The sequence below is a fragment of the Trichosurus vulpecula genome, chromosome 5 (genome assembly GCF_011100635.1).
Source record: "Trichosurus vulpecula isolate mTriVul1 chromosome 5, mTriVul1.pri, whole genome shotgun sequence".
NCBI lineage: Eukaryota > Metazoa > Chordata > Mammalia > Diprotodontia > Phalangeridae > Trichosurus > Trichosurus vulpecula.
Window position 1 is genome coordinate 199,846,134 of NC_050577.1, and position 144,179 is coordinate 199,990,312.

The 144,179-nt window shown below is 39.8% G+C and overlaps 2 protein-coding genes and 1 pseudogene across 2 annotated transcripts; all 3 read right to left on the reverse strand.

The window, feature by feature from the left end:
• Window positions 1–12,338: 12,338 nt before the first annotated feature.
• TIGAR (TP53 induced glycolysis regulatory phosphatase) lies at window positions 12,339–29,099 on the reverse strand. Its single transcript, XM_036760869.1, has 6 exons — window positions 28,923–29,099; window positions 23,093–23,130; window positions 21,350–21,471; window positions 20,693–20,770; window positions 19,548–19,658; window positions 12,339–13,555 (listed from the first exon to the last, which is right to left on the reverse strand). The coding sequence occupies exons 1-6, from the start codon at window positions 28,952–28,954 to the stop codon at window positions 13,121–13,123; spliced, it is 816 nt and encodes a 271-aa protein (XP_036616764.1). The 5' UTR covers window positions 28,955–29,099; the 3' UTR covers window positions 12,339–13,120.
• A 19,643-nt stretch (window positions 29,100–48,742) lies between these two features.
• On the reverse strand, window positions 48,743–85,757 carry CCND2 (cyclin D2). Its single transcript, XM_036761147.1, has 5 exons — window positions 85,352–85,757; window positions 83,298–83,513; window positions 79,775–79,934; window positions 65,537–65,682; window positions 48,743–54,197 (listed from the first exon to the last, which is right to left on the reverse strand). The coding sequence occupies exons 1-5, from the start codon at window positions 85,544–85,546 to the stop codon at window positions 54,042–54,044; spliced, it is 873 nt and encodes a 290-aa protein (XP_036617042.1). The 5' UTR covers window positions 85,547–85,757; the 3' UTR covers window positions 48,743–54,041.
• Window positions 85,758–93,476: 7,719 nt separating this feature from the next.
• LOC118851161 lies at window positions 93,477–95,570 on the reverse strand (annotated as a pseudogene).
• Between the last annotated feature and the right edge of the window lie 48,609 nt (window positions 95,571–144,179).

Below are 144,179 nucleotides of genomic sequence, written 5' to 3' on the forward strand. Positions count from 1 at the left end.
TGGGAGGGGTTGTTTTTAAAAAATGAGAAGTTGGTTAATATAAAAAAAAAAAAATCATATTCATGGTTGGTACCAAGAAGGTACCAGGAAACATTCCAGAGTTCCCTAACAGGGTAACATACATTGCTGTTCACTCCCTTATTACATCATGGGCTAGGCCAGGGGGTCACTTCCAAGCTTAATAAGTCAAGTAAAAACAGAAGGCTAAGACATTTCCAGTCTTGAAAATCAAAACACTCTATGCACTTTTTAGAAGAACACTGGACCTTTGTATTTTACCAGTCTACTAAATTTTTTCTAAGCTGACCTTAATTTGAGGCCATTCAGTTAAGTCTGCAGCTTCCCTTTGCCATAGGAATAAATTTGAACTCTTCAGAGAAGTCTTTAAGAAACTTCCTTATCCAGGGTTAGCAATACTATTCTGCATGGCCATAAAAATGCTAATGTGTGCTAAGGGAAGCTGTTCCAGGTTCTCTGTGGCTCAGCAGATTTCTGAGGCTCTTTCTCAATGGCCAATTTCAGTCTTGAGGTTGTTCTCTGAATTCAGACCAGGCTGTATATCTCGGGTTCAATTTAATTCAACAAAAATTTATTAAATGACTCCAATTTACAAGGCATTGTACTAAGCCTCAGGGATAGAAAAGCAAAAAGGAAACCCTCTCCCTTCAAAGAGTTTAAATTCTATTGGTAATCAGTGGGAAATCCGGAAAAAGAGTCATAGGACAAGGGAATAGAAGACAATGGGATCCGTATCTTTTTTCTTCTTAATGGGCTAGGAATGTGTGCTTTCTTCCCTCCTTCTGCACTGGCTTAAGCATTCCCTTAAAGGTGGATTTCTTAAAACACCACCCACTACCTTCCATTAAGTCCAAGTTTGCTGAACTGTTTCACACTAAAAGCATCACTTCTGTGGCTTCCCTGAGCTTAAGATGAAGAATGGAGGACGGTGGGAAGGGGCACACTAGCTGTGAAACAACTATAGTAGACAAACTCTAACCCACCCTGGGGCCAATCTTTGCTTTTCTGTTGGATCCATCCCATTTCATCATTCCCCTCCTCCTCTGCAAATCAGGATGAGATCTATAAAACTAGAATCTTATGATTTTCCAACCCCAAAGGTAATCCTGAGAAACCACCTGGCAAACAGTCTTGGGGCCTACGCTGTCTAGAAACAGTAAATAAAAGACCAGTCTAAGGACAACCGTTAGTCTTCATTTCCCCAAGGCTATCCTGATTTCTGGACATGAAGCCAAAGAAAACTCGGTACAGGACACAAAATATGGACATTCTAGAAGTCTTGGATTTGGGGGCTTAACCCTCATTTATTAGGTCTTGTTGTTCCAGTCTACCATTTCTGACTTTGAATCTTTCTTCCTGAGGCCCCTCTCTCCTCTTCTAAATCCTTCCCTAAGGTGGTCGGTGCAGACAAATGATATCAAGTAGCAGAACGCATTCGGACAAGGCCTCGCTCCTCTGTTTACTTTCCTTCATTCCAATCATGTTCTCACTGGTGCAGGCTGAATCATTCAATTGCACTTCCTAGAGGAACAACAATCCTCTGCTTTTTTATCCTTTTTAAGCTGAGCTTAAAGTCCCTATTCTGGAACACACATCAAAACTATGCACAACACTAAACACTAGCGCACAGCAGATTTTTAAAATATACTCATTCTGTTTGAGAATCACTAATATCATTCCTATTGAGTCTCTGACACTGAGAGATGGATGGGAAACCAAGAAGCGCTTCTATAGTTGACCAGTTTGAGACCCACAGTACTAGCAGCAGCATCAGGGAGGCCTCTCTTTGGCAGAGAAGAGAAGCAATCCCTTTTAATTTCCAGAAGTGTTCCTTTGGAAGTAAAAGTATTTATTTATTTATTTAGATTTTGTCTATCACTTGCTATTTATAGATATTTATAATGATGTACTCCCAACTTGTTTCTTTGCTTTTACTTTAAGAGGAAAAATAAACTTTTTCTCAGCTTCAGTAAAGCTTCTTTCTGTTGCTTCATAAATAAAGGGACAAGGGTAAATCTAAGACAGCCTTGAAGAATGGCACAGTCAGATATAACAGAGTTTAGAACTGGAGGTAGCCTTGGAAATGATCCAGTCCAAGGAAATCCTGTAAAAATCTTTCATTTTAAAGATGAGGACACTGAGACACAGAGAGATGCCCAGAGTTATAGAGGTACCCAAGACCAAGTGGCTTGCCTAATTCACACAGCACTTGCGTGCTATGATCACCAAGTCCTTTGTGTCCAAATTCTTTGTTCCTTCTGCTATTCCATGTTGCTTCTTAGAGAGGGAGTTGGAGGCTACCAGATTTTCAAATGTTGTGGGTGTTTCTTCCCAAAAGTTCTCACATCAGAAAACAGGGAAGCTTTACAGCCCTAAGACTGACTACCTGTCATTTCCTGCTGTTGCCACTTAGTTTCCAACTGAAGAATGTGGTGATTCCCATAGGAAATGATCCTGCTAATGACAAACATGAGTGAAAAGCACTGATTTTGGATTGAGTCAGTCATTCAATAAATATTTCATTAAATGCCTACCATGTGTCAGGCATTGTGCTAAGTGCTGGAGGTACAAAAAATGCAAAAGACAGTCCTTGCCCTCAAAGAGCTCACAACCTAATAGAGCAGACAACAAGCAAACAAATGCGTACAATCTGGAGATCATCAGCAGAGGGAAAGCACCAGAATTAAGAGGAGTTGGGAAAGGCTTCTTGTAGAAGATGGGGTTTTAGTTGGGCCTTGAAGAAAGCCAGGGAAGCCAGAAGACAGAGATAAGGAGGGAGAGTGTTAAAAGCATGGGAGACAACCAGAGAAAATTCCTGGAGCCAAGAGGTAGAGTGTCTTCATAGAACAGCGAAGCTAGTGCCAGTGGATCTAAGAATATGTGGGTGGGAGTGTGGTGTATGAGGTCTGGAAAGGTGGAGGGAGGAGGCCAGGTTATGAAGGGCTTTGAACAGCAAAAGAGGATTTTATATTTGATCCTGGAGATGAGAGGGAACCCCTAGAGTTTGCTAAGAGACAGAAAGAGAGAGAGAGAGAAATAGTGTGTGAGTGTGTGTGTGTGTGTGTGTGTGTGTATGACATGGTCGACCTGAATTTTAGGAAATTCACTTTGGTAGCTGAATAAAGGATGGTTTGGAGCAGGGAGAGACTTTAGGCAGGCAGACCAGCAGGCTATCGTAACAGTTCAAACACAAGGTGATGAGGGCCTGCCCCAGGGTGGCAAGAGTATCATAAGAGAGAAGGTAGTACATTCAAGAGATGTTAAAGGTTAAACTGACAGGTATGACAACAGATTGAATATTGGGGATTAAAGTGAGGAGCAGAGGATGACATTTAGGCAGCTAGTCTGAGGGACTGGGAGGATGGTGTTGCCCTTAATAGTAATAGAGAAGTCTGGAACAGAAGAGGGTTTAGGGAGAAAGATAATGGGGTCCATTTTGGACATGTTGAGTACAAGATGTCCAGTGGACATCCAGTTATCCAGTTCAAGATATCTAAAAGACATCTTGAGATATCTTAAGATATCTGAGACTAGAGGTCAGCAGAGGGATTAGGGCAGGGAAGGCAGATGAGAATCATCAGCACAGAGATGGAAAATAAGCCATGGGAGGTTCCTCCCATTCATTCTAATTCCTCTATACAACATGACTAATGTGAAAATATGTTTAAGAGGAATGTATGTGTAAAGCCTACAGCAGATTGCATCTCATCTGGGGGTGGGGAGGACGGGGAGAAAATTTAAAACTTATGGAAGTGAATGTTGAAAACTAAAAGTAAATAAATTATGAAAAAAAAAGGATGCTGTGCAATAAACCAGAGGTGTCAAACACACAGTCCAGGGATATAGGTGCAATGAATGCAGCTCCAACCAGATTAAAATGTAATTGGGAGACACTTAACAAAATTAATAAAAATGCAGTAAAACACTGATACCATTGAATTTTGAAAACAAAAAATAAACCCATAGGAGCTAATAAGACCATTGTGAAGACATATAGAAGGAGAAGAGAAGCGAGCCCAGGATAGAGAAGAGTAGAACCCATCTACGGTTAGAGGAAGTGACCCAAATGAGGATCCAGAAAAACAGACTTAGGGGTGGTGATATAGGTAAGAGAACCAGGAGGGAGCGGTGTCCTGAAAGCCTAAAGAGAGGAGAGTATCGAGGCTAGGAGGATGATCATAAGTGCTAAAGGCTACGCGGAAGTCAAGAAAAATAAAGACTGAGAAAAGATCATTGGTCACTTTGAAGAGAGCAGTTTCAGCAAAAGGTTATTGGAAGCTGGATTGTAAAGGGTTAAGAGAGTGAGAGAGAGAAAGTGAAGGCACCTACTGCAGACAGCCTTCTCAAGGAGTTTAGCCAAAAAGCCATAAGAGATTTCTATTTTTAAGGATACAGGCCTATGGACATGCTTGTAGGAAGTAGGGAAGCACCCAAAAGACAAGGAGAGACTGAAAGTAAGTGACAGAGTAGGGGGCAATCTGTTGGAAGAGGTGGGATGGAAGGATTGCTAGAACAAGTAAAGAGGTTAGCCTTGGTAAGGAGTAAGACCACTTCATCCTGTGAGACAGGTGTGAAGGAGATAGTAGCAGAAGACGCCTGAGTGAAAGGAGATGAGGAAGAGGGAGCAGAGGGAGTTCCTGGTGAATGATCTCAATTTTTCTTCTGTAAAAGGAGATAATTAACTAGTGCAAAAATGATAGCCTGGGAGAGAACTGAGGGGTCAAGGGACTGGGGGTCGCAGTGTAGACAAAAAGTAGGGTTTGATAATGGAAGGCAGAGGAAAAGGTATAAAGTTATTATTTTATGGCCAGAAAAGAGGATTTTGGAATTCTTGGAAATGAAGGTGGTGCATTTGCGGGTGATGTCAAGATCAAGGGTAATATGTACGTAATTTGTACGTGGCTGTAGTGGGATGCAGGAGTAGGTCATAGGAAGTGAGTAGGTTGAAGACCTGAATGATTAGGGCATTTGAGGGAAAGTCACTATGTATGGTGAAGTCACCTAATATGAGGACAGGCACTGGAGAGAAGAAATTGGGAAAAATTGTGAATCAAGAACTGAACTTATCAGAGAAAGAAAGTGATTTGGAAGTCTACATACAACAGCTACTAGGATTCTGATTGGGTGGTAGATGGAAATTGTAAGGATTCCATAAAGTGACAGTGTAACTAAAGCCATTGCTGCAGCTGATGCCACAGCTCAACATTCAAACGACTACGACTACCAGACCTGTACTTTGGAGGCAATCTAGATTAATCCTGGATCTCTACCCTGTGCTGGGATAGAGAGCTTCTCACCAATCTTCTCCTTATTTCTCTGATACTGCCTGTGATCTGGAGCAAAGGTCCTGGACATATCCCTACCCCAGTTCCCCTCCCCAAACACATACATTTCCTTTCTAACCAACCACAGGTAAATGAAGTGGGGAGTCTCCCAGTTATATCTGAAGTACTGAGAGGCCAAGAGGGAGAAGTATTAGAAGATGGCTGGTGGAATATGGTTGTATGTGACAATAATTAACTCATTTTTTCTTTCTTCCAATTTTCACTGTTCAATAAACTATAAAGCCACATTATGTTTGAATACCTTAGTTCTCTAAAGAGGGGTGGGTGGGTGGGAAAGGACTTTTGTGGGAGTTGTGACTAGAAAGGAAAGCCTAAAGATGGGGTGGAGTTTCCTAAGCCATAAACTTTACATTTTTTAAAATATTCTGAGTAATATTCCATCATTCCAACTCCAAACCTGACCATCAGGGCCAGAGAACAGCCTAGACATTTGCAACTTGAGCGCCCTCTAGTGACCTATGGGGATACCATGGGCTATAGGAAGGCTTGTTAAAAGGTTTAACACCAGAAAGGAACTAGGGAGCTACCGGGGTGGTTGTTCAAAGAGAATGCCACTAAGCAGGCACCTCAGATATTACACCTGATTGCAAGATTACTATGCCTTTTGGAGGCTTAAGGTGACATATGAGCTAATTTGGGTCGCGTCTATAGCAGTGTCCTAACAGCTGGGCACACAGATGTCACACAAGTTATTTCTTGTTTCATATATATTTGAAACAAGTCTCTTTTGCTTAGTTGAATGCCCTAAATACATCTCTGATGTTCTGCTTCACACCCATCAGATGAGCAAATTTGACAAAAAAGGAAAATGACAAATTCTGTTGGAAATGGGAAAACATTAATGCACTGCTGGTGGGACTAGGATTGACCAAGTCATTCTGGAATGCAATGGGAACTAGGTCCAAAAAGTTATTTAACTGTGCATACTCTGTGATGCCACTCCTAGGCCTATACCCCAAAGAGATCAAAGAAAGAGGGAATGACTCCACAAGCACAAAAAAACATTTATAACAGCTCTCTTTATAGTGGAAAAGTACTAGAAGTTAAAAGGATGTCCATCAACTAAGGAATGGCTGATCAAATTATGCTATATAAATATAAAAGAATACTACTGTGCCATACTTTGGAAGACTTATATGAAACAAAGCAGAGTGAGTAAGCAGAACCAAGAGAATAATTTATGTAGTAACATTGTAAATAACAAAAAAAACTTTGGAACAATAATTAAAATGCTACCTAGACAATGCAGAATTAGACACATAGGTAATGGGGAAATTTGTTCTGTCTCTATGTATATTTGTTATAAAGGTTGTTTTTCCCCCAACTGGGGAGTGGTGGAGAGAGAAAAAGAAATGCTTTTTAATTGAAAAAAATTTTTAAAAACATCTAACATACATTTTAAAAACACTACAGGGAAGAGCAGAGCCGAGATGGTGGTGCACAGAAAGCATTCTAACAGAACTCTCCCAACATTCACCTCCAAATAACTTTAAAATAATGCATCAAATAGAATTCTGGAGTGGCATAACCAACAAAAGATTGGGGTGAGACATTTCTCCAGCCCAGGACAACTCTGAAAGTTGGAAGGTAAGGCCTATGACACTGGGGTGGGGGCTGGCCAGGAGCACAGCAGGGATACTAGCTATGGAGGCAACTACAGCAACAAGAACAGCAGTAGTAGTACCAGGAGCTCTCACTGCCCAAAGACAGTAAGGGGACTGGACACTCAGTCAGAAAGAGATTGCAGGGGACCCCTGTGTGGGCACTGGGCACAGGAAGGTCAATGAAAATATACTGCAAGCGGCTAGAAAGAAACAATTCAAATACTGTAGAGCCACCATCAGAAAGGTAGAAGATCTACTATAATAAAGGAAGGGGGGAGCAGGGGTGGAAATATGATATTCAGGAAGGTAAAGTAGCCACAATTGCAACCAAGAATTACCTACCCTGCCAAAATGAGTATAATCTTCTGGGGGTGGTTGTTTGGTGGTGAAATAAACATTTAATGAAATAGAGGACTTCTGGGCATTACAGGTGTAAAGATCAGGCCTGAATAGAAAATCTGACATTCAAACACAATATTCAAAGGAGGCATAAAAAGGTAAATGTGAGTAAGAAATTACGATAACTTCACTAGGTTAAAATGTTTATATTCCTAAATGGGAAGGTGATGCAAGAACTTTATCGTCATTAGGACGGTTAGAAGGCATCTACTTAGAGGGCATGGATGTGACTCTATTTTGTTCAGATGACCTCAAATTAAAATTGAAGGAAAAAAGGGGTGAGAAGAGGGTAGGGAGAGGAAGAATGGGGAAAATTATCTCACAAAAAAGAGGTATGCAAGGAAGAATTTTACAGGAGAAGAAAATGGGGAAGGGGTAAACAATGCTTCAACCTCACTCTCAAAAAGGGAAGAATATAAATACACACTTAGGTACGGAAATCCATCTTACCCAATACGGAAGTATAAAGGAAATGGGTTAAGAGAAAGGCAAGGAGTATGTGGCAAGAGGGAGGATAGATTATAGGAGGCAGAAGCAAAACATACTTTTGAGGGGGATAAACAGAAGAAAACAGGATGGATATAAACACACAGTTATGAATCATAACTGTGAATGTGAATGGGATGAACTCACCCATAAAATGGAAGTGGATAGCAAAATGGTTCAGAAATCAGAATCCAACAATATGCTGTTTACAAGAAATACGCTTGAAACAGAAACACAGAGTTAAAATAAAAGACTGGAATGGAATCTATTGTGCTTGTGAATTATGCTGATGAAAAATGCTATCCACATTCAGAAAGAACTGATGAACTCTGAGTGCAATTTGAATCACACATTTTTCCTAGCCTTTTTTTCAATATAGAAATGTTCTGCATGACTTCACATGTATAATGTGAATCATACTGCTTGCCTTTTCAATGGTTGGGGGAGGACCTAGAGAAGAAAGAATCTGGAACTCAAAAATTGTTAAAATGAATGCTTAAAAAAAAAAAAGCCTTTAGTGATCCCTTAAAAAATATTATGGGCAAAAGTACCAAATACAAAAGAATATTGCAGAATTTCAATATTGAATCACTGTAACTCTGATGTGGTCCCCTTGAAAAAAAGATGCAATTTTAAAAGTCAAGTGATTCCAATAAAAACCACTCACAAGAACCGGATGGTATAATATGACACAGACTTAATGGTACCCTATAGGGACTTACAACATACCAACCTAATAAATATGGATATACAGTAAAGCTGTTTCCAATTCTTCCACCCCTTAGTAGAGGTTACTATGGGCAAAAAATACATCAGCTCATAGAATATCTTCTGGCATTGAACCTCTCAACTGAGCCAGGCCAATCCTTGGATGGCATAATCCAGGCCACGACAAGGCCCACAGTCTAAGTTTTGCCAATCCATACTCCACTATATATATATATATATATATACACAAATGAATCCGTTCTCTCATGGATCCTGATATGATGCTGACCACAATCCATCCATGTCTACCCATCCTGTGCAACTCTTGTTCATGTCCTTCCATAAGTTCACTATAAGCCAAAGTTCACAGATTGTACAATTCTTAGCACTCTCATAGTACAATATAAAAAATTACTGCAAATCTAGAGATCCCTCCAAAAGAGAGTAACTCTGCAACTATAAGGAATGACTCAAAAGAAAAAAAAGGATTCTCTATAAGGACTACATGAATAATTAAAAGAAATGAAGAAAATTTTTTTAAATAAAAGCTCTTAGGGGAAAGAATTAAAAGGAGAATAAATGGCTTAGAAGAGAAAAATTAAAACTTACCAAGAAATGGATTCCTTGAAAACCAGAATAGACCAAACAGAAATCAATGATTTCATGAAACATTCAGAAATATTAGAACAAAATCAAAAGATTTTTAAAAATTGAAAATGTATGGGAACTAATTATCAAGAACAAGTGACCTAGGAAGCAAGTTAAGAAGAATGAATTTAAGAATCGTTAGACTCCAGGAAGACCATTATAAAAAAAAAGACCTAGACACCACATTTTAAGAAATTATAAATAAAACTGCTCAGATGTATTAGAACCAGAGGGTAAAGTGAAGAAAGAATCTGCCACGCATCTCCTAAAAGAAACCCCAAAAGGAAAAGTTATCAGAGATGTCAGAGCCAAAGCTAGAACTCTCCTAGTGAAGAAAAAACACCAAGCTAATTTCTTAAAAGGGGTTTGTTTGTTTTCCAAGGTTAGATGGGAGTAGGGAGGAGGGAGAAAGAGTAAGCATCCAGAAAGAAACAGTTCTAGTACCAAGGGGCCAGGTAAGGATGCCACAAGACCTGGCAGCTACTTATTCTTATTATTAAGAAGAGAACTTAGTATATTATCTTTCAAAAAGCAAAAGAGACAGACTTAAAATCAAGAATAATTTAGCCTGCAAAGCTGACTCTAAGTCCACAGGGTGGGGGAGTGGAATGGACTTTTAAAGGAATAGTTTCCAAGTTTTTCTGATGAAAAGATTAGAGCTGAGTGGGAACTCTGAAATACAACATAATATAATACCTAAAATAACTTTTATTTTTATTTCTTTTTATTCTTCTTTATTCTTTATTTATTCAGTGCCATAACAATCAAACTACCAAATGATTACTTCCTAGAAGTAGGGGAAAAAAAATTCACCTGCAGAAAAGGTCAAGAATCTCAAGGAAAATAAAGAAAAGTAGGAAAGAAGGAGGTCTTGTAATAAAGATCTCAAACTATATAGCAAAGCAGCAATCATCAAAACAATTTGATACTGGATTGGGAAAGAACACATGACGAAACAAAGACTAGAGAGGATCACAAAAGATAAAACAGACAATCTTGAATACATAAAATTAAAAAGCATTTGCAAAAAAAATCTGAGCATGATTGTAAGGGAAAGAGTTAACTAGAGGAAAAAAAAAACCTTTGTAACAAGTTTTTCTAATAAAGGGTTCATTTCCAAGACATATATGGAACTGATTCAAATTTATAAAAGCCATTCCCCAAGTGATAGTTAAAGAATACGAACAGTTCTCCAAGAAATCCAAGCTGTTTACAGTTATACAAAAAAGTTCCAAATTACTAATAATTAGGGAGAAGTCAATTAAAGCAACTCAGGTTCAACCTCACAACCAATTTAGCAATATTGACAAAAAAGAAAAATGATAAAAGGTGGAAGGAGCTTCTGGAAAACAACTGAAGCTATGAATTGGTCTAATCCTTCCGGAACTATGCCCAAAAGTCAGGAAACTGTGAAAACCCTTTAAATCCTGCAGTATAACTACTAGGCCCATACCCCCAAAGAGATCAAAGAGAAAAAGGTCCCCTAAAGACACAAAATATTTGTAGTGGTTCTTTTTATAGTGGCAAAGAACTAGAAACCGCAGAAAAACTGAATATATTATAGCATACAAATGTAATTAAAATATTGTTTTGCTAAGAAACACTAAAGAGGATGGTTTCAGAGAAACCTGGGAAGATGAATAAATTGATGTAGAGTAAATAGCCAGAACAACTGAATAAAAACATTATAAAAAGAAAAGAATTTTGAAAGACTTAAGAACTCTGCTCAATGCACTGATCAGCCATGATTCCAAAGGAATGATACCCACTTACTGTCACAGGTGTGATGGACTAATGTGCAGGACGAGATAGACATTTTCTGACATAGCCAATATGGGGATTTGTTTTACTTGACTATGCATATTTATTATACAGGTGGTGATGGTGCTGTTTTTCTGGGGGAAGGGGAGAGAAAATAATGCTTAATAAATAAGATATGAATACAAAATAAAAGCTGTTAAGAAAAAAACAAATACAAGAGTCCAGAGAAACCTAGATAGGCAAATTCATTTGAGCAACTAGAAGGAGCTATGTGATGATAATTAACATTATGATAGACTGAAAAGAAACAAGTCTCTCTCCAGAACTTTAACGTCTTCAAACAGTACTGAGAGAGTTAAATAAGAGGTCCTGGACCTGGGGGTATGGGGGTAGATCAGCTCTGTTTTGAGGGTTTAAAGAGGGGAAAGAGAAGGAAGGATAAAAGGAATAGCAGAAGTGAACAGGAGAGCAAAGTAACTTGGTATTTCTTATAACTGGGGTGCTCAAGAATCAAAGTAAACCATTATGGAGGAAGGGAGGTAAGAAGAGTGAGGCTCATCTCAAATGAACAAAGGAGGGGACTCAGATTAAATGAACAGAACCAGAACTGGCACTGAGACCTTCTAACTCCAGGCCTTGGACTCTGACATCAGGCTGATTCTTTTAGTTTTGTATAGCCCATTATCTACAAAGGATCCTAAGATTCAGAGCTGGGAGGGACCTTTCAGGTTATCTAGTCCAACCCCCATATTTTATAGATGAAAAAATTGAGGCCCAAAGAAATGAAATAACTTGCCCAAATGGATATTAATGACAAGAGCTGCAACTCAACACTGGATCCTGCCTTGAGCTAAACTTGGGGCTTTTCATACCACACCAACCCACCCTCTTTCCTCATTCTCTGAGCAGCTGTACTTAGTTTTCAAGGCTGCTTCACAGGCCTCATCCTTTCCTCCACTGGTTTACCTTTTACCCGACAGTGCCGTTTAGGAACCGAGTTGAATTTTATCTTTTCCTACTTAGATCCTCAGAATGTCAGAAATGGAAGGGACATCAGAGAAACTCTAGTCCAACCCCTTATTTAACAGATAAGGAAACTGAAGGTCAGAAAGGAGGATCCTGCCAAAGGGCACACAACTACTAGTAGCAAAACTAGGATTTGGACCAAGGTTTCTCGGGTTCCCAGGGTAGTGCTCTTTCTCTCATGTGAGATGACTTCTAAAAATCCTCCCCTATCCTTTGCTTTAAATCAAGTATTGCTCCAAACTTCTGTGATTCAGCAGCCTATTTTGTTCTAATAATTTGGGCTTTACTTATTCTTCCTAAGCAATCATTTATAAATGCCCCAAGCAATTATTTTCTCCACAAGAAAAATTAATGTTACTTTATTTTTTATAATCTTCATGTTGATAAATGTTTTATTCATAAGGTAGATTCCTTTAGCATAGAGAGGCACTCTACAGTAGAAGACATTTCATAATAAATAGTTCTTTTCCAAACACCAAAAAAGGTCATGAAATAATACAGTATGTTATTCACTAAAAGCCAATCACAAAGGCTATATTTATCTTCAGCCATAAAAAACCCAAACATCAACATAAGAAGAAACAAAGTAGAACAAAACAAAAAACACGAAACAAAGTAGAACAAAACAAAAAACACGATCTGATAAATTAGCTGCAAAATCTAGTCACAATTGAATAAAAAGGAAAAAAGTCCTTAGACATAAGCAATTCTTTTCTAAATCGTGGTAGTGTTATTAAAAAATAACCATCCTCAGTGCTAATATTTAGCACAACAAAGAAATACATTCAATACCATGATAACAAATTATATTTTATAACAAAGTTATAATACTTCATTTGACAACACTGGATTTCGTCAACATGGACATTTCCATTTCTATTCAAAGTCAAAACCTGGCAGGAAACAGTGGCATTTCTTTTGGAAAATGCCAGTAGTTGCATTCAAAACATACTTTAACTTATTCCCTGGGTTTTACTTAGTGTTCTTATGTTACTACCTTTCCATATACAACCAAGTATAACCTATTTCTGAAAGCTTTTATAAGAACTTGGGATATAACTACTGGAAACAAGGTGCCCCCCTCAATGACAAAAAAATATGAAAATCCTAATGATTTATTTGGGCCTAGGCACTTTCTGTCACTTTGGCTAGGTGATCCTGCAGATTAATACAAATGCACTTTATGGTTGTTTTAATTCCATTAGCACCTTGTTCTACATTTATTATAAAGTGACTGATCCCTGTATTGGGGCTGACTGAACTGAGTTCAGATTTGCTTAGATTTGCTGGTAAGGTACACTCCAGATCAACCACAAAATAAGTAAACATGTTTCTCATGTAAGCCCCATGACTTACCACCAATATATTAGCATCTAACACTTGGGCAACACTGTCTGAATTAAGATCAGATCCACAATTGCTTCCTAATGGAAACGTTTCTGTTAGAAAGGCCTCCAGGCCACTGTCCATCACTCCTGCCTTAGGCTGTCCTTTCTGACCCGCTTCATTCAGGACCAGCTGACAAAGAAATTCAAAAAAGTCCTTTGCTCGTAATTTCACCTGCAAACAAACAAACAAACAAATAAATGAGGAATATCCTATAAGCTTGACTGCTCTTCTGGCTTTGATAATCCCATTTTAACATTTCATTAAAATCAGAGACTTGTTCTTCCAAATCACGGATTTTGATAATAATAACTAAATAACTAAAAGGGAACTCAAAGGTGATTTAGATCAAGTCACGCCTGCAGCATAAATTCCTTTCCCCATGATCCTTAATAAGGCAAATGGTCATCCAGCCTTCTTTCTAGAAACAAGCAATCTACTATCTCACAAAGGGATCCATTAGATTTTAGGTTAGGAAATGTAATTTCTAGTTTTTCCTTATGTTGAGGCAAGATTTATCTTTCCCAAATTTTGACCCATTGGTTCCTATTCTCTGACCCCTCTGGAGAACAGGAGTTTATATCTAATCCCTCTTTCTCAAGAGAGATAACTCTTAAAGTATTTAAAGATGGTGGTATCTTTTCTAGAGAAGCCCCAGGTTATCAATGTCCTCTAAAATGTATTTCCCCAAACAACACATGGTACTCAAGACATGGTGACCAGCACAGAGTACAGGGGTACAATCACTTCTCTAATCTGTTCATTTGTTTAAAACATCTATATGATTTGTGTCACTTGCGAGCAGTAGACAGAGAAAGTTTCAAAGTCAGGGAGGCCTAGATTCAAGTCTTCTGATATATACTGAAGGTGGGGTGCTCTAGGCAGATCACTTAATGGTTCAGTGTCCCAGGCAATGAGACTGACCCTCTATGAGGCAGAGCAGGTGTCAACGCAAATTGCTATAACAGGTTTCCTTACCATTTGTTCCCTAAACCAAAGGAATCAACGATCCAGTCAAAAAAACGGTCCTCCTTCTCTGATACATCATTATGGCAGAAGCAATACCGGGTGCAAAAAGTCCATGACAATGCAGCCCAAGTTCTATCAAGTCCTACAGTAAACTGGAAGAAGGCTCTGAATAAAAGTCTGACAATGGCTATCATTCGAGGACTGGCCTTGCTAAAGTTCAGTGAAGCTGGTAATATTTTTTCATTCACAGCAACTCTTGGTAACTGTAAAGGGGTTGCAATATCTGCACTTGTCAACAGCTGACCCACACTGAAATGCTAAAGGTTTTACATCAGCCTTTCAAGCTGCACATGGCAATTAATCAACCCACAAACAAATTAAGCATTTATCATATTCCAGGAACTATTGTAGGTATCAGATAAGCTAGAAATATAACAAATTTTATCAATTCAACAAATATTCAAGTATTTATTGAGCAACTATGTGCCAGGCTCTGTGCTCAGCACTGGGGATACAAAAACAAAGCTAAGTAAGATTAACCTCATTTGTTTAAAAAAACAAGTTAAATATAGTCAAAGCATTTTCCAAGGCCTGCTGACATCTGTTACTAACTATTACCTACACCTTCCAAGTTACCCTACTTGGTATTTCTTCAATTTGACACCTTTCTGTAAGCCTTTTTATCTGTCCCTACTTCACCTTTTAATACGATTTCGGTCTGAAGCAGAATATTGAAGGTCTTCATGGCCACTCACATCCTACCTGGTTTGTGACCTTCCCAGCTTCTCTTGACCTCAACTAGGTATTCCCTGATTTCTGCCCATACTTCCATTACCAGTTTATTTCCTGAAAGTGCCTAGAAGGAAAAGAACTGTTTCATTATTGTTTTTGTATCTTCACCAAGGCTATGCCTTCTCCGTGGAGAAAAATTTAAGATATTGATGAGGAGGAAGAGGTCCTCTTTGTTTTCTTCTGTAGTGAGAAGAATGGTAAATGGAGGAAAATGCCAATTCGGACATCTCTCTAAGCCAGAAATAGCTTAGATATTACATTTATATTAAATTAATGAGCTTCAGGAAGACCTGTGCCTAAAACACAGAGTACAGAATTAATTTATCTTCTTCTACACTGCCTAAAGTGCAGGGGTGGGCAATGAGCAGCCTCGAGGCCACATATCAGAGGCCTCTAGGTCCTTTGACTGAATCCAGTCCGAGGGCCACCCTTGAGGACCTGGAAGCCTTTGATATGTGGCCTCAAGGTTGCAGGTTCCCCAGCCCTAGCCTAGACTTATCCCTTTTATATATTCCTCAATAAACCAGGATTAAGCAAGGTAATAAGAATGACAAAGGATATTTTTCTTTTTAATCACTTATTTATTTTTAGTTTTCAACATTCACTTCCATAAGATTTTGGGTATTAAATTTTCTCCCCTTCCCTCTCTTCTCCCCTCCCCAAGATGGTGTGCAATCTGACATAGGCTCTACTCTTATATGTTCATATTAAACATATTTTCACATTAGTCATGATGTGAAGAAGTATTAGAACTAATGGGAGGAACCACAGAGAAAGAAGAAAGAAAACAAAACAATAAAAGAAAAGGAGAGCAAATAGTATGCTTCCATCCGTATTCAGACTCCAAAATTCTTTCTTTGGAGGTGGACAGCATTTTCCATCATGATCTTTTGGAGTTGTCTTAGATGCTGGCACTTCTGAGAAGAGCTAAGTCTGTCAAAGTCAGTCATCACACAATGTAGTTGTTACTGTGTACAGTGCTCTCCTGATTCTGCTCACTTCACTCTGCATCAGTTCATATAAGTCTTTCCAGGTTTTTCTGAAGTCTACCTGCTCATCATTTCTAATAGCACAATAATATTCCATCCTCTCAATTTGCAATTCTTGGCCACCACAAAAAGAGCTGCTATAAATATTTTTGTACATGTGGGTCCTTTTCCCATTTTTATGATCTCTTTGGGATACAGACCTAGAGGTGGTACTGCTAGGTCAAATGGTATGCACAGTTTTATAGCCCACAAAAGATATTTTTCATAAATATGTATATAATTATAACCAGAAAATTCTAAACTCCTTGGAACGTCTTTGGTACACCCTGGCATATAAGTGTATGTTTTATAATAAATCCTTCCAGTGCTGTTTTCCTATCAGAATCTCCATGTATTGATGCTTTCTTTCATAATAAGAACTCTTTATTACTATAAATTAAAAATTTACAAGAAATGCAAATTAACCAACAATTAAACCAAACATGGTAAATCTGAACATTTTATATCTTGAGCAAAGAAAAAAGAAATTGCAATGGACCTATTAAAGTACAGTACAACAAAAGAATATACAGCTGAGGAAATCTCAGAACCTCAAGCTGAAGCAATCAAAAAAATCACCTCCAAAAAATGCTATGAAACTATCTGGTACTGGCTAAGAAATAGAAAGGTGGATCAACAGAACAGAGTAAACATACTACAGCAGCAAATGACTATAGTACCTTTTTTAACAAGTGTAAAGACTTAATTTTGGGGATAAGAATCCACTATTTGGTAAAAATTATTGGGAAAGCTGGAAAGCAGTCTGGCAGAAATTGGGCATAGACCAATATCTTACACCATTTGCCAAGATGAAAATACTTACATCACCTACATATAAAGGGAGGTATTGCAAGAGAATCTAAAAGATGGAACATATTACCTATCAGACTTATGGATAGGAGAGCAATTTATGAGAGCAGTGCGAGGTATAAAACGGATAATTTTGGTTCCATTAAATTAAAAAGGTTTTGGACAAATAAAACCAATGTAGAAGATCAGAAGGAAAGCAGAGAATTGGGGCAATTTATAGACAATTTCTCAGATAAAGCTTTCTCATCTCAAATATGAGATTAAAAAAAAAAAACTTCATCAAACTTCTAAGAATATAAGTCATTCCCCAATTGATAAAATGATCAAAGATGATATGAACTGGCAATGTTTTGATGAAGAAATCAAGATAATTTATAGTCCTATGAAAAATACTCTAAAATCATTATTGATTAGAGAAATGCAAATTAAATGACAGAAGTGGAAAGTTGGAGTGGATGTGGAAAAACTGCAACACATTCACTGTTAGTGGAGCTACAAACTAACCTAACCATTTTGGAGAATAATCTGGAATTATGCCCAAAGAGTTATTAATCTGCTTATATCCTTTGGCCCAGCAATACCACTACTACATCTTTTTCCCAAGATGATTAGGGAAAAAGGAAAAGAACCTCTATGCTCTAAAATATTTACAGCGGCTCTCTTTGTGAAGGCAAAGTACTGGAAATAGCAGGGATGCCCATCATTTGGGGAGACGAGTAACAAGTGGATATGATGGTGATGAATACTACTGCACTATAAGAAATGATGAGCTTGGTGATCTTGGGAAAACATGGCTAGACCTGCATGAAATATTGGAGAGCAGAGTGAGCAGAACCAAGAACAATGCATACAGTAACCGCCTAAGTCATTTTGACTATTATAAACATCCAAACTGACTACAAAGGACCTATGAAGGAAGATGCTATCAGAATCCAGAGAAAGAACTGATAAATACAAGTATGTATAGAATGGTTTTAAAAATACACACACATATTTGTGTCTAATGGTAGCCATCTCTGGGGGGCTGGGGGTGGAAAGGGGGAAGGGAAAATAAAGTTAAATGTTAACTTTATTATATATTTTAAAAGAACAGCAAGTTGTACACAATAGATCTGTATTTTCACGTATAAGCATCTATTCTACTATGCTATGATTGAAATGCTTGTTTTAATTTCTTAAGTTCAGCATAAAAAAAAATAAACCCCAAAAAATGTTATGACGATGGTCATATATAAGAATTGCTTTTAAAACAAATGAAAAAATGAGAAGTAATTACATTCTCAGATAAGGCAACAATACAAATTTATAATGCCAAAAAAGACAAACAGGGAAAATATATGATCCTTAAAAGAATCAATGAAAAACATTAACTGTATATGCATCAAACAGCACATTCTCAAGCATACTAAGTACATAAAAAGACATCGATAGCATGACTATGTTAAACTTTAATATTCTCTCAGAGCTGTATAAATCCAAAAGAAAGATAATGAAAATACAGAGCTGAATAAACAGTTGGAAAAATTAGATTTGACTAACCTATGTTGATTTATGAATGGAAATATTAAATAATGCCCATTTCTGAGCATCTCACAATACTTTATAAAAAATAATCACATGTTAAATATCAAAGAAAAATATTAAAACTGTGTCCCTTATTTTAGCTACAAGGATGTCAGAAGCAATTTGTTTTTCACTTATTTGTATTTTAAATTTAAGCCATTTCTAGCTTAGAAAGAGATATGTCCAAACTGTCATAGTTCTCCCATTACCTGGGCATTTTCCTCTCTACTTCATAACTAGAGGTAACCTCCATAAGTATTTTGAAGAAGAGACGGATTATATTAAAAACTACAGTTGGAGTTAACATTACCAAAAAAGTCACAACTCAGTTTCTTAAATGTTCCTCTTGCAGTAATACAACGGACCTCCTCCCTGTTATCAGTAGCTTAGTCATTTTCAATAGAGAGGGCTGCATCATAGCTACTGAGAATGGAGGAAAAAAGAACGTCCTAAGATGGGTCATTGGACCATTTCAGGGAAGGCAATATTTTAAACCAGACAAGAGGTACTCAAGTTCCAAGTTCGCCACTCTTAATCCATGTGTTCTTTTGTTCTTAACCTAACTAATTTTTCTAAGGGGACAAGTCTGCAAAGGATTTTTCAACTAGAGAAATATTTATTTCTTATAATTTCTAGTTGAAAAAATACCTCTCTAAAAAGAGGTATTTAATATACTTCCACATCGGGCATAAAGGCATCAAAAATAAAAAAAATATAAAAGGGCAGAAATATAAGTTCATCCTTTACAGACCATAATGCAATATTAAGATGATCGTAGGATTTTCACCAACTGTACTAGGAAGCAATTTCATACTCAGCTTCCCTACATCCAATCATCAAACTAGACCTGGGAGTAACAGTAGGGGTGGGAGGGGAGAATAAGCTCCCGTTTTTTTTATTATCATGGAGATGATACTCTAATATATTTGTATTAGCCCTCTGCTAACTGAGTCAAATTTTAGTTATTTTGTGTAAATAGCAATTCCAAATAAGTGGTAGCATACCTGATCTAATGTTTCTCCTTCAGGAGGTGTAAAATCAGGGCACTGTTCCCTAGCTGCTTTGGCCAATGCTTTTAATTCACACAGAGGTTTGCCTTCTGCAATTCCATATTTCTGCAACAGTACAACAGAAAAAATAACAGTTTAAGGTATTTGCAACACAATAATACCCATTTCTAATACAAGACTTACAGCCCAAATGTTTCTCCCCACTACTCTTCTATACTAAAAATGAAAATAAGAACTCTCATCATCATGCATTTAGGAGAGATTCACTAGGTTGCCTAAGAGGCATAGTTCTATACACCTAATACACAGAACCAGAAATAGCTAGATTGTTACCTACCATTATGTCCTCAGGTTAACTGTATGGAACAAATTAAAATAAATATAAAGACCATACTAGTGTCATAATAAAAACTGATGGTAAAAAGAAACTGAAACAGAGTTCCAAGCATGATCAATTTATTAGCAAAGCTAGCAACTGCCAATGAGATCCAAGGCTCCTCAGCAGCCAAGAACAAACCTGACAATGAAAACAGTTCTTTTATATCCTACAAAGGAACCTAAAAACGGAAAATGACATCAATCTGGCACAACAGAAACATATCTCACATCTGACTGGTCAGTGCTAAGATCACTAACCACAAATTACATCAGTTTATCACCAGGTAGACAGATATCCTCTGCGAAGTCCTGTGGCTGGCAGTTTATGAGGGAGAACAGGGCACTTGCAGCTTATATACTAGCAATTTCTGACAGATTAGTAGAACAGGATTAGAATTTTGTGTCTGGAAACTCCTGAGGAGGGGAACTTACAGCTGCAGGCCTGAGGAGTTCAAATTCATATATTAAGAGAGAGTAACTAATACACAGTATATTGATTATTTATACATAGTAAACTGATTAAGACTTAACAAAATAGTACAAAATACAGTGGGATCTCAATTTTCAATTCCACACTAGCTGAAAATCTATATGGGGAACGTATAGGAGAGTTTCCAAAGCTTTTCAAGTATCCCTTCATCAGAAAACACCATGTCATCTAATATAAAGTCATATTATTTTTCCAAATAAAGTGACTTCTTGATTAATTTTGGAAAGGCACATGTTTTTCCAACACCACAGCAAGAATCCTCAACACTTACCCTTTCTCGAAGTCTTCTATCATAGTTTACTGTTGCTTCTTTACAGAATCTGCTTTTCTCCAAAATCTTGGCAGTGGTCTGAAAATATAAATTGCATTAGTTCTCTTTTCATAAATAATTTGCTTTGAGTAGCTGTGAAAATGAGTTATATGAAATTTTACCTATAGGTCAAAAAACAAGACAGACATGTATCTCTTAATGACTAAAATTAATATTCCTTGTCTCATCCCCATGTTGACATAGATCAGGCATCAGCAAACTTGGCCCATGAACCAAATTTGGCCTGTTTTCTGTTTTTGTAGAGTCCATGAGGTTAGAATGGTTTTTATATTTTTATATACAGTACAACATGCAGTGGGCCAGAACTGGCCCTCAGGCCATTGTTTGAAAATTCCTGATATAGATTTATTTACTTTTAATATGTATCTACCTACCTAATTAATAGGTAGAGAAAACATTTAATATATGGTAGCATTCAAAAGGTTTTTTAAAATTAAAATGAATATATTATTTATTTCCTAGTCCTTAGCAGCTATTACCACAATACATTTAAGATCTGATCTTCCATTTGTGTGTAGCTTTTTAAAATATCTAATGGTCCTTAAGCATAAAAAAGTCAATAGAGCTACTAAGGATTAATCCCAAATAAGGGCTTACCTGTTTTGTACGCATGAGATCACTTGAGAAAATATGAGTAAACTTCACGTTACTAAGAAATTCACCAGCAGCTGCTGCTTGTCTAAAACCAGTTTCCGAAAGGGGCACATCTACACCTTGTCCTAAGAAAGGAAGGAAGGAAACTCACTTAAGAGAATCAGAATTTCATTATTTCACTGTCTACATTTGTTCAATGAGAAGATGAGCTGGTTGTGTCTTCCATAAAGCTCAGCAGAGAAATGAGGCATCCATAAGGAATTAGTAGTTCAAATCAATTGTATCCCAAAAGAACATTTTATATAAGTTAATGCCTTAGTGAAGAACACTCAACTACCTTTAGTCTTATTAGCCATTTGCATTATTTTTCTCTTTTTTCTTTATTCCAACCTCTTCTTTAGTGGCTTTTTGGAACTCATGTTCATCCAAGTGAACAATGGTAAGATCTGTGTGACAGCAAGAAACTTGTCTTATTCATTTTTGTTTTTTCCTTAGAGCCTAACACAGTGATTTGCACAAACTATCCAGTTTAAAACCATTTGCTGAATGAATTACTTTGTTTACATGTGCTTTAAATGGAAGTCACCCATTCCCAGTTTGGAAAACTCATTCCTCTCATTCATTCAATAGACATTTATTAAGCATCTACTATGTGCCAGACATGGGGGAGGGGGGAAGGGGTGTGCCTCACTATATGTCCTCTGAATGGGGGGGGGGGGGGGTGTTCACTGCTTAGGATAAAATCAATCTGTTTAAAATGAACTTGTGGTGTTTTCTTTGGTCCAATTAGCTACACAGTTAAACTAATTTAGTGGCCCAAGGCAAAGTTTCTGGCCTTATGCAGCATCACTGGCTTTCTAGGGGTTAGTTATTTTTTCTACTCCTTCCACATTATCACCCTAAATGAATGAAATCTTTTATTTTACTACAAGCCCTCCCCTACCTTACTTTATGGTATGTTCATGCACAGCAAATAATTTTACCCACTCATACTGCTGACTTCTTTAGCTCAGGAGGTAAATAACAGCAAGAAACATTTTGATAAAGAGGTCAAGTCTACAGACTAACTTTGGGTGGAGTACATATCAAAAAGAAAGCTTCATTTAGGATTGAGGAAGTGGGGCAAGAGAATCACAGAATGAAAAATCAGATTTGTTCCAGGAACATAGATTTGAATACACCAGGAATGAAAATCAGTTTCTGTAAACCCCAGGAATGAGCTGCCTTTATCACAAAATGAAGCTAAATATTTTCAGGAGCAAAGTACAAAAATAGTCTGTTTAGTTAGGTATCAGGGAGCTTAAAACTCAAAAGATCTGACTGTAAGTTAAGAGGACTAATCAGAAGAGTCTGTTCAGAATAAAATCATGTGTAGAAACAGGAGACTTCTATTTAGTCCTCCCTCCTCTTTGCTACTGAACTTGGAACTAAATTAAGAAAACAGCATTAACACCATGCAGTGACAATTATTATACCAAATCATTTCTAGTTTGGCCAGTTTATTTTTAAAACAACTGTAATAAAACTCTTTAATCAGTTGATTTTGCTCTCTTTTGAAGTCACTCATGAAGAATCACTTTGGAAAACCGTTCTTTGCATTCGGTTCACTTCTAAAGTAATCAAATAAATTGCTCTGATCATATTCCAGCTATTCTGATGCTTTTTAAAACTCTTATTAGCTAGATCATGGTAACATTAAAGGAGATTTCCAAAACAAAGTTGTATTTGCAGTAGGATTAGACCAACCTTGAAGTATTTTCTCTCTGTTATATCTTGTTTCTCCACTGAAATAGAGAGAAATATACTCTGATTATCATATCATGCTATTTTGAGACAAGGAAAAAATACAACAAAACTCTTACAATGATGATACAGTGAAGGTGATGAAGGTATAACTTATATCACAATATAACCTACAGAAATACAAATATTTGAAATAATGTCCAAAAGGTCTTTAACGGAGGCAGCACAATACAGGGGAAAGAACATTGGATTGAAAGTTGGTGAAGCTTTATTTAAATCCCAGCTCTCCCACTGTCTGACCTTGGCAAGCCACAGAACCTCTCCGGGGCTCAGTTTCTTCATCGGTAAAATGAAGCAGCTGGTCTAGAAGACCTCTGCTATTTCTTGCAGTTCTAAATCTTTGATCCTGTGATTTATGGTCCTAAATTTTACTGACACTAATCATCTATAAGCATCCATTTATTTGAGGTACAATTTATATGTTGTTATTATTACAAATACTATTAATAACTCACTTCATGTAGTATTCTACAGTTTATAAAACACTTGCCTCACCAAAAAAAAGACAAAAAAGTTGGTAGTACAACAAACTGCAGCATAGAGAGGTTATTGCCCATGGTTCCAATGTTCTCTGACTCCAAGGCCTATTTCTGGAATCAGCATTTCAAAGCATTTCTGAGCCCACTTAACCCAAAACAGAGATCCCTCCTTCGAACATTTTTAATGACAAGTAGTCACGTAGCTTCCACATAAAGACTACCTCATAAAGCAGGCCATCCTACTTCTTCACAGCTCTGTAGGAAGAATTGCCTTCTATCAAGCTGAAATAAGCTACTCTGCAAGTTATATTTACTACTCTGAGTTCTGCACTCTCAGATTGTACAGAACAATCTAATCCAAAAGTTCTTAAACCTTTTTGTATGTCGTGGACTTCTTTTGGCAGTCTGTTGAGGCCTAAGGACCTCTTTTCAGAATAGTGTTTTTAAATGCAAAAAATTAAAATAAGTAGGATTACAAAGGAAAACAATAATATTAAAACAGTTATCAAAATATTTTTAACAAGTTCACAGACCCTAAGTTAGGAACCCCTGGTCTCTTCCAGGACAGCCCTTCAACAAGTCTTAATGTTTAATTTTATAGCTTCAATCCACTGGACAGCTATTCATTGAATTTCTGGAACAATAAGTTTATTTTACTTTAGGAAATGAAGAAAGAAGATAGAAAGCTAAATAATTTTACTATTTAATCCAAAGCCTTAAAATAGTTTTAAATTTTTTTTAATTGTAAACTTAATCATCAATACAAACATTATACATAGAATATGAAAGGATTACATAGGAAATTAAACTTGTTACATATTTCAATTGTATTTCTATGTCTACAAACACGTACATAAAAATCTACATCTACACACATGCATATATATACAAATGTATATACATACCTATGAATGTACACATATGTATACATATGCACATGTGCACGCACATGCATACATGCATGGGTGTGTGCACACACACATACATAACTTAAAGTAGTAACAAAACCATTTTATTTGTGTCCCCTCAAAGTTAAAACTACTTTTATGATAGTGGCAGTAAAGGCAAATGGAACTAGCAGTCCAGAGCAGTGTATTATGAAGGAGTTCATAGTAACAACACTCAATTTCACATTCTGCAGAGTATGATCCATTTCCAAATACCAGGGCTCTGCCAGAATACAAGTGTTTATGCCAAGAGTCTCATGACCAGCCATTTATAGGTTCTACAAATAGACTCCACTCATTTTTGCAGGCTATTCTCCACTGTACTTTAAACTAAATCACCTTTTTTGAAGTCTAGAATTTCTCATTTCCTAGCCAATCCTAACAACTTAAAAACTCATAATTCAATTAATTAAAGAGCTTCCCCAAAATGAAAGACCAAGGCAATGATGTGAATGTTTTTTGAGTTAAAGTAATAGGAATTAGTGAGTTATTATTATGGAAAAGACTAAGATTGCATTCTCCTAGCACCTTTGGCAAATGAGTTAATTTAAAAATCTGTTACTTGCATACATGAAACAATGTCCTCATATCATTACAAAACCAATTCCAAATACAGGACCTATTTTTCCTCAATTTGGGTTTGTAAAAAACCTAGTTGTTTTTATATGCACATTTGGTCCTCCCTCCTCCTTCAAAGAGATCCTACTTTAGGGGTAAAATGGAATAATATTTGAACCAACGTGGTAAAATATTCATAACACTGATTTTAAGGAACAGTTCACTAAATGCCAGTTAGGAAGGGTATGCCTATAATGCTTCAGCAAGTAACATTATCAAGTTTTACATAGAATACACATATGAAATTTAACTGCTAAATTAATTCTTGGTTTCTTAATAGCTCAGCAATCAGAATTCTAATAGGAAATTTAAATGACATTAATTTCAAGAGGTAGTAGTTTAGAAACATTTGCTTGGTGCTTTCAGAAAAAGGTAAAGCTTCTAGGATTCTAAATCCAAAGTATATTTAAATTGATTCAATTAGCCATAATTGCACTACCAGTCACAAAACAAAAAGCCCCTTTGATAAGAATCAGACGTATCATTTAAAAACAGATTGCTCCCCCAGCAGAAAATAAAATGCTATTATAGTTCTACTAACAGGTCACAGAACAGCTTAGGAGCACCAAGAATTGTTAACATTCAACAAATGCTGTGGATATAAATTTGAAGTACAGCATAGTGCAGAGCTTCTTAAACTGTGGTCCGGGGACCCCAAGACTCTTTCAGGGGGTTTGTAAGGTCAAAACTATTTTCATACTAAGATACTTTCATGTCTAACATGGCAAATATTGATAGGGCAATTGGTGGTAAGGTGGATAGAGTCTGGAGTCAGGAAGACTCATCTTCCTGAGTTAAAATCTGGCCTCAGACACTTCCTAGCTGTGTGACCCTGTGCAAGTCACTTAACTCTGTTTACCTAAATTTCCTCATCTGTCAAACGAGCTAGAGAAGAAAATGCAAATCATTCGAGTCACAAATACATGAGTACAAACGGGCCTGAAACCAAAAAGTCTGAAAACAGCTGGCATTGTGAATAGAGGCAGTCCTTGGCCTCGGAACAGAAGTTCAAGTCTTGCCAGTCTCAGACACACTGACAGTGTGACAGTGGTAAGTCACTTATTCTTTCAGTGCCCAAGGCCAGTCTCTAAGACTATTAGGACAGTAGCAGATCTGCATTGACTGAGGCAGTTTCCAGTTTCCCAAAACCCACAGGAGTACTTATATAAAAGAAACAATTCCTTCCCACAAATCCTATAATAATAGTTTGTTTTAACAAAACGAGTTTGTAACACCTGTAACACATAGATAACACTACATTTAAACATTTTAAAAACAAAGTCAATATGATGCTTGTCAGGATCCTTATGTACAAATTAGTGGCCTGTTTCTATTTTAATCTGACACCATGTAAACTAGATGGAGGGATGTATTTCTTCTCTTAGAAACTAATGCTCAAACAAGTTCATTGATCACTCAAACAAGTATTAATTAAGCTCCAACTTTGTGCCAGGCACTGTGCTAGCGATGGGGATACAAATAGTCTGTCAACAAGCATTTAACACAGTAAAACATGGACTGTACTAAGCACTGAGGATACAAAAAAAGGGCAAAACAGTCCTTGCCCTCGAGGAGCTCACAATCTATTAGGGGAGAAAAGAAGTGAATAAGTACATACAAACAAGCTAGATACAGCATAAACAGGTAAATACAATGAAAGCAGCAATCTGCCCTGGCAAGGATTTATTTTCTAACAGGGGCAACCATGGGGCCACATGAAATATATACAGAACAAATACGTACAAACAAATATATTTAAATGCAATGTAATTTGGAGAGTGACTGCACCAGCAGTTGGAAAGACTTTCAATAGAAGGTAGTGCTTGTGCTGAGTCGGGAACTTAAGTGACTTGCCAGGGGGCACAGACGTAATGGAGGTGGTGACCAACCAACATTCTTATACTAAGATGTTTCATCAATTAGATGCTCTTTGAGACAGTTTATAGCTCAATACATCCAGACTCTCAGAAATCCCTTACTCTCCTCTAGATGGCAAGTTCACTTTACATACTTTCATAGATTCATGCTTTGTAAGAACTGGAAAAGGACCAAAGAGAATCTCTAGTCCAACTCCCTTATTTTAACCTGAGGCTGAAAAATCAAGGGCCCAGTCAAGGTCACAAAGCTAGTTAGTGGGGTGGAATTAGGTCTCATTTAGGTTAGATTTTTCTTGACCATAGTTCCAGTGCTCTCTCTATTGAAGCACAATTCCCAAAGGAGGAAAACTCAGATTTGGAGGTAAGCAGGGGAAACTGATTAACACGAAAAATGCATTCTATCCCTTCCATGACTAGTCTAATTCCTTGTTCTAATTGCACATCTGGACATGGATAGGCACTGGATCTCCTATCCTAGAGAAAAGTTGCTACCTCCAGAGCACGTTCAATTAGATCTGGAACACATCTTAGAAATCAGAAATCACCTAGTCTAATCTATTCATGTTACAAATGAGGAAAATAAAACCTAGAGTGGAAAGTTATCAGACCAACATCAAGCCGCTATGGCCAAAGTTGAACCCAGGTCCTCTGATTCAAAATCTAGTACTCTTTCATCACAACCGAAGGTCCATAAACAAGAAAGGATGGTGGACCACTTGTTTAGGGTGAGGAGAATCACTATTCCTGTCCAGTTTAGAACAGATGAGCTCTGAAGTCATTTCCACACCTGAGATTTTCCAAGGCTATATGTATCAGGTCACCTCTGAGATCACGAAGGTGATGGAGGTGCGGAAGACAGTACAGGGAGGTCACCTTCACCGTGTGCAACAAGATTTTACTGGAATTCTGAATGCCACTTAATGCTCTTAGGGCTAAGAGCAAGTAACTTCACTGCTCTGGGCATCGGTTTCCTTCTCTATAAATGTGGTAAGGGTAGGACAACAACAGGGGTGCTTCCTTAACCTTTCTTGTTGTCTCGCTGACCCCTCTAGCAACATGGCAAAGTCTTCTTAGAATAATGTTTTTAAATAAATAAAATATACAGGACTACAAAGTAAAGAAATCACAATTAATTTCAATTATATTGGCTTAGTTGCATCAGTTATATTGTTTATAAACAATATGTAGTTATTTATGAATACGTGTATAAATATATTTCATAACCTATTAACATACAAACAATTTATATTTATAAATGTTATAACATAATAATATCAATATAATTATTGGCATTAAAGAATTATGCTATTTTTAAGAAATTAATTTCACACACACCCCCATTTGAAGAACATACTACATCTCTAGTCTCTCTCAGCTCCAAAGATGCAGGACTCTACCGGGGGATTCCCCTTCCCTTGAAGATGTGAAATGCGGACTAGGAGGCAGGGCTCTATATAACACTAGTTCAGGAGTCAAGATGACTTGGGTTCCAATACCAACTCCCACACCGAATCGGTGTGACCTTGGGCAGGTCTCGTAACCTCTCAGGGCCTCAGTTTCCTCAATTGTAAAATGAGGGGGTTGGATGGGATGTGTTCTTAGCTTCATCGTGGGGATTGGATGTTAGGCGCCTACAGTGGGGGGGGGGGGGGGGCTCTCTCGAGAAGGGTATATGTGTCGGGGCTACCGGATGCTGCTCCTTCTTTTACTTCCCTCCCCAAAAAGCAAAGCGGCCTCTCTGGTGAGGTGGGGGAGGCGGGGTGAGGGGAAGGGTCAAAGGGGAAAGGGCTGCGCCCCCACCCGCACGCCACAACACAGAGGGTAAGGCGTCGCTTCCCACGTGCTTACTCACTGTCGGACAACGGTTAAAGCGAAACGAGCCATTCTCAGCCCGGCGTCTGGGGAAGGAGAGGCGGGGGTCGGCGGAGACCACCACGAGCAGCCACGGAAAGGCTCTGAAGACCTCGTGGCCGGCAGCCCCGCTCAGTCAGCGCCGCAGACGCTCGAAGACTTCCGCCTGCGCACACCCGGAGCCGCGGGTCAGCCGGCCGGCTCCGTTCCTATTGGCGGCGGAGAGGGACACCCTCACGGCGTTGGCCAATCGGAGACGACGAGGGGAGAGCGGCGTCGGGGAGGGGCTGGCGGGGGGAGGAGCGGCTGAGCTCGCTTGCTCCACTCTCAGCTGGGCGGTGGCGAGCTCGCTGCTCTGCCTCTCCAGATTGACTCGCAATTTCAATTCAGTTTCTGTTTTTTTACTTTCCGCGCCTCAAAGGCCATAAGTTCTCCGAGGTCCTCATTCTGCCTTCACAACATCTCTCGCTTGCATCCCCTCCTCTCCATTCATGCAGCCCCCAACCCAATTCAAGTTCCCTTGCCTTGACCGTTGTAATGACCGCCTACCTCATTGATAACTCATTCCAATCCATCCACCATCCAGCTGTCAAAGTGACTTTCCTAAAGCTCAGGTCTGAATGTCAACCCCCCCCCAAAAAAACCCCACCAAACTTTCATTGGCTCCCCTATCATCTATGAGACCAAATGTAAATTGTTGGCATTTAAATTCCTTCAGAACCTGTCCCTTTCCAGTCTTATTACATATTACTACCCTTCTCACCCACTCTGGTTAAACCAAACAGGGCTTCCTCATTAGGCGTCTTCATATCCTGTATTTGTGCTTTTGCTCTGGGTGTCCCTGGTGCCTGAAAAAAAAAAATGCTCACGTTACCTCTGCACCTCTTAGAACTCCTGGTTTCCTTCAAGACTCAGCCCAAACTCTTACCTTCTTGCAGGAGGCCTTTCCTACTAGTACCTTCCTCCTAATTACCTCATATTGCCTGGCTCTACCCACCCCCTGTTTTAAGCTTCAGAGGGCAGAAACCCTTACACCTGTGTCTTCATTTCTAGCAACTAACACAGTGTCCAGTACATAGCAGGCCCTTAGTGAATGCCTGTTGATCGAATCTTCTGTTTTTTAAATAATATTTTATTTTCTCCCCAATTACATGTTAAAAACAATTTTAAAACTTTTTTCTAAGTTTGCAGTTCGAAATTCTACATATCCAAAACAGAACTCGTTATCTTTCTCCCTAAACTCTCCCTTCTTCCAAACTTTGCTATTACTACTGAAGGTACCACTATCTTTCTTGATGGGGTTTAGACTGTGGGAGCCCCACCCTGAATCTTCCCACTTAATCTGGCTTTTCATGCGAAAATAGCCAGCCTTCCATCATCTGATTACCTCCTTCTGTCCATTTCCCACCCTTCATCCTATCAAAATATCTATACCCAAGTCTGTTACCCTAGCCTTCTGTTGTCTGTCATTTCCAGGTAGCCTTCAGCTATTTCCCACCCTGGAGTCTGACCTCACCCCAGCCCTATCACGAATCTCCCTGTAACCCTTCCTCCCATCACCCCAGACTACTTGACCACCCTAGATCCCTCCCACAACCTTTCTGTATATAAGATCCATTTTACCTCCATGAAGATGCTCAGATTCAATCTAGCTCAGACTCAGTCTGTGTCAAATTGATCTGGCCTGTTGGCTTTAGTGATGCAAATGCTCAGGCTCCCTAAGAGTCTATCTATTATGGCAAATCTTTAATAAACTTTTTTCGTTGCCTGAGAAGGCTGAAGTCGAATTCATTCGGCAGGACTCTGTGTGTCAGTAGTTTGGGGTCTCAAGCACCCCTAAACCTCAGCATATGGTTCCCTAACCTCATCATTCCCCATCAATCAGGTTCACAACCTCATTGCCAATCTCAACTCCTAACTCTCACCCCACATATCCAACCTGTTGCTAAATCTTGTCATTTCTACCATGACAGTGTATCTCATTTATGTCCTCATCTCTCCACCTGTATGGCCACCACCCTGGTATGGGCCCTTGTAACTTCATGCCTGGACTGTTGCAATAGTCCTGGATAGTTTTCCTGTCTCAAACCTTTCCCTACCCTAATTCATCTTCTACTGCTAAAGTGATTTTCCTAAAATTCAGGTTTGACCACACCACACACTCCCCACTAAACAAACTCCAATGGCTGCCTATCACCCCCAGAATCCAATATAAAACCCTCTCACAACCTAGCTTGGCTTGGTTGTTTAAGCTAGTATAGAGAACTCCACTAAGTGACTCTAACTTTTCTGCTCATCCTCCCTTCCCCCATAATGTTCTCCTTCCTTATTGATGCCTCTTGGCTTCCTTGGCTTTCTTCAAGATTCAGTTCAAATCTCATTTTCTGCAAGAGACCTTCTGAAAAAAGCAAAAGGCAATTCCTGCCTTTAAGGACTGAAATTGAAAATGGATTTTAATTCTATTTTCAAGGCTTAATCAAACTAGATTTAATATTTCTTTCCTCTTTGTAAACTTCACTCACATCCCCAGAGAAACTTGCCTAAAGGTCAAGCTTTGGTCTCATAATTACCTCTACCTTTGTAACCCCACCCATCAGCCACTTTCCAGAGAAATTTAATTACCTAAAAGATAAATTTCATCAATTTAAACTATTGCAACTAATCCCATTGCCTGAAGACTACTCGAGTAACCTGAGAACCCTGCTGTTCTTCCCACAAGACACCCCATCTCCCAGGTCTGAACATTACTACTGCCTGGAATTCTCTCTCCCTCCCTTCAAGTCTCAGCTAAAATTCCTTCTTCTACAAGAAACCTTTACTGATTCCCTTTAATATTTATACTTCCCTTCTGCCAAATACCTCCAATTCATCCTGTATACATCTTGTTTGTACATATTTGTTTGCTCCTATAGAGATTGAAATTAAGGTAAACTGAGGCATACAGTTCTGATCATTATCAGTTTATTAGTAGAGCATGAATCTACTAACAAAGTGGGTCAGTGGATACCTCAGTAATATCAGAAACATTGAGTGAGAACTACTGACAGGGTCTTTTATGAGAAGAAAGCCAGCAAAATCTCAAGCAACATAGGTGTCTTCTTCTGATTGGCTTGATGACATAGTCAGAATTGAGATTACATCCTCTGGATTTCCCCTTCTAAAACCCCCTCAACCACAGCCAAGACAAAGGTTCTCAGGTGAAGGGAATATGAAATCTAATTTGACTAAGCCTTAAAAATAGAATTAAAATCAATTTTCAGCTTTACATTCCTTAGAGGCAGGAACTGTCTTTTGATTTTCTTTGGATTCATTACCTACCCAATGGGCTCCCCGCCTTTTTTTTTTTTTTTGCTACAACAAAGAGCAATGCAAGATTGATATGCATTTTGGCATATATGGGACTTTTATTTTTGCCTTTGAGTTTTGTCCCTTTTCTTACATAATTCCAAGGGGATATCTAGAATGGTTGGATCAGTTCCCAGCTCCACCAACAGCATACTAGTGTCCCTGTCATTCCACAGTTCCAACATGAACTATTCTTGCTTTTTTTGTTATTTTTGACAATTTGCCGGATGTGAGGTGAAACTTCTAAGTTGTTTAATTTGTATACTATTAGTTATGTGTAGGCATCGTTAGTTTGCAATTCTTTTAAAATTTGTCTCTTCATATCCTTTGACCCCTTGTCTATTAAGGAATGGCTCTCAGTGTTGAGGTGAGGAGTGCTCTGGACCCCAAAATACTGACACTTGGGGTTCTACTCAAATGAATTCGACTCAAGCCTTCTTTCAGCAAAGAGAAAAACCAAGTTTATTAAAGATTCACCCTATTGGGCAGAGTCTTAAGAAATCTCACCATTTATGACACTTGCCAGATTCAATCTAAACCAGATTGAATCTGAGCACCTTCATGGAGGCAAGATGGAGCTTATATACAGAAAGATTGTGGGCGGGATCTAGGATGGTCCTGGGGTGATGGGAGGAGGAGTTTAGGGAGGGTCTTGAGGAGGAGTCTAAGGAGGATCTTGATAGGACTGGGGTGACTGGAGTGAGGTCAGACTCCAGGAGTGGGATCAAGGGTGGGAAGTTGCCGGAAGCAATCAGGAGGTAACAAACTAGGGCTAGGCTAGTTTAAGGGTAACAGATTTGGTCATAGATATTTTGATAGAATCAAGGGTGGGAAGTAGCTGGACAATAGAGGGCTAGGCTAGGTAGAGATTTGGTCCTAGAGAAAATGAAAGGTTTATGTCTTTAGAGGAAGGCCAGATCCAGTGGGTAGATTCAAGGAGAGTTCAACGGGGCTCCCAGAGACTGTACCCCATCATCAGTGTTATATATTTGTATCAATAATCTATATATCTTGTATATCAGACGTTTGTTGGTAATATTTGATTCATGTGTTTCCTCTGCAGATAATCTTTTTGTTCTTTTTTCATTGATTATATTCGTACAAAACCCTTAAAATTTTGCATAATCAAAAATTGTTTATTTTGCTTCTTATGATCTGCTTTTCTGGGTTAAGAATTCCCTACCCTACAGGGATGGTTGTGAAAGTTATACCTCCTCCCCTCTTCTAATTTTTAAAAATGATGTGATCTTTAATATTCAGACTGAATATCTACTTTGAGCATATTGTGGCATATATTATAAATTATTTATCTAAATCTAATTTCTGCCAAACTGCTTCCCACTTTTCCTAGCAAGTATTGTAAAAGGATTCCTTCTCCCAGCAATTTATTTTCTTTGATTTATCACATACTGGGCTACTATTTTTGATTGCTTCTGTTTCTTTCTTATCTAGTGAATTTTGTGGTTATTTTATCCAGTTCTGTAAAATATTCCCTAGTTCAGGAACAGGGAACCTATAGCCTCAAGGCCACATGTGGTCCTGTAGGTCCTCAAGTGCTGCCCTTTGACTGAATCCAAAATTCACATTTTGGAGGACCTAGAGGGTCACATGTGGCTTCAGGGCCACAGGTTCCCCACTCCTGCCCTAGTTAATTAAATTAACATAACACTGAATATGTAAATTAATTTAGATATCATTTTACTGTATTGGAGAGTCCTAATTTAAAGCAGTGACTATCTCTTTAATTATTTGTCTTCCATTATTTCTGTAAAAGCATGAAATCTTGTGTGCCTTGTAATGTCTGCTTCCAGATATTTTTATGTATTCTGTAGTTATTTTTAATGCAATTTCTCATATTATCATTTCTTCCTAGCTTTTCTTTGAACTATATAGAAATGATCATACTTTTTGTTGATTTATTTTATATGCTGCTACTTTTCCAATGTTACTAATCATGTTAATTAGTTTCTTTGTAATTTTCTGGGGTTTTCTAAGTACATCATCATGACATTTGCAAATAGAAGCAATGTTATCTACACTTTGTTAGTGTTTACATTTTTATTTTGTTCTCCTGTTTTGTTATAGTAGCTAGCATTTCTGGAACGATGTCAAGTAATAGGGGGGACAACCTTGCCCTGCTCCTGGGAAAGCTTCTTGTGTTTCTCTACTGCATATAATGCTAGCTCCTGGTTTCAGATATATGCTTTTGATCATGTTTTTTAAAAAGACCCTTCCATTGATAACTTTTGCTTTTCAAAAATTTAACATAAATGACCAGGTCCTTTTTAACATAATCTGTAAAAGGATTATTATTTGTTTTTTCACATTTGTTTATGATTCCTTTATACCCTAGCACAGATACATATATATATGTATGTAGATATATCTATGTATATATCTACATACATACATGCATATGTATCCTTTGGTATTCCTATTTAGAAATCACTCTAAGGCAGACAACTCTAATTTTTCCAGCATTATGTTCAGCTTTATATTTTCCTTCCAGTTTATATTTATGTTCAATATATCTAGTTCTGAGAGAGGAATATTAAAGTTTCTTCCTATTTATTGTTTTATCACAAATATCTTTTTGAAAGACAAAAAACTTAGTTTAAGAACTTAGCTTCTATGACATTTAGCATATGTATATATTACACATATAAAGATAAAACTATACAGTATGTTTTTTCATTGTCTATAATGTCTTTTGATACAATATAGTTTCCCTATTTTTCTCCCTTGATATTGCCAATTTTCGTTTTTGCCTTATTTGAGATCATAATCGCAACTACTGCATTTTTAGAGTCAACTGAAGCATGATAGATTTTTTTTCTCCATTTTCATCCTGTACCTTTTAATAATTTGCATGTAGCAAAGGTCAGTTTTCAATCTATTCCATCATTTATCTTTTTTTATTGGCAAATTAATCTACTCCTATTCAGAATTATAATTATTTCAGTTTGTCTTTCAATAAATATATACCTTTGCTAGTAAAAACGTGCATATACACATGTACACATACAACCTCGTCTTTTAAGTCAGCTCTTAGCCTTTGTAGTTTTGTTTTGCTTATATTTCTCTGATGCTGGTTTCCACCTAACTCTTCTTTTGCTGCCCTTACCTTTACCCAATTCAAAGATCCTTGCATTTAGTGTCGTTGCTCTCCCGCCTCTTCTGCTTTGTCCTTTTCCTTTTTTCAGATCGTATAACATTGGATACCTCCATGTCCCCTCCATGTCTCTCCCTCTCCAACCTTACCCTTGTCTCTACTCTTCTATTTCAGTGGCATTAATATATGACTCCCCTTTCCAAGGAGATTGTTTTTATTCCATCTCCTATCACATTTCTGGAATAGAATATATTCCCCGGGAATTCTTGGAGGAAACCCTATTCTTTGCCTTTTTCTTTATTGCGAATGCCTTTTGATGTCATGTCACCTTCTCTTTGAACCTATGGCCACCTCTTCAACTATCTCTAAGCCATGTTCTCCTGGGGTTCCAACCACTCCTCCCCTGCTTGCGGGAGTTCAAACAAATTGATTTTCTTGTAGGGCCTGGAAACTGTCTCTGAAGGAAATTGGACTAAGTATATGGCCTTCCAAGGTGACTACTTTGGAGGATAATACTCATTTGGATAACTAAGTTCTGTTCTCTTTGCTAAAACCAAGATAATTTACTTTTTGGTCAAAACAAAACATCCCAATTTAAAAGCAAAATGGATTTGAAATAGGAATATTGCATATACAATTAAAACGATGATAAAAGCAAAAACAAATGTTTACTGTATAACTGGACAAAAGACCAAGAATGGAATAAACATAAAGATTGGTTTCTCATTGCTTTTCTAGCCAAATTTAAAACCACAGTAAATGGGAGTAAAATGTGTTGGCAGTAAGGAGAGGGTTCATTCTGTGGATCTTGAAAAAGTTTGTGCTATTCTATGAATAGAGGACTTCATTCCAGAGATATCAGCCTGGGCCTTTTGTACAATCAGTAAATTCACTTTACCACTACCCCTCCCCCCCAAAAAAGTGAAGATTGCTGGGGGGAATAACGAGGTTAAGAGACTTACCTAGGGTCACATAGATAATAAGTGTCTGAGGCAGGGTTTGAAATCAGGTCTTCCTGACTCAAGTACAACACGCAGAGAAGAGCTGTTTACTCTTTAATCTGAATACAGCTTGGGATATTCAAACATTGTTAATTATTGGACATCCAATAATGTTCTATTTATTCTGTTCCATTCGAGTAAGAATGGAACTAAGCTCTTTTAAACTAATCTGAATACAGCTATTAGAGTCTTTCAGCTTGCAAAAGAGACAGAATTAATATCAAACTAACACATTTATCATATCGAGATTCTGTCTTCACAGCAGCAACAATGGATTTTGAAATGGGACAATTTAGGACTTAGCTATGGTCTCGGTTATTCTGAAAATGATGACTTTTCCTCTCCATTCTACTGAATTTCCAAGTACTTTGGCTTAGAATACTTTGTTTTGAGTGATATTTTTCTTTTAAAAAATTAAGCTATTTGGATTTACTGGCAGAGATTTTCTTTTGTCACTCAATGTCCTAATTGATTACATGGTGTAGGCTGATGGTTTTCAGGCCAACAGAGATGCACAAATATATGGCAAACCATCTGCTTTGTCCAGAACCCACATAATAATAACGTGACCCACGAGCCAAGAGAAGCAGAGCTGCCAACCCAAATGTGCCCAGTCCTTCCATCAGTTTGATGCCCAAAGGTGGAAAGAGATTTGTTTTGGCAGCTGTTTTGCCAGAATCTGGCATCTGGCATAGCTCCACATTACAGTTAGTTCCAAAAACTTCTATGTCATTGGAACAGATTTTCCCCCACTGGACAATTTAACCGTGCCTCCTCAATCTGACTCACTTCTGAAGAGATACTGCTCATTTGAATATGTGACGACCCCTTTGCTGATCCCTTTTCATGCCTTGCCTTAGCTTGTCACTTGATATAACTGGCCTCTTCCAAACCTGAGCTGATGGCTAGATGGAATAAATGACAAGCTGCCTGGGGGGTGGGGGTGGGTGCGAGCTGCTCTGGGAACTGCAAATGCTCCCCGTTTTATGGCCTTAGAGTCAACAGGACCTTCCTCTTCTTGGATTCACATGAAAAGAGGTTCATACACATTGACCTTGTGCTGATAGGAAGTCAGAGTGTTTATGATGCTACAATGCCAGTGCTTCTTGTACTTGGGTACCTTTCAAGTACATTTTATAGAGTTTTTTTTTTTAAAGTAAAAGAGCAATCATGAAAACCATGAACACTGCAAGTACCAGCTGTGTTCTAATAGCAAACTAGGTGGCCTTTAAAAAGCTCTTGATCTTATCTGGAGCTTTAGTCTGGGCTCAGGAACCCAACTCTCCAGGCCCTAGCATTCTGCAAAGATTTAGCACCCAGAGTACACAAACTGAGCAAAACTGCTGAACCAGACCCAACCATCCAAATTAAGTTCATTGAGATTTTACAGTTGTGAATCCATTTGTAGGCTGGATTGTGTTCATTTCTGTATGATAAATTAAGTTTCACCCTCTTTCTCCTCCTTTCCACCCTACTGCAGACAGATAGCCTAGAGCTAGGGAAAGACAGGGAGCTATCTAGAGATCATCACCAGCTAGAAGAGACTATCTAATGAGATCTAATGAGATAATCTGCCTATGGATTGGGTTCTGTTTGTTTCTGTGAGGCAGGAATGTACTGACTGCCAATTAAAGGCAGCTGGGCTGATAGTCTAGTCTTATTAGTCCTATGACCAGAAAAGTCAGGAAACCAGCTCTAAATAAATTAAACCTTACTCAGAAGCCCCCAGCAACTGAGCCTTTAGTGAAGCAAACAGTCATGGCAAATAGGCAATTTGCCATATCACAGTCGGTCTTGAGTGTTAGCTGAGAGAATTACCAAAATGAGGGGGGAAATGGTTTGAAGACCTGTTTTCAAGCAAATAGGATAAATAAGTAGGATTTTGAAGGAATGTCAGAGTATATTATTTTGTAGGGATGTTCTGGAGCCAGTTTATACTGGATCCGAAGAACTGATTGTTAAATTTTCAGTGTGAGTTTATATATCTCAGAAATAAGCGAACTGCTACAGTCAGGACTTGATTTTGCTTATTGTCTAGACTTACAGTCATAGGGAAAATGTTAATAGTTCAGATTAAACTTGAAAGTGAGTGGTCAGTACGTTTTTTCTTCTGGAGAGCTGGTTGTTAAATATTTACTAGTACACCCCAGATGCTATGTTTGCATTTCTGTAAGGATCTTAAGGTGGGGGGGGGAGCAGTTTTGTTTTCCTCTCCCTCCCCACCAGTTTTAGCAGAATGTAAGTCAGGTGACTGGTTAGAACTAGTTCTAATCAGAGCTCTGGGGTGAAAGGTTAGAGGCTTGTACGCATGCTTAAAAGCACCATTTGAGGACAGCATGACCGGGGGTTGTATCTGGCCAATGAAGAGCCTGGCGGGAGATTCAACGGGGAAAGTCGATAAAAGGATTGGCATCCATCGGAGTCCTTTGTGCTCTCCTGTATTCTGTTCAGGGGACGTGCCCGTTTATTCAGACCGAATAAATGTAAAACATAATTAAAGCGCCCCCGCTTGGGTGGCGTCCTTTCTCATGAGAAAGCAATAAAGTTCCTTTTTGCCTTCTCTCAAGAACGATCTCTGTCTATTTTTAATGTGAGTAGTGGTCTCTGACCCACACAGTATCAAGTAATATTTATGTATGCTCAAAATGCAAGCCCACCTCCATACTGAAAAAGGAGGTAAAGAGGCTAGAAGCATGTATTCTCTACTTTCCAGATCATCAGGAAGAATAAAGCAGTGAGTCAGTCAATAAACATTCGTTAAGTGCCTACTGTGTGCCAAGGCAAGGAGCTCAAAAAATCTAATGGAGGAGATAAAAAGCAAGCCACTAGGTACAAACATGCTGGATAAATAGGAAATAATTAACAGGGGAAAGGTACTAGAATTAAGGGGGATTTGGAAAGGTAGGAAGACAGGAGACGTAGAAGACAGGATTTCATTTGGGTCTTGAAGGTAAGTTCTGTGTAAGAATGGCAGAGAACCACAATAATGTGAAGGAAAATAACAGTGAAACACTGTATATCAGAAGTCTGATACTTGCTGTATTGTTGATGTAGCATTGCTCCCTCCTTAATGAAGGGAGATGGTAGAAGGAAATATAGCTATGGTAGCCAAGACCAACATGTTGATTTGTTTTGCTTGGTTGTACTTTGTTGTGAGGGAGGGTTCTTTTTAGCAATATAATAGGACTGGCCAGTGACCTCAGTTTTTATCTGAGCATGCACAGGGTACTTGACTGATGCAGGCCCCATGTGGATTTTGAAGCATGCATAGATATCTAACCATGTAGTGAAGAGGAATCTTTTTTGGTTAGCTATGGAGCTGCAACTGGGGTGCACTCAAAAGGGGCCTGGCCCTACCTTTGCCCAGTCTCTCTCCTGCCAGCTGCTATTCAGGTGAGGGATAAGGAGGTAAAGGGAGAGGCCCCAGACTTCTTTGTGATGAGTAGGTGACCCATTAAAATGAGGCTCTGTTCTTTACCTTTTTGCATTTTTTTCTTCTATCTTAGGGGAAGAAGATTGGAGGTAAGCTTCAAAAGGACAAGAGAGTGAGCCACTAATAGGTCTGCATATGGAGTAATGTTAGGTTTTGTGACTAGTTGGTCCGGTGCATAGACCCTGAAAAATGACCCTTGAGACCCAGCCAAGTAGTAGCTGAGATGCAAAGACAAGTAGAAGTTAGGCCTCATTTTGGATGTGAACTTGGTGGGACGGTGATCTGAGAGTGTCCCCATGTGCTGAGAAAAGGAAGAGCAATGTTTTTACTTCTATTCTTGCTATATCTACAAAGTAAATATCCCTTTGTAAAAGCTAAGTGATGATAAATGATTAAATGGCACTAAAGTGTTGATTTCTGGTAGCTAACAGTGAGGAGAACACCAGAGCTTGATCCAACACCACTAGAGAAGAATCACCTAACAGAGGGAGTCTAGTGTATGGCTACAACAGAGTGGAAGTAATTGACATGTTTAAAAAAAAAGAGAGAGAGAGAGAGTCGATATATTATTTATTTAATTAATTTAATTAAAATGTTTAATATCTATTCAAGAAGCAATTCTGAATCCCTGATAACTAACTTATAGCAAATTAAGGTAGGAAAAAAAAACCCTAAGACAGTATCTTTTTTAGAAGGAACAAAAATTTCCTAAGGTACAATTACCTAAGGTATCTAAGGTAGTACCTAAGGTACCTAAAATTACCTAAGGTATAAAATCTAATTTTAATCTAATTTTAGACTTCATAAATAACTAATATTGCTAGAGCTATTAAATTAAAATGTTTTTTGAAGGAGAATCAAAAATTAAATGAAGAATAACATGAAATGTCATTCAGAATTTCTAAACCAAAAATTTGATAGTATGAAGATATAAAACATGGTAAGATTTCAATCTCACAAGTAAATGCTTATAAAACTAAAGATCATAATGAATTCTTGACTGTTTATTCCAATGAAAGGCAGCATGATATAGCACAGTGATTCCCATTTAGGAAAGGTGGTCTAAGGGTTTTGCACTAAAAATTCTATGATGGCACCTTAAGCAATAAATATTGCCCAACTATGTTACAAATATACTTTTCTTTTGTGACAATGAGCATGTACAAATTTGAAGCATTATAGGTGTATTTCTGTAGAGATTTGAAACCATGATGATCATGTGCAAAGTGCTTCTAACTAAGCAGAGTATATTCTTGCAGTTTCTCAACTAGTTATCAAATTGTTTCCAAACTGCCACGAGGGTTTGACATTTGAGTGCAAACTGATTCCCAACCAATGGCCAAAGACATAGGCATACCTTCATTTATGCTCTGTACACTACACTAGAATAACTCTCTTGTTCCCCTTTGTTATCCTGTAATCATACCTCATAAAGCTATGTAATCACGTGGTCAAGAAGTAACAAACATGTTCTTGAAGCGTAAATGATTACTGGGCATGAACATTTTAAGTCATCTTGAAACCATCACAGATCATCACAAATGTTCTGCAAAAAAAAACCAAGTCACATATTGCCTCTCATTGCATTATTAAGGCCATTTTTTCCAATTTAAACTTATCTTCTGCTTATGTTTCTATTCTTTTACCTCGTTGGATTTTTTAAATAAACTGGCTGGCAACACCGGCTAGTTGCAGAGTTTCTGTGAGAATGTGGCCAGTGTGCCAGTGGTAGAAAGGAAGGAAATCACATTTGAAGAGATTCTTTCCTTACGAAGGTTGTTTATATACCAATGTTGTTAAAAATGAAGCAGTATATGCAATTTCCCTTTAAGTACATTTATCATTTAACATATAACTTGTCATTAACCAGTAGAAAAGGAAATATTTTATAACCTAACTATACATTTTTATTGATTGGTTGAGTGGCTAAAAAAAAAAAAAGAATATTTCTCAGCAAGAAAGCTTGTAAAATTTCTACTGTTTCTACAATATATTTATATAAACAAACATTTTCACTTTTTCCTTGTGTTAAATCAAAATACAAATACAAACTCGATGTGAAACCAGATTTAAGATTGTATTTGTCTGGTGTTGAGCCAGATACTATAAACCTTTGTTCAAATAAAGAAGTCCACTATTAAAATTAAGTTTATGTATGATTACTATATTATGTTAAACATCTTCCAGGTTGTAATTTATTTCATTAAAAATGCTATTTAAATTCAACCAAACTTAAAAGACAAAGAAATTTAATGTGAAATCTTGCAGATAGTAGTAAGCACATCAAATTTAGCTGGATTACTTCCTTGAATCTTAGGGAATGCCCTGCATATAATATTCATAATTATTAATATAATTTCACAGTTTAAATTTTTATAGTTATAGATAAAACAAAAATGTATTTTAAAAAATTTATAATTGTACAATGTGAAAAAAAAATCTGTGTTGGGGGCAAGAGGAAAATCAAATGTTCCAGGGGTCGAAAAGATGACTGAAGATGGTGAGAAGGTGGAATTGCTTTTTTTTTTTTTAATCATGCTTCTGTTTACATTTCAAAGGAAAATATTTGGCCCAGGAACTGAAGATATATGTGGAGGTGGTAAGAAGTGATCATTGCAATGGCCAACACTGAATCTGTTACATCCAGTGATGTAATGAGCTTGCTACTGACCTCTCAAGGCAGGTAATGGATTAATACAGAATGAGATACACATTTTAGTACATGGTTAGTGTGTAGCTTTGTTTTGCTTGCCTATGCTTATTTGTCATAAGAAAGGGCTTATTTTTATTTCTAATTTTTGAAGTTTTAGGAAGAACAGAGTTTAAGTAATAATGATGTCCCAAATAAGGAAGGAGGATCATTGGAGCATTTAAAAACATACATGCAGAAGAAAACAAAAGTTGGAGGGAGACCAAGGTGGACATCTTTAAAGCTAACATTAAATTTATTATATGCTTTCAAAGGGGGCAAGTTGTTTGTATTAGAGACATGCTGTTTCATGTATAATTGTCTTTTTCTATTCTTCTTTGCATATGGAAATGTTCATGTTAATTGGTACTTGTCCAGTGCAAAAAAAAAAAAGATTCTCATGAGACAGAGAAGGAAATTAGACGCTTGTCCAAATCCCTGTGCTAGCTTCAATATACATTCAGATTTGGACTACCTAAAAGCGTTTCAGCTATTTCAGGGGCTGAAGGAGGCTGCAGTGGCCTGCCATCTCTGGATGGCCTAATGGCCTTGGAAAACTTGAATTTTTGTGGATTGTTTCAGATGAGAGCTACATTTGCGCCATCTAGTGGACTTGACAGGAAGCGTGGCAGTGACCAGTTCCTGGTCTACAAATCTTGGATAAATTGTCCATAGAATAATAGAAACTTAAATCAAACTGTTAAGCTAGAAATAATTATAAATAGAAAATATTTCCAGAGCTGCATTTTAAATAAGCCAATATTAAGTGTTGGTTACATTGGTCAGTCAATAAATATTTATTAAGCATCTATTATGTGTCAGGCACTGTGCTAAATGCTGGGGATACAAAAAGAAAAAAGCAAAAAACAGTCCCTGCCCTCAAAGAGCTTATAATTCAATGGGGAGAGGAAACAAGCAAACAAATATGTACAAACAAACTCTATTCAGGATAAATAGGAAATAATCAAAAGAGGGAAGACACTGGAATTGAGGGGTTGGGAAAGACTTCCTGTAGAAGATGGGTTGTAGTTTGGACTTGAAGGATGCCAGGGAAGCCAGGAGACAGAGATAAATAGGGAAAGCATTCTAGGCATTGGAGACAGCCAGAGAAAATGCCTGGGGCCAGATGATGAAGTGTTTTGTTTGTGGAACAGCCAGGAGGCCACTGTCACTGTCACTGGATGGAAGAACAGAAGAGTACATGTCTGAAGTAAGGTGTAAGAAAGAAGACTGGAAAGGTAGAAGGAGAAGGGGGGTGGCTAAGTTAGGAAGGCCTTTGAAGGCTAAACAAAGGATTTTGTATTTGACCCTGGAGGCTAAAGGGAGTAACTGGGAGTTTATGGAGTGGAGGGGTGACATGGTCAGCCACGTACTTTAGGAAAAATCATTCTGGTGGCTGACTGGAGGATGACTGGAGTAGGGAGAGACTTGAGGCACCAGACCCACTAGCAGGCTATTGCAGTAGTCCAGGTATGAGGTGATGAATCCTGCCCTAGAGGGGTGGCAGTGTCAGGGGAGAGAAGGGGACATATTTGAGAGATGCTACAAAAGTGAGATGGGTAGACCTTGGCAACAGATTGGATATGGATGGTGAGAGATAGTGAGGAGATGAGGATGATGCCTAGGAACTAATAGGAAAAGCAGGAGTGGGGGAAAGTTTAGGTAGAAAGATAAGAACTTCAGTTTTGGACATGTTGAGTTTACGATGTCTACTGGACATCCAGTTTGAGATGTCTGAAAGGCAGCTGGAGATGCAAGATTGGTAGTCGGCAGAGATAAGGCAGTTTAGGTCGATTGGAGAATCATCAGCATAGAGATGGTAATAATGGGAGCCAATATATGAATGAGATGAGGGAGAATCATACAGTGGCAAGCAGAGATGATTGGCTATTTAATTTACTGTCTTCCTAAAGGTTGGTTCAATTTTCTGGCCAACCAATCTCAGTGTTCTTTGTTATTTTTTTAACATTTCTTTTATTATTTTCAATGAACAAATATTTATTTTCCATACCTTCCATTGTCCTCTTCCCTTCCTCCATGGTGGGGAGAGGGAAAACCCCTTGTAACAAATTTGCATTGAAGCACAACAAATTACTGCATTGGACACATTTACACGTGTATGTATGTCTCATTCTACATCTTGAGTGTGTCACCTCTCAGGAAATGGGTAGCATGTTTCATTATCAGTTCTTTGGTATCATGTTGGTTCCTGTAATGCTCAGAATTCTTAGGTCTATCAGTCATTTGTCTTTACAATGTTGTTGTTGGGGTTCTACTTACCTTCCTCTGAATTAGTTCATACGGGTCTCCCCAGGTTTCTGATACTGTCTCATTTGTCATTTCTTAGGGCACAAGAGCATTCCATTCATACACCGTGACTAAGGTCTGAATGATTCAGCCGTTCTCCAATTGATCTAGTTCCTGCTGGACTGATTTCCAGTTTTGCCTAAAGTTTTTGTCAAATGGTCTCAGGGTCTTTTGTCTGAACTTTTATACTGTGGGACTTTCTGGGGGAAAGAGACCAGAGCCGGCAGAGGGACAAGGAGAGACAGTGAGGGCTACCAGACATTCTTCTAGATTCATTCATCTCCAGCTGCAGCAGTACTTGAATGGTAATTTCAGATTTCATTCAAATCTTGTGGTTCTCTGAATTTGGCCAGACAGCCTTCTGTCCAACTGTTTTTGAAGTTACCTCCTCTTGGAGTATTTAGCTTTTTTAACTTTTCGGTGAGGGAAGGTAGCTTGATATAGTGTAAAGAGTGACGCATTAAGCAGACCTGAGTTGAAACCCTCTCTCTGACACTTACCATTGAGTTACTCTAGGCAAATCACTTGAGTTTGTTTCTAGATCTGTAACTGGGGACACTCTGCTATCTCCCAGGATTGTTATGAGGCTCAAATGAAGTGATGGTGATGTATACAATGGTCCTCATTACATTTATAACATACTTTGCAAACTTTGAGACATTATATAAATAATCAATTATTTTATTCTTTAGCCCCATCCCAACTTCCCAAATTAAATTGTTCAGAACTTGGTTTCTAATGCTTTATGGTGAAGCATAAAACCCCCATGAAAATTTCTCTGAAGATTTCGGAATCCGTGTAAAACTCCCCCAGAAAGTATGATCTATTTTTAGGTTCCATGAGGCTTTAGTACTGTGTACTCCATTTGCACAATGTTGAAATTTGCACTTAACAAATTTACTTTTCAAGTATTCTTCAACTAGTCTCATATACCTGTGTACCAATTCCCTATTCAGATTGAAAACTCATTGAGGGTTGGGACCATGTCATCCTGTTTCTTTAATATTCCCTCAGAATGCCCAGTACAAAGCATGGGAGTTCATAATTGTTATTAGTTGACTTTCTTTTGGTCTTCTGTGGTTACTGGAGATGTTAGGACTTTTTTTTTAGTAATAATAATTCATACGTATATAGCATGTTGAGTGGCAGGGAGCTGAGCCTGGAGTCAGGAAGACCTGAGTTCAAATCTAGTCTTAGATACTGAATGACCCTGGTCAAGTCTCTAGACCTTTTTGCCTCAGTTTCCTTAACTGTAAAAAGGAAATAACAGCACCTACCTCACATAGTTGTGAATATCAAGTGAAATATTTTTTAAAGCTCTTAGCATAGTGTCTAGCACAGAGTAGCTACTATACAGGGTGATCCTAAAGTCTGGACACATAGGCAAAAATGCATATCTTCAAGAAATGAAATGGCTGAGATTTTCAACAACATTTTATTTAATTGAATATTAACAAATAACATCTTCCATATAATTTCCAACATTTGTGATGCAAAGATTGATGCGCTTTGCAAGGTTCACACGAACTCGATGCGATAACTCAATAACTCCACACTGCCGTCAGTTTTAGCACATTCGCTCTTGGGATATGAATATGAAATCATGATATTATTTGTTAATATTCCAATTAAATAAAGTATTGTTGAAAATTTCAATCATTTCATTTACTGAAAATATGCATTTTTGTCTATGTGTCCAGACTTTAGGAACACCCTGTATAAATGTTTATTCCCTTCCCCTTCCCAGGGTAACACAGTAGATAGAGGACTACCTTTGAAATCAGAAAGAACTGGGTTCAAGCCCTGCTTCTGGCACCTATAAACTGTCACTTAACCTCTCAGTGCCCCAGGTAACTTTCTAAGATTGTAAGAATCCAATGAGCAGGGGAGAGTTTCTTACAGGAGTAAGTACCTATATGGAAGCTTTGATTTCTCCTCCTTCACCTCATCAAAAATACAATACACTTCCATACTCACATATGTATGTAACACTAAGATTTGCAAAACACTTTCTCGGCAATGACCATCTTGCTAAGTTAGGAAGTGCGAGTCTTATGCTATTCCCATATTACAGATGGGGAAACTGAGACAAGTTAAATGACTTGCTCAGGGTGGCACAACCAATATCAATCAGAACTAAAATATGAGCCAGTGTCTCTGGATTCCAAGTTCAGCTCTTTTAGCACCACAGCGGCCTGCCTAGTAGAGGGGGAATGATTTGGTATAATATTGGACTTGGCCATGAAAGAAGTGTGCTTAAAATATTGAAAAATATCCTCTTTTGGTGGTACCTCTTACTTCAAAAATTGGTGACTTCATCAGAGTGGGTGTTCATTTTCCTGATCAAGATCATGGTCCTGCTATTTCTGAGTTACTATGGCTGAAAAATTCATTACTACAAACAACTTGTTGAACCTTTTTTCTCAACATGATTAGTTTGGTTCTTAGATGACAGATATTTGGTCTAAAATTGGAGTCATTTACAGATTTGTAGGCATACTTGGCAGGAGTTCTTCACCTGCAGTCTGTGAACCAATTTTTAAAAAAGATATTTGAATACCTATATTTCAGTATATTTGGTTTCCTTTGCAATTTGATTTTATTTTATGCATTTAAAAACCTTATTCTTGGAAAGAGTCCATAGATTTCATGAGATTACCAAAGGGGTCATGACCCAAAAGAGGTTAAGGACTGTTCTAGAAATTGTATGCTGCTGGCACAGCCCCTCAAGAACTTAGGACCAAGTTGATGCCAAGGCACTGGAATAGGACTCTGAATTAATTTTAATTTATTCAGACATTGTCTTGTTAAATGCACTGAAGCCAGGCAAAACTAAAATAAAAACATTAAGGGAACAAGGGGAATTATAGAACCGAAAAGAAAATAAATTTTCATACTTAAATAACACTGAGACCATCCACTTTTAAAGTCCTACTCTAGTGCCTCATTGGGGAATATAGTTGACCATGTATTCTTGAAAAGTATGCTAGTGGATTACAAGATCTGGAAGGTCTTACCCAAAAGCTTTGGGTATAGGCCTGATGATGGTACATGTCTTTCGTCTGAGGACCTCTTCACCAAGTAGGCTTTAGGTGATATATATTTCAGCTTCAGCAATGACTGAAGATCATTTGTAAAGTCTGTGGTGTTGGCACAATTACCCACAATAAGAAAAATTAAAGATTCTTGAGAGAGATACAATGGATACTTGGAGTATATATAGGTAATCCAAACATCCTATAATTGATGGGATTCCTGGAGAAGCAGGGGAAACACGCTCAAAGACAAAAGGGTCTCTGTTAGTCTATCAGCCTTTAGGTTGGTGTAAGGGTCAAACTATTTACATTAAAGAGTGGGACTCCCTAAGATAGAAGTTTCAGCACAGAGGTTAGGCTTGAACTGATGAATAATGGAAGAGAGCCGAGTCTAGATTATAGAAGCAGTAAGGTAGATGGTTCCAAGGATGCAGACCTGATATCCACTCTGATGAAAAGTGAAGCCAGTGTGCCTAGAGATGTCATGTAAACCTCATGCAGGTCTCATGTTAAATAAAAAACAATAACAAAGGCAGAAGTGACTATAAGGACAATTTTTAAGCCCTGGTAGTATCTGCTATCTATTTGCCTTAAGAGGATGTTTTTGAGTGGTGGAGTTAAGCAAAATGGCCACATTGTCACTGAAAGAAAAAAGTGTTAATATTGTAACATTTTGACCTAAGTGCCCACCCCCATGAAATACATTTAATGTGTCCCCCAGGGAGTTATATGTCATTCAAGAAGTATTTTTTGTTAAGTACATGCCCCAAATTTGATGGCCAGAGCCATTAAGAGAGGTGCAAACAATTTCAAAATGGGTGTAATTGATGGTAGAATTCTGTTCTTAGGACTGCTGATCTATGAATTATGAGTCAAGATGGCCAGAGAATTTAGGTCATGGTGAGTTTATTGTCCATACAGCATACCTAATTGCATCCAAAACCATTTCTCAAATCCAACTTCAAACTAGTCGGAAGAACAAGTTATTAATTTTAAAAACACTGAACAAATCAGCCTTCGTAAGAGGCAATCGGCTACACGTCACAGTCTGATCCAATAACTCAACCTCATACACTTTCTCTAGACTTTGTTCACATGGAGCATGTCTATGACAGCCACTCTCTGGCATCCCCCCACCTCTACAACAACCATGCCTCTTAAAGAGCCCATTGTGAGAGAAGAAAGTTAAAATGATGCGGCATCACACTCATTAAAGCAGAAAAAAAAAAGTTCAAGACCGGAAACTCTGCAACTGAGTTAACTGAGGTACGTGGTAATGGAACATAATGGAAAAAATCCAGTGGCCTGGTATTTGATGGGAATTTAAGAGTTGCCAAATTATGGGCGGTGGTCAGAAGCAAGAAACACATCTGTTTTATTAAGGGCAGGGGCTTGCCAGAATATTTAGGATGCTGTAAAGAGTATAGTCTTCAAGGACTTTTGTTCAACCCTCTCTCCCACCAAAGTGGGCTGTATGGCAAGGGTAAGCTAGGGCTACAAGATGTAGCAAAATCATATATTTAGTTATTTTACAACAGGGAGCCAAAAATCAGTAACATACAAATGTACAGAAGTAGTTCTTATTGAATTAAAGATATTTTTGTTTAGAGTCCAAAATCATTTGATGCTACAAGGTAGATGACATAATTCAGTTCCTCTTGAATTCTTGCACCCAATTTAATGTAAATATGGTAACATCTCCAACATCCTTTGAGTTTCATACTAGTAGACCTCTATTTATTCTATACTGAATATCATTTCTGGAGGGGGTAGGGAGAATGGGTGGGGCATTATAGTCTTAGCTTTAATTTACCCCCCTTTAAAGCTATGTACAGGGTTGGACTACTTCAAAGGCTGAACTATATCAGGAGAAATCCTGCTGTCCTGAAGTCTGGTCAATCTCAAGATGGCATGCTCAAATATTCTCTCCATCCTCATCTTCCAACCCATTTTTTTTAAATTTAGAAAAGTAATATTTACATGTTATAAGGTGCAATCGGTCATTTTCTTCTCAATAGCCCTACTCAGAGTCATATAGAATAAGAATTCTGCTCCTTCTCTAAGGAAGCCCCCAAACTAAGGTACTACAGTGTCTTTTGTATGGACATCAGGACATAATCTAAACAAATTCTCAAGGTTCTGAACTAAGCAAAAATATAGTTTCTTCTTGAGGGAACCCCAGCATGCTGCAGAGAGCATGTGGTATCAGAGCCAGGTCCATCTTCTGACCTAGCTGTTTAAATCTCTGCCCTGGGGACACAACCCTCTTGGCCCTCATTGCATCCAGTGAGGGGCTCCCTGACTTAGCTAATAAGGGAGGCAGAAAAAGGTCTTTCCTGTGGATTAAATGGACATACTATTTGTAGACATTGTAAGCTGTTTGAAAGTTAACTCCCCAGAGCATTCCCCAGGGGTTGGGCTTCCATGGAACGTATTTATCCTTTTTTTCCCTCTTGGGAGGAGTCCTGTGTGTTCATGGTGGTGGGGAGAGTCCCTACCTCCAGGTTCCTCAGCTTTTATGAACCTGTATTATATCATATTATGCTACTGTACTGTATTTGGCGTTTTGTTTCTTAAGGATTGAACTAAACTGGACGGAAAGCACCAAGATGCAAAAAATGAAGTCTAAACAGCTCTCAATCGAGGGGACAGAAAGGAAGAAGGAAGAATGGTTAAAAGTGAAAAAAAAATTGGTGGCACAACTCTTTTGATGGGATTAAGGGACAAAGGAATAAGCTAAAGTTAATGGGCAATCTGGAGCCTGGAACAGAAGCTTCTCCTAAACAAACAGTGTCAAAGGAGAAAGTTTCTTAACCAAGGATTCTTTACTCTGCGTAAGTGTGCCTCCGCAAAACCTATTTCATTACACAGGCCTATATGATTTTTTTTTTGGAGGGGGGAAAGCAAGGCCAATTGGGGTTAAGTGACTTGCCCAAGGTCACACAGCTAGTAAGTGTGTCAAGTGTCTGAGACTGAATTGGAACTTAGGTCCTCCAGACTCCAGGGCCCGTGAGGCCTATGTTATATTAAAAGTAAAAAGGGAAAGGGAAAGGAAAAGCTTGCTCCAGAAAAGCTGGGTCTGGGAAGTGGGGGTAGGTTGAGAACAAGTACCCAATTTCTTGCCCCTTCCCCATTTGACAATTGTTGTTTCAAAGTCTCTTCATTGTGAATTTTAAAGTGATCCCGTCTCACTTATATAAAGACCCTGCCAAAATGAATAGGGGCTGGCTTACTGATTGGATTTTGTGCCTTCATTTGAGGGATGAGAATTCCCCCGAGAAATTCCTTTTAATCGAAGAATCTTTCTGAAAGCCCAGTGTGACGGAATCATTCACAAGAGGGAAGCAGTATATCTTTCCCTCTGAGATTCTGTGGAAACAAATTCTAATCACTGACGGCTCTTACCGGACTTACAGTCTTTCCCTTTGGGTCTACCCTAGAGCCCTAAGCTATCCCAAGTTCAGGTTGGGTAAATAAGACCTAAATCCTCCATGTGAAATTTGTTTGCTTAGTACCCACTGGCAGAGGACCTTGGTTTTTGCTAGTCGTAGGAAGAACTATCACCATAAAATTACATTCAGGGTTTGGTGTTTGGCATTTTGTGGGCCAGAGATTGGGGAAGGAGAGAGAGACCCTTTGCAAAAGACCCTGCATGAACAGAATGGCTAAGGGGAAGGCTTTTTCTCTTTAAAGGCATGCAAAATATGGATTTGCAAACAAGCTGCCAAGGTCAATTTTTAATTCTCTCTTCCTAACACCTGGTCAATGAAGGTGAACCAAACTTCTAAATCCACTGCATAGCAGCTGGTGCATAAATATATGCCCTAGAGAGACTCCATGGGGTTCAATGTATTTTTTCCACTATGATGATGAGAATACTTAAGTCAAAATGGGAGCCTAAATCAATGTCCTCGTGGTCAGAAATGGTTCTTGAGGGACAAGGTGCCCCCTTTCTAGGCTAGAGTGGCCCTGTCTTCTTTCTTCCGGGGAAGGAAGAGATCATCTCCCATCTCCTATATCGAGGATTTGAAAAGGCTCCTCAGCAGAAGGTTGTGAGGTATTAGGAAAAAAGAATGTGAACCTTTTATTTTGTATCCAGTAAACCTGAGGTAAAGTAGATGCCATTTTTGCAGAATATGAGCAGGAAAAAAAATGAATACACCATCAGAGAAAAACAAAAGGTAGACACGGGCTTTTCCAGTAAATCACAGAACTCATAAGCTCAACTTAACCACCTGCTTCAGGATTTCAAATTTAAGCCGTAAAATAATATATTATCAAAATGTTTATAAAATAGCAGCACACTCAGTGAAACATTACAGCTAAGTACTGTTAATGTGGATAAAAATGAAGGATCGTAGCTTCTTAGCAGCGCAAACAACAACAACAAAAAAAAAAACCCCAAACAGATAAAAACAAATGAAAGATACCCTAAGATTTTTAAAGATTGCATTTTCAACCCTCATATGGCCAGACATAAGTCTGTTTATAAAATAATGCTTCAAAGTAGCCCATTACGATTTCTTTTAAAAAATGCAAACAATATTTCAAACAACAGCTCCATATGCCCGCATCACCTGTTAATATAACTGTGCAAAATTTTTTTCTGCTGATGCAACGCCTTTGCTCCCTCTTTGAAACAAAGCGGGAAAAAAAAATTCAAGTACACTGAATACAATTTTGTAATAAAATTAACCACCACCCCGCTCCCACCCCCCCCCCAAATAAAAGGAAAAAAAACAAAACACAACACTGCGCCCCTGGTGTTCAGTCACCTGACTTTTTGCACTAACAGTAATTTTTCTTTTAAGGCCCAAAGGAGAAGTGTGCAGGTAGGTGTATTAAGATCCTTCTGTGACACAGGAATAACATTTTTTCCTTTGGAATTTCATCAGGAATGTTGTGATGGGAATGTCACCTGAATGGGGTGTCTCTCATCTTCTAGCATTCATGCAGGAGCTACTGAGAGAGTATATCAGATGCAATCTAGAAACAATACTACAGTCTGGTGCGGGGGGAGAGGAGGACTGCATTTTTCAACCCCTCTCTATCCTTTATTCCACATGATTTTCATAAACCATCCCATTTATCCCTCAAGAATAATTTTCAAAGTGCTTTTTGAATGGAATGGTTTATAATAATGCTGAGCTGTGGATAAGAAATGTTAATCAGTCCATGGAATTAATTTGGACTGGTGAAGGATGTGAAGACCTCATCACCCTTATTACTGCAGCAATTCAGACTCTGGTCCTGTTTTTCTGCCCTAAAACACGAGCCCTGGGAATGGCCCCAAACTGGGCTTTTCCTTACACCAACCATGTGGTGCTGTTGTCAACGGTGGAGTGTGTTTCAAGGAGGAGCGACATATCACACCCAGAAACCGATCACCTGTATCTGCCAGGCAAAATAAAGCCTCTTCTTTTTTTTTCCTTGGCAGCAGCTGCTGCAAATGGGAGGAGGCACAACTAACTCAGAGAAATCCAACATACATTCCCAATTAAACCGAAGGCGACTTAAGAGCCAAAGAACTTTTGCATCCAGAATGGTTCAATTGCATCAGAGATAATTATCTTTCTGTGTTGCCCCCTCACTGCCTCCTCATTTCCCCAACCCCATTAGTCCATTGCTTTGCAATCTAATTAAACCATGAATCACATAGTTCTTTTCTCCCATCTAAATCGGGGATGTATGCACTAGTTCGTAATATGGAAAAATAGAGTATAATCTGCTTTGTTCCCACATCTGCAGGCATACATTTTCTCTAGCTACTTTGTATGCTTTCATATAAGCATTTTACTACACATAACCAAACAGTATCTTGTCACAAAGATCATGATTCCCTTCTTTTTAACATTATAGGCACCAAATATTTTTAATAGTTCAACTTTTTTTTTTGTAGCCTTCTTTTTCTCTTTTCTAAAAGACCCTTAAATATTTCTAGGTGGGAGTAGATTAAAAAAAGTTTTGTTCTAAAAAAAAACACACACATACATACACACACATACAAACAAAACAAAACAAAACAAAACCGCTCGAAGTAAGAAAACGCTCAAATGGGAGTCTGGAGAGCAAGGACTACTCTCTCACTCTTTCTCTCTCTCTCTCTCTCTCTCTCTCTCTCTCTCTCTCTCTCTCTCTCTCTCTGTTTCTCTCTCTCTCTCTCTTTTTCTCTCATTTTCTCTCTCTGCATTGGCATCCTCACAGGTTGACGTCCCTCACATCTGTGGGGGTGCTGGCTTGATCCAGTTCATCCACCGTCTTTGTAGGATTCCTCTGCTGTTCCTCTTGTCGGACTTGCCTCAGATTGTTCACCAACACAGCCTCGATCTGTTCTTGGCAGGCTTTCAGGCAATCCTAGAAGAAAGGGGATGTGAAATGGAAGATAAGTGAGTGAATGATACCCTGCCGTCTGCCATGAGCTCAAGTCAGTAGGTACAGGTGAACCACATCCAAAGGCATCTAAAGAACTGACATGTGATGGCTTAGCTATTGTCAGAAACTTTGAAAGATCATGGAGCTCAGCAGTACAAGGGCAGGAGGGTGTTAAGCTTCAACAAAATAACACTTTGCAAACTAAAGGGCAGTGGGCTTGACTTTTTGGTCTCGGCAAAATTCTAGGAAACTTATATCTGACAAAATATTCTAATGGGTAACATGGAGGAAGGTGGCAACAGACAATGGTATAGTTAGAGGCAGCTGATTAGATGAAGGAATCCAAAGCAGATATCCATTTACAAATGGATGTCAAGCAGGAAGGAGGTCTCTTGTGGTGTGTCCCAGGGATCTGTCCTTTGCTCAGAGCAATTCAACATTTTTATCCATGACTCAGAAAAAGCAATACAAAATATGCTTGCCAAGTTTTCAGATGACATACAGCTGGGAGACTTACTAGATAATATAGTGGGATGAGAAGAAGAAATCAGCATGTTAGAATAATGGGTCAAGATAACAGGCAATGAACTTGGAATCTATAGGTTTCACAGAGGTTCAAAACATCAATTTAACAAGTATGATATACAGGAGGCATGGCTAGAAATAGTTCCTATGAAAAAAATCTGGATTTAATGGAACGAACACTCAGTACAGGACAGCTAGGTGGCACAGTGGGATGGAGCACTGGGCTTGAAATCAGGAAGACTCATCTTCATGAGTTCAGACACTTATGGCTGTGTGACCCTGGGCAAGTCATTTAACCCTCTTTGCCTACTTTTCCCTATCTGTAAAATGAGTTGGAGAAGGAAATGGAAAACCATGCCAGCATCTTTGCCAAGAAAACCCCAAGGGGGTCACAAAGAGTCAGAAGTGGGATAATACTACTGCATATAAAATGGGAGCGTATAACTTCTATGTATATTGACTAGTATTAAAGAGAAAGCTTCTTATAGGAAAGGGAAGAAGCATTTATTAAGTGTTCTCTATGTGCCAAGCACTTGCAAATATTATCTCATTTGATCCTCACAACAAATCTCATTTTATAGCTGAGGAAAGTAAGGCAGACAGAGGTTAAGTGACCTGCCCAGGGTCACACAGCTGTCTGAGGCTGGATTTGAACTCGTCTTTCTGACTATTATCTCCTTCTAGGGAAAGGGCTTTCTTTCTACTACTTTATTATGGAAAAAATGCTGGACTACTGGGTTCAAATCCTGCCTAAGGCATTTAGTGGCTGTGTGACCACGGGTAAGTAGTATAAGGAGTGTCAACCTTAGTTTCTTTATCTGAAAAACAGGAGTAATTTTTTCAGTCTTCCCTGCTGGAGAGGAGAGGGGAAGAATGTTTAAGTCAAGCCCCTGTAAACATTTTGTAAAGGCTGCAGCAATGTCAGACCATTTTGAAGAACCTGTCTAGGAATCATGACTTAAGGGACTGTGGTAGTTTTTTCAGAGATGATGAATTGGGGTGGGGGGGGGGTATTGCTGGGCAAAACTCCAGAAGGCAAATCTTTATTTATTAGCTGGCATGTAGTACTGTGAAATGTTAACCGCACCAACTGTAAACAGCCCTGACGGCTGTGACCCAGAGATCTCGCCGGTGAGGTGACAGAGGAACCAATGCCAAAGCAGAATAGAGTGGGGGGGGGGGTGTCTAGGGGAGTGGGTTGGCAGTTTCAAGGGAGAGGTAGAAGTGAAGAGAATTAGGGAAACGTGGATGCAAACATCACTCTAGCGATGAAGAAAGGACTCTTGTCAGGAGCAGGCATTCTATCAGAGGGACAGAATTAGGAATGATGGCAGGGATTCACCAACAGGAATATTTTGGCTTGATAGAAGAATTAGAACTGTCCAGAAGTGGAATGGACTGGCTTCTCCATCAAGGAGATGTCCAAGTCAAGGTGGATGATGACCTGCCAGCCACGTAGAGAGGAGGTTATTGTTCAGGTATGGAGATGCCAAGAGGCAGTCTCCTAGTTTGAGATTCCATAAATCTAAGTCAGGAAGAGAAAAGTTCATGATGTCTAAAGCAGACACAAGTGACTTCACTCCTCTGGGCCTCAGTTTCCCTATCTATAAAATAAGGTGGACAGAGGGGCTTATGATCTCTAAGGTCCCATCTGGCTCTAAATCCTGAGGGGAGTCACACCATGATAGAATTTTCAAGCTATGAAAGGAGAGTTGGAGACTAACATCCCTCCTTCCCCCATTTTAAGAGAAAAATTAACAGGAGATGAAGCTGGGATCAGAACTCAGGTCTCCTGCTTCTCAGTCCAATAGTATTTTCACTACCTCATTCTGCCTCTTTCTCGGCTTGCACATGTCATCTTAGACAGGTGACATCTACAATGCTGGGGACTCAAGGCAAACTTCCAAGTCTCACGATCTCAGACCCCCTGCCCCCCAGCCCCATTCCCTTTTCACCGCCCCCCCCCAATCGCTCCCCCTTCCCTCCCTCGGCTCAAATCCCTGACAGCCATGATGTTTGTGATCTCCGGCTCATTACATGGGCTTCTCACTTCCTCCACTTGCTGGCTTCCCCTCCGCCCATGAATGGGGATGACGGAACTTTACCATTAGCCCTCAGTGTTAACTGTGTCTCTTCTTTGTCATCACACACGCACAGCACTCCACTGGGGAACAAAAACCTGAATAAACCCCCACAGCAGCTGCCAACTCGGGCAAAGACAACTTAGGAAACCCTTTTTTGGCCCTTTTCTTCCGAGGCTGATTGGCCTGACGTTCTCTTGCATACAAAATGTGGCCCAGGGGAAAAATAAGGCAGGAGAGAGAAACCTGGAGCTCACTCTTTCCCCTCCTAACCAGCCCCATTCCTTCTGTCCCCCTCCTCTTCACCTCCCCCCCAATCCACTACACGTCTCAGAAGTTCAGAAAAACAACAACCGTGGCCTGGAGAAGCGTGCTCTGTGTGTGTTTAATGAAAGGCTGACTATATTGGGGAAAAAAGGTCCCTCTCAAACCTTTCAGGGACCCATGTTCCCAAATGTCCTGAGGCAGAGAAAGAAACAGGGAGGGCCATTTCTAACATAATACGCCCGCCTTTAGCCCTGTGATAGATACACACCACAAAGGACAGGGATAGGAAGGATGGGAGAACTCTTGACGGAGATATGGGGCGGTGACGCTGACCTTAAGAGGTCCTTGAGGACCACATATGGTCAGACTTCAAGAGCACATTTCTCCCCCACTGCTGCTTTAGCTGGCACAGTCCATCTTTAGTAACTTCCCGATTACATATGTGTGTATATGTATATGTACACACATACACAATGTAATATTTGGATTTAAATATCTATATTTATTTATAGATATATATGTGTATACACACACATACACACGCACACACACAAATGTTAGCTATTATTAACTGAAAGAGCCACAGAGCTGAATAGTGGGCTAGGGTGGCATTACAGAATTACCTTTCTGAATAGCTAATGCTTACATAGTGCTTACTACGTGATGGGCACCTTGCCGAGCACTTTACAATTATCACCTCTCTTGACCCTTACAACAGTCCCAGGAGGTAGGTACTAGTATTATCTCCAGTTTACAGATGAGGAAGAATGAGGCAAACAGGGGTTAAATGACTTGTCCAGGGCTACCCAGCTGGTAAGCGTCTGAGGCCAGATCTGAACTCAGGCCCAGCGCTCTATCCATTGTGCCACCTAGCTGAAGACATTTAAAAAGGAGACATTTTGGTCAGTCCCAGGGGGCTGAGTATGTATGGTTTAGTTCATGAGGTAGGAACAAGGTGTTTCCTGGTGGGATTCCCTGCGGCAGAGACGCTTTGCATTTCTGCCCTAACAAACCTCTCCTAGTGTCCTCCCATTAGTCCTCATTTCCACCCCCACACTATTCGGTTTAACAGGTTATAGAAAGGTGATAGTATTTCTGTAGTGCTCTAAGGTCTTTACATATGTTAACTTCTTTCAGTCTTACAACAACTGGTGAGGTTAGGTGCTACCATTATACCATTTAACACAAGTGGAAACTGAGGCTGTGACTTACACTGGTCACCCAATGATGTGAGGCAGCTTGAACTCAGGTCTTCCTAGTACCATGTACCTCACTGCCTCACCAAAGTCAATCAGGGCGACTTCTGGATTCAGACGTCCTTATGTGCCCGACCAACGCTAAGAGTTACCTTTTCTCTGTTTAAAAAAAAAAAAAAAAAGGCCAAGGGTCCTTTCTCTTTCCATCTGGACAGCAAAATGGCAGTGTTGTTCCATAAAGGCAACAAAAGCAGCCTGATGACTATCTGGGGTATTAATTTTCCTATCTCCCTCATTCTGCCTTGGGGGGCAAACGAGGCCCAGAAGAGGACATGTCCCTGAAGGAGTCCGGGTGGGTGGAAGGCCTACTGTCCTTACTATAGAATGGCTGAGAATTCAGGAGTACCAAAGGACCCTGGTGAATGTCCAGTCCGATGCATATTCCATAAGGAAGCCTCACTCTAGCAAGTTACCATGTAGCCTTGGCTTGAAGACCTCCAAGGACAGGGAACTCACTGCTTCTGGTGGTCCCAGCTCACTCTCCTTATGGATAGGTCTCGCTGTTAGGAAGTTTTCCCTAACATCAAGAACTTAAATTTGCCTCTTTGCCATTCCATCTAATCCCTCTTCCACACAAAAATCTTTCAGAGACTTGATGGGAACTATCTGGTCTCACTGGAGTCTCCTTTTCTCTAGGCTTACCAGCCCTAGTCCCTTACACTTGGGCATGGGGCATAGACTTAAGGCCCCATGCTATGCTGACGGCCCTCCTCTGGACTCTGGAGATGTGCTTCCTTAAACTGCGACATCCTGAACTGAACATAATACTCCAGAGGCTGCCTGACCAGGGCAAAATGCAGAGGGGTTATTGCTCCTTATTTCTAGAAGCTCTGCCTCTCTTATAGTAGCCCGTGATCACACAACATTAGTTTTGGTTGCTATTATAATGCTAAAGCGCTGTACTTGGAGTCAGGAAGATTGGATCAGAAACATTTAGCTGTGTGACCCTGGGAAAATCTCTTAAACCCTCCCAGCCTCAGTTTCTTCATCTGTAAAATAGGAATAATGATAGCTCCTGCCTCACCCCAGGTGACTGTGAGGATCAAATGAGACAGGGTGCTTGGCAAACCTTAAAGGATTTTATAAATGCTAGCTATTATTATCATTACTGAGTTTGAGGTCCACTAAAACCTCTAGATCGTTCCCCCCCACTAAGACACTGCTGCCATACTTTCTCTATTGTGCATTTGTGAAGTTGACTTTTTGAACCCAAGTGTAAGACTTTACATTTATCCCCATTAAATGCAATCTATTTAGATCCAGCCTGATGCTTTAGCCAATCAAGATCTTTTTGGATTCTGAATCTGTCATGTAGAACATTAGTTATCTCTCTCAGCTTGGGGTCATCTGTAATGGAAAGGCATGCCATCCATAGCTAAAATCAAGTTGTTGATTTTAAAAAGGCCTCAATAGTTGAGGGCCCACCTCAGCAAACTTTACTCAAGAGCTCCTGACAAGCAGACATCACTGTTTGAAGGGCAGCCATATAACCGGGTCTGAATTCATTATCTTTTAGCTCATCTCTCTCTCTCTCTCTCTTTCACAAGAACAGTAAGAAATACTTTATCAAATTTTTTCCCCCTGAAATCAAGGCAAACTCTAGATTCCCTCCATCTTTCAGTTATTAACCCTGTCAAAAAAGGGAATAAGGTTAGTCTAATATGAGCTGCTTTTTAAGAAAACGTTTTATTGATGACTTCTTAAAAAACAACAATAAAAAAACCATGACTTGTTCTTGAAGACATGCTGGATTTTTGTAATCACTGCTTCCTTTTCTGGATTTTCGTTAGCCATTTCTTTAATGAGCTGTCCTAGAAGTTTTCTAGGAATTGAAATTAAGTCCATAAATCATAGACTCTATTGTCTTTCCTTTATTTGAAAAATGGGAAAACATTTGCCCTTCCCTAGTCCTGCAGAACCTCTCCTATGATCCATAATTTTTCAAGTGTTGCTTGGCAACCAGCTTTTTTCAGTATGTGATTTGTCCTTAAATCTAGTCCCTGTTTTAAGAGCATTATTAGGTATAGGAAAAAACTACTTAAAATGTAACATACCAAGAGACTTTTACTCCTGATAAAACCGTCAGGCTTCTTACTTAGCTTTTCACTAGAATGAAATATTTCTTGTTTATTTTGGCAACCAGAGAGAGCCACAAAAGCCCAACTTTCCCAGAGCCCCATTCCTCCTTTGTTTCAAAGACCTTCGCCACTGCCTAGGTTTAAAAAGGAACTCACTTCGGCTCCCTGAGGAAGTTAGGCGGTGCAGCGGATCTGGAGTCAGGAAGACCTGAGTTCAAATTTGGCCTTACCTAGTAGCTGTATAACCCTAGGCGAGTCACTTAGCCTCATTTGCCTCAGTTACCTCAACTGTAAAATGGAGATTATAATAGCACCTACTTCCCAGGGTTGTTATGAGGATCAAATGAGATAATATTTGTGCTTGGCACATAGTCACTGCTATAGAAATGCTACTTCCCTTCCCTTCCCTTCCCCTGAGCCTCCCGACTGGGTGATGCCAAAGGGCCCCTCTGGGTCTAAAAATCTGTGAGACTGAGGTTAGGTTCTGGGATGTTTTACAACACCCGGAGCACACCTAAAAGTTAGTATGAGGGACATACCACATCCAGAGCCGTGAATCAGAAACCTGGGCTCCTGCTTCTCCTGAATGTGACTCACCTGAGGAATGTTACATAATCCCTCTACCTTGATCCTTTGCGCCTGAGTTTCTTCTGTATTTGACAGGTGAACATCAACCTGGAATAATGTCATAGGGTCTCTAGAAGGAGTTCCACGTTCCCTATCTTCTGTGGTCTGCCAATAGATCTGTGCTCCCCCAATCGGGAGTCCTGGCCCTCAAAGACCTCTTACAGCACCAGCAGCCTCTACCACAGAATTTAGTGCTTAATGAGGAAACTCTCTTGAATTGTGCAATCTAGTCCGGGTATTTAAGCCTTCTCTCTCCATCTACACAATGAGGTCCTTGGAAACACTGAAAGTTATCTTGCATTTCTTCTGTTTTCTGTCATGGCATCTAGAACTGTTAGGCATACTAAAGACACTCAATATATAAATATTGGGTGATTAATTTGGAAAAAGCCCTTCTGAACCTAAAATTTCCCCCCATTTTAGGTATTTACACTGTTCTTTTCTTCCCTCCAATCATTAGACATTTTTTTCCCTCCCATCTCTTCCCCACTAGGAAAAGAAAAAAAAACCCTTCATATCAAATAAATATAGTCAGACAAAACAAATATTCGCTAGTGCTACTGTGTTGCTGTGGGAAAGCACCTTGCAAACCCATGAAACATGGTGTACAGATGAGGTATCATTATTATTATTTTTTGATCCCAGGCCCACACAAATCCTAGCTTTTTACCCAAGACAGACTATCAAGCATGCCAGCCTCTCACCTCACCTGCATCAAGTGACATACAATTCAACAGCAGTCTACGTCATCAACCACGACAGGCTGGACATAGAGTGTTTATGAAGGGAAAGGGGTCCCACTGGTTTGAAGGTTGGAAACACCAAATTGTGATCCAACAGCAAATCCATCAACAAACAAGTATGAAGTACGTAGTATGGGCCAGGCTCTATGATAAATGCTTTGTCCGGAAGGTGACGCCCACATGGGGCAAAAGAGAGAAGGTCAGAGAAAAGGGCTCAGTGCCAAGCTCATCAAAGAGGGTCTCTGCGTGGAGAAAGGGGATGTGGTAATAAAAAACAAGACAAAACAAAGCTCTGGGTTCAAACTCTAGCCATAGGAATGACCTTCTTATCTCTGAAGAGATCAGGAGAAGAGCAGCTGCCTGTTTGGCTGGAATCTGGATTGCAAGAGAGGGAAAATTCAGAAAGCAGTTACTCAGGAAGCAATAGGTTAAGATTTATCAAAGATATCTCCAAGGAAAAGCAAGGTATTTACCATTCTGAGTTTTTATTTCCTCATCTATGAAACAAGGGCCTTGGACTAAATGATTTCTCAAATCCTTTCTAGCTCTGAAATTCTGTGATCCTATAAACCTAATGCAGACACTAGGTTAATCAATAAAGAATTGTCTACGTGGTACTGGAGGTGTTTGGTTAATATTTGCAGCTTGTGTTATAAAACAAAACAAACAAAAACCACCCTCCACATAAAGAAGGCTTATTCCTCAAGGGGCTTCCCGGGTGGGGCTTTTAAATACCATCTTTGGTCCTGTGCATCTTTACAAGCCAATCTCTAAAACCAGGGCTACAGAGATCGGGGTGGCCACAGGAGGCTCCCCTTCAAGTGAAGACACTAACTTTAGGGCCCAGGGTGCCCCAAGGCAGCCTGTTCCCAAACTAGAACATTCTCAAAGCCTTTGGTATGTTTGGAATGTGTCATGGTAAAGTTTTCCTGCATTCTTGCCTGTTGTCATGGTGATTCTCAAGCGCTATTAAAGACAAATGCTCTCTCCATGTTTCCTGTAAACCAGGAGTTCTGAACCTGAGGTCTGTGAACTATTTCTTTTTCCTTCTGATAACTATATTTCAATAAACTGGTTTCCTTTGCAATTTTTTTTTTGCATTAAGAAAAATTATGTTCTGAGAAGGGTCCAAACATTGTATCAGATTGCCAAAGAGGTCCGTGACCAAAAAACCTTAAGAACCTGTGCTATATATCAAACCTTTGAAGCAAAATGATTCCTATACTGCACTATGCAGGAGATAGGTGACATGGGTTCTAATTCTGTTTCGTTTTTAACTAGCTGTGTGCCTTTGGGCAAGTCACTACACATCTCTAGGCTTTGGCATCTCCCTCTTTAAAATGAAGGGCTGGAGAAGACGGTTCTTTAATAGTCAGAAATTCTAAAACATTCCCCACTTGCCCAGTTGGATTTCAATGGCTGACATGACCTTACGCGATGTGACTCCTCACATTTCTTCACATGGGCTCAAAGAAAAAGCCAACCCCTTAAAAAAAGTGCTTTGGGAGCACAAAAAGAGGGAAAAAAGAAATCAGTGTTTATAATAATGTTATGAAGATAATACTCCCTGATCTGCTGGATCAGGGCGCTTCCTACACTTCCTAGTAAGCTGAGCCTAAGCCTTGGCCCCATCTGACTACAAGTCAAGTCAAACCAGAGTCTCCTCAGTGGTCCTTATGATGAGAGTCTACGTTAAAGATGATTATTGACCAAGCAGAAAGAACTGCCCACTCCATGCTAAGTTTCAAAAGGAGAAACAATTGCGACCCTTGCTCTCTCTTTCCCTCTTTTGACAGTTAGGCTTGGGACCCGAACAGGTATTCCATGGACCATCCACCTATGCATGGTGGCTATATGTGACGGTGAGTACATGTGCTTGACTCAGTGAACCTGAGACTGGATTGGAAGTCTCTGGCTGCCTGTTCTGCTTTGCATTTCCTTCTTCGATCATGGGTGACCCAATAGTGATCTTGAGATTGGTGTCTCTAGACTGGGCAGATACTCCTTAGGCTTGGGAGTTCCAGATTTGGGTGTTAGCAGATCTTGGGAAGCACTCCGTTTTAGGAGAAGGTTGCCTTATTCAGGAAAAAGAGTTGGGTGTGCCTGGCTGGCCAGAAGGTCTGAAAAGCCACTGAACAGTCCATATGGACTGTCGCAGAAGCCTCCTGGAAGTCCTTCTTTCCTACCTCTTGGTCGTCTACAATAGAGACAATACTTGTGTTTTTAAGTAAGTCTTAATGCAGGTGTATGAGGCTTTTTGGGCATTTCTTTTGTGGTGAGACAGAAAGCTAGCTATACTGATCCCGACATCTACTTCTTTATACAGTAAGTAACTGTCGTAGAAAAGATCTTATTAATCCTTTTTGGGGAGACAGCCCTTGGAAATAAGACACATCTAAGAGATTTTATCTGGGGCTCCAGGGTGTGGGCCTAAAGAGCCAGAGAGTGTGAAAGAAAAGCCTGCCTTCCCCTTCAGAGTGAGGTTCCCACAGGACAGAACTGATTTACATGAATCCAGAGCTGAGGACCCTTATAGAAGGCCCTCCCCCCCTTCTCCTTACCACAAGATGCAGGTGATGATAGTATAACATTTCGTTCTGTATAACAAGTTACACTTTACACAACACTTACGTGTGTGTATGTGTCCCAAAAGTCTTAGTGCAGGCATAAGCTTTTGTAACCTCATGAATAGAAATGCTACAGGCCTACATCATTTGAAGGCTTAATTATTTGTTTCCTTTATACTTCTTTAGTTTTGTACATTTTGAATAGTAGAATTTAATTTTAAAGACAGCATGCCCTGTCATTATGCATTGAATATGCTGGATGACACTTTCTTAAAGTGATGGATCAGCAGAGGAGGTATGTGGTCACTTTTTTGGTGACCTTCAGCTAGAACCACAAATGTAATCCTTTCAGTCGTTAAGAAGCAGCTGATGAAAATTTCTTATGAAGTTAGGATATCAGCTAGTGGTGATGACAGTGGTTAAGTGGGGTTTTAATAAGAAATATCAATTTAAAAAAAATCCCCACCACACCCCCCTCACTTTGATACTGAATGGGTGACACCAGTATCTCTGTTCTATAGATACTGAAGTTAAGAAGCTAAAGGAATCACTTACCCAGGGTCACAGAGCAAGACAATTACCAGACCTTCTAAGTTTGAGTTCAAGGTTCTTTTTGCCTAAACCATGTTGCAGAGTTTCCCGGTTCCTCATACCTACATTGCCTCTAAACTAATACTGGAGGACCTCGATTTAGCTGAAAATTGTGGTCCTAAAAGGTTACGAATCGATCATATTTTTACAAATTAAATTATATATCTTAACAAAGCTGGTCATCTAAAAGAAACCTTTTGTGAAATGAATGAATCATTTGCTAATTGATCTATTTTGTTAAGTATAGTAAATGGCTGTATATAAAGATAATGAGTTCCCTATCACTTGAGGTATTCAAATAGAATCTGTGTAGCCATTTGTTTGAGTTATTATAAAAAGGGTCTATACTTAGGGTAAGATTAGACTAGATTAGTAGATATATTCCTTCTAGCTCTAAGATTCTATGATTCATATGAATATATACTGTTTTCTTAAAGTGGAACGTGACTCTAAAGCACAAAAGATGAAGTTTCAATCATACCACTTTCTATATCCACCCAACTTGTGAGCATTAAACCAAACTTCCATGCCCCTGTGTTAGAAAGAGAAACCCCCAGCCTTTTGGGATGGGGAGAGGCTTACATACCACATCTGTATTTGTAATCTTCGCCAACAGCTCCGTGAGATGCTCTGAGAGGGAGTTATCCTCACTGTCAAGCTGGAGACCACAGATGGCTGCTCCCACACTTCCAGTCGCAATCATCGAGGGTGGGTACATGGCAAAGTTAAAGTCTGCGTGTAATGAGAAAGTGCAAAGAGATATTAGGACGCTGGAAGAACTTGGGAGAGGAAGACATATTAAAAACATCTTGGTATGTACAGGTTGGGGGTGCAACAAAGATATAACCCCAACAGACACCTTATTGGGCAAGATGGGCCAGGGGGAAGGGAGTCATGTGAAAAAAATGGAATCTTATCCAATGGGCTCCCCTGCTTTTGGTGCCTTTCACCCACAAACACCTGATTTTTAATCCCAATTCTGCCCCCTGGATGACCTGAAGCAAATCACTTAATTATCACTTAATTTCTCAGGGCCTTAACTGACTTGTATGTAAAAAAAAAGAGAGAGAGAGAGTTTCAGTTAACAATTTCTAGATTCCCTTTCAGTTCTCCATCCTATGAACAGTCTAGGTATTTCCTGGCATCCAGAATAGTCAGTCTGCCCTTAGTGGTAAGGGAATGGAAGAACAATGGTAAGATGGAGAAGACATACAACTTGTCCAAGAGGGCACCAAATGAGCTAGAGGAGAACCCAAGATCCTCTATGATGAGTTCCAAAGTTGCAGCCATTCATCCTGTGCCTTCTCCATAAAGACTTGATGGAAGTACGTTAGTCTTTCTACATGAACAGCAAGAATTAATATGTTCATTTTACAGGAGAAATAAGAGCTCTAGGGAAAGGAGCAGTAGAGCCTAAATCAATAATCAATCAACATTAATCTATTAACCATCTACTATGTGCCAGGTGCAAAGAATAAAAACAATCTCCACTAACAGTGAACTTGAGTTCTAGTGGAGGAACAAATACTATGTATCTATTTATCTACACAAATACAATTCATATTTATACATGTATATATATTGTTTTATGCATATACACATTTACTATACATGTGTATGGGGTATATATATAATACATATATTTATATACATATAGCATAAATATAAAGTTAATAAGCACAAAGTACTTTGGCATGGAGGCTACTAGTAGTTGAGGGTGGTGGTAGTGGTTTGATAATCAGGAAAGGCTTTGTGTAGCCTGACCTGCAGCTCTTTAAGCTCTTTAAGGAAGAGGACTTAGAAGTGAATTTAAGGAATGCACATGTATTTCAGTCATGGAGAGGAATGGCCAGTGCAAAGACAGAGGCAGAAGATGAGTTATTATGTGTGAGGAACCGAGGGAAGTCCAGTCTGGCTGGATCTCAGAATGCAGGAGGGAAAGCTGTGTCTAATGAGGTTGAAAAGAAAATTGAAATCCCCTTTTCTGACCTTCTGCAGAGAGTACCTCCAACACAAGGGTGGCCAAGGAAGATGATTTTGGTTTGGAAACATGCTTCAGGTAACGGGTCAGGATTAATTTGACTGATGTAATTATGGTTCCAGGGCTGGAGAAGGGGAGGCTGCATCAGCAGGTAGGATGGCCAGGGTGCAAAGTGAAGCGCAGATGGTTAGATCTTACTAGAATGTGAGTGCATTTAGGGCAGGGCCTATTGTATTTCCATTGTTTAGACCATGGTAAGCATTTAATAAATGATTTCTTATTGACTGATTGAGGAATCCAAGTCTTCTGAGCCAGTACTCCTTCCCCAGAACTAAACAGCTTATCTGCTAAATCTCAGTTCTAAGGGCAGATTCTTAAGAGCTTCACTCCCATTCAATTCAGCAACTCAACATTTACTAAGTGCTTATTAAGTACAAGGCTCCACCTAACTTTGGGGGATACAAGGCCTCCAGTCCCAATCCTTAAGGAGTTTACTAACTCTACTGGGTGGGGAGGGGGCAATGACATTCCTGAGAACACAGAGATTAAGTATTTTTAAGTAAGGCTATTGATAGCGTAAAGGAGAGTTTTTAAAGAACAAGGTAAGCTTGCTAATTTCAGGAAGACCATGGAAAGTTTCCTATAGGCAGAAGTGGTAGCCGTGTTCTAAATTATGACCCCTTCTCCACATCCTAGCCCTCTTATCCTTCATAAGAAAATAGTGCAGGAAAATTCAGGTCTTCAGCATCCTCTGAAACTCCCATAATTTTTATTATATTCACACTATTCACATTTTATATTAAATAATAATAGATACTTATATAGTAATTAACATGTATGACCTCATTTGAGCTTTACAACACCTGTGGTGAGGTTAAGTACTATGGATATAATTATCTCCATTTTACAGATGAAGAAACCGAAGTTCACAGAATTAAGTGACTCGCCCATGACCATACCTATATTAAACACCAGTGGCAGCCCTTAAACCCAGGTCCAGCTGCCTCTCTACTACGATACCAGGTCATGCAACATTTTCAGGTGTACAGGAGGTCTTTTCTTCATAATAACCCTATTATTACCACCCCAAAGAAGGGGAGAGAAGTAATTTGTCCACCAAAATTCCTTCGAAGAGAAAGTACAGGAGCCAGATGGGAGCCTCCCAGTCCTCAGATTCGCAATCCAGAGTTCTTTTCTTAAAGCTAATATATACAGCCCCTACTAGTCCACTGAGCCAGGAAACACAGGGGTCCCCATTGCCTTTGCTTCATCTACACTGATCTAGATAGCAGGAAAAGATTCCCCTTTCCACCTTCTTTGCCCCCTTAGGGTTTACTACCGTCTTGGATAAAAACTGCACCATCCACCCTTCTAACCTGTTCCCTTCCCCCTCTGGCCGGCCAAGCTGGATGAAAGAGTGCCCCTGCCCCCATTTAGCTCTGCTGTAGGTCTGCTTCCACATGGGTCACATGAGAGTGTTTCTCTGCCCAATAACCTCGTTAGCTCCCCTCTGTGTCATTCACAATGCAAATGAGACAGACATCCGAGACCCACAGAGGCCTCTGGCTGGAAGCATCTGGGGGCAGGGAGAAGGGAAACTAACCCTGGCCCTTCCCTTGCTTCTGCCACAAGCCCCGGAACCAGGGCTTTCTAGGCTTACAAATGCCTGGACTTCGCTTTGCTGTGTTAACAAACTGATGATTTGTATGGTCGGCTCCTATTAATTACATATTAATTGACGGAATGAAGCAGAGCTGCATATAGACTGGGAGTGTGGAAGGAATTCTGGAGAAAGCATGAAGCTAAAAAGCTCAAGTATCGTGTCCAAATTAATTTTTTATTAATTGAGGGAGGTTGCAAAAAGGGGTTGTCCCCAAGATGGGCATTTAACCTATTAGCTACAAAGCATGGGGCTCATGCTTGCCAAACTGTGTATGAATATTCTGATTTCCATGAGAAATGTGAGCCCCTTGAAGGCAAAATCTTTTTTTGCCTTTCTCTGTATCCTCAGCCCTTAATACAATGCCTGGGTGCAAATTAAGTGTTTAATGAATGCTTGTTGACTAATATAGCTTCTTTATGGTCAATCTAATACCTGGATAAATGGAAACTCTGATGCTGGGGCAGATTTTTCCAGTAGTTCAGGTCACTGCTGGTCTCCAACCAGCCAGTCCTCTCCAAAAAAAGTAATAAGTCCCCTCTGGACAGATGTTCATTTGCTCTCTGGATGACAGGCTACCCACAGGGGATTTAGGGCAGGAAATGGAAAAGGAGCCAAGGAAATGACTAAGAGGCAAAAATCCTTGGAAATGTTCTGTGAAGGCCACCACAGGCTCACAAAGTTTGCCAATGTGGGATGTGAGAGCACCCAAGCTGGCAGCATGGTGTAAGACAAAGAACAGTGAACTTAGAATATGAAGAATTTTTAAGAACTTGTTTGGTTATCCCCTAATCGATGGGCATCCCCTTGGTTTCCAATTCTTTGCAACCACAAAAAGAGCAGCTATAAATATTTTTGTTTATATAGATCTTTTTCCCTTTTTCTTTGTTCTCTTTAAGGTACAGACCTAGTAGTGGTATCTCTGGGTCAAAGGGTATGAATAGTTTTACAGATCTTTGGCCATAGTTCCAAACTGTTTTCCAAAATGGCTGGACCAGTTCACCACTCCACCAACAGTGAAAGAATTTAAGAACTTTAATCCTGCTTTACTACTTATCAGCCAGTAGACTAATGTCCTGGGGTTCCAGGAAGAACATTTCATTAGGAATTAAGAGACCTGGATTCTACTGCTCTCTCTATCAATAAATGTGTGCTCTGGGGGCTGTCACTAGTCTTCCAAATTAAAAAAAAAAAGGTACTTACTGCTTATCCAACTTGTAAAATTTTATCTTTTTACTTTAGGTAGCCTCAAGATAAACACAAAAATGAAATATCAATGGAACTATGTCCCAATCCAAAGGGCCACCTCTTAAAACAAAAGGGCAGCGTCTTTACCAGACTGAGGGAGGAAAAAAGGTGAAAAGGTTAGAGCCAGGAGGACTTTAATCAGTTATTTCCTAGAAGATAGCTGGGGGTCATATTGTCTTTCATAACAGCAATTCACTTAAATGCCACCCCCCCCCCCAAAAAAAAAACTCCTTCAGTTATAAAGTACTGGACAAACACTATCAGGTTTGACCCTGTTAACAAACCCACCGAGGTCAGTGCCAGTGCTTCCTGGCCTCAGACTAACCCATCAGCCCTTGCTCTCTGCAGAGTCTCAATGAAGAAATGACCTCTTGGCCTCAGCTCGCTGGAGCATCCCCACTCTCACCTGTGATGCCTTAGATAGGGACTCTGAAGGCAGGTTGACATTAGCTAGCCTCAAACAGGCCAGAGAAACCACAACACGGGACACATGGAAACATTCCAAGGGGCCTTGGGCAAAGCGCCAACTAGCAGCTTAATATTAGCAGCTTCCTTAGTCAGAAAGAATGGGATGATGTAATAAATTGTGGGGTAGTTCAGATGGTTGAGTTCAGAGAAAAGAGAGTTCAGTGTGAGCTGGAATAATCTGAGAAGATTTTGTGGAAGAGGGGGACTTGAGTAGGATTTGATAGAGAGGAGGGATGAACCCACACCAGCAAAGCGTGGAAGGCAGGGCATGTGTGGGGGGCCAGTGAGGGCGCAGACAAAGGGAAAGGGGGCTCAAGAACGCCTCTACCCCATCCTACCAAGCAATCAACAAGCATTTTATTAAATGCCAACTGCGGGGAACCCAAACACAAAGAAGGGACCCATTCTTATTCTCAAGGACCTCTCCTCCCAAGGTTCCGCAACTCAATGGGAGTGAGAGAAGAAAATGTTTCATAAAGCTCTGGGGTCAGAGTGAGGTTTTGCTCCTGATACAAAATTCCTCTTCTGGGTCGGCCAGAGTACAGCTACATAGCTTTGGGGAATCTCAGGGAGAAACCTCCTCCTCCGCTGCCCATGGTAGCTGGGGGTGGGAGCAGCAAGGAGGCACACGGCTACCATCTCCCACCTTTCTGAAGTGTACACAGAAATGGCCCAGAGAGAAGTTAGGGTACTTTCCCTCTGCTTTCTCCCAATAAATGGTGAAGAATCTCCTATTTACCTCCCATTTACCTTTGGGGGCAAAGCAAGAATCTTCCCTAGGAGCTGGGGGGTGGGAATGGGGAATTCTCTAACATTACTGAAATTTCTTTATTTGTCAGGTTTTAATCAGTTCAGGCCATCAGAACTCACAGAATGGAGATGTATTCTATTAATTACTTGGGAGATCTATACTGGAACGTGACTTTCTTTAGATCAAAGGTTCTTAGTGTACTTGTACTGTGTGTGCATGTGCGTGTGCGTGTGCGTGCGTAAGAGAGACAGACTCCTTTGGCAATATGATGTAGCTATGAACCCCTTCTGGGGATAATTTTTAAATGCATAAAATGAAATATATAGGATTACAAAGGAAACCCATTATATTGAAACAGAGTTATCAACATACATTTAAAAAACACCCCAAAAGAAACAAAGTTCACCAACTGCAGGTTAAGAACCTCTTAACTCTTGGGTTCCTACTAATCATGTTACTACAAGAAATCTAGGCAGTTAGTATAGACAGTACAGTAGATAGACCTGAGTTCTGATGTATCTTTAGACACCATGGGCAGGGTACTGACTCTGTCTTCCTCAGTTTCCTCATCTGTAACGTGAGAATGATAACAGCACCTACCTGCTGGGGTTGTATTATGATGACAAAATGAGATGATATTTGTGAAGTGCTTGGTAAATCTTAAGGCACCTTCTGAATCTTAGTTATTAATATCAGAAAGGAATCTGCCTTGGAAATCTCATCCAGGACCTATGGTGAGGAGGGTCAGGAGAGAACACCTCTTACTTTCTGACTAGCTCCTGCAAGTCCTCCACCCCTCAACAGTGCCAGGTCCTCGTCTCCTGCCCTCTTTGCAGACCTCCTCCTACTCGCCATGAAGTAGGCCTTCCACAGTGCCAGAGGATATACCATCACCACCAACTACTGGGGACAATTGTGAACCTTTTTGCCTCCCTCCATGGGCCTCAATGAGTTTAGAGCCTGCTTCTCCATCTCCCTCTCTATTCCAACTTCTGTTCTTCTATTAGAGGACCCCAACATACATACTGATGTTCCCCAACTACCTCTAACTTCCCTGTTCTTCAATCTAGTCCTTTCCCATGACCTATTCCCCCACTCCACTTGGACAGCACATGAGGATGGCCATAGCTTTGATCTTACCACCACCCAGAGGTGTTTTAATTCTATTTTTATGAACTCTGATATATCTTTATCTAATCAAAATCTTTTATTATTCCCTACACTTTATGACCCCTAACTCTGATCTTCACTCCCACTTCGACCCTCGTACTTTTTTACCAGGCTATCCCCCCTGCTCTGGCTTACCTTCTCCTTCTCCCTTCCCAATCTTGACCTCTTGGTGAACCCATTTCAACACTACTCTACTCTCAAACCTTTTGCCCCTTTGTTCTCATGCTCTGCAACTATGCTGATGGGGCACAGAACAAATGTTTATTATCTCATTTCAACTGGAGCCTCATTGTAGCAAGGCAATTTTACTATATTATTTTATTTACTATTATCTCCCCACTCGGTTGGCTATCACACTCACCATGGCTCCCTCAGGCCTCTAAAGCACCTCTTCCCCACACTCTCCCAGATACCTCATAAACGAAGGGAGGCAAGCTTTTATTAAGTGCTTGTGCCAACCCCCTTTAACAATGTTATCTCATTTGATTCTCAAAACAATCCTGGGAGGTAGGTACTAGGATTATTCGCATTTTACAGGGAGATGCTGTGACTTGCCCAGGGTCACAGAGCTAGTAAATATCTAAGACCACATTTGAACTCAGGTCTTCTTGACTCCAGGCCCAGCACTCTATCCACTGTGCCCCTGCAACCTGAAAAGACTGAGACCATTTGCTCAGAGCTCCCTTTTCTCCCCTTCTCTTCATTTCACATCCTTCTGACACTATTTCTCACCATTTCCTCCTTTACTGTATAAAGTCTCTAGTAAGTCTATTGTGAAAGCTGGCCCTTCTCCTTGTGACGGCTGACCTCTGTAGGTATACCCCTGATCCCATGGCTCCTGTCTTCTCTAGTAGATAGCCCCCTACTACCATTTCTACTTTAACCTTCAATCTCTCCTTAGCTGCTGCTCCCCTGCTGCCTACAAACATGCCCATGTCTTTGCTGGCCTTAAAAAACCCTGACTTCATTTATTCTATCGCAAATAATCTACCACAAATAGCTCTACCAAGAGCCACTGTCCTGTATCTCTCCACCTTCTCTCAGCTAACCTCCAAGAAAAAGTCATCTATATTCGGTACCTCCACTTCCTCTTAAGTCTAAACCCTCTGCAATTTGGCTTCCAACCTCATCATTCAAGCCAAACTGCTCTCTCCAAAGTCACCAACGACCCATTAACTGACACATGTAACATCCTTTTCTAAGCCCTCATCCTTCTGGACTGACTCTCTCCAGGCTCTGAAATCATCGAGTCTCTCTTCTCTCTGGATTTTTCTCTCTTGGGTCGCTGTTCAATCTGTCTTGACTATTGCTTTAATTTTTGTTGTTGTTGAGGATCTTTATACACACATTGACATGGCTCTGCCCTGGGCCCCCTCTTCTAATTGGTGATCTCTTTGGCTCCAATGGATTCTATTATCTCTATACAAGTCATTCTTAGATCTATATAGAGAGCCTCAGATCTCTCTCCAAAGCTTTGGTCCCACATTGCCAACTGCCAAGAGGATACATACTAACTAGATGTCCTACAGGCATCTCAACCTCAACCTCTCAGTGTACAACTCATTGACTTTCCTCTGAAATTCTCTTTTTCCCCCAAAAATAATAGGGGCACCACCATTCTTGCAGTCACCCAGGTTCACAACCTTGGTGTAGTCCTTGACTCTTCACTGTCACTTAACACGTATATCCAACAAGTTAACAAATTTTGTCATTTCTACCAACTACCACCATGTATCTCCTCTCCATTCACACAGTTATCACCTTAGTTCAAGTCTTCACCATTTCTTGCATGAACACTGCAAAAGCTTTCTAAATGGTCTCCACGCCAAGTCTCCCCTCCATTCCAATCCATCCTCTACGTGGCTGCCATCATAATCTTCCGTAAGCGTAGATCAGACCATGTGGCATTCCTATTCAACAAACTCCACTGGCTACCTAGTCATTACTTCCAGGATCATTCTGGGATAAAATATGAAGTCTACTGTATGGCATCTTTACAACCCACCCCCTTATTATCTTGCCAGTTTCTTTCACACTTTTACTCTCCTCTAAGAAACCCTGTAGTTCAGTCATCCTGGCCCATGTGCTGTCCCCCAGTGCGCTCCATTTTCCAAATCCATGCCTTTTAATTGACTGTTCTCAACACCTTTTTTGAAACCCTAACTCTATCCGGTAAGTGAATAAAAAAAAAATTTGAGCCCTGTGCCAAACACTGGGTCAAGGGCTGGGAATACAAATGGAATAAGGAAGACAATCTCTATTCTCAAGGAGATCACATTCTAATGGGAGGGGACAACAAAACAGAGGAGACTCCAATTAATTGGTAAGGATCTTGTAGGTATGTATTGATTTACATGCTAAACCTCCCATTAGATAGTAAGCTCCTTGAGGGCAGGGACTATTTTGAAGCTGGTGTTTATTTGCACATAATGTAAATGCTTAATAATAGACTGAAGATGAGGAAGGGCAAGTGAAAAGACTGGGTTGCAGAGGATAGGAGGCCAAGCATGCCGGGGAGTGGAAGAACAAAAATTCTTATTTCCTGTAGTACCTTCCATCCAACAAATTTGGTACAAGTTCCAAAAATGAAATCAAATTCTCACTACAACCTCCCAATCGTTCCCTAGAGCTTCCATTTTATAGGTGACAAAATTGAGGCCTGGCGGTGGGGTAACTCGCCCAAAGACACATAGCCAGTTAGAGGCAGTGCTGTGATTAAGAACACAATCTGACGACTCCCGGTCTTTTTCCTACAACAGAAGTTAAGCAATTCGTTCAAGGTCACTTTGGACAGCCAGCAGAACCAAGCCTTTTTTTTTTTTAATCTTCTGGATCCTCTAGGCTCTTATAACAATCAGTAAAGTGCAAAAATTTACTTCTATTTTTCCATTACGGGGCTGAAGAGAGTGTCATCTCTTATCATAGTGACTAGAGAACAGCACCATAGAAATGATAGAACTTTAGCTTAAAGTCACTCTTTCGGACCAAGAGACACTCAAATCCTTGAGAGTAGGGGCTGTGTTACTCTTTGCGTTGGCATCCCTGATACCTAGTAGATGCTTAATAAATGTTTGGTGATTGGTTGAATGTCATGCCTCTTGGACTCTATATTAAGATTAGCATTAGTATATCGATTTAAGTTCCATCTTTATGACGAATATAAATAGAGGGTAAAGACACGACTGCACTTAGGCCATTTGCTCAGATAATAATTCTGAAAATTCTATGATCCAAAAGATATTGAATTTTAAAATTAAATATGAATAATGATGACCCCACCTTGAAAGGAAATGACATACATAGCTGCTCTGCAATAGGGAACCACGAAGAGGCAACAGAAACCACATCCTTGAGAAAGGAAGAGCCAGAAGAACAAAGCTGGTATCAGTCCCATGCTCCTTCCCACTGGCTCCCAAATGAAGTTAATATAGATTTTGCCTCACCGCTTTCAAGTGGAGGATCAGAAATGGACAGCCAACCTTAGCTACCTTAACTCAGAGACGCAAATAGAAGTTGGGGCAGGGAGAAAGAGAAGAGCCAGGATGTTCACTTTATACTGGCTCAGAGCTCAACAGCACATTAATTACAGCCTGTGGAGCTTTAGAGATCACTTAGCCCAAACCTCAGGCTTTACAGATTAGAAACCTGAGCCCCAGAGAAGGGAACATATGGTGGTCTGAGATCACATGGCTACTAAGAGGCAGGGCCAATCCTTACATGTCTTCTGACTTCCTTGGGAACATCATTTTAGAATAATAGTGTTTAGAAGTTCAAGATTCGGATGGAACGAACATGCCATAGGTGGGTGCCACTGACTGGAGAAGGGATGAAAAGCTTCAAAGGCAAAGCAAATATGTCAGCACAGGGACGGGATCACGGCACCCAAAGGGGTGCGAAGTAGGACTACGTTGACGGGTTTTGGAAAGGGAGCGTTAATCACCTTCTCCTTTCCCCCCAATATTGAGTTCAAAGGGAGTGTCTATCATTGGCTCTTCTACTCTCACTGGAAATCTATGAACATGACATCTAAAATGTCCTTTTTTGTTTTTAAAGAAAGAATGATGAATTTAGAGTTAGAAGACTTGGGTTCAAATCCTGACCCTTGCATCTTCCTCATTTGATCTGAGCTTATTTCCTCATGGGTAAAATGAGGTGGGGGTAGCTAGGTGGGGCAGTGAGTAGAGCTCAGACACTTGACACACTTACTAGCTGTGTGACCTTGGGCAAGTCACTTAATCTCAATTGCCCTGCCTTCCCCCCTGCAAAAACAAACAAACAAAAAAAAATGAGGTGGGTTGAAAGTCCTGATTAGTTTAAAGTCTTACCATTCTTTTAATCTGAGACCCACAGTCTTGCAGCAGGTCCCTTCCAAGTCGGAATAAATTATGATCCAAGGGGCAGTTAATATTAGATATGAAAGCACTTTACAAGTATGATATAAATGTGAGTTGTTTTTATTATTGTTGCCAGATCTGGAAATAAGAAGTCCAAGAGCCGACTATTCAGCTTCTAGGGGATATACCTTAAAGGAGAAAAGTGCCTGGCCTCACCCATTGTTAAAACAGGATTCACTCAGGGGCTTTCATTGGTATGGAGCTTGTGTCAGATGCCAGTGGGAATCCAGATATCTTAAAACCAAATCTACCTTGAAGGCTATTTAAAGCCAGGCCCAATTGAGAAAGGAAGGAGCACAAATGCCGGTAGGATCTTACTCCCAAGTCATATACTCTGGTAGAATTCTCATCACCCTTCCTTTGGCCCCTCTGGCCTCAATCTCCCTACCATGCCATTTCACACATATAAACTCTCTAATACCACTTATTGAAATCACCACCAGTTCTTTTTCACAGCCATCTATTCCCATGATCTGGTCCGATGATTGGCTCTGAGGTCAAGAAGCGGTTCAGAAGACCCCTCAGCTTGCTGGTGGTTGACCACTACCACAGATATACTATCCCCAGATAGGAAGGGAAAGTCACAAGAGCAACAGGAAAAGAATGGACTAGTTAAAAGGTCTAGATCTTGATATATAATTTACCTGAACCTCAGCAGGTGTGTGGTACCTACATCCCAGCCACCATATGTAAAGCATAATGCTAAGGGCTCATGTGCTCACCCATTGATCTCTAGGATCTGGAATCATGGAAAGCTGATATCCTGAGCAAGGAGCCATCAGCTTTTCTCCTGATAACACCTCTAAATTGTAAATCCTAAGTCCAGGTCAGGGACGTATTTGTATAATGTCCTGCACGGTATTAAACACTAATAGACAATTAAATCAAAATACAATGATAATAATGATTACTTCCATGCCCAATAAACTTCCCCTTCATGAAGCTTTCTGAGATGAATCCTCCCCAAATGAACACTCACAGTTTGCACAGTATTTATTTATACTTGCTAATAGGTCTTTTCCTGTTTCCGTCCTTTTCTTCCTAAGCAGAGAAAAAAACTCCCTGAGGGCAAAACATTTTTGGTAGTATTTCTCGCAACAGGTTCTGTCTGAGCTGAACCTATTGTTTTGATTTCAATAGGTTACCCTTTTAGTTCTGATGATGAGCTAAGTGTAATCAGCCAGCAAAGGAAACCAGGAAAGGACCCCTGTATTTTAGGATATGTGTGAAATTAAGGGGCCTGTCCTTTGGGGAAATTGCCCTGCTCCCTGCAATCAAAGAGATTATAGCATTTTGACCTGAAAGGAACCTTACTAGTCTTCTAATCCAACCCCCTCATTTTTATAAACGAGAAAACTAAGACCTAGTGACTTGCAGAGGTCAAAATGGAAGAGGATCTATCCCAGAAAAAGTCAGTACAGGGACAATATGATTCTTTGGCTCCCAACAGCTAGGCAGTGAAGGAGCTTAGAAACTGGGGTCAGCCATTATAGGATCAGAGAAAGGACGAGCTAACCTCACCCCCACAGTGCTGTATGATTAACAGAAAGAAAGGAAGGGTAGGACCTGAGGAGAACAAAATAATGAGTCACTGAAGGACTGACCTCTATGGATCAAGCCAGAAAGCAGAAGGGAAGAAAGGGGAAAAATGATTTAGTCTAAAAAGATGGTTCAGTCTAACCTGTTACGGGGTCTGCAGAGTGGCCCAGTGGGACTGCTGGAGGAAAAGCCAACACCTCTCAATGTTAAGTATATGGGATATATTCTTCATTGAACAGGTTAAGATATGAGAGAATCAAACCCTCAGAAAACTACCAAGGAAAATGAGAACTCTATACTGTGGAATGAAATGTTGGGAACCTGAGATCAAAAAGCTATGATTCCAAAGTCCACATTATACAAGAAAAAGACATCAGAGGATCGCATAGGAACATCCCTTAATCAGATTTAGGGATGGCAGTAATGCGTATGAGCCTTTTTTTTTTGACTGGCTCAGTGATTTCACTGGTTCCAGAAAGCTCCTCTATCAGTCCTCTACCTACTGACTCTCCTGGCTTCCTCTAAGTCCCTTCCAAAATCTTATCTTCTACAGAGGGGAAAAAAAAATTACATTTCTCTGGATTCCTTTGGAATCTGTGTAATTTATTTTATGCATTTAAAAACATTATGCCAAAAAGGGTCCACAGGCTTCACTAGAATGCCCCAAGGGTCCATTACAAAAAAGGCTAAACACAGAAGTTAACTCTTAAAATATCAACAACTATACAACTCCCATTCTGTGTCCAGATTGAGCTGAAGGAACCGTCCCCTAACTCAAGTCTGCCCAAATGTATCCTGCATGTAAAGTGATGCTTGACCATTTCAACTCCAAGCCACTCTCCTTCTCCGAGGAAGGTTGAGCTTCAGGTACTAAACGTGGCCTACTACAAAGATGGGAAGGCTACCATTCAGAGAGACGATGTCCAATCTCACTTCTAGTTTCTGTGGACACTGAGGGAAAAGGGGCCCAAGACAGCTAATCATCAGATGTGGCTGGATATACCATGCTGAGTTAGGAAAGTTTTAAAGTAAAGAATGTGGTGGCTGTCCCCATTTTCACAATGCCAACAGCCAAGATACTGCAGCGTAAACCCAAGTAGGAAGAGAAAACTCAGCTAATTATATTCTCCCAAACTTCCAGACCTCCAGTGTTCTCATTTACTAGAATAAGGAAGATCTGTACTTTGACGTTATTCCTTTATCCTATATTTAAATCTACTCCTCAATTTCCTTTCATCTTATCTCCAAACTATCCTTCTCCTCAAAAGATTAAATATTTAAACACAACTAAAAGGCAGTATATGCAGTTTTCAAAGAGCATTTTAAACACCATAAAGAAGACTTTAAAGGGCACTATTTTTTTTTCTATACCACACCCGGTCTCATAAACCATTTATGAGCTCAGGAAAAAAGGAGAAAGCTTAGATTAAGTACAACAAAAATCACAGCAATGAAACTGAGGATATTCTGGTATCGGGACACAAAAAGTTGTTCTAAAGAACTGAGAGACACAAGGCCTATGTGAACTTCTCTAGGAATCCACCAAAGTGTGGTTCCCTACCCCATGCTTCTCAGGCTCCTTAATCCCATGAATACATGGAACCTACCCTTACCTGTAGCACAAAGAGCAATAAATGTCTGTGCATGCTTTCGGATCAAAAGCAGCTTGTCCTTCGGCAGGGGCAGCTTCCGTAAAATGTGCTCGATGAAGTCATGAGGGGTCACAGCTGCCAGATTCCACTTCAACTTGCCCAATACCACCAATTCCCACTCCTGGGGGAAAGGAAAGGGAAAAAAAAAAGAATACAATATGAACATATATGGGGAGGAGAGATGCAAGAAATTCTAGTGAATGCCATTACATCACTGCTAAGATTTTAGGTTTGAACCCTTCTCTTCGTGCCTTCAATGCTTTGTGGATCTGTCTTGTACTGGGGAACCTCTTTATATTATCAGAAGAGTAAAATAAAAATGTAGGTAGCATCTTAGAAAGAGATATCCCAGCACAGTCCCCCAGGAACCTGCCCTGGTTCTGAAGCATCTTTATCTAGGACTTGGGACTATAACATGGCTTATCAAATTTAAAGGGGACATAGTTCTGGGAGGGATTCAATTAATTTCAATTTACATGCCTCCTATATACAAGGTGCAGAGAAAAGACTTACATTCTACTGCTGAGATAAAACATGAATACAGGCAAGTCAAAACAAGGTAATTTGAAGCTCGAACACTAACAACTGGAGAGTCTGGGAGATAACACTTGTGTGAAGCCTTGAAAAACTGTAAGATTCTGTGAGGCAAAAGTGAGGCTGATTAAATATGAACTATCTGATGATTTCGTCAGGATTCAAAAATGAGCTTTGTAGTACGGAACGCTGGACTGAATTTGTTTTGAAAGTACAGAATGCTGGGCTGAATTTGTTAAGATAGAAACGAATGTAGTCCTAACGTAGGGTTCAAAAAAATCAACTTCGTAAGTACCAGATGAGAAAGGTAAGAGTAAATCATTCCTGTGGGGGGAGGCATTTGGAATTCTCCATGAGCACACTCCCTAAGATTGATGTAACAACCAGAAAAAAGAACAATATCTTAGGCTATGTTTAAAGAGGCAAACAACAGGGGGGCAACTAGGAATCACAGTGAGTAGAGAGCCAGCCCTGGAGTCAGGAGGACCTGAGTCCAAATCTGGCCTCAAACACTTGACACGCTTACTAGCTGTGTGGCCTTGGACAAGGCACTTAACCCCAATTGCCACGCCTTCCCCGCTCAACAACAAAAAAACCCAAAAAGCAAAACACAAAAAAGAGGCAAACAACAGAAGGTGGTCAGATCATACCCAGCGTACTGTGCTACTTGCTTACTCACAGCCCCTAGTTCTGCTATTTAGGGCCAAGCTGAATAAGTCTGCTCTCTTTTCCACATGACTTCTCTTCAAATATTTGGTTCCTACTATCTTGTCTCTACTAAGCCTTCTCTTTTCCCAACTAAATATTTCTAGTTCCTTCCCCTGATCCTCATGATGTCATCTCAAAGTCCTTCCCTGTCTTGGCTCTCCTTCAGGAGATACCCTCCAACTTATCAATATCCTTTCTAAAATGTAATATTCAGAACTGAACACAAAACTCTAAAAGTACTTGTGACCAGAACAGAGTACAGAGGGACTTTCACTTCTCTAATCCTTAAGATTGTACCTGTCTCAATGAACCTAAAATTACTTTTTGGGGGGCTACCGTATCACAATAAGAATTCATTTTGAACACGCAATCCACAAAAATTCAGATTTTTAAATGAACTGCTTCCTAGCCACAACTACCCTGTCTTGTATTCATTAATTTTTTTAAAACCTCAAACATAAGAATTTGTATTTAACCCTGCTGAGTTTATTATTTGACTCAACATTCTAGCCTAAGATTACTCTCATCCCCGGTGTTAGCTCTCCCTTCTGCTTTGATAAGACTGCCTTTATTACTCAGTCCAAAGGCTAAGCATGCAAACCTCAGCTCTTATAGGGAACTTTCTTTCAGGGAACTCTGAAAATGTCTTGTGCCTCATAGTTTAATGGGTATTATCATCAAATACATTTCATCACCTCTACTCAACTGCAAATTCTATGAGGTCAGAGACCATATTATTTTCCTATGGCTCTTGCCTTCAACTAAACATTTGTCCCAAACAAGCAGATTGCCTTGCCTGCTGAACCTAAAGTCATCGTACAAAACGTTAGCCTGGCCCATTAGTTTGGTGTCTTGCACAGAGGATATGATTAAAGAATATTTGTTAAATGGAACACATGACTTCTGAGTTTGCCAGTCAGTGTGTTGAAATGAATGGAGCTGTCACTGATGTTGACATCTCTCTTCCGGCTCTTATGAATTGATATGGGCACATTCCATTACCCACAGAATAATAGCCTGGTCCCCAAACCCTACAGTTTCCCCTCCATAAGCTCCAAAGTCAGCTACAACTATTTTTGGAAACTGGTGAAATCCTGAGGTCTTACTGCCTACAAAGCTGAGTTGAAACCCCAGCCTCTAGTTCTATAAAAGGATATTGGTGCAAGAGCCTTTTCTTGCACAATTTTAAAAAGAGATATCTCTCTAGAGGAAACCACTTTTCTTCAGCCTCAGAGAAGCAGCTGAAATTTGGCAGTGTTTCAAAGGTGAAGTCATTCGCTGCCTCTTGTCTATATATCCCTTGGCAAATCCTTCCTCCCACCTCTATGGCTGTGAATTTCTGCCACTAGATGGCAGCTCCGCCCTAGCAGGAAAGGTCCCCTTTGCCAGTTAAACGCAATCTCCTTAGGAGAACCCCAACCACTTTTTATAGATTACAGCCACTGCTTAGATCACAGAGCTGGAAAAAGACACAGACCTAGCCCAATCCCTGGTATAGGAGAGACAGCTTCAGGGAAAAAGAGAAGAGATGTTTTGTATATAAAGGAGAGAAAAAAAGTTTTCAGTACTCTTAATAAAGTGGGGGGAAGGGGGGAGGGCGGTGTCTAATAAACCAAAAAGTTCCATGGCAGGGATCACGCTAGGGCCACAGGCTGGTAAGCCATCAACACTCTCTCCCCTTCTCCTCCCAACCTGGTGCAAAAAATACACCCCCCCCCCCAAGTCTAACACTTAAGTGATGCTAAAAACCAAAGGTTTTTAGACTACTGAATAGTCTTCTATCCTAAGGTATTATTGGGATACAGGGTTTTATGAAATATGGTCCCAGCTCTCAAGCTGCATACCATTACCGTGATCCTCCATCACTGCATGCCTCAGTTTCCTTATCTGTAAAATGAGGTGGGATGATGAGATAACTTCAGAGATCTCTTCCAGCTCTAAATCTACTATCAAGTCAGACTCCACCAACGACCATCATTTGGAGAAGCTGGATTATTATTTTCTTACTATCCGAAGATTAAAATTAAATCTCTGTAGATCAGCAGACTCCCATCATCATTCCTTTCTCTCACCAAAATACCCACTATTACCAATACAGTATAAATTTAAACAACCCAGACTTATACCTTCTTCTCTTGATGGAGACATCACCCGAGAGAGAAAGTTATCAGTGTAAAAGAACTAAGGTAAATGAAAGTCTAGGAAAAAGGGACAGGAAAGGGGCTAGGGAGGCATTAATTACCAGCAGCTCTTGCGGTTTGACAGAATTATCGGTATAAATGCACAGTTTCTCTGCGGTAAGGGGGATTGTTTCCTTCAGCTTAGAGGCCAGGAACATGCAGACAGCACCCAGAAGTTGTAGACGGCACTTAGGAGTAGGCACCCCAGCTAAGAAACGGTCCAGGTAATTCATGGCTAAAGGGAAGACCTCTTCTTCGCACTTCTGCTCTTCACAGACCTATAATACGGGGGTAAAGGGGGAGTGGAGAAGAGAGCATTGGAGATAAAGAGAGAGAAAGAGGGAGAACCAGAATACAAGTTAACCAACTCAAACGATTTCATTTTAGGGGGTGGGGAGGGCTGCGGATGTGATGGAGTGATAAGATTAGAGGCAGAGGAAGTTATAGACAGCTGACCAGGTATCTGACATCCCGATTCCATGAAAGAAATGAATTAAATAAAACCCCAAAGTCAAAGGAATAAGCAGTAGCCTGCCCACCCCACTTTCTCTTGTGCATACTTGTTTTGCTGGCTCTCACCCCCCCCTTTTTTATTTCTTCATATTAAAAAATAAAATCAAAACCACCCAGGCAACTATTGGGCAGTACTTGGACACATTCAGACCCAGGACCCTTGCCCTATTATTTCTTATACTTGAAAAAATGCTTGGGGAGGTGTGTGTGTGTGGAGGAGATGGATCGTGGCTCTAAGATTCACAAGTTGCTAGTGGGGTGGGGGTGGGGGTGGAGAAAGAGGGGGGAGGAGGAGGAGGAGAGGAAGAGATGTCGCAGTCTCAGCAGCACACACAGTTGGAGAAGTTGCCGTGGCTGCTTCAAAAATTTACTAAAAATCGAGGAGTAACCCTAGAGGGGCCCTTTAAGCACGAAAACCCCGAGAAGGGTTCCGGCTTTCCAAATTTGTGTGTTAGGGGTGCTTAGACACTTTTATCTCGACTCTTGAGAATGCTTCATTACCGAGGTCCAACTAGCTCAGAGGCAGTTAAGAACGAGCAAGTGACCGCTAAGTCCAGCTGGGCCCCACAAGGATGAGAGCAAGGGAAGGTAGTGGGGGTGGGGTAGAGAAATGGGGCCGATGTAAAGAGCAACTGAGGGTAGGCAACCGTCTTACTCCTTTTAGGGGTGTCCTGAACCCCTTTACCTTCCGTCCTTCCTTACCCCACCCAGATCTCCTCCGCACGAAGCAAACTGTTAAACTGAACTCTTTAATCCTTCCAAGGATGTGGGATTGGGGGAAGAATAAAAAGAAAGAAGACGGGTGCTGGGGTTATGGGGGTCTTCGGGGAGGCCCGTAGTTTCAAACTTCTTGAACCCGAATTTGCAAAGCAACATGGCGAAACCATGGCAGGTCCAGGGCTATGCATACGTGGGCACATTAAGAAACTTACTGGACGAAGTTTTGGGTGGGGAAGGAAAGAAGTGTGTGTGTGTGGGTGCCCCATCTCGGCCCCCCTCTTCTCTGTGCAGCGTCCGGGGCTACTTAATTCTCAGCCCCTCTTCCTTCTCCACTCCCCCTCCCCCCGGCCCACTCTTCAATGCCAACAGTGGAGCCCCGACCGCATGCGGAGACTTGGGGCTGAGATGAATTGGTTTTTTACACATTTTTCGCAACTTTTCCGCTCACATACCCATACACACACACAAGCACACGGGGGCACGGATACACACACACACACGCGTACACACAACACGCTGCACAGACACGCCGAAAGCAGCCTCCGCAGGTTGGGGGCTGGAAGCAGAGAAACACATGCGAACCTGCACACGCGGGCAGGCTCAAAAGCCTTACCCTCTCTGGCCGCCACCCCCATTGCAAACCTCACCCAGATTCAGCCCAATCTCCCTCATTTTCCCTCCGCCCCCGCCCCCAATCCTGCTTAGCGCAGATCATAAAAAAGGCCACGAGTCCAGCAAAGGAGCGCGCGGAATAACCGAGCGTAGGTTAAGAGTGCGCGGTGCAAAAGCTCCAAGGTCCCAATCCCTCAAGGTCCCCGAAACAGAGGTGGGAGGCGTGTATGGGGGGGGGGGAGGGTTTGCCATGGGGAGGGTCCAGACCAACCTCCAGCATCCAAGTCGCCACCATCCTCCTCATGTAGGGCTGAATGTCCTTTTGCACGCATTTGAAATAGGAGCACTGCGGTAGATAGCGTTCCTCGATGGTGAGCAAGTTAAGCAAAACGCGGTCGTCGAACAACAGGCTGGGGTCCGGCACAGCCCTCCGGATGGGGTCCACCTCGCAGCACAGCAGCTCCATGACGTTCCCAAGAAACTTACTCCTCTTCCCTCCCCTCCCCCCCCTTTCCTCAATATTAGAAAAGGTTTTGGGGGGTGGGGTGGGGGGTTCTTACCTCCTTCTTTTAGAAAAAGAAGGGGGGTGCGAGAGGAGGGAAGCAGGATGGGTAGATGAGGAAGAGGCTTTAAGAGGGGCTGCTCCACTTACTCCAGCTCTCCCTTCAAACTTTTCTGGTCTGTCTTAGACTCTTTCCTCCTGCAGAGGAGGCAGTGACGTAAGCCGGCTGGGCAGTGAGCTCCCCTCCCTCTCTCCCTCAACTCACTCTCTCCTCCCCCTAAGTTCCTCCTCCGCTCCTTCTTTCAGTCTCCCTCCCTCCCTTCCCCTCTCGTTATTATGGAGAACAGCAGCTGGTCCGACGTAACTTCAAACGCTCCCCCCCCCTTCTTTTCTTTTCTCCTTTGCCCTCTCCCTCTATCCGCTCTAGGAAAAAGGAACCAGGGGCCCACTATAGGGTAGCCCATAAAAAATGACAGCTTCCCGTTTCACCTCCTTCCTCCACCTTTTCAATGAATCCTATCATACAGAGTGTCCCAAAAGTCTTAGTGCAGTGTATGTATGGGGTTAGGGTGGGGGTGGGAGGGTTCCCATTTCCCCAAACAAAACCCTGCTTCCACTCACTGGCTTTCCCATATGCATCTCCAGATGCATATCATCCAGTGAAGGATGTATGCAAGGGAGGGGGGAGTGGACAATTTTGGAAAATGATTTTTAAGTGAAAAATCGAGGTTTGATTTAAAAAACAATTGCATGCCCAGCTTTAGTTTAGATAGGGTTGAGGCCCCGGGACTGCCAATACTCCAGATAAACTTTCTGTGGACTTCAGCTAAAAGTGCTCAGAATACAATGTCCCGTCCCCGCCTCCCCTCCGAGTCCTGTCCCGCGCGCGCGCTCGTATAAACCACCTTCCTTTCCTCTAGACGAGCAAGAGAAGGAAGAGGAAGGGGGACGGTTCCAGGGAGGGTGGATGCACCCCCAGCAGACAGGAACGAGTGGGAAGCATTCTACTGGGGTTGTGTGTGCCTAGGCAGGGTGGGGGGCGAGGGGGCATGAAGCATTTGGCCAGAGAGGATGGGGACTCTAAGGATAAGGAAGGTAGAGGGAAACAGAGGAGTTTGGCAGAAGGCCTGAACAGGACCCAGGGATTCCCCGGTAGCAAGCATTCGGGAGTTAAAGCCCCCTCTAGCTCAACTTTGCCTCTATCTGCGGAGAAGCAGCCGGAGGTTTCTGACCACACAGATACAGCTTTCTAGGAAATAGAGGGGAGGTGGAGGAGGGGACTGATTAGATTTAGCTTCCCTCCCCCCACCTTTCCTCCATCGCAAAGCTCACAATCTCCGCAGTCATTTGCGTTCATCCAAATCGATTCCTCAGGATGCATTGCTGACAGCCATCGTTATTTTCTTTTTGTTAGAGTTATTAAATGCACGGGCCCTGTCTCTAGGCCATTGCTCTTCTCCCCCACTACTTCCTCCTCCCCCCCACCCCACCCCGCCCCAGCATCTAATATTAGGAGAATGGGATGTCACTTTGCTATCTCCTAGCCACGCCCGTTGGGCAGAGTTAGCACGTGCTGGGGGGTACCTTCTCCCACCCTATAAGTTGAGGTAGAATGCTTTGCAAGCTTTAAGGAGAAGGGACAGAAGAAAGGGAGATGTGAGGGCAAAGGGGGTGAGTGAGGAGAAGGTGGTGTGCTGTGGAGGCGGTGAAGTTGGATGATCTTGTTCATGAGATTTACATGAAGACCAAGAGGTGGAGTAGCCAAGGGTAGGTAGAAGTGGAGAAAATCCAAAGTACATGCAATTAATTCAGCCCCTTTAAAGGAGGGTGGGGCGGAAGGGGTGGATGATTGAGGGGAGGGGGCATATCACTTTAAAAGGGTGAGTAAGAGTTTGGGGAGCTGTCTCTCCCCTCCCTCTATTTGCATAGCCAATAGCTCAGAGACTCTTGCTACTGCGCGCTGAATGTTACTGGGCAGATTACTTTTTTTTTCTTAGTAGGAAGCATTCCCCTCTATATCAAAAGAAAGCAAAGTTGGCGAGAAGCGAAGAGGGGGCTGGGGAAAGGAAGGAGGAACCTCCAGACCTAATCAATAGGGGGAGAATCGGCGTCCGATCTTACTCTGTGTGAGGGCAGGAGTAGAAGGATGTGTGATTGCTGATTGGAAGCCATTAACTTTGTAGAAAGAAAAAAAAATTAAAAAGCTCCCTGGCAAACCCAACTTGCAAACATGAAACTGTTCTGCGCCACAGATGACCCTCGGTTTGAATATAGTATTACTGGGAATACAGTAAATTCATTTAAACTATTGATTTTAGTCAGCTTTGGAGTTTCCGACTGGGGATTTGAGTCACTCTGGATAAATAAACATATCTTTTTAAAAGTCATTGAGAAGTAACTCAAACTTCCACCTAACCTACAGATCAAACAGCCGTGGCGGGGGTGGGAGGGGGGGAGGAAGGGTGAATGGAAGAAGGAAGGAGGGAGGCGCATTTTAAAGAAAGAAGATATGTAATTGGGTAATAAGGACAGAAGCCAGGGCCAGTTTCCAGCCCGGCAGTGTGTCATTCATATTTTGCATTATTTGATCACTGGTCACCGTCCCTGCCCCATCTCCATGCAAGAAAATGGAAAGTACCGTTCTTATAAGATGCACTGTGGTGGGATGAGGCAAGTCTCAGTTCCCCCAGGCCTTACTCACTCCGGCGGAGGGAAGCCGGGGTGACAGAGGCTTTGGGGGTAGGCTAAGATGCAAAGTCTACACTGCCGCCCTTCCCCCTCTCTCCTAGCCGAGGCTTGCTTTACTTTGAAATACCAGCAAAGGGAGGCTGAGGAGAGAAAGGGGGAGGGGAGAGGAGGGACAAGAAAAGAAATCTCCGATTCTATCCTTCATTCATTAAGATCGTGAGCTTGGGCAAAATTCCGCTTGGCAGGCTAAGTCCATGAAAGCCTCTTGAAAAGTTTCTTCATTCCCTTCTTCCCATTACCGACTGTTCCCGTACGCTAGCGGCGCTCTTTATCAGTCTCCGGGCTCCAATTTATTTCGTGGGGGAAGGGGGTTTGTCCACACGAGCCGTCTATGGCACTACAAACTCTAAAATGTAGCATTAAGAACAACAAAAACGAAAATAAAAAAGGATTACAGCGCTAAGAAGAAAACACTTTGGTTTCTAAGCACACACACACAAAAAAGCGCATTGTGGGGAGGGGATCACAAGTTTATTTGTACCTTTAGCTAAAAAGTAAGCGCTTGGGTTTGACTTTGAGGTTAAAACAACCTCCAGGATCAAGGTTTTTCTCGCTGTGGGTTCTTCTCCCTCTAGCAACTCACCTCCACAAAGGAAAGTGTCCAGTATTTTAAGGCTAAATTTTGGGGAATACAAGTTCTCCCGTCTCTCTACCACCACCACCACCCCCACCTCCCCGCCCCTTCTCCACGTGTTTGTGTAGTTTCGGTTGGAAAGTGTACAAAACGCTGTAGGGGTAGGGACCAGCCCGGTGTACCGAGCCGAGTGTAACAGGGCAGGTATCCGCAGTAACACACTCACCTGGCAAATACACCCTAGCCAGGTGAGCTTGGAGCTGGGTGAAAGTTTAGAGGCACGTGTTCAGAACACAGACCCACAGCCTCCAACTGTAAACAGTGTTCCACCAAGCAACAAACTGGGAGATTGGGGAGCATTTCCTCTCTTGGCCAAATTAGGAGGTCGAGGTGGGGAGGGGAGGGGGAAGAGTAGTCCTTTCTTTGATAGTGGGTGTTTTATATTTCATGAAGGGGGAGATGGTCAAAAAATTAAAACATACTTAACCCTTAGGTCATTTGAAAATTAATCTCAGCGAAAAATTATTTCTCTCCCTTGGAACTTCTTTGATCTAGGAAGAAGTGAAGAAGGGGAGGAAAATAAAAGAAGGACAGGGGTGGGAAAGAGGAGGAAAGGAAGGGGAATAAGAATGAGAGGAGAATGTGATGGGCATGGGTTTGTAGACTTCAGCCACAGTGGCAGTTTGTCTTGCCCCAGACGAGGGAACGCAGGTAGGAAGGTGTACTTTGAGTTTCCAGGGAGCAATCAATCCCCGGTCGGATGCCCAGGGCGTTTCAGGTGAGAGGATGGGTCAGGTCTTGTGTGTAAGTGTGTGTCTTTATCTGTCTGATTATTCTGTTTATTTACTATATTTTAGTGCAGACGTGTTTTCTTCCGGAGGCAGCAGATGCTACAAGTGCATTTTAAGAGGCTACCCGCTTGCCTTCTGTTCACCTACTAGCGCCCCGGTCTTCTTTCCGGGAAAACTAAAGATAAATAAATAAAAGGTCAAAACTTTCCACGGTTCTCCTGCCTGATTCAACTTTTCACACTTCCCACAGGGCCGGGAAATTTATTACAACTTTATGGAAATTTATTTTCCAACAGTATGGGTGGTGGGAGTTCTCCTTGAAGGAGTCACCGCATCCTGGAGAGCCCCCGACTCACCAGGAGGAAAAAAACCCACCGATATTCCCCATACTATAATCTCTTGGGGGGCCCTCCTAGCCTCAGCCCCCCACCCCCACCCCCATCCATCCTAGTGGGAACAAGGGGGAGGGGGGCACAACCTTGGCAATCACTCCTCTGTAGCCGCCACGCGGCTTTTTCGAGGAATTTTGACGTCATTCACACGTGGGGGGAAGGGGCTGGGAGAGTAAGAGGAAGCTGTCGGGGAGAGGGGGAAGGGTGTGGAGGGAAGCCGCAGCTTGGGTGGGGGGTGTTGACTGAAGGGTCTCTCCGCACCCCTCCACCCCCAGCTTCCCCCACTTCGGCTAAGCTGAGCTCTCCGTGGTCCAGCTTTGCAAGCCCAAGGGTTGCCGGCAATTTTGTTTGCAGGAATTGCCACTGCTTGAAACTTATTAGGCAACTCGGATCCAAAGTTACTCTTGCTTCTCGGCCTGCAGCTCGCAACCCTTCCCCGCCATCATCTTCACTACCCAGAAAGTTTCTTTTTACTTTGGGCTCGGTAACGTGTTCATTCTACTGGGGGGTAACCCCCCTTCTCACCCCCTGGGGTTTTTCTGTTGCCTCTGAATATCGAGATCGGCTAATAATCGCGACTGTTGTTAGCAACTCCGTCTACGACGAGCTCCCTCTCCTAACTGAAGTTTAAAGCAAAGCCGTATCCCTGACCTAGGGACCTTTGGACTAGTGAACGAGTGAATGTGTTCTTCCGTGGTTCAGGTAGTGAGTTCTAGATTCAGTTTCACAAAGGCAGTTTTCATGCTCAATAAACTTCCCTCTCCACCGCCCCTCCCCATGCTTCCACACAGCAGAAAGGGGGCTTTGTGGGGGTGGGCGATTACTCACGGAATAAAGCCATCAGTAGATATGAGCACTGCTGCTCCTACTTTCTTACTAGCTGTTTACTCACATCAATTTACAAATATACCATTGAGCAAAGGCAAAGGATGCAAGAGATTGGGGGGGGGCGGGGCAAGGCTATCCAACCGGTATCCGGTACCTGGGGCTATGATTCCTTAACTGTAAATTTAACCAATAATTTATTACCTTCTGCAAAGCATTGCTGATCCTTTTTAACCTTTCATTTGGGGATGATATTAAAGTTCCTTTCCCAAAGCTAAGCTGGAAGTTTCTGACTTTATAATGAAATATAGTGGAAGAATTAAAAACTAGGACATTGGAGGGGCTTGCCGTGTGGGATTTAGGGGGAAGGTACACACAACCAAACCACAGGAAGTAACAGTGTAAACTTGTACTGATATCCATAGGCAGATTTGTTGTACCATTGAGGAAATGGTTTGGAGCTGAGCTCTTTTAAAAAAAAGGCAGCCCTGAGGTAAAATCATTTGCCTCAGATTGGGAGTTGAAGGATTGTGGGGCTTGAGTACACCCCATTTGAGTATCATGGGTATTATAAGATATCATGGAGTGTAGAAACATTATTTTTAAAAGTTGTCAGAGTTCAGTTATAAAAAAAAGTGCTCCTTAAAAAAAAAACTTTTCTACCTTTTTTGGCTTTTTTTTTTTTTTACCCCTTTTTAATAGGGGCTGATGTGACTCCAGCAAGTAAAAGTTACAATTTTTTAAATGTGTTAATATTATTGGTGGTTGGTTGTGGCTGATTTGCATTATGGTGCCTGATTTGACCCACACTTGATTTGATGTGGAAAGGTAGGAAGTAAAATGATTTAGTAAAAAATAAATGAAGAAATAAAAAAAAATGTAATTTTAAACAATGAAGGGGCCAAAGGAATTGTTCGAGGGGCTGAAAAGTCATGTGTCTAAAACTTTTTTTAGATTCATTATTGGGTTTCTGAGAAGCTGAGCCAAGTTCTTTTTAAAAGAAAATTCTTACATGTTTATCAAGACCACATCCAGAGACTGTTTTATAGAATAATTGCAATTTGTTTTCACACTTAATTTTTCTCAGAAATTACAAAAGAAATTTATCCTCATCCTCCAAAATCTATTTCCTAGTAAAACAAAGTCTGCTTCTGATTTTGTAGTTTTCTTTATCATTCACCAATTAAAACAAAATTGAACCTGGATATATTTGCTAATAATTTCACATTTTATTTTTAAAACACCAGGTTTGTTGCCTTGTTAGTAGAATATCCATACAATTCATAAGAAGGTCAAATATACTGATGTTGCATATTACAGTCATTTTTAAATCAATGAATGAAAACTGAGCAAATAACTAGTATTTAGTTTTCTTGGTTTGTTCTTTGTTTTTGTGGTAAAATGACTTTTAAGTCTTTCAAAGTTGTTTTCCTTTATAATGTTATAGTCATATAAATTGTTCTGGTTCTGCTCAGTTCCTTCTACATCAGTTCATGCAAGTGTTCCAGGTTTCTCTGAACCCATATATTCTTAATTTCTTATGTTACAGTAATATTTCAATCCCTTTCATTGCACATATTTTGTTTAGCAATAATTTTCTTTAATGCTTTTTGCAGAGGTTAGGTATGTTGAAAATGAGTAAATTTAAAGATACAAAGCAGGTTGTTACAGAGTTTTGTAATCTCCAGAATGTACAATGAGCACATCACTAATGTTTTAGGATTGACCTGAATACATACATTTTACATTCTATTGTACATAGTAGAAGTCAATCCATTCTAGAAGATATATTTCCTCCTCATTTGGCTTTAAATAAAATCATCTATACTTATTTTAACTTGAAACAAGGTTTGTGCTGACACATAACCAAAACAAATTAAAAAATCAGCCCTTCTACTTTGTTGTTGTGTATGATTGAAGATGAAATTCGAGTAGAAAATCCAAGCTTATTTCTAGTATGATCTACCTCAAATCACATTTTCATTATGGCTGGATGATCTCTGAGTCAAATAATTCTTTGTGGGGTTTGGAGGTGAATTCCTAAATGGGCATCAAATGTTGGGGGAAATCACAGAGCACAGTTAAAATGTAGTCATGGAAAATGATACTAAAGTCAGAAAATTATACTTTTAACATATCACTGGTTTGGGAATCTCACTGATGTGGGCATGTCTTTCTTACTGCAGAGGATACTGATATTCACTCAGTAGTGACAAAACTGCCCTGTTGGTCTGTGTCCTGTTCTGAACTTACTTCTGCTTTCTTCTGGGTATTTTTTAAATGTTTGATTGCTGTTTATTTCTGTTATTTATTTTTACATTACTATCTCTGCCTACCAAGTTCCTTTTCCACCACATAGAAGCCTTCCCTTATAATAAATAAATGCAATGAAGCAAAACAATCACTACATAAAGTGTATGTTTTATTCTGAACTTCTAGTCCATTAATACAACTTGGAAGTATATTTCTTTAGCAGTCTTTTGACGTCATGATTGGTTATTGTATTGATCAGATGGTCTTAAGTCTTTTTTTAAATAAAAAGATAATTTATTTAAATGCTTTCTTCAGGAAGCTGCAGAATGACTACTTAATGCTTCTTGGTAAGCCTATAAAGTCAACTCTATATATCCTCCCTTTTGTGCTTCTGTTTTTGCAAAGACCTTAATTAAGTCTAATCCCTCAGCTCCTAGTTCTTTGGCCTGCTTAGCTGAGTGTCTGTGTGGATGGAGCATGCGATGCAGAAGGACCAAACTTGTGGCATCAACCATTAAATCTCTCTGAATCTGGACAATCAGCAAACCAGCAATCTTTTTCTTACTTACTACATACCATACCATTCCACCAAAGTGTCTTGCAGAAGGTCGTATTTATCATGTTTTTCTCTATCTTCGTGTCTGGTGATGAATTTTAATATAATTGGCAGAATCTGGCTCAAATTGTGCAACACAGAGACTGAGGACACCTTCATGATGATGCTGACTGAACAAAGTCGGAGGATTTTCTTCCTGGAACATTAGTGGTGGAAAATTGTAGGACCTTCTTTTGGGAAAAAAGACCTGTATCATTCTGTCTCATTTTTTTCCAGGAAGCTTTTCGAAGAACAGAACCACTTGATCCCCAGACAACGATGAAACACTCACAATGCAGAATGCTAAATATTAAATCAGTGAACATGCATTTGGCAATATCGTTTCCTTCAAGGATTTTATCATCTGCTTATACATCATTTGTTTGGCTCTCATTCTTCCAGCACAGGAGGCATTTTTAGCTAATGTTTAGCTACCTCAATGGCATCTCTTACAGCCTCTTCCAGTTATGTTACTGTCATTAGCTTATACGTTTGTGGCTTAAATTGTTGCTTAATTGGTTTTAAAACCTGTAAATCCAAACCAATCATTTTGGTGAGTATATTTTGAACTTCCTTATCTGTGAATTCTGGTTTCTTTGTCTCCAAGCAATATAAGTTAGCCCTGGAGCCCACTGGACACAACACACCTGGTCCCACAGATCCCCCCTAGAGAGCAGGAACAGGGGTTGGGTCAGGAGTCTGATCCCCACAAGCCCAGCACTTCAAGATGCCACTCTGCAGAGCTAAAGGGGAGCCGGCATCCTGAAGGCCGCCATCACTCCGCCAGCCATCTACCTGGCCTTTCTTAAGTCTTAAAGTTGTTTCCTTTAAAACGTTGTTAAAATAAGTTGTTTTCCTGGTCATGCTTAATTCACTTTGCATCAGTTCATGCAAGTCTTCCAGGTTTCTCTGAATCCACCATATTTTACATTTTTTAAGTATAGTAATATTCCATCACATTCATATGCCATAGTTTGTTCAGCCATTCTCCAATTGAAGGATATTCGTTTTGTTTCCAGTTTTTTGCTGCTATAAATAAAGTTTGTGCACATGGTATAGTATTTTGCTTCTGTGTTTATTTTCTTTGGGGATCTGGTTCAACGAATAGACCCAATTTAGTGACTTTTAGTTGCAAATTGCTTTCCAGAATGGTTGGATTAATTCGGAGTACCAAGCTTCCCTAACTTTTCCCATAGATTCATAAAATTGAGAGCTGGAAAAGACCCTAGAAATGATTTAAACCAGCCTTACTTTACAGATGATGATACTAAGGCCCTAAGATGTACAGTCACTTTCCTTAAGTCACACAGTAAGAAGGAAAGTCAGGTTTTGAACCCAAGTTCTCTTACTTCAAAACTAATGTTCTTTCCACCATACCTTGACTTCCTTGTAAATAGTTGTACTTTGAAGATTTTTAAAAAGCACTTATGATTCAAGCCTGTCTGAAATGAGTTCAAAATCACTGTTTTATAAAAGAAAATATTTGTATAATCATTCTATTTTCAATTTTTATTGATGCCTTTGTTTTTACCTTACCTTTGTTTCCACATACATACCTCTCTAGAGTCCCTGTCCAATGAGCTTTCCTTTGTAATAAAGATTTAAAAAGAAAAGAGAAAAAAAGTGCTTCAGCAAAATCAACCAACTTATCAACCATACTTGAGAGTAATATTCCACACCATTAGTATCCTCATCAGTGGAGTGAGCAGAGTGCATTTTTTCAACTCTTCTAGATTCAAGTTTGGTCATTTTAATTATATATCATTCAGTTCCATTTTATTGCTTTTCTTTTTTGAAATATTACCGTCATTGTGTTTTTCCTGGTTCTGAATGAGTTCATTTAAGTATAATGGTCAGTGGATTTTGTTTTTCTTTTCTTTTTTCTCTTTTCTATATTTCATTTAATTTTTAATTTTAATTTTAAATTTTCAACATTTTTCAAGGATCAAGCATTCATTTTTTCTCCTTGCCATGCCATCCCCCACTTTAAAAAAATATAAAACCCTTGTAACAAATAAACATAGTCAAGCAAAACAAATTCCCTCCATTGTCCACCTCCAAAAATTTATTTCTCATTATACATATTAGTACATCATGTCTCTGTGAGAAAATAGGTACCATTCTTCCTCATCTGTTTTCTAGAATCATGACTGATCATTGGGTTGGTAAGAGTTCTTAAGTCTTTCAAAACTGTTCATTTTTACAATGTTGTTTTTACAATATAAATCATTCTCCTAGTTGCTCTCACTTCACTGTGCTTCAAGCCATATACATCTATGCCTTTATTTCTTACAGTTCAAAAGTCTTCCATTTAATTTATATATTATCATTTGGTTCAGTCCTTCTCTAATTGATGGGAAGTCTTTTAGTTTTAAATTTTTTTGCCACCATAAAAAATACTTGCTATAAATATTTTTGTACATATAGGACATATCCTGCTTTCTCTGATGTCCTTGGGGGATGGGCCAGATAGTAGTATTGCTGTGTCAAAGGCTATGCACAGTTTAATAATTTTGGGAGCATAGTTCCAAATTGCTTTCTAGAATGACTATACCAATTCATAGCTCCACCAATAGCACATCAATGCATCTATTTTCAGTGGTCCCTCCAACATTTGTTATTCTTTTCAAAGAAAGAGCTTTCAGTGTTGCTTATTATTTCTATAGCCTTTTTGTTTTTCATCTTATCTCTTTTCTAATTTTCAAGGTTTCCTTTTTGTTCTTTTGAGTTTGTGCATTTATTGACTTTCTAGTTCTTTAAATTGCATTCTCAGTTATTAATCCTCTTTTTAAAAATTTTTATTAATGTATGTTTTTCAGAGGCAAAATTTTTCCTTGGAGGACTACTTTAGCTGCATACCACAAATTTTGGTTTGCATTTTCATTCTCATTATGGTTTGCATGGTTATTAATTCTTTTTATGTTCTGTTCTTTGACCATAAAACTGTTTAGAACCCTAAATAAGGGTGTCATTATTAAGTCTTCATTCACATTTGTATCTTTTGCGTGTGTTCCCTGTATTAATTACTATTTTTATTGGGTTATGGATACTTTTAGTATTTTTGTTTTTGTTCACTTATTTATGATTTCTCTATGCCATAGTAACAGTCTGTTTTTATAAAGTACTATGAGGTAATGAGAAATATGTATGTTATTTAGTGTTCCTATCCAGAAGATGACTTAAATCTTTCAGATCTAACTTCAATAGTTTATTAGATTCTGTATTTTCCTTTTTGTTGATCTTGTCAGATTTATCCAAATCTAAGAGGAAAACATTAAAGTCTTCTATATTTGCTGCATGTCTTTTTGCCATTAAGTTAACCATTTATTTATGTATTTAAATTCTATGCCTTTTGGTGCATATATTTATTTAGAACTGATACTGTTTCATTGTATTTGGTTTCCTTAAGCGTACAAGTAGCTCTTCTCATTTCTTTTTACTTTGCAAATTTTTATTTTAGAGATATCTAATAAAATGATTTCAATTATTGGAAAGTGGAACCACTTAATATTTAGACAACTTCGCTATAGCCCCTCATTTTCATTTTTTATGTCTATTTTTAGATGTGTTTCTTTTATACAGCAAATGGTTGGATTTTGTTTTCTTATCTGTTCTTCCATTTAAAAAATTATTTAATTCATTTATGTTTAAAGGTATTATTGCAAGGTCTATGGTTTCCTCCTTTTATTTCTTTTATTTTGATTATTTTTACCCCCTTCCTTTTTTAAGTCAGTATTTTATTCCTGAAATTGGTTTTGCTTACACTATTATGATGATAGTCTTTTCCCACAGGCTTTTTTCTGTCCTTCTTCACTCAATCTATTCCAAGTTCCTTGAATTTGCTTAAATTGTTAGTTTTTTGTTCTTTCTTCTTCTTCTTTTGACTCATCTTTTTCCCTGTCCAGTTAAATGTGTCAAAATCTTTCCTGTGACTTTTCATGGAAGTAATAATATTCTTTTGCAGTGCTGTTTTTTGAAGAAGTTTTCCTTTGCTTTGTCCCCCTTATCTCTTCCATTCTAATTTGTTCTGAATTCTCTTTTCCCATTCTTGGGCTATTGTACTTGTTCCTCTTTTATTCTCCATCTCTTAAGAAGGTAAAGCTTCTGGAGAACCCAATTTGAATTCCTTCCTGTATCCCATTTCTAAGTAATTGCCTTTGTAAATCTTACCCCATCCTTTTTTTTTAATCCGTTGTACCACACTCTTAGAAATATCGGTTGATGAAGGAAGTAATGTTGCATAGAAATACAACATGACGGGAATTACTGTTTGTCCTGGTATGAGGCCTAATACTAGCTTCTGTCCTTACAATAATCACTTTCCATTCTAAGGCCCAGTTATCCTATCTATGGTTCTATGTCTTTCTTACTATCCTGTGTGCTGGCTACCCTTAGGGATTTACCTCTCTGCAGGATGTGATGAAGTTCTGGGAACTAAAAATCTTTGTAAATATCTCCACACCCTCCAGTTCTTCAAGACTGTAAGGACTGTTCCTTTCCCCCTCTAGGACAATACTTCTTTTTGTTAATTCCTTCATTCCAGCCTCTACCTTCAATTGCTTATATCCTATTCTCCCACAGTCCTAACTCTTAGTAAGGAAATTATTATCTTTTCTCTGTTCACTTATTGATTGGGTGGGGAGTATATACAGGAGTGTGCTGGTAAATGTTTAACAGCTGACTCTCTGGGAAAAATATACACACAACACACTTTTAAGTTTAATCTGCATTATTACCATCTTCTCTCTGACTTTCTTAAGTCTAGACAATCAACAAAACAATAAATCAAGCCCTGATTTCTGAAGTATAAATGCTTACACTGAAAATTTAACAATTAGCCCTGAGAGTTAGCTCAAGAGGGTTCCAGTACACCATTGAATAAAATTTTGTTTCTTTCTGTCCTTTCTACATTCACTCAATCTCCCACTGTATTATCCATCCAGCAAAAGATATTTCTTCACTCATAGTGATTGCAAGATTTAGCTATGGGACATTCAACTTTCCCTTCTCTTCTTTTTCTTTAAATTCCTCTTATGTTTTTTTGCCTCTCTGTCTCTTGATCTGTTTTTTTTCCCCTTTCTTTTATCACTTTAATTCAATTTATTTTTTTTTAAACAGTAGACTATAAACGTCAGAGAATTCGTTTCCTTACTTTATTTTTAAAATAATTGTATTTGCTTTTCTTGTATGTTTGTTTGGACTATTTTAAGGTCAGGTATTTGGCTCACCTTTGCTTTTTTTCTTTGTTTTTGCAGGAGTGCTTTGAATGCCTCTCCTTAGTTGAAAATCCATCTTTTTTTTTTAATTGATGATTAGGCTTAACTTTGTATCATATGCTACTTTTTTATTGTAAATTTCTGCATTAGCTTTTTCTATCATTTTTTCTGATTTCTTTTGACTATAAGTAATTGTAGATTATTCAAATTGGTGCTCATAGCTGAAGTACTTGCTCCTGGCTGTTTGCAAAATTCATCTGGTATTGAAATTGCACAAGTTAAGCACTCTATGCCTTTGAGTTTCAAGCTTAGATTTTTCAAAAAAAAATTTTTCCTGGCAGTGATCTTTGGCCTTGTGATTCAGTGCTTTATTATCTATGTTCAAATGTTCTGAACAGTTTTCTTGTATTATTTCCTACAGTATGGTACTCAGGTTTTTTGATTTGTCATTTACTTCTGGGAGACCTAACATCTTTAAATAACCTTTGTTCATTCTGTCTACAAGTTCATTTTGGCTTTCATTGATTCAGATATTCTTTTAATGTTTTTGCTTCTTGATTGTTTTTTGCCAAATTTCCTTGCAAGTCTATATTTTTTTGTTCATAACCTATCACTCTCTCTGTTCTTTTGAAAGAATCTGCTATGTGTTCTATACTTCCCCTAAATCCAATCTTCTTCCTAATGTTCCTATTTTTTTTATCAGCATAATTCTTTAGCTTACCTGGGTTCTCAACCTTCGAGTTATCTTCAAGTCCTTGATTATCCCCTGCCCCTGCCCCCCAATCCAATCAATTGCTAAGTTTTGTTAATTGACTTCTTCAACAAAGTGGCTCACTTAGCCCACTCACTGTATTTCTGTCTGGCCCTTGACACCATGCTTCATATTCACATTTCATCAAAGCATCCATCCATCCACCTAGGCCATCTTACCATTTACCTGCCGTTCTCTACCTGGACTAGCACATTCTATACCAAATCTGGATCTCTGCACCTGGGCATCCTGGATCGATAGAATCCATGTCCTTAAGACTCTAGAGAAATTAACCCACTCATTTTTGTAACTCTAGTCTTAGGACAAAGCCCAGTTGATTGGTGACTGAGTGAGTGTAAACTAGTCCATTTGGTGTCTTGTATCCACTGCCATCCCTACACACTACACCATGCTTCACTTTCATATCCCAACCCTCTATCTACTCAGGCCATCAAACACAAATACCTTCTTGTCCACCCTCTTATCCATCCTGGTTTCCCTCCTTTTCCCCTTCTACCTCTTGCTCTGGATACAGTGATTAAATAAATAGTAACATTACTTCTGGAAAGGTTGTGTTGATTGACTGTTCTTTATCAACTTGCCATCTCTGGCTTAGAGAGCAGTTAACACACCAAAACTCTCCTTCCTGGCCACCACTCTCCTTAATGAGCTGCCTTCCCCTATTGGAATATAAGCATCTTGAGGCAAGGATTTTCTTTCTTTTTATACTTTATTCTTACTGTCTAGCTCAGTGTCTGGAATGTAGTAAGCACACATTCACTCATTCCACAACATTTTTTTCGTGTCTCCATTTTTCCGCTTATGTGACTTCCCTAATTCAGGTCCTCATCACTTCTCACCTGGAGGATTGCTGTAGCCTTTTAAATGGTCTCATTGCCCTCAAGTCTCTTCTCTTAAAACCATCTTCCTTTTAGCTGCCAAAATGATATTCCTAAAGCACTAGTCTGATCATGTCGGGCCCCCCTTCTCCCCATCTTGTGAGATTGCCTGTGCTCCCTGCCTACAGTGTGGGTTGGGGGTGAACAGTGGAAACATTGAAGGAGAGCTTTAAGTATCTTTGTCGTTTAATATTGCTTCATCTTGTTTTTACCTTGCCTTAGATTGCCTATGCCATTTTCTGCCTTTGTCCATTTATGCACTGCTGCCTGAAAATGGAGAAAATCATGAAATTATCCTGGCTGAGCCCACTACCAATAATGTTACATATTCTCATTTAGGCTCTCATTGAAGCAAGGCAGTCTTTTTTGTTGTTACTTAATTGTTTTCAGTTGTGTTTGGCTCTTTGTGACCCCATTTGGGGTCTTCTTGGCAAGGTTACAGTAATGGTTTACCATTTCCTTCTCCAGTTCACTTTTACGTAAGGTGAGCAAACTGAGGAAAACAGGGTTAAGCGACTCGCTCAGTGTCACACAGCTAGTAAGTATCTGAGGCTGGTTTTGAACTCAGGTTTTCCTGACTCCAGGCCTGGTGCTCTATTCACTGCTCTTCTATCATCCCCACTCTCGCTAATCTTCGTTCTTTCCCTGCCTACTGGCTACTTCCCTACGGCCTATAAACATATTTGTGTCTCCCCCATCCTCAAAAAACCCTCACTTGATTCAGGTATCCTTGCTAGCTATGTTGTTCCTTTCATGGCTAAAGTCCTTGAGAAGCTCATCTGCAATTCGAGTACTTCCACTTCCTTTCTTCTTCACTCTCTTCTTAATTCTATAGTCTGCTTTCTGACCTTATCATTTAACTGAAGTTTCTCTCTCCAAAGTTAACCAACATCCCTTAATTGTCAGATTGAATGGTCTTTTCTCAGTCCTCGTGGTTCTTGACCTCTCTGCAGCTTTTGGAACTGTCAATCACTCTCTTCTGCTTGATGCTCTCTTATCTCTAGGTTTTTGTGACACTGCTCTCTCCTGACTGACCACTCAGTCTCCTTTACTGGATCTTCATCCAGGTCACACCTGTAATGATGGGTGTCTTCCAAAGCCCTGTTCTGTGCCTTCTTTTCTCTCTCTACAATTTTCTCTCTACACTCTCTACACTCTATAGTATGGTATGGTATGGTATGGCATGGCATGGCATGGCATGGCATGGCATGGTATGGTATGGTATGGTATAGTATAGTATAGCTTGATGATCTCATCAGTTTGCCATGGATTTAATCATTATCTCTACGCAGCTGATTCTCAGATCTATTTGTCCATCCCTAACCTCTTCCTGATATTGATTTTCACGTATCCATCTGCCTATTTTACTTTTCAAACTGGATGTCTTATAGACATCTTAAACTCAACATGCCAAAGACTGAACTCGTTATCTTTTCTACCCAATCCTCTCCTCTTCCTAACTTCCTTAGTACTGTCAAATATGCTGCCATCCTCCTAGTAACCCAAGCACGTAAGTTAAGCGTCATTCTTGACTCCTCACTTTTTCTTATCCCCACTATCAAATCTTGTCATTTCTACCTTTGTGACATCTCCTCTATACACCCCCTCCTCTCCTCTGACACTGCCATGACCGTATGGTGCAGATTCCTCATTACTTCACGCCCGGACGGTTGCAGTAACCTTCTGGTCTTCCTGCCTCAAGTCTCTCCCCACTCCAGTTATACTCCACTCAGCTGCCAAATTGATCTTCCTAAAGCTCAGGTCTAATCATGACACACAGCTCTCTGGGGACCCCCTCCCCAATTCAAGTGGGAACCACTGGAGTTTATTGTTTGACTTTTATTACCTTCAGAATCAAATATAAAATCCTCTATTTGGTTTTTAAAGCCTTTCATAATTTGGCCACTTCCTACCCTACCAGTCTTCTTTTACCTTACTCCCCTTCACAACTCTGTGATCTAGTGACTTTTGTCTCCTTGCTGTTCCTCCCCCAAGACCTTCCATCTCCTCACTCCATGTATCTTCACTGACATTATCTCCTGCCTCATTTCTCTTCTTCCTGGCTTCCTCCAAGTCTCAGCTAAAGGCCCATCTTCTGTAAGAAGCCTTTAAGATTATCTCCAATTTAGCCTTTATGTCTCTTGCTTGTACATAGTTGTTTGCATCTTGTCTCTCCCATTAGAATGTGGGCTCCTTGAGAGCAGGGACTATTTCTTTGTTTTTCATTAGATCCCTTAACACTGAGTACCTACTATGTGCCAGGCCTGTCTTAAGTGCTTTACAAATATCTTATTTGAATCCTAACAACCCAGAGAGGTAGGTGCTATTATTATCCCCATTTTACAGTTTAGGAAACTGAGGCAGAGGTTATGACTTGGCAGGGGTCATATAGCCCATAAGTGTCCAACTCCAGACCCAGTTCTCTATCTACTGAATCATCCAGCAAGCACTTAATAAATACTTGTTGAATCGATTGATTACAAATTGATGACACCACAGATCTAGCAACATACTGATCTTTTGAGGTATCAAAAAAAGATTGTAGACAATTTAATGTAGTTAGTTTCTCATATGACATGATACTACAATATCTTACTCATTGATGGTGGGTGTGGGTGAGATGGGCCAGATGACTTTTGAATGTTATCATTCAGTGAATTCTGAGAGCGAGGAAGTCTGTGTCTTGATTTTCATGATTATTTCTTCTAGAAATCAAGTAAAAGAACCTCTTGAAGAGAAAAAGAGTAGCTTTTTTTGTTTGTTTCTTTTATTACAAAATCTCTTTATTTCAGCTCTAGCCTAAATTCTTGGTGTTATAAAATCCTTTCCCTATGGCTTTCAACTCTGGGCTTATCTCATTAGCTCAATAAAATGTCAAACATAAGGACCAAAGTTTAATAGCTTAAAAACAACAACAACAGCAAAACCCAATAACTTGACATCCATAAAACATTTAACAGTGTTCCATTAAAACTGGAGCCACCCTTCCACAGAGCAGCCCAGATATCGGAAGCACACAACTTCAGTCATGCTGAAATAGCTGAGATGCCTGAGCTAGAATGGAATCTCCGGGAGTACCAATCATAGGGCCAACAAAAGCTATTCTAGTCCCAACCTGTACCTGACTTGAGAATTTCCCCTATGGTATTTTTATCAAATGGTGACCTGGTCTTTACTCAAAGACCTACTCTCTGGATAGTTCTAATTGTTAGGAAGCTTTTCCTTACATCAAAGCAAAACACTCTCTGCAAATTTTACTCAGAGCTCCAATTTTTGCCATCAGGAACCAAACTCTTCGAATGGACACCCTTTTTGGTACTTGAAAACAACTATTCTGCTCCTACTGTCTTCTCTTCTCCAGCCAAAACAACCCAATTTCCTGCAATTTATCCTTGCAGGGCATAATTTTGAAGCCCTTCATCATTCCTATTGCCCTCCTGTGGTTGCTCTCCAGCTTATGCGTGCTTTCAAGATGTGATTGGTGCCCAGAACTGAACATTCATTTCTTTACCTTGTACTTCTCTTAATGCAGCTCAAGAACTGCTGGCTTCCCCTTGGTTTTGATCTCCTGTCCTGGTTTATTCCACTGCAGGCTTATGTGTGGGGCTAAAAGTTAGAACTGAGTCTTCCCCCTGCTCTTGGGCTCAGAGCCATGAACCTATGGTTCTGAAACTTGTTTCTTCCTCCCTATACAAGTAGTCCTCCTGCCCCTTCATGACCCATTTCTGTCTACCCTGGAACTGTGACCCCAAACTGGGTAATGGGCGACAGCACTGCCACATGGCACCTGTTCCTGCTCCTAGTGTTAGTAAAGAGGCCCCTTGAGATCTCTTTCTGCCCAGGTGTTCAGTCCCTTAGTGCCACTGGGCGTTGGTCTGCTGCCCACACAGTGTCACTTCCTCCTGCTGCTGTAGTGCTGCTGCTATGCTCCTGGCCAGCCCAGATGCCAATGTCTGGGGACCTCTCTGTCCATCTTCCTAAGCTGCCTTGGGCCAGAAAAATGATTCCTTATCACTTTTTCTTGGCTCTCTAATCAAAATTTGATTTGAGGCATTTCCTAGGTCAATGATGAGGGGACTTAAACTAAAGCAAAATTGTGACCTCTCACTCCACCATCCTGACTGTGCCCCCATTTCTATTTGATCTAAGTCACTGCTGTAGAAATCCATCTAATTCTAAGCCATAAATAGTTATTCTTCAAGTACAGCCATTCAGCCCTTCCTAAAGGTACTATCTCCTGGCCCACATTCCTCCATCTTATCCACAGGGACAGCATGAGATATTTCATCAAATACTTTGCTGTTCCCTTTATCTCCCTGCTCTACCAGTTTAGTAAATGCAAAACAAAACAAAAAAAAAAAAACAAAAAAAAAAAAGGAAAAGGGATGGGTATGATCATACTGGTTCTTGGTCAAGCCATGCTGGGTTCTTTACATTTTCCTTTTCTGAGTGATCGTGGGTCATCATTTTAATAATACATTTTACGATTTTGCCAGGAATCCTCAGTTTAGTTTATAGACAAATGTAGGAATACAACTTTCTCTTCCTGTTTGAAAACCAGGGCAACACTTTCCCCTTCCCAGTCTTGCAGCATCTCTCCCATTCTCCATGAAAATTTAAAGATCAATAATCACCTCTGTCAGTTTCTTCAGGATTTAGTTCATCTGGGCTTAGTGACATGAACTCATCAAAGGTAATTTTTCTCTCCTTACATATTTTTGATTTTTACTTCCAATGACTATTTTCTCCTATCCTTTCTAGGCCAAAGAGTAATTCTTATTGATAGTGAATGAAGGAAGAAAGAAAAGGAGGAAGGAAGGAAGGAAAGAAGGAAGGAAGAAGGGGCAGAAGGAAGGGAGGAAGGGAGGAAGGAAGAAGGGGCAGAAGGAAGGTTGGAAGGGAAGATGGAAGGAAGAAGGGGCAGAAGGAAAGTTGGAAGGGAAGAAGGAAAGAAGGCAAAAAGCATTTATTAAGCTCTTGTCCTAAGTACTTTACAAATATTATGTGGCCTCACAGCAACCCTGGAAGGTAGGTGCTATTATTATCACCCTCATTTTACAGTTGAAGATACTGAGGCAAGCAGTGGTTAAGTAGCTAGTAACTGTCCAAGACCATATTTGGACTCAGGTCTTCCCGATTCCAGATCCTGTGTTCTGTTCATTTCACCACTTAGCTTCCTAGAGAAGCCAAAAAATAAGAGAATTTGGGCAGTTTTTTCCTCCTTTTGCTCTTTTCCATTCTTCCTAAGCAGTGGTACTAACTGTTCTTCAATCTTCCTCCCCCCCAACCCCCTCCCCAATACAGAATGATAGTGGTGTGGGTTAGGTTTAACTTAGTGAATTTCCCAGTGCTGCCGTCGCAATAGCTGTCCACACCAGGCTTGTTTCCCAGTTTTCTGCAACTTAAGAAAAGCAGATTGTCACTTAATTAAACTGTCAATTAATTAGCTGGCAAGGGAATGTGGTATGTATTTTGGCCACTGGATGGCACTACTCGAGCCACCAGCCAAGTGGCTTTGTCAGAGGGTATTTGGTGTGCATGTGCTGGCCATCCCAAAGGCCGCAGTAATTATAATACACCAAGCAGTAATCACACCAAAGAGTGCTCGGTTTACAAATTCTTAAACTACTCCCACTTCATCCGCCTGCCCTGAGCTCTCAGCTCTCATGGGGATTTTGTACTGGTCCTGGGTTCAATACAGATCTAGAAGTATGACATAGACTATGCTCCAAGAGTATTAAATAAGAAAATCTCTTATTGGTGCTCTTAAATCTCCACCTGTGATTTTGGAATATTTTTATTTATGACCAGCCATATTCATTATTACACAGACAATCCACATTGTAGCCACACATACTGCATTATACAGAGAAATGAGGTCAAGACCTATTTTATGGAACACTCAACCAATCTTCCTGAGCATCTTCACTTCTCTTGGACCATAGGGGCACGGTGGGGATGTCTAGGGCTTGGAAGAAGCTCCAAACTCCCCTTCATGTGAAAGTCATGACAGGATTAGAAAGAGAAGTTGCCTCCAAATCTCTAATAAGAGTAATGTAAATCAAAATAATTCTGAGGTTTCATTTTATACCTAGCAAACTGACAAAGGTAACTAAAGGTGGGCATAGTCGATGTTGGAGGCTTTGTGTAAAGTCAGGTAAACTAATGTACTGTTTATAGAATTGTGGGTTAGTCTGCCCATTCCATAAATCATTTTGGGATTATGCCAAGAAAGTTACTAAAACATCCAACCCCTTTGGCCCAGAGATTCACTTGCTAGGCATATACCTACCTTAAGAAGATCAATGATAAAAAGAAAGGCTGCATGTACACCAAAACTTTTTGTAGTAGCAAAGATGCCTGTTGGTTGGAGAATGAATAAAAAAATTGGAGCATATGAATTTAATGGATAATTACCACACTATAAGAAACAAATGGTGACAACAAAGAAAGCATAGGAAGATACAATATGTATGAACTGATACAAAGTGAAGTAAACAGAACCAGGAAAAGAATATACACGATGACTACTATAAATGGTAAGACCACTACCAACAATAAAAAATCAAAACTGATGACTGAGGTTGGCTTGCAAGAAGTGATATGAGAAGGTATCCTCCTCTCTTCTTTGCAGAGATTTTGAATAATATGTTAGACTTTTAAAGTATGTTGGCGAATTATACTGAAGCGTTTTTAAAGAGACCTCTCTTTGGGAGATATTTGGGAGATAAATATCCTGGAAAAGTGTAATTGATGTAAAACAAAAAATACCAATAATTTCTTTTAAAAGAAGAGCTTGTGCCTCTGGCCTTCAACAAAACTTCTCCAAAGGACAATATGAGGAAGACAGAAAGTGTTCCTACTTAAGGGAAAGAGCAGTGATTGTTGAATCGAAAGACCTGTGTTCAAATGTGACCTCCGATGCTTATTACCTCTGTGACTATGGGCAAGTCCTCTAACCTCCCTGGGCCTTGGTTTCCTCATCTGTAAGAGCAAAGAATTGGACTAGATGCCTTTAAGGTCCTCCAGTCAATAGCTATGACCCTATGATTCTACTATTTCACCCTCCACCGAGCTTTTCACCTTTTCAGTGAGTCTTACTCTTATCTTTGGCTGCCTAGGTCATCTCTCACCCCAAACTCCTTTCTGCCACTTCTGTTCTGGGTCTCTGTTGAAGCCACTGCTGCTTTACAGAACCTGTCCCACTGTATCTATTGCTACACCCAATCTAGGCTGTGGACAATGAGAACAAAGGCAGGGAACAATCAGTGGAAGCTAATATTTACATAGCGCTTTAAGGTTTACACAATGCTTTACAAATATTATTCATTGATCTTTACACCAACTCCATGAAATAGCTGCAATAATCATCCCCATTTTTACGGAGATACAGCACTTATATAGCACTTTAAGCTTAGCAAAATGCTTTACATGTGTTACTTCTTTTGATTAGATGAGGAAAATGAGGCTGAGAAAGGGGTAAGTAGTTTACCCAACAGCACACAGCTAACAAAGATCTAAGGTGGGATTTGAACCCAGGTTTTCTGGACTCCAAGTCTGGCGAGCAACAACTTAAGCTGCCAGTGGTGTCTGACTCCTCCCATTGTTAGCATGGAAGGAAAGGTATGGAATGGTTAACTGGAAGTTCTATCTAGGGCAAAGTGACGAGGAAACTCAAGAGATGTTGGGAAATGTAAACCCTCACACATTTCCTACCTTCCTCATTGTCCTGGTGGTCTCTTTTCTAGTCAACTTCTAGGAGATATCAGAAACATCTGCTGAAATAATGAAAACATCATATTGTTCTGAGTATTCAAGCCTGCGCTCATTTTGAGCTTTAGCAGGCCTGGTACTATTCTTACAAGATCATGCTACACTTTGTATATTCAGTAGGGCAGCAGTCTCCCCTTTTATACATTCATCTTCGATTAACTGCCCTTGTTTCCATCTTTCATACATCTTCTAAAAATCTAAGGTGGTCTGAGTTCCCTGCATTCCCTGCATGAGAACCCACATTTTTTCTCTTTTTCCTACATCTCAGAATTTTTTGTTTTTGTCTTCAGAATTTTGTTTTTGAGAGCTATTCATCCCTTCTGAGATGACTTTCCCTTTATAATGTTACACTGTAAGGACCTTACATGCACTTTCTTTAAACCATTTGAAATCTTCTTTCCAAAATTAAGGTGGCTTGTCAGACTATGCTTAGTTTCCCTCTTCACTCACAAGTTCTAAGATAGAGTGGTCATTTCTCCTCAGAGTTCCTATCATCTGTACTTTAAGAACTATTTCCTCCTTGATCAGATCCAGAATGACACTTCCCCATGTTGTTTCCTTTTTCTTTTGAAGGATGAGTGACCATTAAGGCAAATACAGAATTTATTGGCTGTTATGACTTGATAAGGAGAGAGATCCAACATATCTGTATAACTCAAGTCCTCTGTCACTATTGTAATATCCCTTCAGAGCTTACTCAACTCATACCACCACTGGCCAGTTGGGTCCCCAAAAGGATGGCTGTTGCTACTCTCAGAGTTCTAAGGGTAACCCTGTGGGGGGTACTGTACCATATACTAGCACATGAGCCCCCACTGGTGTGTTTTCCTTTGATAATCAGTCAGTAGAATAAGATTTTTAGCAAAGACCTTTACTCAAATGCCAACAAGAACAGTAATATAAATAGTTTTCCCTCAACATTATGGGTACATTTCCCCACAAATTGCCCAGAGTCCAGGAGGCAGAAAAAATAGGCAGAAACTTAAAGTATTATGGCATATATGTAAATGACACATGTACTAAGACAACTCACAACTCTGGAACTTTAGGATTTTGATATCCTTCCTCTCTCTGGAAGGCCCTCATGAAGGTCACAATGAATCACTCCATTGTTCAGCTGAGTTGGTTCTTTGCAAGTCATGGTGTTTCCACTGGATAGGAGGTTCATCTGGGCCTTCTCTTCCTTTTGGCTGGACGATTAGTCTGATTAGTCTGCTGCTGGTCCAGGCTGTTCACTCACTGACTATACTGGCTCCTCATCACACTGTCTGGCCATTGGACTAGGCTGGGTAGTTGGTGGGGAGTGACTTCCAATTGAGGTCATGATTCATGATTCAGTGATACAACAGGAAACAGTAGGATAAAACTAAAGGAATTAAAAACTAGAGTACGTGAAGTATCTATTATCAAAAATAATGGACATGGAAAACAGGATAGAGACCAATCACTTAATAATCGTTGGATTCCCTGGAAACTATGATAAAAGAAAACAAATAAACAAAAAAAAACCTTGGATAATGTATTTTATGAAATCACCAAACTGCTTAGAACTACTGAAGCCAAAGGATGAAGGCAAAATAGAAATAGGAATTCTCTAATCTGAAAAAGGAGATCTTTAAGGTCTTTTCCATCTCTCATAATATAGTGGAAAGTCAATAAGTAATAAGGAGTAAATAAACATTTGTTAATTGCCTTCTATGTGCCAGATACTGTACTAAGCTTTAGGGATACAGATACAAAAAGAGAGTTGCTTAAAATCTGCTAGGGGAAGACAACACAGAAAAGGAAGCTGAAAAACAAGGGAGAAGTACCCAATGGAGGAGCATAGTAGAGAAGTGAGAAAAAGCTGAAAGTAGTATAGCCAGGTGGGAAATGAGGAAATGTGTCCTGAGCCTCTGGTTTAAGTGGAGCTAGTGGAGATCATGGCCTGGCCCTTTAATCAGAAAGGCAGAGAGTGGTGATGAGGTGATTTGATCTTGCATAATCATGAGGTTTCTCAATGATGAGGTTTGTGGGGCATGGTGAAATCAGAGAAGGTCCAAAACAGTACAGCCAGGTGAGAAATGAGCAGAAGGTGGGCCCTTAGCTGAGACTGGAAGGAAGCCAGGGAAGCCACAAGGCTGACATGAGGAGGGAGAAAGTTCCAGGATTGAGGGGAATGAAAATGCATAGAGTCAGAAGATGGAGTGTCTTGCGTGAGAAACAGCCAGGAGGCCAGTGTCACTGGATCATGAAGTAAATGGAGGGGAGTAAAGTTTAAGAAGATAGGAATGGTAGAAAAGAACCAGGTTATGGAGGAACTGATGGTTTTTTTTCCTCTACACACCAATTCTCTTCTTGTTCATTGGCTCCTTCATATAATGGAGAGAATACAGAGACTATTTGGAGTGTTTTTTTGCAAGGCTTATGAAAACTCATCCTGGCTCCTCTTTCTGTCCCTCTTCAGGTCTGACCCTCAGACCAGACTTGCTGTTTCTGTATGCCTGCCTTCTGACTTCTTCTAGGCTCCACTTATTTATCTCTGCATATTAATAAAATACAAAAAACACCTTGGTTTTTTGTTAGCCAACAAGTTTTATCTAATTTCAGGGAAAATTCAGGAAAAGAATGAAACTACCAAAACTCTGGTTGGACTTTCAAAAGCCTAGTTGGGACACATGGAATTAGAATGGAAGTGAACAAAGACACACATTTGACTCTCCTCTGCAGATAGGGAAAGGGAAGGAAAGAGCATCACTATCTGTTCTTGCCAAAGTAACTTGGCAGCAAGGAAGATTACAGTTAGTTCATGGTTTGAATCCAGATCATCAGGTCAGTGAATTGATCAGCAAGTATTTACTAAGTTCCTTTCATGTGCCAGGCACCTGGAATAAAAAGAAAAAAAGCAAAATGGTCCAGGCAACCATATAAATATTCATCTTTATTACTAGTACCAGTTTGCCAAAATACTACCTAGGTACCTATAACCATCTAGGCACCTAGCCACAACTATTCATCTGGTTTTTCCTTATTGAGTATTCTATCTCTTGGCAATGTCTTTGAATTGTCATTATGTCTTGGAACAGAAACAGCTGCTTCTTTCTCAGAGAGTCCTCCTTCTATTGGAAGGACTTCATATTTATTACTGTCAAAATATTTGGGAGATATCCTGTTTCCCAGACCTAAGGCCCAGCAAGCAGGCTGTGTCCTGAGCTTGGCATAACAATAATTCTTTTCGCCTTCTATGATTTCAACCTCTGGCAAAGTGTTGGACCAGTACCAGGTGGTCACTGAGGGATTTAGCTCCCCCTGTTTCCCAGGGCCATCCATCACATGTTAACAGTCCCTGTTCCTCGTACTGTACTCCTGTTCCCGTCACAGAATTTTGCTTCTGTACTCCACAGTAATCACAACCCCCAAGACTTGAGACAATGACTGTTCCCATGGGACCCAAGAATGCCTGTATTGTCCCCAGAAAGGCCAATCAGAAGAACTGTCTCAAGACCTAAGAATAATTGTGTTGTGGACCAACTCCTTTCATGTATGTTAGTGGCCCCAGCATCAGCAACATTAAACCCTCCTTCTTGGGATGGGGGGCCGGGGCTTTTGTTTGTAAATGTCATTTTCCTCATTCTGAAATTAATTAACTTCTGTTTGTGTCCTGACTTTCCTGTCTCTAGCCTGCTCTGTTCTGGCTCCAACCACCCACAGGTTAGAGGCCAGTTCCGGTCCGGTTGACATTACTTGATATTAAGTATTCAGCGAGACACTTTGTAATGATCTTTAAAGGATGGGCAGCAATTCAAAGCAGGGTAGGAAAGGCATTCCGGGAATTAGGGAGCAGTGTGAGTAAAGGCCTAGTAGTTAAAAAATAAATAAAAGTACAGGTGGTTTGGGGAAAAGAACCTTTATGGTTTTCTGTAGTTTGGAATGCACGATGGAGGGTAGATGAGGAAGCTGGCAAGGCAAAAGTGGCACCATATTTTGTAGGGCTTTCACTGGCAAGACAAATTTCACTTGTGCAGAGGGCACTGTGCTTAGTACCTGGTCCTATTTAGCAACCAAGATCCTGGGCATGTGACCCACTCTAGGATTCTCCCCAGAACCGTTACTTTTCCAGGTGTTTAAGAGGATGATTTCATTTAGTCTTTCTGTCTTTGGACTCCCCCCTGCCACCCAACCGACTAGGCATGCCCCTTCCTTCTTAGGAACTCTATCAGCCAAGTCTCAAAGGGTCATTATCTCAGTAAGCAATTTAACTGGACTAAATAAAAGCATAATAGAATCAGGAATGTTACTAATGTATAATATTGACTAGTCAGTATCTTAATTCAGGCCAACCTGAAGGCAAAAACAGTTTTTAGGCAGGCGTCTATCTTTTATTTCCTAGCCATAGTATAGGTTCATATACATGTCTTACTTTTGAATCTTTATTTCTCTGTCAATTGCAGCTGTATAAATGATGGATTGACCACGCTAAGGTTTGAGAGTGTTATGGAAGCTTCTCATGGTTATGAGTAAGGGATGACCTAAGTTAAACTTTCACCTCAGAAACTTATTTCCTGTGTTACCCTGGACAAGTTGGTTAAGCTCTCTGAGCCCGTTTACCCATCTGTAAAATGGGGATAATGATAGTACCTATCTCAGAGGGTTGTTGTAAGGATTAAATGAGATGATGCATGTAAAGCTCTTGATAAACCATGAAGAGATGTATAAATATGAATTATTATTATGGTTACAGCTATCTAAGTAAATGTGGGGCAGCTTGGTGGCACAGTAGAGAGAGCACTGGGCTTGGAATCGGGAAGACTCATCTTCTTCAGTTCAAATCTTGCCTCAGACACTTACTAGCTGTGTGACCCTGGGCAAGTCACTTCACCCTATTTGCCTCACTTTCTTCGTTTGTAAAATGAACTGGAGAAGGAAATGGCAAACTGCTCCAGTATCCCTGCCAAGAAAACTCCAAATGGGGTCATGAAGAGTTGGACATGATTGAAATAACTCAATGACATATAAGTAAACAGGATAGAAGAAGCATGTTAAATCTAGGTCTGTTCTTGTAACCTCTGGCTTTGAAATACAGTGCTGCTAAAATGCCCCCAGGAGCTGATAGTTACAAGGCATCATCTGACTGTTACAAGTCTAGTGCTCTTACAACGTTAGGGGGACCAATGAAGTCTAGGTTATCATTGTATCCCCCAAGTTCCTGTCTTTTTTTCACCTTTCAAGTCTGCCATTGAATGCCACTTTCCTCTGAATCAGTGTGTGAGACCAAAGGAATGAATGAAGCTCCTTCCTCAAAAAACTCTTGCTTGATCTATCTGTCCTTCTTAGCTATCATCCCACATCCCTCCACCCTGTTGTAGCTAAACTCCTTGAGAAGACCATCTTCAATAGGCCCTTCTACTTCTTTTCCTCTTACATCTTCTTAACTCCCTATAGTCTTGTTTCAATCTCATTTATTCAAGTGAAACAGCTCTTTCCTTTACCCATCTCTCTGCAGCCTTGGACACTGTCAATTACTCTCTTTTCTCTGACACTCTCTTCTTTCTAGGTTTTTGTGACACTACTTTCTTCTGGTTCTCTTCCTACCTATTCTTCCCAGTCTCCTTTGCTGGTTCCTGAGCCAGGTCATGCCTGCTAATCCTGGATGTGCTATAGGACTCTGTCCTGGGCTTTTTTCTCTTCTCCCTCTTACTATTTCATTTGGTGATTTCATCAGCTCCCATCAATTCGATTATCATCTCTATTCTGATGAATCTCAAATTTTTTTATCCAGACTAACCTTTCTGCTGACCTCCTAACTTGTATCTCCAACTATTTATTGGGCATCTCAACCTGGATGTTCCATAGACATCTTAAACTCAACATATCCAAAACTGAACTTGTTATCTCTTCCTCCAGCAAAACAGAACAAAACTCTCCCCTCTTCCTAACTTCTTATTTCTGTTGACAGTAACACCATCCTCTAGTCACCCAGGCTTGAAACCTAGGTGTCTTCCTTGATTCTTCATTCTCTCTTACCATCATATCCAATCCATTGCCAAACCCTGTTGATTTTATCTTTCTAACATCTTTCTTGGTTACCCCCTTCTCTCCTCAAACGCTGCCACCACCCTAGTGCAGACCCTCATCACCTCATGTCTGGACTGTTGCAATAGCCTGCTGGTTGCTCTCCTTGGCATAAGTCTCTCCTCAATCCAGTCTAATCTCCACTCAGCTACCAGAGTGACCTTACTAAACTGCAGGTCCAAACACATCACCTGCCTACTTAATAAACTCCAATAGCTCCCTATCACTTCTAAGATCATATATAAAATCCTGCATTTGCAACTCAAGGTTCTTAATAACCTGCCCATCCTCACCTTTCCAGCCTCATTACAGTTTACTCCTCTACCCCCCATACTTTTCAATCTAGTGAATCTTGATTCCTTGATGTTACTAACACAAGACACTCTATCTCTCTACTCCAAGCATTTCCACTGGCTGCCCTTCATGCCTGGAGTTCTGTCTCTTATCTCTTCTTCCTGGCTTCCTTCAAGTCCCAGCTAAAACCTCACCTTCTACAGGGAATTTTTCCTGATCCCTCCTAATTCGCAGAGGGAAAATTCTTCCCTCTGTTGATTATTGCCAATTTGTCTGCATATATCTTGTTTATATATAGTTGTTTTCATGTTGTCTCCCTCATTAGACTGTGAGCTCCTTGAGAGTAGAAGCTGTTCTTTGCTTTTCTGTGGGGGACCATCTCCAGTCATCCTAATCTATATCTGGCCACCGGACTCAGATGGATCCAGAAGAGAAAGTGAGGCTGGTGACTTTGCACAGCCCTCCCTCACTTAAATCCAATCCACTTGCAAGTCATAGCATCACCTTCCTGATGTCATAGTCCTCTTCGAGAATGAAGAACAAACTACAACACGCTTTTCCTTAGCATTCAGTATATGCCTGGCACATAGTAGATGCTTAATAAATGTTTATGGACTGAGAAACCAGTGTAACTGGCAAAGGGCAAAAGTGCCCTCATTATTCTTGGTAGAAGTTATGGGGAAATTTGAGTGGAGGAATGTCATGCTCAAAGCTATGCATAAGGAAGGTTAATTTTACAGTAGTATGAGGATGGATCAGAAAAAAGAAGAGGGAGAGAGAGAGACAGGAAAACCTGTTAGCAGTTATTCACATGAGTGTTAATGAGCGTCTAAACTAGAATGGTGATTGGGGGAAGAGAGAATAGGTCATAGAGGAGAGAGATATTGTGCAGGTAGAATGAAAAGGATAAGGATAATTAATGATGATGATGATGATGACATTACTGACCTGGGCAGAATGACCACTAGGCAGATCACTAGGCAGAGTTTCCTAGCTTTCAGGCCAATACTGTCTCTCCTCTAGGAAAGTGTAGAAAGTACAAGTGAGAGCACAAAGTTTCCACTTGTCCCGTATGATCATCTAACATTGATGATTGCTGTAATCAAATAGCAATTGACTCTATGGCACCATCCTAGGGAGAGGAACTGTGTATCAGTTAAGCACAGAAAAAAAGATTATTCCTGGAATCCATTTTACTTCCTTGAGATTTTTGAGGAAAGAGACTACTGGGAGGTTTTCACTAATATTATAAAGGGCATTCCTATGCAGGTAGGAACTGGATGAGATGATCTCTGGAGTTCCTTCCAATTCTAAGATTCTGCAGTTCCAAGATGAGGAAGGTGGTACAGTGGATGGGTCTGGAGTCAGGAAGACCTGAGTTCAAATTTGGTCTTAGACACTAGGGGAAAGTCAATTAACCTCTGTTTCCCTCAGTTTCCTTAGCTGTAAAGTGAGGATAGTAGCAGCATCTATCGTGCAGGTTGTTGTGAGGATCAAATGAGGTGATATTTATAAAGCACTTAACATAGTGCCTGGCCCGTAGTAGGTGTTATATGAAATCTTATTCCTTCCCCTCCTTCTTCCCAAGGCTCTAAGAATTCAAGTGATTTTCCCAGAATCCTTCTCACACCTACTTTCATATTATAAAACACATCCATTGTCCTCAAGGGAACTTAAACTCTAGTAAAGATATAGAATTTAGTGCAGCATTTGGGGAATCGATGTCACTTCACTGAACTCCTAGTGTGTCTGAATGCAAGCCATCAATCCACAACAATTCATTAATATGCTTCTTAATGATTACTATGTGCGAGGCACTGGCAATATAAAAACAAAGACTGACCGAGTCCCTACTCTTGAGGGGCTTACTTGACCTAGTGTTGGGGTTCCAAATGTTTTGTGAGAAGGAAGTATTTTTCATTGTTTTATAATCTTCACTGAATTGTGAGTGGTGGTCGAGGAAAGTATTGACAAGTCATGAGACCTGGAGTTTTCAGCATGATATGAAAAGATTGGTTCTAGAATCTGGGTATCGGGGTTCAAATTCCAATTTTACTGCTTACTACTGTGTGACCTGGGGAAAAATCACTTCAACTGTGTGGGCCTTAGTTTTCTTATTTGCAAAGTGAAAAGGTTCAACAGATGACTTTTGTGGTGTGATAGAAAAAAGTATTGCATTGGAGTTAGTAAACCTGACATTTAACATTTCTGGACTCATGATGAAATCTCTTACCTCTCTTGGTCCCAATTTCTCCATTTGTAAAAGGTTACTCATAATATTTACACCACCTACTTCACAAGATTGTTGTGGTTATGTTCTGTTTGTACTGGAGCTTTGGCAGGAAGCTGTTAATTTACAATCAAAGGCAGTCGAATGAGCTATTGCCATCTCCAAGAAGGAAGACTCTAAAGATTTGGGAGTGTCCAGTGGGAACAGAGAAGTCAGAAGGAGGTGTCTAACATCAAATTAATGAGAGAGGATGACAGAAGAACGAAGAAGTAATTGGGTTCTTCTTGAGATTCCCCTCACAGAGGGGAGGTGTCTGGAGGTGTCTATTGTTTGTATTGCTGCAGTGAAAGGAGCCTCCTAATTGCCTTTTGAGCAAGCTAACCAGCTCCAGAGAAAAGTTGGGCAGACTAATATAAGTAAAGCCTTCTTCAGATGCTCCTGTGGAATGAACCCCTAAAAAGGGAGAGGTCCTGGCAAAGTGGCAGTGTGAGCCACTAACAAGAAAGAAACATGATTGAGGATCTTGCTTCCTGAAAGTAGAGAAGGCAAAGGGAATTTGAAATTACCAATTAAAGGAAGTAACAGAAATAAATCCCTCAAATGCTGCACTACATTTTGCATGATGTACTCTACATATAAGTTAAATATATACATATAATGCATTAAATAAATAAAGTGAACTGGACATCCTAACCCAAGAAAACATGTTCTATCTTCTAAGTATCCCTAAAATGTCATAGGATAAGATCAGGAATGTCTTGGTAAATGTTTATCAACTAGCTCTCCAGAAAAAAGGACTTAGGAGTCATTTTTAAAGTTTAATATCCATTATTAACACTTTCTCCATAAATTTCTTAAGTCTAGAAGTCATCAAAATAATAAATGAAGCCCTGATGTCCAATGCTGCCATTTCGACTGTCTCAGTAAAGCCATTATACCTTTTACACATCCCTTAGTAAGGATGAACATTTCAATTGTCCAGACATCAGCTAGAACCCTCTCTGACCAAAGCAGACCAACTGATAATTATTTGACTTTCATTAATGATAATTTCATTATTAAAAGGTAGGGGACACTGCTACTATGCACTTGATTTTGCTCCATAAGAAAGAAGTGATTGCTGAAGTAGAAATGGTGGGAAGTTCATACAAATATTTTACATCTCCTTAATTTCGGAAAACATTCCTCTTGATTCACGCTCCATCCTTTGAAACAAAAATTAGAAAAAAGAAAGATAAAAAATAAGCATTCAATTTCATTTTCTATTATTTCCTTTCCCATTCTTAAAATCATTATATATTGTTTTCTGGTTCTGCTTATCTCATTTTGCATCAGTTCTTGAAATCTTCCCATTTTTCTGAATTCTTCTTATTTGTTATTTCTTGTATAGAAAAAAATATATTGACATAATCACATACCACAATTTTAGACATTCCCAAGTCAGTAGACCTCTACCTCATTTCCAGTTTTTTGCTACAACAAAAAATGCTATTATAAGTATTTTGATGTATATGAGACCTTTCTTTCTGTCTTTGGCCTCCCTGGGTATATTCCTAACAATGGTCTCTGCAGTCAAAAGGTATGGACATTAAAAAAAAAACTTTTAAAACATAATTTCAAATGGTTTTCCACAAACAATGTATTAGTGGGCCTGTCTTTCCTCAGACCTTCCAATATTAATCCTTGTAGTCAAAAAGACAGGAAGGGGAGGTGAGGCTATGTAGTTGCTTGTCTCAAAAACATATAGGGTTTTTAGTAGATTGAATTCATCATGCAAACAATGTAATACAGCAGCTCAAAAAGTTAATGCAAACTTAAGTTGCATTAAGAAAGTCACAGTGTGCAGAAAAAGGGAGGTGGCTGTCCCACTGTTTTCTGCCCAGATGAGGTCACATTGGAGTTTTGTATATAGTTATAGGCATCATGTTTTGGGAAATACATTGATGGTCTGAAGAGGGCACAGAAGAGTCCAGCCAGAATCATTGGAGCCTGGAGACCAAGCCTTATGAGTATCAGTTAGAGCAATGGAGAATACTTAGCATGAACAATGGTCTTCAAATATTTTAAGGAACTATCATGTAGAAAAAAAAATGATTAGACTTTTATAGTGTGGTTCTAGAGTATAGCACTAGGATATTTTCTCAACATAAAAAACCCCTTTATAATAATTACAATTTGTAACCATTATAATAGCAGGAATGGCCTGTTTTGCGAAGCAAATGCATCCTTCTTCACAGAGATCTATGAACAAAAACAGGATGAACACTTGCTGGAGATATTCCAGAAAATATTTCTGTCCAGGAAAGGCATTGACTATATATGCTTTCAGCATCTTTCCAACTCTGGAGATTCTGTGATTTGTATCTCAGAGGACATAAAGATAGAGAAAGAACTAATGCCAGGCAAGTGGAACTTTCTGTAGAATGATCTAGTAGGACATAGAATACAGAGCTGGAAAGGATTTTAGAAATCATCTAACCCAACCCCTCAATTTACAGAAGAAATTGAGGCCCCAAGTGGGTTGGTGATTTGCCCAGTGTCATACAAGTAGCTAAGTAAATATCTTAGCTAGAAGTCAAAAACAGATCCTCTGGCTCCAAATTCAGAACTTTTTTGATCATAGTTCCCTCTTGCTTCATATGCAGAAGTTGCAATTACAATCCCAGATAAAGTAACAATAAAAATAGGCAATGTCAGGGGAGACGAGGGAAAATCCATTATGTATGAAAGCACTATAGGAAATGAAAAAATAATGATATAAAATGGAAATGCCTCACATGAGAGAACTATTAAATAAAAACTAGATGAACTGCAAAAATACATTGATAGTAACATAAAAAAAATAATAGGTAGAGATCTTTATATTGTGTCAGAGCTGGATAATTCAAACAGAGAGTTGAAAATAAAAATAATGAAGTAAATGAATTGTTCAAAAAGTAAGTTTGGACCATCCTATTGTGACTTCTGCTTAAGAATTAGAGAATATATTATTTCTTAAGATCCTGAAGTACCTTTAGGAAAAACTGAAGTACTGAGAAAAAGAGAAGTTATAAACAAATTTAAAAAGGCAGGAATAATGAACATATCCTTCGTAATACAATATAAATAATGATGAATAACAGGAAATGTGAGCAAAAGACATAGGCCTAAATGGAGACTAAATCATCACATCCTTAATAATAAATGAGTCAAAGAACAAATCATAGAAAAAGTAAGTTAATGATAACAATGAGACAAATTTATGGCATGCATACAGGAAAAGCAGTCTTCAGAGGAAAGTATTTCAAAAAGCTTATATTAATAAAATAGTTAGAAATGATCAATAAGTTCATGCACTCTTTAAAATATTAGAAAATAAACAATTAGCAATACTAAAAGAAACAGAAAAGAAGAAATCTTGAAAAGTTGAGGAGAAATTAAGAAATTTTAAAATAAAAAGACCTTAGAGCTGAAAACAACAAAACTAAATGCTACATTAAAAATGGCTATCAAAACCAATAAACTATTAAATTGAACTGGTCAAGAAGAAAGAGGAAAATCAGTTTATCAAAATAAAAAATGAACAATACTGATTCAAGAGAATTGTGAGAAATGACTATACATAATTACATACCAGTACTGAGAATTCAAAAGAAGTTGATGAGTATGTAGCAGAATATAAAATACTCAAACTAACAAAACAAGAAATAATAATCTTAATTCAGTATCAGAAAAAGAAATGAACCAAGTTATGCATAAACTGCCAAAAGAAAAAAAAACACCAAGCTAGATTGATTTATACATTAATTCTGTCAAGTACTTAGGGAGCAGTTAATAGCTATGTTTTTGTAAAAAACGATCTCAGGCTCTTTTTCATGAGACAAATACAGTCCTGATAGCCAAACTAGGAGAGACAAAGTAGAAAAAGAAAACTATAGAGCAATCTCATTAATGACTATTAACATAAAAATTTTCAATAAAATCTTTACAAGGAGATTATACCAATATTTCCACTTATGTTCTTCCTCCAACTTGGCCCTTTAGCTTCTGCCGTGGTGTCCTTTGCACCTGACTGTTGAGAATTTACTATATCTAGCCAGTCCCAGACCCTCCATAATACACTCTGGCTATTTTCCTGCCATGCTGCTGTGTTCTACTTTCCACTTCCAACTTGTCAATCTAGCTTTCGCTCTGGGGTCTTGAACTCCCAATTGGTAAGAGTGCACAACATTCATCCAGACCAAGATCCACCACATTTCATTCTGGTAATCTACTTTTCATGCTGCTAGGCTCTACCTCCAACATGGGACTCCAGCTGCCACTGTGTCTAGAACCACAGGAATAGAGAACATAAGTTTAAAACTTGGAGTCCATGGATTTTAAACTCATAATTCTATAGATGAGTTACCTGAAGCCCAGAAAGGTTAGGTGATCTACCCAGGGTCACACAGCTAGTGTCTGAGGCTGAATTCAAACTCTGGTCTATATTACTGAAAGCCCAACATTCTATCCACTATGCCACCTAAATGGTGTGTTGAATTCCTTGTAGGTGAGCATTTACTATATCTAGCTAGCCATCTTCCAGTCATGCTGCCATATACATACTTTCCCTTACCCTCATCAACCCCTTCTCTCTTATTCTAGGAACAGAAATCAAACCAATATTACCATTCCTGGAAAGGAAATGTCAATCAATCACCCTATGACACCACTCACCATAGCACCCCTCCCTGTCCACCATTCTCTTATATGTGATGCTTTACCTTATTAGAATGTAAGGTCCTTTAATGCAACAGCTATCTTTTATTTTTTTGTTTGTTTTTGTTTTTGTATTTGTATCCTTAATACTTATTTTACCTTCTCATGAACAAGTTCTTATAATATTTAGCATATAGTAAGTGAATAATAAATGCATTATCGTCTATTCAGAAACTATACTCACATCATGGATCACCATTAGGTAAAGTAGCATTATTAATGTATATACAACAAAAATGATCAAAAGTACATGATTATTTCAATAGATGCAGAAAAAGCCTTTTACAAATTATAACATGTCTTTATGTTAACCCCTGAAAAAGCATAGACATAGAAGGACCCTTACTGAATATGATAAATCGTATATATTTTGAGGCTCTTTTGGGCACATTGATTGTCAAAATAGAGGCAGAACACCTAGATCCCATATACTCCAGCACAAATCTGAAATCCACACTATACTGTTAATTTTAAAATCCTGTGAGAAGTAACTTCTTCCACTCCAGAACTGCACAAGACATCAACCAGGGAACAGAAAAAAGTAAAGCCAATGATGGCTCAAATAAGCAAGCCCAACCTTCCAGTGACAAGGCAGAGACATGTGTAGCCTGCAAAACAATGTGTATAGAGGCACCAAGAGCAAATGCCCTCCCTTCTCCTGTTATAAATGCAAGATGGTCAGAAAACTCCAGAGTGGAACCCTGGAAGCCTTGGGGAGTAGCAGTGACCATTGCAGCACTATAATACTCAGACAGGGACAGCCCTGTTGCACAGAGATGCCAGATGCTTTCAGTCCTCTGAAAATCAAAGATCCAGGGAGACCTAACCCAGAGAGGTAGAGATCAAGTACAAGAACTCAGGAGATCCAGAGTAAGACCAAGGAGGGTCAACTATCCCATACAAAATTGTAGTAGAGGTGAAGCCTGGTCCTGAAATAAAGCTAGAGAGATGAATAATTCAAAGAAAATACCAACAAATATAAAAATTATTGTAGATATGAAGAACCCCCAAATCAAGGAGAGAGTAATTCTGTAACAATTGCAAGCAGAGATTCAGAGGGAAGAAGTGAATTTCCTACTAGAATTACATGAATACCTAGGAGAAGTGAATGAAGAGGTAAAAAGTTAAAAAGCTCTGGAAGAAAGAATTGGAAGGAGAATAGACAGATTATAAAATAAAGTGTTAATTTTACCCAAGTAATGAACTCTCTGAAAACTAGAATAGGCCAAATAGAAATAAATAACTCCATGAGACATCTAAAAATATCAGAACAAAATCAAAAGGCTTAAAAAATAGAAGGAACAGTAATATTTCTGATAGCAAAATAATTGACTTGGAAACATAGGTCAAGATAATTTGAGAATCATTGAATTCCCTGAAAGTGATGATTAGAAAAACCCCAACCAAATAACAAACCTTGGGATACTATATATGAAGAAATCAAATGAAAACTTCCCAGATCTATTAGAATCAGAGGACAAAGTGAAGATAGAAGCTGCTGATCATTTCCTGGGAGAACCGCAAAAGAAAAAGTCCCAGGAATGTGATAGTCAGAATCCAGAGCTTCTACTCCACAGAAAAGCATCTTCCAGCACCCGGAAAGAAGTAGGTCATGTACCAGGGAAGTGAAATCATGATTTCAAGAGACCTGGAAGCCTCTACTATAAATGAGAGGAGATCCTGTAATACAATATCCCAAAAAAGCAAAAAGTGATTTAGGTTTACAGCCAAGAATGACTTACCTTGCAAAGCTAAGTATCATCCCACAGGGAAAATTTGGATCTTTAATGCAATAGAGGACTTCTAAACTTTTCCAATGAAAAGACTAGAGATGAGTTGGAACTCTGGAATATAAACACAAAATCCTGAGAAACTTAGGGAGATAAATTTATTTGAATAATATAATGCTGATGATTTTAATAGGGGGAGAAGAAACAAGTATCCCTTCAGATCCTTACTGTCTTCAAAGGGTATTGATGGATAATAAATAAGCAAATGAGAAAAACAAATTAAGAAAAATGAAAGAACAAATGGTGACTTGTTCTGTTCCGAGGGTTCGAAGAGAAAAAAGAGAGTGAAAGAAATACACTAGTGTAGAAAGTGGAGAGAAAGGAGTTGAACTTGCTATTTCTCATAATTGAGGAAAGGGTTGGGAGAGTGGTCATAGATGAACCTCAGTCTTATCTGAAATGGACAAAGTTGTGTTGAATGTACACACAAGAACAGTTTGGTATAGAAGTATATCAAATTCAATAGGGAAACAGGCAGGAATAGTGAGGGATGTAGTTAAGATGAAAAATAATAGACCTAAGAGTACACAACAACAAAACAGACCTTCTTATCTTAAAAGGTGTGTGTGAAGTTGGGGGGGTGCTGAAGAGGACTGTTAAAAGAAAAACAAAGAAAAGCAAAGTAATAAATTTAAAATAAAATACTAGCAAAGAGATTAGAGCAATATATCATAGGGATCTTATACTATGATTGGGTAGGATTTATACCAGGAATGCAGGGCTGGTTCAATATTAGGAAAATTATTAGCATAATTGACCCTATCAATAACAAAACCAAAGTGTGAAATTGTTCTCTTGTCCTATTAGGGCCCTAGGGCTTCAAACCCAATCAGGGAAAGGGTGTAGGCCTGGGGCTTAGCACCTAGTAAGTAAAGGGTATAGGCCTACCTACAAACAAACCTCTAATCAAGTTTCCCTTAACTAGCCCCACCTGAGGCAACCCCTGACTAACAAGCCAGAAGAAGGTCACCAGAACTGATCAAAGTCTGAGATTTGGATCTTCCCCCTACATACACATAACTCCTATGGGGTCCAGGTGAGAGTGATAATCAAATCAGCATTGGAGCTGAGATCTGGGGCAGAAGTGTCCTTGTGGATTGTGATGCCAATCAGTGATTAAAGACCTTTCTTGCCCATTTGATTATATAAAATTAAAAAGTTTTTCCACAAACAAAGCAATGCAAGCAAAATTATAAGGAAAGTAGAAAGCGGAAAAAATTTTGCAACATGTATCTTTGATAATGTTCTCATTTCTCAAATATATAGAAAACAGAGTCAAATTTATAAAAGTACAAGTTACTTCCTTGACCATGTCCCTTTTCAAAAGTGTTTGCTTTTGATTACTTCTCCCCCCTATCTGCCCTCCCTTCTATCATCCCCCCTTTTTATCCCCTCCCCCCTACTTTTATGTGGGGTAAGATACCCAACTGAGTGTGTATGTTATTCCCTCCTCAAGTCAAATACCATGAGAGCAAGATTCATTCATTCCCCCTCACCTGCCCCCTCTTCCCTTCCAAATGAACTGCTTTTTCTTGCCACTTTTATGTGAGATAGTTTACCCCATTCTATCTCTCCCTTTCTCCCTCTCTCAATATATTCCTCTCTCATCCCTTAATTTTATTTCATTTTTTCACATATCATCCCTTCATATTCAACTGGCCCTCTGCCCTCTGTCTAAGTATATGTATATTCCCTTCAACTACCCTAATACTGAGAAAGGTCTCATGAATCACACACATCGTCTTTCCATGCAGGAATATAAGCAAAACAATTCCACTTTAGTAAATCCCTTATAATTTCTCTTTCTTGTTTACCTTTTCATGCTTCTCTTGATTCTTGTGTTTGAAAGTCAAATTTTCTATTCAGCTCTGGTCTTTTCATTGAGAAAGCTTGCAAGTCCTCTGTTTTATTGAAAATCCATATTTTGCCTGGGAGCATGATACTCAGTTTTGCTGGGTAGATGATTCTTGGTTTTAATTCTGGCTCCATTGACCTCCAGAATATCATATTCCAAGCCCTTCGATCCCTTAACGTAGAAGCTGCTAGATCTTGTATTATCCTGATTGTGTTCCACAATACTCAAATTGTTTCTTGCTGGCTGCTTGCAGTATTTTCTCCTTTACCTGGGAACTCTGGAATTTGGCGACAATATTCCTAGGAGTTTTCTTTTTGGGATCTTTTTCAGGAGGTGATTGATGGAGTCTTTCAATTTCTATTTTACCCTCTGGCTCTAGAATATCAGGGCAATTTTCCTTGATAATTTCTTGAAAGATGATGTCTAGGCTCTTTTTTTGATTATGGCTTTCAGGTAGTCCAATAATTTTTAAATTATCTCTCCTGGATCTATTCTCCAGGTCAGTGGTTTTTCCAATGAGATATTTCACATTGTCTTCCATGTTTTCATTCCTTTGGTTCTGTTTTATAATAGCTTGCTTTCTCATAAAGTCACTAGCTTCCACTTGCTCCAATCTAATTTTAAGGTGGTATTTTCTTCAGTGGTCTTTTGGACCTCCTTTTCCATTTGGCTAATTCTGCCTTTCAAGGCATTCTTCTCCTCATTGGCTTTTTGGAGCTCTTTTGACATTTGGGTTAGTCTATTCTTTAAGGTGTTATTTTATTCAGTATTTTTTTGGGTCTCCTTTAGCCAGTCGTTGACTTGATTTTCATGATTTTCTTGTGTCACTCTCATTTCTCTTCCCAATTTTTCCTCTACTTCTCTTACTTGCTTTTCCAAATGCTTTTTGAGCTCTTCCATGGTCTGAGACCAATTCATATCTTTCTTGGAGGCTTTTGATGTAAGTCTTTGACTTTGTTGACTTCTTCTGGCTGTCTGTTTTGATCTTCTTTGCCACCAAAAAAGATTCCAATGTCTGAGTCTGAATCTGAGTCTCTTTTTGCTGCCTATTCATGTTCCCAGCCAACCACTTGACCCTTGAGCTTTTTGTCAAGGTATGACTGCTTGTAGATCAGAGAGTATTTTGTCCCAAGCTTTAGGGGCTGTGCTGCTGTTTTCAGAGCCACTTCTACACAGCAAGTTCTGCCACACCAGCACTCCTCCTCCCCCAAGAGCCACCAACCCAGACCATGACCCAGATCCAAGCAGGGTCTGCACTCCAGCTCTGATCCACCGCTTAATTCGTCCCACAGGGTGGGCCTGGGGCTGGAAGCAACTGCAGCTGGAGCTGTGGAAGCAGCCCCAGAGCTGCACCACTTCCGAGCCCCCAGGGCTGGGGCCAACTGCACACTCCTTTCACTCTGATCCAGAAGTTTTTCCACTAACCTTCTCTATTGTCTTTGGCGTTTGTGGTTGAGAATTCTCGTAATTGCCACAGCTCAATGATTCAGGGCCCTACCGCCAGTTCTTCCGGACTCCTCCTCTGTTTGGTCCTGGTGCGGCCCATGCTGGGCTGTGCTCCACTCTGCTCCCAGCTCTGTGTGATAGGCCCTTGCCAGCGACCATCCAGGCTTTCCTGAGCTGGAGCCCTGCTTCACTTTGGTATTTTGTGGGTTCTGCAGCTCTAGAATTTGTTCAGAGCCATTTTTTACAGGTGTTTGGAGGGACCTGGGGGAGAGCTTAAGCAAGTCCTTGCTTTCCTGCTGCCATCTTGCCTCTGTACCCCCCCCCCCCACCTTGAACTTTTAATGGCAGGTGACTGAGGTTTTTTATTTCAATTGAATATGGTTTATGAACCCAACTTAGTTTTTTAGAATCTAAATTTGAAGGGAAGTAGTTCTGAAACTATGTCTCCAGGCACTCCAGATGATCAATTATAACTCTTACAATTAAATCTTAGGGCATCTTATTTTCAATTATAAAATCATCTGTAGCTGTAAACATTTCTAAGGAACCATTTTCCACCCTGTTCTTCCATATGTTAACTTTCTTAGTAAAGTTTCCAATTTTATCTTTTAACATATATGTTACAATTTTTTCCTTGAAGCAACATTTTCAATCATTGAGTTTTTTTGAAAATATCCATTAAGTAACACAGTTTTGAAAGCCGTAAGTCATCATGAAAAACATGGACAAATTCAGATTTCTGCTCAGTCAAAAATATAACAACTTCATCTTTCCATTTCAATAATCTGTTTAAACTTTTCCTTCTTGAAAGCCACCTTACCTCTGCATGTAGTAATAAGCTTTTGTAATCAGAGTCTATGTCTTTCCAAAGGTTTGAAAGCACATGACTGTTAAAGGCATGGCTTTTAATGAATTTAATGATTTTGATAGTATCATGGAGCACATCTAACTCTGGTGATATTTTTTTTGGCTATGAGTGCCTCCTGATGGACCATGCAGTGAGTAAAAGTGGTATTTTCATTGTCGCCAGCTTTAACTTTTGCTACAAATCCAACATTCTCACCCATCATTGCTCTAGCACTATCTGTACAGACTCCAATGCAGTGGAAAACACTGTAAACCCTCATTTGTGAAAAATTCATCAACTTTAATATATACATCTTTCCCTCTTGTGTCCACTTCCAAGGGTGACAAAACAATAATTCTTCATGTATGCTTCCTTCACAAACATATCTTACATAAATGCCGTGTTATAAATATCTGTTGTTTCAGCTAATTGAATTGCAAACTTTGGGCTATCCTTATAATAATAAGCTGCTGGAATAAGCCGTTACTAATTTCAGAAATTCTTTTGGAAACAGTATCATTCGAAAAAGGAATTTTATGCATTTCATCCCTATACTTTTTCCCATGAACTGTTTCTGACATTTTAATAACAGCAGGTAACATGAGATCTTTTCCTATCACATATGGCTTTTTAGTTTTTGCAATTAAATAAGAAGTTTCTTAAGATGCAAGTAAATACTTTTCTTTGACACTAATGGATTTCTCAAAACGTTTTTCTTTATTTGAGCATTTTAAAAGTCATTCGAAATATTTCTTTGGTTTATTGCAGTACACTGCATGCTTGGTATTATGATGTCGTTTTAGTTTGGCTAGTTTCATGCTCTCCAAAGCCAAAACTTTATTACAAATGAAGTGAAAAGGTTTTTCCACACCAGAATCATTATTAGAAGTAAATCCAAATTGCAAAAATGATTCAATATATTTTCTTTTTCTTGTTAGTTTAGGTGTACTACAACCTGGTAGCAAAGACTGCCACACTGTCATTAGTATTTTTACTTCTTCTGTCTAAATTTAGCCACTGATCCATAATGAAAAAAATTTTATCCTAAAATATAAATAAATATTGATAATAATTTCTCAAATAAATACTGGCTTTAATTTATGAAATTACATTTGTTTGTGCTTAATTAAAAAATTGATGTTCATGCTTACATACACATACAGCAGTGATGGTGAAGAAACATAATTAAAAAACTTTTGTCTTGCTTCAATTAAACAAGTTTCTGCAAAAGAAGGAGATAACAATTTTAAAAATCAAACATTCTAACACAATACAACTCAAAGATATACTAATTTGATACTTACATGCTGAAGAATGATGGTAGGAAAATATTAAAAGTCTTTATTTTCTGTAATTAAACTACTATGTTTCTGTAAGAGCAGAAAATTTTGTATGTACAGTAAAAACACTGCAATTCATAGCATACAATACTCTCAAATCTGAGCCAAGGTGTTTCTGGTGGTGTTCACTGTTATTGTGTGGTGTGACAGTGTGTGCAGTGAAAAAGTTTGCATATTGTGTGTTCAGAACCAAGGCTGCAGTGAAGTTGCACGATGCAACACAGGCAAGTACTGCCAGAATTACCTTGGATCCATTATGCATTTAATTTTGAATTAATTTTTCATTGTTGCATGTTCAGAAACCTTTTACTGTTGCCAAATTTTTTGAGACCCCCACATTCAGTTATTTGACCCCCTATGGGGTTGTGACCCACAGTTTAAGAAGTACTGGACTAGGTGGTTGAATGGCGAGAGGCCTGGCCCTAATGTTTAGGACCTCACTGGTTATGAAGGGCTGAAGCAGTTGATTTATGTAATAACCCATCTCAAGAAGCAAAGGTCTATCTAATGGCCCAGGTTTTTTTTTTTAAAATTAAAAAAATTTGTTTTGCTATTCTGAACTTGACGAACATCAGTAATCAAATACAAAATATCAAATACAAATACAAATCAAATACAAAAAAGACAAAAAGAAGAGGATTGTTTGTGAAACCATGACTCTCCATGCATATGTCTTTTTAAAAAATGTACAAATTGAATACTTTCTTTTCAGAACAATCCTTTTGAACCTCTGTGTTCTTCAGTTCATTCTTAAAAATTGCTTCAATGACTCTTTTCTTTCTTTCCGTCTGTTTTTAGCCTCAATCTCTCTATCACTGCTCTTCTCTCAAATTGACATCCCCATTAAGAAAAAAACTACTCTTTTGTAAGAAATAGCAGTCAAGCAAGCAGAACTTTTCATTCCATACCTCTAGTGCATCATCTCTTTTTCGGGGTGTGGGTAGCACTTCCATCATCAGTCCTCTGAAAATATGATTGGTTGTGGAATTGATCAGAGTTCTTTAAGTCTTTCCAAGTAATTTTTCTTTGTGATTTTGTAGTCATTGTATAAATTGTCCTCTTGCTTTTGCTTACTTCATTTCGTATCAGTTCATGTAAATCTTCCTAGATTTCTCTGGATCTATTCCTTGCATTATTGATCATGGTGCAATAATATCCCATTATATTCATGTTTAGCCCATGTAAGCTCTGAGGATCCTAATTTCAACTCCTATGCTCACAGAGGAGTCTTGGGTCCTGGAGCAAGGCTATATCATGCTCAGGGTTCTAAGAGTACTCTTGGGGGAGCTATTTTCCTGTTTCTCTCACTGGTGTGCTTCTTACTAAGACAATCAGTGGAGAATCACTTTAGATGGCCGATCTTGGGTAGCTTTTAGGACAAGGTATTTACTAAGGTGGTGGAATAAGAACAATCAGTACAAAATATTCCCCCAAATATCTGTGACACATTCTGAGAGTGTATCAGAGATGTTTGCCCCTAAACAGAGTCTGAGGGAGAGTGGACTCAAGATTAGAGAACACATGTGATAAATGCACATTTCCTAGTAGCTGGAAGTCCATTTCTCCCATTGGGGTGCTCAAGAAGTTCCCCTTAGTATGCAGGTTTTTTTTGCTACTCTCTAGTAGACCCCTGAGTCCAGACTGTCCTTATTTTCTGAAGCAGACACTATATCCAGCTGCCTCTGTCTCAGCTGAGATGTTAAAATGCTGATGGGGAAGAGAAAAAGTCCCAAATCCTCAAGATCCTTTGAAAATGCAGAGGTTCTCTAGTAGTCAAAGGTGTGGGTGGGGTGGTCAGTTCTAAAGCCATGTCCAGCCTTTGCCCCCAGGCAATTCCTCCTCAGGTGTTTACTGGAAAGCCATACTTGCTCCAATTTCTAGAAAGTAAACCCTTCTCAATTTGATTTATAATTAATTTATAGACAATCCCTGTGATATGGTCAAGTTTTCTTGGCCTATCAGCGGGAATCTTGGATTCTTGTTCAAGAGTTATTCCAGTTTGAAGACCTTTCAGCCTTTAGTCTAAGAACTTTAAGTGACTCATTGACTGAGACCTTTTCGCTTAGTTAAAACACCAAGGTTAAAATGGGGTGGAATTATTTCAACCCCACCCTTACACATGCGTAAGGTGCATTCAGGCCCCAATCTCACCCAAGTAGAAATTCCCTAACGTCTCTAGAGAGGCAAGCTGGAAATCATGAACATTTTCAGAAGCCAATTTTGTTTATATTGACCTTCCAAAGTCTGTCTGTTTATTTACCTGTCTGGAGTTGATCCTCAAGATGGTCTGGAACCATGTGTGTCCTCTCTCAAAGCAGGAATGAAGAATATTTCTCCTTTCCACAGTTCCCACACCAATTTTGTGCCTCCTCATTCTCTTTGCCAGTCTGGATTTCCATTGCACCCACAGCATACAGCACAGGACTGTCCCTTCCCTACCAAGCTTAGTTTTCAATCAGGTTCCATATATACCATAATTTGTTCAGCTATTCTTTTATTGATGGTCACCTCTTTAATTTTCAATTTTTTGCAAGAAAATTGCTATAAATATTTCTGTACATATGATCTTTCCTTTTTTTTTTTTTAATGAGGCAAAGGATGTATACAGTTTCTAAACTTTTGGGGGCAGATTTCCAAATTGCTTTCCAGAATGGCTGGACAAATCTATAGCTCCACTAACACTGTGTTAGTGTGCTTCTCCTTCCACAGGCCTTCCAATATTGTCATTCTGGGGAGCATTTTTATCAATCTGATTGGTGCGAGGTGGAAAACTCACAGTTATTTAATTTGCATTTTTCTTATTATTACTGATTTGGAGAGTTTTTTTGTATAGTTTTTGATAGTTCACCTCATTTTTTTTTTCTTTAGAGAACTGCTTGCGACCTCCTTTGACCATTCATTCATCTATTGGCAAAAGCTATTTTTCTTATATATTTAAATCTCATCCCTATACATCTTGGATATCAGACCATTAAAAGAGAAACTTGTGGCAAAAGTTCCCCTCCCTCCAAGTTAATTGTTTTCTTCTCACTTTAATCACACAGTTTTTGTTTGTATAGAAGTTTTTCAATTTTTTGTTACCAAAATTGTACATTTTATTTCTCATGACATTTTATATACCTTTTTTGGTTAATAACTCTTTCCCTACCCCTAGTTAAAAAGTTTTCTCATTTTTTGCTTCTCTAATTTATTTATGTTGTGGTCTTTTATGCTGAGGTCATGTATCCATGTCTAGTTTATCTTGGTAGGTATATGATATGAGATGTTGGTCTAAATCTAGTATCTTCTGGACTTCTTTCCACTTTTCCCAGTGGTTTTTGTCAAATATTGTGTCCTTATGCTAGTCATCGGAGTCCTTGGGTTTATCAAACACCATTCTAATATTTTTATTTGATTTTGTATGCTGTGTATCTAATCTGTTCCACTGATCAATTTTGCTATCTTTTAAATATCACCAAATCATTTTTATGATTACTGGTTTGTACTTGTTTTGATATTTGGTAGTTCTAGGGCTCCTTTCCCACTTTTGCCCATTATTTCCCTTGGGATTCTTGGATTCCTCCCCCCTGCAAATAAATTTTGTTATTATTATTTTTCAAAGTCATATTTTGATAATTTGGTTGAGATGGCAGTGAAAAGGATATATGTGTAGGGAATGAACTTAAGATTTTATTGCAATTGAACTCCTATGTGAAGAAATTCCCTCTACTAATGTACCTTTTCTGAAACTTAGAGTTGTAGAGAGGTGCCTACAACATTGAGAATGCCTACAACTTGTTCAGGGCTATGCAGAAAATATATGTCAGAGTCAGGACTTGAATCCAGGTCTTTCTTACTTTGAGGCCTCAATTAGGCCACATGTGGCACTGAATATATAAATTAATTTAGGTAGCATTATAATTTTTATTATGCTGGTATGTCCCAAACAGACACAACTAATACCTCTCTAATTTTTTAGCTCTGTCTTTAATTTTTGTAAAGAGTATTTTGTAGTTGTATTCAAATAGTTCCTGTGTTGGTGGACTTCCAAATATTTTATATAATCTGTAGTTTTTTAAAGCTATTTTTACTTATTTATTTTTAACATTCATTTTTTAAACATTTTGAGTTGCAAATTCTCTCCCTCCTTCCAGTTTCTCCCTAACCCATTGAGAAGGCAAGCAGTATGATATTAGTTATACATGTGAAGTCATGCAAAGCAGATTTCCATATTAGCCACATTGCAGAAAAAAGCAAGAAACATTAAAAAAGTATCCTTCAATCTGCAATCACGTTTCTCTCAGGAGGTAGATAGCATTTTACAACATGAGTCCTTCAGAACTGTCTTGGATCATTGTATTGATCAGAGTACCTAAGTCTTTCACAGTTGATCATCGTTACATTATTGCCATTACTGTGTACAATGTTCTTCTGGTTCTGCTTTCTTCGCTTTGCATCAGTTCATATAAGTCTTCCCATCTCTTTTATCATTTCTTAAAGCATAATAGTATTACATTACCATAACATACCACAACTTGTTCAGCCAGTACCCAATTGATGGGCGTCCCTTCAATTTCCAGTTCTTCGCCACCACAAAAAGAATCTGCAATTATTTTGAATGGAACTTCTCTTTCTTTCTTTTCTTGTAGGGTTTTGTTGGCAACGTTTAGGAAAGCTGAGGACTTTGCTGTTTTATTTTACATCCTTTGTATCCTTACGTTCTTTACATCATTTTATTTTACATACTTTGCTGAAGTTGCTGTTTCAATTAATTTTTAGTTGAATCTCTAGGGTTCTCTCAATTGACCAAGATATAACCTTCAAAAATTATTAATTTTGTTTCATGTTTTTCAATTTCTTTTTCTTATCTTATTGCTATAGCTAGCCTTTCTAACACTATATTAAATAATAATGAAGATAATAGTTACCTTTGTATTGCCCGCCAAAAAGTTCTTTGGTATTTCTGAATAATACTGATAATTCTGGTTCTTGGTTATAGATAGCTACTACTTACCACATTAAAGAAAGGTTCATTTTTTTGACAGAAACTGTATTTTGTCAAAAGCTTTTTCTGAATTTATTAATAAAATCATGTAATTTCTATTCTTTTTGGCATGAATATGGTCTATGATGTTTATAATTTTTCTAATATTGAATCAGAATTGAAGTTTTGGTATAAACATAGCCTAGTGACAGCATATGATCTTTTAAATGTGTTGATGTAGTCTTTGTGCTAATATTTTACTCAATAATTTTGAGTTGATATTCATTGGGAATTTTGCATCCCAGACTGAGTGATTCCAGCTGTTAAATATGTCCTCTATGGTCAGAGAAATCAGAGCTCTGCCAGTTTCAGACCACCTTGGATCTTCCTTACCTGAGCACATTGGTCTTTCTGTCTGTGGGGTCCCTGGAGTGTCTCTGAGCCACTCTAGCAGGTCTTGTTATATTTTACTTTTTGCTTGTGCTAGCTTTTCTGATGGGATCCCTTTCCCATGCCCCCAGATTTCTGGTAATCTTTTTTTCATGGAGTCCTGGGTTGGATGAAGATACTGTATTTTCTCTTTGGATTTCCTGATGAATATTTAGTATGTTGTCTTTTTAGATCTTTGCCAGAGGACATGTGTGAGAACTGGACTCCTATGTGACTGTTCACATAGCCATCGTAATTGGACATCCCCCAGCTTGGTTGTTGACTTGATTATTGCCCTCTGGATGGGAAAATGTGATGGCCAAGTCTCTGGTCCCTGGGCCAGTTTGGGGGTAAGGGACTGGTCCAGATGTCCAGATGGCAAGAGATTTGCTGTCTCAGCTGCTTTCTAGTTATGGAGTTCTGAGGCAATGGATTTGCTCTCTTTCCCTTTCTAGTAGGGACAATTGTGCCCCAATCTCTAGCTGTGAGGTTGATTTGATCATCACCTCCTGGGTGGAAGGGCATGGAGTAAATGTGGGGTCCTGCTCCAGTCTGGGTGGCCTGTTGGCCTATTGGCAAGAGGCTGGTTTAGATGGATGCCTGGCGAGAGACCTTGTCATTAATGATTTGGTATTAGTTTCAAAGGAGATTCTTCAAAATTTGTGCTCAGCTCTGTGCTGTTTAACATTTTTTTTTTTAAATCAGTGATTGGTGTAAGGCCAAAATGACTTGCTTATCATCACGATACAGAGCTAACACACTAGATGACAGAAAAAGTATTTTAAAAAATTGACAAGCTAGAGCATTGGGGCAAAATGAACAAGAAAAAATTTAATAAATATAGTGTCTTAAACTTGTGTAAGGGCCATAGCAACTGATGATACAGCTTGAGTGTACACTCTGATTGTAAGTATATGTAATGCACAGAGTGGTAGGTTCTTTGAAAATGAACATTGGGAAGATAATAAGAGAGTGCCATTGTATTATAGATTTAGAATTGGAAGGAACCTTAGAGATCGTCTTGTCCAAATACCTCATTTTACCCTCCCAGAGGTACAGGAAATTGCACCAGGTCCCATATATAGTATTTAGCAGAGCTGAGATTTGAACCCAGATTTTCTGACTTCATATCCAGCATGCTTTCTTTCCACTGCACTATCATGCCTACTAGGAGAGAAGGAAGCAGCAGTGGGAGATGAGGAGGAAGGGTGCAGGGTGCTTATGTCCTACTATGGTTTTTGGAGACTGAGTTCTTTTCTACTCTTACCAAGGTCAGATGTTGCATACTGATACATCCAAAGGATGAGGCCATGCTAAGAGGTTTTATTGCTCATGTTGGAGCTTGGTTTGAGGGCTATATTTGGTTTGCATTCTCCCAAACCCTTGGAAAGGCAGGTAGGGGGCACCACAGTGTACAGAGTGGTTGGCCTGGAGTCAGGAAGACCCAAGTTCAAATCTGGCCTGAGACACTTAGTGTGACCCTGGGCAAGTCACTTAACCTCTGTTTGACTTAATCCACTGGAGAAGGAAATGGCAAAACACTCCAGTATCTTTGCCGAGAAAACTCCATGGACAGTCTGGTCCATGGAGTTATAAAGAGTCAGACATGACTGAACAACCACAAAAGACAGACCCTTAGAAAATTTTCCTTTCTTCACATTTTTGCAGAGGCTAGTAATGGCTTCCATGTTGTGGAAATGCCCTTGTTCTTTTGTAATGAGCAAGGCCGTTCTCAAACCCCATCCACCACTGTTTTCTCGTCTTACCCAGAACCAGGCCTCCATGCACCTCCTGGCCATCTCCTCACTATGCTGCCTATCCTTTAGCCATCATCCTCATTTGTCCTCATTCAACTCTGGATTCGATTTCTGGGTCCTCTGTTGCTTATAGATAAGCTTTTTGGCTTATCTTCTCTAGAACCAAGACTTCAGCTTGCTGGCCATCTCTCTACCATGCCACCACAAGCATACTCTCCTCCCATTTTCCATCTCCTTTTATATATTGTCTTCACTCATTAGAATATAAGCTCCTTGAGGTCAGAGACTCTCTGCTTGCTCATATTTGTACCCCCAGTGCTTAACACCATATCTGACAAATAGAAAGTGCATAATATATGTTCTATCTAGGTATTGTCAATCTGTCTGTCTGTCATCTGTGTCTGTCCCTCCGTCTGTCTATCTATCTGTCCCCTAGATTTTGAGTTGCTCTTAGATAATAGATTAGTCAAGGACCCTTGACTTCTGGCATCCTGGTGAATTGAATGCTGGAGAGAAAGTCAGAGGAGGAGAACTTTGACTTGGGAGATGTTTGCTGAATTTTAGATATATGTGTTTTGCTTCCTAATTGGAGTAAAATGTTCATTTATTTATTTTTATTACATGAGTTTTAAGTGAATTTTAGTGACTGGGTCTAAGAGTAGAAAGTTTCCGGTGGGTTAGTTGATAGTACCTTGAATTCAGGCCTTGAGTAGAATCTCAGGGTAATAAGAAAAAAAGGAGAGATTTACCACCAATGCTTATACCAACTTCACAAGTACAAGGCAGCAGAAGTGTGACTAAACAGCAATTTCTGTGAAGACTTGGGGATTTTAGTGAACTTCAAGTTCAAAATGAATCAAGTGTGTGACAAAGAAGCCAAGAATGTAGTGCAACCTTGGAATGAATGAATGAATGAATGAATGAAAATTTAAAAAGCATTTAAGTGCTTACTATGTGCAGGTACTGTGCTAAGCACTGGTATACAAATGTAAAGACAAGAGAATCCCTCCTCTCAAGGAACTTACACCCTAAAAAATGATGACAACAAATCCAGAGGATTTTGAAAGACTGTTTTGGTTAGGGAAATCAGAGGGAATGGTGATTCAAGTAACAGAGCAAATGGTTGACATATCCTTTATAGGAATATTAGTATGGATTTAACTATTCTTCTCCCAGCTAGAGTTGGAAAAGAGAATCGGGGGAGTAGAAGGGAGAGAAGTGTGCTCACAGCAACATGTCATAGTGATGGCTAGGAAGTGGCATGGTGGGTCTCAGAACAGGGTGAAATATGGTGGACTATTCACCAATAAGAACCCAGGGTCATAGGGGTGGCAATTTGACCTCTGGTCTAAAGTGGAGGCCAAAGATAGCATGTAACAGAGATGGTTTAGTGTCGAGGGCTATGGAGGTTCTTAACTCTCACCTGGTCGGACAACATCTGGAATACTTCAGAAGAGCTCTAATTAAGAAAATTTTCCTTCTCTTGAGCCCAAATCTGCAATTCTGCAGGTTCTACCTATAGCTCCTGCTTCTCTCTGAGGCTAAACGTAACAAATCTGATCGCTCTTCCATGTGAAAGCCCTTCAGATACCCACAGAAAGCCAACATGTTCCTCTAATACTTCCCTTTTCTGTACTAAACATCCTTCAACTGATCTACAAATGGCACAGTTTTTAGTCTCCTCACCATCCTCATCAATCTCATTTTAAAATCTCCATTGATATAATTTATTTTTCTCACATAACCTTTATTTCCTGATATATCTGTTCTATGTCCATATTGAAACAGCTATCCCTCTAACAAAGAAAAAATACTGAGTTAATCCATACTTACCAACACATAAATAAAATATAACAGTACATTGCTGTGTTCCATCTCCATAGCCTTCCACCTCAGCAAAGAAGGGAGGGAAGCATATCCTAATATCTTTTTTCTTCAGGCCCATGCTAGCTCAATAAAATTATATGGCATTGTTTTTATTTTTATTGTTCCCTTCCTTTCATTTACATTGTTGTAGTCATGGTTCTTTTTTTTTCCTGGTCTTATTTCCTTCACTTTATATCAGTTCTTATAAGTTTTCTCATGCCTCCTTTGTTTCATAGTGATCATTTATTTGTTGTGGTCTTCAGTTGTTTTAATCATGTGTGACTCTTCTTGACCCCATTTGGGGTTTTCTTCTCAAAGATACTGGAGTGGCTCACCATTTCTTCCTCCAGCTCATTGGACACATAAGGAAACTGAGGCAAACAGGATTAAGTGACTTGCCCAGGGTCACACAGCTACTAAGTATCTGAGGCCAGATTTGAACCCTGAAAGATGAGTCTTCCTGACTCTAGGCCCAGCACTCTATCCACTGTACCACCTACCTGCTCTGATCATTTATAGAACAGTAATAATCCATTACATTCAAGTACTACAGTTTGTTCAACTGATTGATGGGAATCCATTCTGTTTCCAGTTCTTTGCTCCATCAACCTCATTGGATATACTTATACATCTTGTCAATGTCTTCCTTAAAATCGGGTGTCTAGAGCTGAATACAATATCAGATGTGGTATGACCAGGGCATACTCTAGAGGGATTATCACCTCCCTCCCTTGTCCTGGCACCATATTTCTATGGATATAGCCTAAGATCACATTAGTTTCTTATGTAACGTCATCTTCTTGGCTCACCTTGAACTGGTAGTCCAGTGAAAACCTATCAGTGTTTTGTATAAGAGTTATTGTCTGGTCCAATCCTTCCCTCTTCTTTTGTAATTGATTCTTTGACCACAAGTATAAGAATTTACACTCATCTCTATTGAACATCATCATATTAGATACAACTCATCAGTCTAGCTTGCTGCGTTGCTCTGGGATACCTATTCTGTTGTTCAATGGGGCATCACTGTGTGATGTCAAGCAGGTTGTTTACTCTCTTTGGGATTCATTTTCATATCTGTAAGACAAGGGGTGAAGACTAGATGATCTCTTAGATTCCTTCTGCTATAAGATTTTATAACGCTTTGGTTCTACAGTCACGGATTATGCCAATCATGGCAGATCAGCCTGCAAGTGTGTGCCACTGAGGTCTGGGCTCAAGAGCCTGGAAGGATTGGCACAGATCTGTCCCCTCTGTTGGACAAGCCATACTGAGTGTGTTCTCACTAAGGGTGGGCTAATGGCATCATCTTTTTTTACTCAAAGAGTCACACATTGGTCCAGGAGTATCGTCTGTCTGAGGCTTCCGGGCCAACTCTCCTACAGGTTTTCATGGGTGGTGTGGGCCTCTTGCCCAGCTTTGTGGCTCAAGACTTCTTCAGCTTCCATCAGATAAGCCTTAAAGACATGCTCTACCCCCAGACAGAGCTTCCGTCTGATACTTGGCCTAAACTAAGAGCAGGCGCCCGGCCCCAGGCACGCTGTGGCCTGTCATAGAATGACAGGGGGGTGCCTCTGGATCCCTCTCACTCCCTACCCTGCAGCTGTTGCTCCCCCTCCATGCTCATTGTCATGAGCCAACGGCAGTTGGCAGAGACACTCTTCTTCCCTACCCTCCCTCCTACACTAAGCTGCTGTGGAAGCTTTAACCTTCCCAATTGGCTTAAAACGGGCTCAGCCAGAGCTAGAAGAAGGGTTTCTGTTTTGTGCTCTGTCTACAACACTCTCTTCTGATTCCAAATGCTCTACCATTCTTGTGCCCTTTTTTCTCCAGACCGCCTCTGATAGGGTGGAACAACCCTGACTAAAATATTGATGATGCCAGCCTGTCGGGCTGGGCCTTGATGGGAGTCAGCCCACTACTGAAATAAAGGATAATAATGTTGCTACCCTACTTATCTGGAGCACATTACAGTTTTTAAAACACTGGTGCACATTTCCATATATTATGTAGGCAGTGAAGCATAGTGCGAAGGACATTGGATTTGGATGTAAAAACTTAGGTTCAAATCTAGGCTCTGCCATCTTATCTCCTGGATGATCTAAGGCAAGTCCTGTCTCTTCTGTGGGCCTGTTTCTTCCTCTGTAAAATAAATGGGTTCATTAAAATGTTTTTTCTACCTCTAAAATTCTACAAGTCTTTCAACTTCCTTGGGTTATAAGTAAGGGAAACATTATTGCTCATATTTGACAGGTGGAGAAACTGGTTTTTGCATGAGAATGGTGGCATAATATTTTTAAAAATTTAATCTAGTTTATTTTTTGTTATACTTTAAATTCTGAACTGTCTCCCTCCCTCCCTGTACCAAACTAAAGAAGGCCACCATTTGAAACAGTATATGTGTATGCAAATGTGTATATATATATATGTATATGTATATGTACATGCATATATATATATGTATATAAAACTAAATTATACATACTTCTGTTTATCAGTTCTTTCTCTGGAGGTGGATAGTATCTTCCTGCATAGGTCCTTTGCAGTTGATTTGAATATTTATAATACTCAGAATAACTTAGTCATTCGCAGTTAGTCTTTGAACAATATTGCTGTTTCCGTATACAACATTCTCTTGCTTCTGCTCGTTTCTTTCTTCATTATTTCATGCATGTGTTTCCATCTTTTTCTAAAATCTGCCAGCTCATCATTTCTTACGGCACAGTAGCTGCGCATTATTAATAATAATAACTATTTGCATGGTGATGCCTGAAAGGTTATCAAGCTTTTTATAAATATTATCTTATTTTATCCTCACAACAACCCTGGGAGGTAGGTGCCATTATTATCCACATTTTACAGATGAGAAAACGGATACAAATATAGGTTAATGACTTACCCAGGATCACACAGCTAGTAAGTAGCCGAGTCTAGATTTGACTGATTTGACTCCAACTTCAATGCTGTATCCACTTAGCTACTTTATGGACAGAGCACAGGTCATGGAATCAGAAGACCTGAGTTTGCTGACACTTGTCAACTGTGTGGTCTTGGGTAGGTCAGTTGACCTCTCTATATCTCCAATTCCCTGAGCACATTCCATAACTCCCCCCTCCCCACCTCAATTTCCTCATTTGTGAAATGGGGATGATGATACTTTTGCTTCATACTTCAAAGGGTCATCCTGAGAAAAGCACTTTGTAAGACTTAAACTATGAAACAAAGGTGAACTATTATCATTATTTATTGGCCTTAGGTAAATCACTGGAGAGCTGGGATTAGAGCCCATTTTCTTGCTATGGGGAGACTGTCCCAGTACTCAGCCTTAGCACATGCTCAGATTTGCCCTTCATGGTAGGTATAGCATGCCTGATATTTTCTGACTGATTCCAATGTACTTTTCCTTCCTAATAGTAAGGTAAGCACTGATGCGAGCCAACAGGTCAGAGGAGGAGCAGCAGCTACCTTATCTCCTCACCCATTAGCCAAGTGTCTGTGAGTGCAATGGCCAAATGCTTTCTTTGGACTTTTTGTATCTATCCTTTTATGATCTTAAAAGAATGAGTATCTAGAGATAGGATTGACCAAGTGATGACTTGGGACCTTCAAAATATCAGAAGAGCCATCACAAGTCCCCTAGCAACCAGAGTTGGTAGCAAAGACCCTTGGACCCAAAACAGCAGCAATTAAGTCCAGTGAGGATCCAGAACAACAGCTTAAACAAATACCAGCTGAATGATCCAACCCAACTTGATTTATCCATAGCCGAGATGCCTTGCTTCCCAAGGAACAACCCAATTAAACGAGGGAGTGCTTACACCTTGCCCTGCAGTAAACTTGGTAGAGACTCAGAAAACAGAAAAGAATTCCAAATCCTGAAGAACCCTTGACTAAATGTGCTTTCTACATGTGTGCCTTCCTAACTTTTTTACTTTAAGTTTGAGCCTGATCTTTTCAGGAATAGTATATGTGCAGAGGAGAGAGTATATTCCTTGTTTGGGGGATGTTTTGTACCTTCTGTCCTTGCTATTTCTTCTCAGTAAACATCCTTTTGTAAAAGCTAATTGATGTCAACTAGTTGATTGATACTAGGGAGAACACCAGATGGGGGCTCATAAGAGATTATAATAGAAATTCCAACTATTCAGAGTTACCTCTGGAATCATAAGAGGAAAAGAAGTCAATTGCTCTCTAGGGTCCCAATCTGAGAGAGCTATAGTTGGGAGAGTGAGCCTAGAAACAGTGGTATATCCTTTCCACTAAACCAGGGGTGGGGAACCTGAGGCATTGAGGCCACATGTGACCCTCTAGATCCTCAAGTGTGGCCTTTTGACTGAATCTAAACTTCATAGGGATTGTTCTGTGAAGTCTGGATTCAGTCAAAGGGTCACACTTAAAGCCCTAGAAGACTACATGTGGCCTCAAGGCTACAGGTTCCCCACCCCTGCAAACCATACTCCTAGGCAAGATAGATCAAATAGAGAAATACCCCCACTATTCTTTGGGGCAAGTTGCTCCTTGTAGGAGGAGCTAGAAAGTTTAGAGCAGTAGTATCAAACAAATAGAAACAGATTTCATATTGACTTAGAAAACCATAAATTAACATAATTTATATTGTATTGTGCTTTTATTTATTTTGTTAAATGTTACCCAATTACATTTTAATCTGGTTGGGGCACTGAGTTTGACACCTCTAATTTGGAGTAGCATCATGACCAATGAGATATTATACTACTTTTCTGTAGTGGCAAGGGAAAGTTAGAAGGGCTTTCTATACTAGATTGGCTCACAGAGCAAATGGGGCACCAGAAGAGGACACTTTTGGAACATAAAATCTTATATTTGGAGCTGGAAGGGACCTTACAGATCATCTAGTCTAATCTCCTTAATTTAGATAGGAGGAAACTGAGGCCCAGAGAAGTCAGGTGATTTGCCAAAGGTTGTAGAGATGATAACTGGTTTTTATAACACGTCTTCTTGGAAGGAAGACCAGAAAATGTAAAGGAACCAGAGAGAGTTCCTCTAGCTCTATTTAATCCCACATTCTGTCTCTGTCTTTGGCTTCCATGGGAAGGAACTGCCATCACTGACAATTTTATCAATAGTTCCAATCCTTTTCTTAAACAGTTTCAGGGACAAATATGTCCTGGTAGTCTGTTCAGGAGTCTTCAAAGGGAACACGGTGGAATGGAAAGGACATTAGATTTGGAATCAAAAGATCTGTGTCTGAATCCTGGCTCTGTCTCTTATCAGCCGCTACACTTGGGTGAGTGACTGAACCGCTTTGAAACATAGTTTCTTCATCTATAAAACAGAAATAATCGTATTAACCTTGCACTTTCTATCTTACAGGATTGTTTCAAGGGAGATCTTCTGCTGTGTAAACCCTAAAGTGCCATAGAAATAGGAGTGACTAGTAGAGTTAGGACATCCTTTCTTAGCCTGAGCTTGACTCCTTTCTACTGCATTTTCAAAAAAAGTCATCTTGCTTTGACCTCAGGGGAAGAAGGCCACTGGCAAGATGTCTTTGATCAGGAAAACAAGCCAATCTTTTCCCTCTCTCCCTTCTCCTGGCTCCCTGGGCTCTTTTCCTTCCAAAGCTCTCCCATACTCTACTGTTTGTCAGATCTGTTCACTCCAATGAGCAATGCCTGTGTGTACAGTGTCTTTATGTCTTGTATATTTTAGCTAGGAGCCTCCAGGCTTCTCTGTGAAGTCCTGACAAGGGAAATCCCATAATGAAGGATTTCACGGAGCTCTACAGACTGAAGGGGGTTTTTCTTCCCATCTGTCATTTTACTTTAAGCCTTGACCTCTCTGTTCCCATGTAAGGCAGTGCTGGAGAAGAGGCCTGAACTCGGTAACCAAATGGTTGGTCTTGGCCCCCTTGAACTCTCTGCTATGTGAACTGCAGCAATTTGCCAGGGGTCCTTATGATGCCGAGATGGGGGAGGAAAAGGAAGCATAAAAACTCCCTCCCTCAGGGTCTTTTTCAAAAAGGACACTCCTAGGGTCAAATGATCTGAGAATGTTAACACTGGAAAGGACCTTAGAAGTCTTTTAACCCATACCCCATTTTTAGAGAGAATCAAACTGAAGCTTGGAGCAGGGAGTGACTTGTCCAAGGTCACAAATCTGGTCAGTGGCAGAGGCCTTGTTTGTTTGGGAAGCGGCATTG

What these genes read in the sequence shown, in the direction of transcription:
- TIGAR (XM_036760869.1), bottom strand. Translation starts at nt 28,954, where the DNA reads ATGGCTCGTTTCGCTTTAACCGTTGTCCGACA. An exon ending in GCTTTAACCGTTGTCCGACA is followed by an intron (nt 23,131 to 28,922) that starts GTGAGTAAGCAC and finishes TCTCTATTTCAG; the next exon opens with TGGAGAAACAAGATATAACA. An exon ending in CAGAGAGAAAATACTTCAAG is followed by an intron (nt 21,472 to 23,092) that starts GTTGGTCTAATC and finishes TTCCTTTCTTAG; the next exon opens with GACAAGGTGTAGATGTGCCC.
- CCND2 (XM_036761147.1), bottom strand. Translation starts at nt 85,546, where the DNA reads ATGGAGCTGCTGTGCTGCGAGGTGGACCCCATCCGGAGGGCTGTGCCG. An exon ending in TATTGCTCTTTGTGCTACAG is followed by an intron (nt 65,683 to 79,774) that starts GTAAGGGTAGGT and finishes CATTACACGCAG; the next exon opens with ACTTTAACTTTGCCATGTAC. An exon ending in AGATTACAAATACAGATGTG is followed by an intron (nt 54,198 to 65,536) that starts GTATGTAAGCCT and finishes CCTTTCTTCTAG; the next exon opens with GATTGCCTGAAAGCCTGCCA.